The following is a 144,179-nucleotide window of genomic DNA, read 5'->3' on the forward strand; positions in this document are numbered from 1 at the left end:
AACGAGTTGAATAATAGGCCGGCAGTAATAGCCAAAAACTGAAAAAGTTGAAGGCGGAAGGCAAGGTCAAACACACAGGAAACATCACAGTGGAAAACTCTCAAACAAACTGACAAGACGAACTGGACCAGAAGAGATTAAAGCTTTATCCAAACTGAATATTTTTCAAAGTGAACTTTTTCCACTGCATCTGGACCTCTCATCCACCTGTAAATGATGCGTTCCACAGTGCAGATTTTCAAAAAGTCTTGTTTCTGTTTAACAATGTGTAAATGTAAATTGGGCGTTAGGAGACAGTGACATCAGAGCTTACTTCGGGTATGGCCACTGTTCCTGTCTAAGCTTGCGGTGACAACAACATTTGAAATGAAACTGCAAACATCTGTTTGATTCCAAATTAGATAAATAATAACAAAAGCAGGTTAATGATGCAAAACTGCAGGAGCTTAAAGGACAACTGAAAATAATGAGTTTAATTTGAAGTGGGCCAGAAGAAACAGATGGGACCAATGGTTGGAGATTACAGCTGCTCAGGGTAAGACCTGTATGTCAATCTGTTTGTGTGATTTTCCATCCATATCATGGGTCATATTAACTGCTCCTGGAGTAGCAGTCTACAACTCGCAGTATAATCTCACCCTAAAATGACTTGTTTCTGGGTTTACATGGGGAGTTTTAGTTCTCAATGAGAAAATAAAAAGTCTGAGAAGCGTATCTGACCTGACAAGAATGTTTGGCGTCCTACACTATTGGCAGCTTTGATCTAAAAAATAATTCTATCTTTAACTCACAAAAACTCGCACTGGTGAAACAGAACATGTTGCAGAGGTGGAGGAGTTGACTGCTCTCGCTTCGCTCGCATTCACTGCTACTACTGTAAAACTGTGTAAATCCACCGGCTCTAAAACTCCCCTCAACTTACCTTTGCCCTCTCAGCAAAGTTTACCGAGTGTAACCTGATCGAAAACACCTCAGTCGGTCGTTTGTGGACGGCTTACTGCTCCTCAACTTGGCTTTACAGAGCCTTAAAACACAGCACCTGCGTTTCAGCTCACCGACTACAAATCATGTACATTTTCAAGTCATTGTAAAAAATACCGTTTTTTGTTATCTTAGTGTTTTTCCTTCAAATTAAAAAAACAGTTTTGCCTTGCTGTAGTGCTGTAAGCAGCTGCTCTTTGAAAACTCACGGTTGATCTGCTCAAGGACACTGACGAACTGACACCTGAAGAATCGAACACAAAGGACAAACTACAAGACGTTCTGCGGTACTGTACTCTGCCAGGTTCTCTGATTCCCGTGTGTCCTTGAATGCACCAACAATGACAGCGTGTTTACAGCACATATCAGGACCCTTAAACACCTGTTGCATTCTTCAGCACCTCAGCGAAAAAGTATGGCTCTGACCATAGAAAGAGGACACAGTGCGTCTGGTTAATATGTGGAGGAGACATGATGGAATGCTATGATTAAAAAGGTTTGACAGAATGTTATTAAAAACAAACTGCCCTGACACAATCAAAGTGGCTGGAGAATGAAGGTTATGACAAGGCTGCTGGTGCGATTCCCCGGTCTGGCTGGGAAGATCTGAGCAGAGAAACTAAATTGTGACATCTAAAATTTTTCAGTTTCAATTCCCTGGACAGAGGGGGACAAAATTGGTTGGTTGCCGGACATAATGAGTAATACTACCCCCCCCTGTCAGAGTGACCTTGTGCAAGGCGCTGAACCACCCACCTGTTCTGAAGGAACTGTTTAGTGGATACGACGGAGATTGCACCAAGCACTTCCCAAGGGGCAGTGTAATAATGAATAAAGGTTAAAAAGGAAAATGATTTGTGTTCCAAAGGCCACAAAGTGCCACAGATGCAAACATTACAATAACAGTGCATCCTCCCTATTTCATTTACACCATCACTCAACATATACCTCACCAAATTGTTTTCTCATATATTTTACTTGAATGTCATTTTGTTAAACCAATTTATCAGACGCATAATTCAGGATCTATCTGAATAACAAAGGGACGCTATCCTTTAAACTACTTTATGATTCAATTACCGCAGCAAAAAGTTATGGTTTCCTTCGGTGATATCAGTGAAGGTCACATTTAGACAAAATAAAAAGTCTGGAAATACACAAGAGTGTTTCCAGGTTTAGGGACTAAAATAACCTGATAATAGCCTTTGTTTGTTTGCTTTTGATGGAGTGCTACTTAAAACAGATGGAAGAATGAAGATGGAGGAAATCAGACCTCTGCGCGCACACACACACACACACACACACACACACACACACACACACACACACACACACACACACAGCCTTCTCTACTTATCCCCCTCCCTGCCTCTTCTAATTTCCATTGCTAAAACGTATGTGATTTCTTTGAGTGCTATGGTGCTTGTCCATGATTGGGCACATGCCTGCAACTGCTGCTGCAGCCACTTCATGATTTAATCAGAATGAGACACACTCTTGGGCTGTACTTTAACAATCCAAGCACATAGTCTGAAGCGTATGTTGCAAGTACAACTGGGGCGTTTCCAAATCCACTTCTGCTAGTCTAACAGCCGGGAAAATAAAGGTGGCTGGGCCCGGGTGGGTGGTTCTTAAGAGTCATTCTTAATAAATCATGTGTGCATTTTGAGCACAATAAACACCAACAATAAGAGCGCCATCAACCATCAACCATCCCCTTTACAAGCCAAATGCATTTGCACATTGGAGGATTGCTCTTCTAATTGCGGATTTGCCGGGTGGTAAACTCTTCTCTCCAGAGGAAACATTTCTGCTCATGCTCATCCTCAATGCAAAAGCGACAAGCAGACAATGTGTAAGCAGCCGAGTGTACATGCGTTGTGCTCTTGCCTATCTAGGTCGGGAAATAATAGTGCACCACTGACTCCTGACCAGGTTTTAATTTGTCAAAAGTAATTGTTAATTGCTTTCTGCCGCCTCAAGACAAAGTGCTTGACCACAACACCAGCAAATTAAAACTGCGCCAAACTGAAACTAGAAACGACACTTGCATTGCGATTTATACCTTTTTATTCCAAATGTTAAATAGGGCAATTTAACTTCGTGAACACTGATATAGTTTTTTTCTAATCTAGCAATCCACTCAAAGCACTCTACACTGCAAGTATTCACCCATTCACAGACACATCTCATACAGCAGTTCCATATGTTGCATCATACATCCCTTTCAGAGGTTCAGTGTCTTGCCCAAGGACACATGGACATACAGACTGGAGGAGCCTTCAAACCAGCAAGTTTCTGGTTAGAGGAACGACCTCTTACCTCCTGAGCCACAGCCCCCTCCCCATCTTCGTGTGATCCTCTCCTGCTGCTCTCCTTCCTGCGCCTGTCTCCTTGACTCTTTCCTCTCCTCTCTCCCTCCCTCTACTATTTCTTCCTCCTGCTGCCCCTTCCCAAAATTCCATCTGTGTGCTTTTACGACCGAGGCTGCTTGCAGAACAATTCTCAGTGGCCTCCTGTAAATAATGCAAGTCACTCACGTATGCATCAATGTACACAGGCGCACACACACACCCTTTATGCAAGGGCACCGTGCAAGCAGACACACTAATACGCACACATTCTTGCACACTGCTCTAACCCTCGAGGGAATCACACAGATGTCTGGGCACCTGGTGAGCCATTCTAAATGCTGCCAGTTGTCATGCCCCAGATCTAATTTACAGCCCAGGTAAGCAGTTTCAATCTCACTTTGTTGGTGAAACTGACATCAATCTCGGGTTAATTGCTTGTTCTTTCCTCAAGAGTCCGGCATCATATTTAGAGGCTGTCTGTGTTCTGGGCTCCAACACAACAGCGTGAGCCCCAATAACTTGGCTTACGATGATAACACTCAGAAAACAAAACTACCTGTATGTTTTTTTCTGTGATCTTTTTTGGATTAAAGAGATCACTCTTTTCTCTTCGCTTAGGTTCAGACAATTTGGCGTGACTGACGCAGTTGTGCAGGTTAACGGAAAATGGGGGAAAAAATGTAATCTCTTAAATCTGCATAGATATAATACTGATATCAGATATTAATCCATTAATGACTTGTATACTGGGACCGGTTGTTACAATAGGGCCATTCTATGGGGCAGGTGTATTCAATCCAACTGTATATTAATCTATGCTTACGTGTAGTTGCACATTCTACGTCATGCACCAGCTTTGCAGCGGCAAAATAACATGAAGGGAGCTAAATACAAATGTGTTTGAAATTGTTTTCTGCTTGCAACACCATCTGATCCGTACTCAATATCGCCATATAAGTCGGATCGCTTCATCCCTATTTGATAAGAGTGAAAGATGTTTCCTAGCTACCTTGACTGTAACCTCTGTATTCGATAGATATGTTGCTTGCTATTGGTTAGTTAGGACAGGAGATCTCAGTTTGTAAAAATATATACCTGCATCTATTTTTTTATTTCGAGATCTTTACCAGTATGTTGGTCAGCTTTTAATGCACGAAGCCTTTCTACTTTATGGCGAGAGCATTTCAGCGATACATAACTGGACACATCTCAAGTACAGAGCACAAGAGATTAGACCCAAAAAAGTGTCTTTAATTTGATTCAATCTGCCGTGACTTCACCAGTTTAAACCGTGCTCATGTGGACAGCCGTGCAGTTTGTTAAGTAGGCCATATGCATCACATGTTCTTCTATGGCGCAAGTATCTGAATTTTAAATGTGGCATTGTGATTGATGAGCGGTATTCATGAATGCAAGGCTTCCCTCTTAAATTACCATATAATTGCCATGAATATATGCAGATTGATCTTGCCGAGAATCGCGGATCTAACGTCTTCCAAGGAAACATTAATACTAAATGTCATCAAATGGTGCTTTCAAGCTCATTTTCTATGCACAATTCGCGCTCAAGATTGTCAGCTATTAAAGGAAAGTTGGTACCTTTTGGCCCGGGGGGACGCAGAGATAGCGGTAACCGGGAAAAGATGGCAGTGATAATGAGGCTGTCCTGGCCTCCACATGAAATTGGGATAATTTCTTTGACAGGTTAATGCTTTTCTTACGCAGTCGTCTGTAGAACGTAACCAGCGTCCACTCACGGGTCACATTCATTAAGGGTTGGAGGGAAACCACGAGATTGAATTACTTTATCTGAAAGTGAATTTGGGTAATTTTAAGCTGCATTTTTAAGTATAAATATTAGGACAAAAAATCGTATTAGAGCAGCTCCAGTAAAAGCAACAGGAGAAAAGTGTATATCGTAGTTCACCAAAAAAATATAGAAAAAAACACATCAAAAACCAGTGTTGAGTACTGCATTTAAAGTTGGAGATGTGGTAGTAATACCATAATGATAATACAGTGGCAACAATACTACAACATGAACAAGCTAATTCATTTTCTACTTTCAAAAGGAAAGACAACTACCCCCCTACTACCATGCAGGTGTTAACAGGAACAGGAAGTGCATATATCGTACAAAAATTCTTCAGTTCTCTACCGAACCTAAGACGTGAAACCAAAACTACCCAGATCAAATGGAGACAAAAACAAAGACATGAACCTTTGTTTGGACAGTTTTGTGGTTGATTTGAACTCCGAATGGTGTCTCTTATATTTTGGTTTAATAAGGCAGGTGGAGCGATGTCATTTGAAGTTCGGTGACACCAAACAACAGTATTGAGTCCCTTTTAAAGTGCAGTTTTTGATCTCATTTCAATTTCAATCAACTGCAGGAAATAATCTCACAGCCCAGTGGGTGAAAAGGCTCTCAAAGTCAGTCACAGTGAAATGATGCTGACATTCAGCCTTTCTGTTTGGAAAAAAAAGCTCTGACTGGTTCAGCATGCTGGGCTGTGGTGACAAGTTTGGAATCAATCTCTTGCTGGTGTTGAAAATTGCTCATTGAGAGAGACAAAAAAATGCATGTAGAAAGACAAAATGAAATTGACTCATAGCGGCCATCCTTCTTTGATTTCAGCCAACATTAGATGAGAATAAATTTGCCAAAGTACCTTCACTTCTTAAATATCACACTGCGGAAATATGACTTGAAATATAACGTTAAACCCTGTACCCTGTCTCCGCATAATGACTTCCTTCAAAGAGTAATTACAATAAAAGTCTTTCAAATGTCAGACTGGCGACACTCTAGAAACCAAAACTGCAGAAAGTGAGGCTGGGAAGACGATAAGTGCATAAGCAACTTTAAAAGTAATGTTTCTAATATAAAAGGGAGTCATTTCAATTGATGAAAAAAACAATGTGATCAGAAAAAGCAGGACAATGATAATGACATAGTTAAAGATGTGGTTTTAAAAACGTGTGAAACGCACACATCCACACACACACCTGAAGCACACAAAAGAAAGGCTTAGAGCATCAAAGCCAAGTCCCAGTGTTTTCATCATGAGGGGAGCCAGCTACTGTTCAATAACTATCCACCACTATCCTTTGTTCACTGAAAGCACGGAGTTGAGATAGGGAAGGAACTGGGAGGAATAATAAAGACAACAGTAGCCTTCCAAGAAGATCCATCTCAACAAGTCATTTTGATGTAATGCCGAGAGAGAGCCGAGTGGGTAAGAGCCCTCCAATGGAAAAAAAGATCCCTGCTGACCTGAGGTTTAATCCTCACACAGCTTTGTTTTGCTACTCTCCCATTGTCTGAATAAATAACACACAACAAACAGAAAAACACAAACACACACAAAAAAAAATATCAGGAAATTCAAGTGAAACTGTGTAGTTCAAGTTGTGAAAAATGCATTGGAAGCATTTTGAAGAAAACAAAAAATAAATATTGAAATCATTAAATTGTTTTCTGAAAAAGCGTGTGTTTGCCTAAATCATTGTTCGCCTAAAGTATGACGAAAAGCAATCACCATTACAAAGGAGGCAACTCCTTAATGGATGGTAGTTTGTTCCAAGCTATTAGTTATGTTCTTTTAACGATAAGTTTTGATTGAGTTCAATTGTAAAACATATTTATGCAATTCAAACTATGATCTTTACATAATGTGTAGTTAAAGTGTGGGTGAAGGCATTTGCCACTGCTGTCTGGGAATAGCTAAATTGCACTCTTTGACTGAATGAGTGTGTGCAGTAGATGCATTAACTACCAAAATAAAATCTGTGATTACAATTTTAAACCACAGTGCTTCAGTTAAATGCTTTAATTAAATCAAACCCTTTTTTGTTTTTCCAGCAATAATGATTCAAGGCACAGTATTTATGTTCTATAATCATCACCTTATAGTTGTTTGTACCTCAACATTGCTAGTCATAATTAGATCTAATAGATCTTGTTTATAGACTGCTTTATGTCATACAAAGAAATATAATATAGTAATATATGTATAATTTTGAGTTACAAATATAAATAAAAATTGATGGCTGACTTAACAATAGGAAAATGGCTCCTGCTATACAACACAGACAGGTTAATACATTTTGACTTAGTTGAAAAGTTCAGCAGGATCGATAAAAATCAAATAACAAATTCAGTACTGCCTTGTATTTACCTCAAACTGTAAATACAGAGTCACACAATCTGAAAACTGCCATTGATCAAGAGGGGGGATGTCAAACTGTAGCTGCATCTCCTCCACAGAGCATAAGCTGCCACACTCACAGACATGCACACACACACACACACACACACACACACACACACACACACACACACACACACACACACACACACACACACACACACACACACACACACACACACACACACACACACACACACACACACACACACCCACACACGCAAAGAAAAAAGACTCTCCAGAAAAACACTTTCCAAATATTGTCCCAGTACTCTATCAACTTGCCAGCGGGTGTGTCATGATGAACAGTGTTTGCCTAGTTGTAGGCCATCATCAGCTACCTGGGGAAGAGTTCAGAGGCTGCGTCCTGGTGTTCCACCTGCTCCTTGGGAAGGAACCTCCTCAGGCAGAAACCACCACCGCCTCCTCTTCCACCCAAGCAGAAATCTATTCATCAGCCGCAGTAATGAGCTCGTGGCACTGCCTTGCCTACTGGACCATTGCACACACAGATGTGGGTAGGTATGCATATACACCACGGCACAGGACACATCGGAATCCAAAGTTAGGCTGCATTCAGGTCATGTCCATTCCTTTCCTACACAACTAGAGAAAGTAGAAATTCAAGGTTCCTGGCTATGAACCATCAGCTATAGCATTTTTGCAGTCAGCAGCAGCAGCACTGATTGCCATGTTTCCTTGTTTTTCGATGTTTCCTGGCAAGGGGAAACTTAATACGAGCTTTCTGAGTTCTGGATAGGATATGTTGGGCTATAAATAAAGAATATTTTTTCAAACAAATGTGATGTATATTTTAATTTAAAATATAGTCTGACTTGCAACTTTCAATGTTGCCAGTGTTTGATCAGGCTGCTCTATCTAGTAAAAAGGCATTAACATGACAAAAAAACACACAACCATCTACTTAGTAAAAGGAAAAATATCCTACACAGCAAAGAAGCTCCAACAGTCCCTTTTCTTTACCTTATATATACAGCTTTACTAACCTTACGTTTTAATGCCAGGCTCTGTTTTTCATCTTGTTTTATCTTGTTATATCCTTTTAGTATCCTCTGATGCTCATATACATTTATTCTGCATTATGATTCGGGGTCTTAAGTGATATGTATTTCCTTGTGTACTGCTTTTTGTGGTTGTTGTTGTTGTACAATGTACTGTTCTGCAGCTGCTGTAGCACTTTGGCCCAAGACAAAATTGATTTGAACCTCTGATGTGCATATACATTATCAGAAGCATTAGCAATGGGAAAAACGTTCAGCTGCACTCTCTCAGTTTTACGTAATGCTGAGCGTCGCCGTTGCTGGTCGAAATAACAAATGTGCGGCTAGCTTGTTGTATTTGCTCAAACCGACTACACTGATGACAGGAATGTATTGAACTTGTCTGTGGAGAGTTTGTATTCTTTCTGCACAACATCAACATCAGCACCTGTCAAAGAGAGTTTGTGTGAGAAGAACCGACACTGTTTCTGCAGCTCCAACAAATCCAACATGGCAAAGCATCTCAGTGTTTGAGGTCTTATCACTGTCGTGGAGAGCCTTCTCCAAACTGAGCATCGTATTTAATGACAATCGTCTGCACTGGATGTGGGACAACAGAATGAAAAAAAGCAGATCAAAGGCATTCAAACAGATGGATAAATAAGGAATCAACAGATGGTTTGATTTATAGAAAGAAAGACGGAAATGATATGGACCCTCAGCGAAAAAAAAAAGACTTAAATCCTGAAAACAAAGAAGGATGCTGCCTCAGGAAAAAGCCCGGAAGATAAAAATCACCCAGGGACGGCACATTATTCAGTCTGGTCATTGGTTTTCAAAGAATGTCCCTTCATGCTGCGAGAGCTGAGGTCACCATCCTCACATTGGTGTCTTGTGTCAAGCTGGGCTCCACATGTGGTCCCAGGGCTTTTGAGGAGTAGGTCACATCCCACTCTGCAATGGGACTCCTCAATCCCCTTCCCCGGTAAGGACAGATACAGTAGCCCAGCATGGATGGTGATGGTGAGAGGTTATTTTCTGTGTGGAGCAGTAACTGGGCCTCTGGGGCCCTAACATTTTCCGAGAGAAAGGATTTTCAACAGTATTGGATTTTTAAATGTTGGGGGATTTTCTTTTTTTTTACTTTCTGTGAGCTAGATGCAGTTTTGAAAGAGTTTCCCTGGTGTCAGTGCTATAAAAACTATAAGATTACAAAGAGTGGAAGTGGTAAGCAAAAATGTTTTTTTTTTCTATATTTGGTGCTCGTGGAAACCCCCCACGGGGGCCTCGTACAACAGGCCACACAGAGGCTGAATTACAGATAATCCCCATATCTCAGGACTCCTGCAGAGATAATACAGAGATGAACAAGATTACACTGACGCTACATATGAAAATGTCGTGGCCTAATTTGAGAGCACAAAAGGGAAAACTAAGCACCGCAAAGTGCACAGAAGTCAAGTTAATTCGATCAATTCTTGATTAATCTTACAGCCACCAGCGTCTTTTTTTCTTTTCTATCTTTTTGAATCTCCGAATGCCTCTGGAAGGTCCTTACATTGCAAAGCTTAAATGCAATCTATTTGATCTACACTGGAGGAACAGGGTTGGACTTCTCTGGCATGTCTTAAATGGTCTGCACACTTAGTCCTTTCCTCTTTTTGCTTCTTTTCCTTCTAGCTTCCTCTTGTGGCCTTGATCATTTAAATGCATTTTTTTCTTACAATCATTTGCCATTTCAGAGGGGAAATTAACATTCCTTACATAATGACAAGCTTGTCCTTTTGCAGTAATTGAAGCTTTGTGAGGACGTCCCCATGGATGTAACAGCATTTACAAATGTAAAAATGTATGTACATTTATATAGCCTACACACACACACCAGAAAGATAGCTGCACTCATAACCAGTGTTTTGTTAGTTAGAATAAAGCCACGTAACCAAACGTAGATTTGCAACAAACTGACCTCTAAACATGAATCCCTTAAAAGTTCCTTCTGTTTAATAAAAAAAGTAATTGCAGTTGTACAGTTAAGTGACTTCAATCCGGACGATCAAGTACAGGACACACAATCAAGCCTATGTTTTCACACTATTCCGTTAATCTACATGATGTAACATGCTATGAAATACAGTAGCACTAGGGGCAGCAGAGATACTGTATCTAAAGAAAATGAGCCACCACGTCTTTTCTTCTAAAATACCCAGAGTCATCTGTAGCAGCAGTGTTGTGTGAAATTTATTACCAGATTGGAAAATAATCACACAGTGTCATCACATGGTGGAGTGATTTAAAAAATGCAAGGGTGTTGTTTTGTCATGAGCATCTGTTCCCATGGCAACAGACCCACAGTTCTAAAAGCATTGTTTGCAGTGTGATATCTTGAAAGCAGATTTTTCCATTTTATCATTACCCTTAAACTCTGTGTCTCCATAAAACGCTGATTCTACATAAATATTACGGCAATAAAGTACTTTCTGTCATGATTTACAAGATGCATTATTTTGAATCAAGTAGCTGGTATGTGTTTTTGTTTTCAGTAAACACTTTATACATCCTCTGCCTACTTAACTCAGCCTCGGCCACAGTGGTGACAGTGCTAGGCAAAGTCGCTCAGGTGTCCTTCAGCCGAACCACTTACTGGTGGATCTCTGGGGTCTCCAAACATTGGGAAAGGCCCAAAAGCAAACGAGCTTTGGCTCTTACCCTGTTCCAGAGAGTGAAGGAAGCTCTTTTTTGCTGGTTATATATCCACAATGTTATTACTTTGATCAATCCATAGAGCTCATTACAAAGGGTGATGGAAGAAACATAGGTCTGCCAGTAATTAACCAGGCTTTCATTTGCAGCTTCTACTTAAATACAATGGTCTGGTATAAAAACCTGCTTCACTGCAGACGATGCACGTCAACAAGACCCAGACAAAACCTTCACTGATTCCTTTTTTCTATCAGAATACCAAGTATAGACAAAAAACAAAAAAACAAAAAAGAATGAAAGCAACATAATCAAAGCTTTTCAAAAAGCAGCCAGGGCCCTTTATTTATAATTATTTGAGGCAGGCTTGAATTAGACATATAGGCCTTGATGTCTTATATATTTATTGAGCATAATTAATTCATGTATTTTAATAAGCAGCCTTGTTTTCATCCATCACAAATGCACTCACCTAACTCATCAAGATGACTCAGTGGCACTCCCCAAAGAGGGTAAATTAGGAAATAAGGTGCCACTAAAGTATTAATCAAGACTTCATCTCCACATTAATATCCACTTTTATTCTATGAGCAGAGAGCTCTGGATGGGCCAGCCAGCAGATTTATGGTTCACACCAGCAGGGAAGCAGCACTGTGGCCAGGCTTCTCCAGAAGGGGGTCCAACGGCAGTCAAAGACAGGGCTTTAAGATGCTCTTGGCTCAGTTGATCAAAGGCCCGGAGTTAAAAGGCCCCCTGCAGGGGTCGTGATGGGTTAGGAGATGGAATTTTTGGGGCGGTTTCAAGGTCTTAATAAGGAAAGAATCATGATGTTCTAAAACTGCTATGAAGGCAGAGATTTTGTCTCTATAAGAAGCTTTTTGAACATTTTTCCTGGTGAAATTTCAGTTTCAGTTCAGATCATCCTCAAGTATTCTCTGAAGCTGTGAGTGTATATTGAACTCATCAAAATGTATCACAAAATGTTCAACAAACTGTAAATGCCATGAATGATAATCTGGTCAAATACAAATATCATTTATATATTTTATTAAAGTGGCTGGCAGATAGCCGCTCTACTCTAAATGGAGTGCTGCTGCGATTGTCGTCCTTCCCCCAAGGATCTCAACAGGAGATCTGTTGAATATCGTCAGGGTCACCTCCTCAACTAAGGCCCTTCATCGCTAAACTATGTCCAATCAATTCAATTTGCCGTAGTTGGACCCGAATAAGGCCGAAGTCGCATCTCAATAACAGACACAAAGTTAACAGGACTGAAAACTGTTGTGAATATGAGGATTCAATATTTCAATTTTAATCAATTTGTCAAAATATATATATTTTGAACCTTGTCTTTACTGGTGTGAACCAAAATGGCAATTTAATCATAAAATTAAATCTGCACAAGAAAGCGTAGTGGTAGTAATCCAGGAACAGTTGTTACCACTGGTCCACCGTGTCCTCCTGCAGTGTATCATATTTTTTAGTTAGTGATATAAATCCTGGAGAGCACTTCGCTTTAACTCTATTGGCTGTTTAACTTTAAAAAGTCTGCCCGCAGGCTGTCAGGCAGAGCCACACTTCCCACACACATAAATCTGACAAATGTCACGAGGAGTTTATAACAACCTTGTTGCCATGTGGCTAGGCTTACCAGGAGATTTGTATATCTGGGTTTTATTTCCGTTAGAGATTTCAGCCAGAGAAGGGTTATTCAAAGGTTGTTTCTGTATTTTATCTCCTTCCAGAGTAATTGGTTTAGAAAATTAGTTTGTCCACATCCCAGGTTTAATTGGAATTAAACACAAATATATGGAATGGTGCACCGCTTTCGCTGTTAGATTAACTGGGTCTATAAATGTCTGCCGGGGTAATCGCATTAGAAGAATGTGTGTGTTTGTGCAAGTGTGTGCAAGCATTTATCTGTAGATGTGTGTGCAGGTCTGCCTCTGCTGGCTGCGCGTGCACATCAGTTTGTGTTAACCTGTTCCGCACAAGGTCAGCACTAACATGTAATTAGCTGTAGGAAAGAGGAAATCATCACCTAATTTTTCCTGCTACCTGCTAATGTCCAGTCATGTCTATCACGTGTGCTCTCTCCGGAGAGCCATAAAATGCGGTATATTACCCGCTAATGTGACGTGAATTGCTCATTTAAGCCCGAGCCACAGACCAGTGAATAAAAGCATAAAGCGTCGTCGCTTGGAGAGCACGTGAGACATTAATCATACCAAAAGTGCACATTTCTTTCTGACGCCTCTACTTTCTTGTAAATCTCTAATTAACATGGTTGATCCTTGTGTGTTGCTAAATTAAATCAGAAGATCTAAGGGATGATTCACAGCATGTTATTAATAATGGGCTTCAATTAATTGAGTGCTCTTGAAGCATCACTCCTGCCTCAGTGGCGAGCACCTGTTTGAGTAATTAAGCATCATACGCCGTAATAAGCACAGCTACCAACTGCATCCAGGATAAGGAGTAATGCTGTGTGCAGGTCACGGGGGATTACAATGTCAAAAAAGGAAAAAAAAATCATGGTAAGAAAAAGCAGCAGCAACACAGAGCAAAATACACAATGCACCTTTAATCTAAATGGTAGGAGTGTAAAGACAACATTTTCATGTATTATTAACATTCAGAGATACAGATAAATTAACACACAACCACCGAACAGATTTAAATTATATGAGCAAACTGTGCTGGGGTAAGTGACCCAGCCCTCTCTTGTTGTCTAGCTACATCGTCCAAACCTTAGACTGTGTATACAGATAAACGACATGTCTCCACTTGCTCCCACTTTTTAGGAATGAAGCCAAAATATCCCAAATACGAACGCTGCCCTCTTGTCCGCACAGTAGCGATCGCACGTTGGAGCTGCGCCATCAAAGTCACAGTGAGACACACACTTAAAGTCTGTCACAGCTGTCAATCATGAGGCTCCACCCTGTTTTTATAGCACCAAATAACTAAAATCAAAACTTTCAAGATAATTGAGCACTTGAACAAACATCTGTGTGATAAGAATTACCTAAACTGACAGAAACCATCTTTGACAATGTGAATTTTTACATTTTAGTTTGGCCTATGTCCCATACATTATCATGGAGGTTGATGACCACACTGCAGCCAGCCACCAGGAGGCGAATGGGATTCTTTGCAGGTGAAAAGTGAAGAGAAAACCAAGGACAACGGAAAATGAAATTGTCATAATTTAACGAGGTACAGATGCCGCCGGAGTAAAGTCACCAACAGGCACAATCTACTTAAGGAGAACAAAGCGAACGTTAGCAGCTACCATTATAGCAAACTGGCCCTTACTCTTGGTCAAAGGCAATTACCGAAGCCATTAGCTGCTAGACTCAGAAGGATGATATTGACCTAGAAACAAGGGTGAACGAAACCCTCTCCACAACCAAGAAGTCTCCTTGACGACTGCCGAAGACGATACCCCGTACTTTTCCCAAGTGCTGGTGTAGGCAGCTGCAACAATCTTCTAAAATGCACAATAATTACACAGAAACACATGAAAACAGTTGTGAACTGCAGCATATTTTAGTTTTACAAATATATCGGTATTGTCTAGTTTCCACACAGGTCAGCAGCAAATGCTTCTTATCCCGGAGGTAAAAAGAAAAGTTCTCTAATGTCTTTGAGTTCTTCAAGGGGGCAGGCTCACATGCATATTCACATTCAGAATAATAACATAATACTTGAGTGAAAGACATATTGGAGGTTAATGTGGATACTCGGTTCTCTGCGGCTGTGAACCAACTGGGGAAGCGGCGCAGTGGCCTGAATCATCGATGTAAAGCTCAGGAGACCGAACGTGTCTCTTTGTGTTAGACAGATTATTCCGGGCGTGCTGGATGACGGACTGCGATGTAACAGGGGGACAGCCATGTTAAGCGGGGTTGGAACACCGGGGGGGGGGCGGGGGGGAGGGAACGCTTGATGCACCTACTGACTACAGAGAGCTCGCCTTCAGGGTGTCAGGAGGACAAGAAAAGGGAAAGGTGAGGGAAGGAGAAGAATAAAGTCAGGACAGAGGAGGAAAAGGGAGGAGAAAAGCACGGCAGGAGGGAAAGTTAAGAGCTTGAAATACACGATACAGAGGTAGAGACCTACAGGAGAGAGTGGCTGCAGAAGACGAGAGCGGAAATCAAATGAAGAGAGATTTCCTGAGGCAGATTTAGGTTTTAGTAATACCAACTTTTCTTGGGGGCAGAGTTTCTCTGGAGGCAGAAACAATCTCAATTGGTGTAGCCGTGAATTCAGTTATTCTGAATAAGTAATGCTATATTGAAGCCTGATTAAAAAGGCACAGAAGTAAGACTCGGAATAAAGTTCTCACCACTTGACAAGAGTTTCCACTTATCCATTCAAGTTGGATTGTTAGCTAATTTGTGATCCAAGACCAGTGAGGTTCCCTGCTGTCCAATAAAACAAAGAGCACGTAGAGAAGGTGGACAGAGACCGGCAGCCTGGGAAGAGAGGAGAGAAGAAGAGAACACGGACGAGCGGGATGGGGCCTCGGGGATGGAGAGTGAAGTGGATGAGTGAATAACTAGTGAGGACAGGAGGAGGAGGAGGAGGGGGTGGGGGGTGGAGGATAAAGGAGAGGAGCACAGGGGGAAAGGAAGAGGGCTCGCAGCTAGGTTGAGGATCTGGGGACGCACGAGTGAAGCGACTGGGAGAGACATGGGTGTAGCTGCAGGGATGGTTGCTTCATTGCTCCGTTTGCACTAGAAAAGAAGGCAATGATGGAAGTCACTCGGTGAGCTCTGGGGCCTTGACTCCTGCATGTGTGTGTGTGGAGAGCTAAGTTCTAGCAAGGTTTTGCGTGTGTGTGTGTGTCAGGGAGGAGTGTACTTGCCCTGTCATTGAAGCTCCCAGGCCAACCACTAGTGCAGCGTTCCATGGAAAATGACCCTGCAGGAAAGAGCTGCGTTTTTTCTCCTCCAATGTGTATATGTGCTGTTTGCAATTGTGTTTTGCATCTTTTTTTTCTAAGAGTGCTCTTCAGAAGCAATTACTGCAGCTGCAGTATGCAGTGTTTGTTTATTATGAAAGTGACCTGCCACTCAGGATTTCAATTATCACCCTCTCTGCCTGCGATCCCGCGCTGACACACGGAGCACAAGAGAGAGACGGAGAGAAGAATAACATCATGTGTCGCGCACTGATAAGGAGGCAGACACCGGGCCACAATGGATAGGACTACATCTAACCAAATAACAGGATCAATAAAACATCTGAAGTGTTCCCGTAGAGTTCGGTTCACTTGAGTTCAGATTTCTTTTTTCTTTTTTTCCCCACAAGTGTTGCTGTTATCATCTGCCGGGGGAAATGCCACCATTGTCTGAGGTAACAATGAGCAACGGGGAGGAAACAAAAGAGCCAGAGGAAAAGAGCTTTGGTAGAAAGTATGAGACAGTTATGTCAAATATCGCTCAATAATGTAGATATGCTGCGTGGTTTTCTAAATCACCTTTAAGAGTGAACTAAAATGTCTGTGTCTTAAAGATGATAATGATATATAGAGTGAGAGTTGAAGTTTCGTATTTTTAAATCTTTTATTATTTATTTGCTCTTTTATTATTTATTTGCTCAGTTAAGCCATATACGATTAAAATAACAGAAAGCAGATAAAAACAAATCATATAAACGTAAAATAGTGATCATAATCACACTTTGAGTACAAGATGCACATATGAAGATACAGAATTAAACATTAAAAGCGATTCTGAAAAGATTGGTTTTAGAGAAGTTGAAAAAAACAAGAAATTTAGAGCAATACAAATTCACTTGTTATTCACTTGCAGAAAAAAAACGACCATACTGAAATATGTTAATTTTAAACATCATCACTCTGTTTTTCTATGTTGTCATTCCATAGTTGATTACTAATTCCGTCTGGTCCGTACACAGAGCACACTATAGTGCAAATCTGCCTATAGTGGAGGGAGAGACCCCCTTCCTCGCTCTCGCTGAGGGTTTTCACAGTTTTTTAACCCTTAATTTAATATTTTTCATGTATATCAAAGATTGAAGGGTAAACGGTCTCATATGTTGCTAATACAAGTGTTGCATTATTCATCTTTCTTTACAAGTTCCCTCGCTATGACCCACTTGGTGCAAATGTTCCTCAGCTATATGCCCAATTACAAATTTGTATAAGCACCAAATATATATATATGGCCTCTGTGGAATCTAAATTATAGAGGTCTGTCAGAGCAATAGAGAACTTGCAGTACATGCAGTACCATTTTAAGGCTTTTCCTGAGTAGAAGAGGTTTCCTTGACATGGTTGGTGAACATTACAAGCATCCCTCATTAAAGCTGGGGATTACAACTGGCTGCAATCCTTTACTACAAGTAGGCCGCATTTTCAAGAAATGGTAATGACGCCAATTAGCCGTTTAGCTATTAATTACACTCAGATGCTCTCACACACTCGCATGCAGAAAAGTATGTGGGGGCCCGCATTAACTGAGAGTGTGTTGCAAACAAATTGCTTCGCAGTGAGTTGTGTGAAACAGCAGAAGACGTTCAGCGATTAAAGAGGCATTTGTCACAGTAAGGTCACAGGTTTGACCACTTGAGCAGACAAATGTTGTTTAAATCGGTCTTTAGGAAGTCGCATTGCCTCCAGGGTGCTGCCCAGACAAAATGTTTAAGATGTAGAGAATGAATGTAGCTGAGTGGGCAGCGAAAGGACAGAAGCAAACAAATTGCAGCATTCATATTATGAGTAATAAGCAGCCCTCTCCTTCCACCCCAGTTGTAAGTAATTCACTTGAAGTGCGGTGACTAATTCTTATGAAATAGTATCCATCACTGTACGGATCTCACATTGCCCCGCAGTGTGTGTAATGCAACTGTTCTGCATGATAATGAGCGAGGCCTGGGATCACACACTGCAAAGTCAATATCCAATGTTGACAAACTTAATAACATCAAGAAGTTTGACTGTATGTGGGGAGTTTTTGAGGGGCGACTGTGGCTGAGGGGGTAGAGAGGTCGTCCTCCGACCAGACGGTTAGCGGTTTGATCCCAGTCGTCCCCAATCCGCATGTCTTTGACTTCAATTTTATTTTTTATTAAGTGGACTGTTCCCTGCAAATACCTTAGGTTTGAAGTATGCCAACTGTGCTATTAATAGATAGCTGCTTTGACTATGTGTTTAAAATGCTTCAGCCGCTTGTAAAAATCTGACGCTGTGACACCTTCCTTTCACTCAAATGTGAGAATATTTTAAAACCCTTTTCAAAACATGTGGAGGATGTTAAAAATTAAAAAATTGTTATGAGCTAAGATAAACTGCAGGATTTAATTAAAAAGAAGGTATGTTTCCCTCAGTGGAGGCAAAAAAACAAAAAACTGTTTTCTAGAGAAAGAATGAAAAACTTCTAAACCAACAAAAAGTTCAAACATCCTATACTCTCAGAAGAGCTTCATGATAAAATACTTAATGATGTTATTGATTGATGCCAATCTCTGTAGTTGTTATGAACTGCTGGATGTTGCCAGGAAACAACTGCGTTTTCCATAGCAGCAATATGCAAAATATGAAGCATCAGTGATATACTGTAACAGTGTAAGACAATAAAAACTCAGCCCACAGGCACAAACACTCAATCTAATTAAAGAGTAAATTGTAAATAAATTAAAGTAGAAGAATTGGCAGCATCATTGTGAACGGTGCCAGCAGGCACATGGAGCAGAACTGGGACAGCAACCAGATGGAGCCTAACCTCCAGAGAAAGCTGCGGGTCCCTGCTAGCTGCAGTGACACCTGTAACATGGGCGCTAAAACAAAAAGGTCAGCAGCATCCATCCATAGTTCTCCCGTTCTCTGAGGAAATCGTGTGGGATGAGCTTGAAAACAATAACACGGGCGGATGACTTCCCTGAGGCGGTTGTTGGGGTCGTTACTCCCTCTGGGGCTTTGAACTGGAGCACTCTCCATAGTCAGCGACTTATGGTAGAATGGTGGCTTGATGATGCAAATAGGCCCTGTGGTACCGGGATGCTGCCGTTGCTAATATTGTTCGCCAAGGGCACCGTGTCACTCAGACTGTTCAGACTGTAGAGACATGGGGAGATAATACTTAGAGACATTTCTTATGAAATATATCTAAAGCTCGCAGTATGGAAACAGGTTGAACCAGCTACATCCAAACAAAAATGATATATGATTTATGAATATATCATACATTTCCAAATTGACTTAAAATGTTACTTGGGGGCACTTTTATAAAAAAAATGTTGAGTAGACAATGAAGGTTCTTTAATACCCACATGTGTGAACCTAGACTTCAAGTCTTAAAAGCTCATCGGTTAAGGTCAAAAGGTCATGTGAGTCATTCGGTTCATCTTTCAATCACCTGTCATACATTGAGCTGCACTAGTTGTGTCAACGTGGGACGGCTCTTTGCCCTCTGGTTAACCCGTAGAGCTGGTAGAGTGGAAACGTATAACATGACAGCTCACGTTAAACAGGACAGCGGCACCGTTCAGCTATCGACTCCCGACAAGATCAGGGGGAGAGAGAAGAGAGAGCCGTGAAGAAATGACTGAGTTAAACGAGGTAGAAAAACATTTAGACAAATTTGTCTCAAAATGATTGAGTAACTGTGTGATAACCTACACCCAGGCACGAAGGAATAAAAGAAAATGACTCACACAGTGCATTCAAAGTGTTGACAGATTTTCTGTTATTACAATCCAAATCAGCCAATGATTGCTAAAAGCATGAGCAGCTTCAAGGGCTGGCTGGAAGTCTTATCTCTGGTATAGTTGTGATTATGAAATTGAAGTCCTGATTATACGGCACTCAAAGTATTATTCTAATTTTTGGACTCTCTCTTTGCTAAGAGTGGCTCTGAAAAAACACTTTCAGAAGCCTTTCCGACAAACCTCCAAAATTATAATTTTGTGTGATATTCTTTGGGTCATTGTTTAAATAAACGGTCTTATTCAATTTTCCAATGGTTGAAGGAAAGGTACTTTGATGTAAGACTCTGTGCTGAACATCAAGCTTTTATTTCTGCCTCAGTAACTGGAATACATTAAGTACTAGACCAGTCTGTGTTAGATTATATCAGTGTTTGAGTAAGCAGAATTTGTCCGTGATCAAGGGTTACTGTACAATGTTGGATCTGAACATGATTTGACATAACTGCATTGTACCATATATATATATATATATATATATATATATATATTTAAACTATTAAGTGCCTTCTTAAGGTAACCCTACTTTACCGATGTCACGATTTAAGTGGGTGGAAGAATACATTTTTTATATACGAGATAGAGGAATGCACAGCATACAAAGCAACATATTGAAAATACAAATTTAACTATTGTGGAAATGAAAAGCGAACACAGTCTTGTGTATGTATTAGACTCAAAGACTGTGTGTGTGTGTGTGTGTGTGTGTGTGTGTGTGTGTGTGTGTGTGTGTGTGTGTGTGGAGGTATTTGTGTTTTTCAGGAACATATAGTATGTATGATTTGTTCCTACCCAGGGTCACTTTACCTTGAGGGGATGCTTGTATTTAATTTGTTTTATTTTTTTTCCCAGGCTCATACTCTACTTAAGCTCTGAACCAATTTAACACATAGTAGAGAACGTGGAGAGAAGCTTGACAGAGTCCCTCAAATCCCCCGTCTGCACCGTATTGGGGGCATAGTGAGAGAAATGAGATGAGAAATATAGAGGAGAGAGAAGTGGTCGAAGAGAGGAGTGACAATGGGTTGCAGGGGAAAGAAACAGAGACGGAAAGAGAGAGAGAGAGAGAGAGAGAGAGAGAGAGAGAGAGAGAGAGAGTTTTTGTATTGTATAAAAGGTAAAGTATACCACTAGGTATGATTCCCCTTATGGAAATTAAATCCATTACCTGATTGTTGTCAAAAATGCTAATGCACTAACAGAAGTTAACAGTCTCACTTGCTTGTAATTGAATCCCAGCTTTGAGTGAAGTTTTCAAAGTTGTGTCCAGAAGCACCATTGGCAGCCATTTGTAATCCCCCTTTTATGCAGCCATTAAACTGATGAGCAAATTGTGAAATGAAGGGGATAGGCCAAATTAAATCATTTGTCACATACTAATTTCTCAGTGTTTCCGAGGCATTTGCCAACAGCTTTTAAAAAAAAGCCGTGTCATGAACAGTGATGACAGCAGACCGCACAGATGAACCGCTCCCGAAATGATGCAGTGCCACCTGTTAATTCCAAAAGAGATAAGAAGGAATGCTGAACACATGTCAACATTAGGGATCTGTTATTGAGCTCAACAACAATGAAACAGAAAGAGAAAATGCAGGAATTGAATTCTAAATGGAACCGTAATTTCAATTTATTCGTCCATATCTCACATTTCAATTATCAATAAAGCGCCAGTCCGTAGAAAACGGGAGTCAAAAGCTGAAGCCGTGCAGCCGATCCAAGAGGCCCATTGTGGTGCCACGGAGTGCGGCTCACGGCTGAAAAGGCAAAGTGATAGGCAATGCCAGTGTTGTGACAAGCATGTCAAAATCTCTTAGGCATGAATAAACATTCTCTTTCAGAAGAGATTATTTTGTTTTGTCATGACAGAAGTGGTGCGTGTTCATTCCTCTGTGTGTGTGTGTGTGTGTGTGTGTGTGTGTGTGTGTGTGTGTGTGTGTGTGTGAGCGTACATCCGTGTGTTTAACTTGCTGTGCTTGTATGTGTGCAGAGACCAGGAAAAAGGATGAGTAGGCAGTCTATGTTTGTGCGGCGAAGAATTAAAGAACACAAAAAAGCAGAGTGTGCAATAAGAGAAGAGAGGAAAGTGACTGGGATATAAATGTGGATCAGGACAAGACAATCTAAAAGCCTCTGCAATTTCATAAAACATTGAATTTGAAATGTCTTTGAAAGGTGCTAATGCAAAAAAAAGAAGTCATAATAACACCTTCAATACTGAGAAAAGAAGCACATAAAAAAGACCAACCAGCTGTAATCATCTGTAATTTGTTCCTTAATTCAAAAGATGACGAGGAATGAAATTAAGATTTGATTCTGTTTTCTTTCATCCGCTGTAATTTGGGTTTAATTCTTATCCTTAATGGTGCGATACCCCATCCGCCAAACATCAGCCAAACATCAGCCAAACATCAGCCAAACATCCCTAAAAGATAAAATAATAATGCTTTGGATTTTCATGTTCTTTGTGCAGATATTTAAATGTCATATTTAATACAAGAAAATAACAGAAAACAATTATGCATTTGTCTGTGTTCATCATCCAACAAAGCATTAATGAAGGTCGAACTGCTGACATAACGAAAACAGCTGATCATTTTCTGCAATTTAACGTTGTTAACTGTTCTTCTTACCAGAAAGTAATCGTAATATTTTAAAATGATGATATTGTGTTAATCCTACACATATGATGATATATATGTAAATCAATCCAGTGCCTCTTAAAGACGTTTCTGGTTCACACACAAACACAATAGGTATTTTTATTCGTTAAAATAATTATTTATATGTGCTGACAGAAGAACTCTCTGTTTGTTTGTTTTTCTACAGATGTTGTGATAATATTGTGACTCGTTTTGGCCGCAGTAATCTGATACCGCGACGCCCCTAAGGAGATCCTAGGCTACGAGCTGGTGTAAATAGGCGAACTCGCTGTCTCTCACCAAGGTCTGACTAAAGTCGATGGTGCTGAATGTACCGCAGAAGCCACAGGATATAGTCAGCTATAGATTCTCAATGACAGCCAGCTGTCAGCGTGGTGTCAGGCCCTTTGAAGCTGCACTACTACACAAATCTTATTACCTTTGGGGCTCGGATACAGAAGTTTGCCCAGATTTGACATCTTGCTGCCATTTACTGCTGCCAACAAGAGAAGCGGCTTTACTAATTTATTTTCACCAACTGATGTTGGGGAAAGATTCCTCTGCAGCACTATGGCGTGATAAGCACACCACATGAAACAGGAAGCCTTTTCTTTGTGTGTGTGGGGTTTATTAAAAAGTAAAGAACTGAGGAATGAATAATTTCCAAAGTTGTATTACTGAAGTTATATGTTGCTTAAATTATTCCGGGAAAAAGAAAAACTTTTCTCAAACAAAAACCAAAGAATTAACATAAACCATCAATTGCTAGTCTATCTTACTAATGGTGGGACAGGATTCAGAAAATATGTCCACGCTTCAATGTGCTTGAATACCACACCGGGTGTAGCCGTATCCATGGCGTATCGGAAAGCACCGTACGTTTTGGTGCAGTATCCTTGACTATGTCCCACTACCACAGCCGCAGCGGACATCGGTGACCAAAGAGAGCGTTTGGTTTTCATATAAGGGAGAGTGATGTTTACGAGGCGGGGGACCAGAGCAGGACCAGGGGACATCTCTATCTGGGACAGGGCATCCATTTCACATGGCAAATACTTCCACCATAATGAATCTGTGGGGAGGAAATCAGCTTAATGAGGTAAGACCCACGTGACCGCTGAGGAGAGAAAATGAGGAGGAAAAAAAACACACACACACAAAAGAAGGATGGGGACGGGTGGACTGCTCGTTAATAAGCCCACTGTAACAAATAAAGGGCTGTCAGGGGAGGCCTGCAGGGCGCTAGGTGTGTGTGTTTATGTGTGTGTGTGTGTGGAGACGTGTCACACCTGGTAACCCGAGCCGGCATTAGTCCTTATTAACCTACCAGAGAGTTGGACAGCAACTTCTGGTTTCAACGGTGCGACCTGGACAACTTTTAAATGAAGCTATGTTGGTTATTTTGTTTTAAGGCAAATCCCATTCTTTACGGCATTATTTTTTTTGTGTCATCTGGATGGAACTGGTTTTGTTCTCACACGTGACACGGATTCAGGCAGGAAATTAGCCTGAACAATGACATGGAGGAGAGGGAATGTAACACAGGACAGTTTAACTCCCAATAACTCTTCCATGGACATTCTTATTTGGGTGTGCAAAGACTGAGACTAACCCAGAAACCACATTTTGAAAATAATCCCGCAAAATGGTTCCCGCTACAAGCTCAGACGCCACTAACCTATTTTAAAACCTATAATCATTGTCGAACATTTCAGAGCATGAAAGCTGCAAAAGAACAGTCAAGTGCTTATGCACACGCGCCATGTGGTAAAAGATCATGACGCTAGAAGGTGAGAACAGCTGCTGTTGCAACTTACATCTGCAAAAGACACGGAGCACATTAGATCATCTAGAAAAGCTTTAAGAAATAAATAATATGTCTTAAGACTTCGGTCGTACTGTACAGCCCTGAAAACTGTTGAGTTCATTTGTAAGCATTTATAAAACATGTGTGATATAAAGCTGAATGGTGTTGTTTAGTAAAGTGCAGCTAAATGAATCAGGGTTGTTTTCAACTAATTGAGTCCACTAAACACTTTAATCACAAACACACAACAAATATGGTTATTTTACATTAAAAAAAGGTAATGAATGGTGAACAAGCAGAACACTGGGGAGTTGAGCTTCCCGTAAATATCTGTTTTTAAGTATGTAAAAGGTAAATAAAATATATAAATCGACTGGATTTTTGTAAAATGTACCAGAATCAAGAAACAATACTGGTACAATTTTCATAAAAGTGTTGGATGGATTGTGTGAATACCACCAGACGCCACCTCTTCATTTCCCATATGATACAAATACTGGAATCCCAACCGACTGTAAACACTCAATACTGCAAGCAGACAAAAAGCTGCAGGGCTGAATATCACACCACAGTTGATCTTCCTTATGAGAGCCACGTGTTTGCATGACCAAGTTAAAAGGCCTCAGTGACAGAAGGGGGCAGCGGGTTAGCAAGCAAAAAGATGGACGGCAGAGGCAGAGCGCTATCATGGGCCGAGAGAGAGAGAGAGAGAGAGAGAGAGAGACACAAGCGAGGTAGCTTCAAGGACTAATGCAATAACCACGACTGCCCTCGATTCAAATTCTCCAAAGGAGCCGTGAAGATAAAGATTAATCGTGATGGTTGAGGCAGCTCGAGAAGTCAGACACTTGACAAACTTGGAAAGTTGATGGATGGGTTTAAGGGAGCGATGGGGGGAGGCAAATGGAAACGGAATTCACCGAGATCATGGTTCCTGGCATATTCGTGGTAATTTGGCTCATCGGCAATTTGTCGGCTGTTTAAGTCTGAGGTAATTAACATCAATAATACACGCAAAACATATTTTGGCTCAACTTGTCACAATTAAGGAAGATCCCCCCCATTATTATAAGGCAAAAAGGTTGGGGATAAAGGGCCTAATAGATGGATGACCAGATGGACACACGGGTGGATCGGCGCCCTGTTCCAAATTAAAGCACAGCTCAGTGGAGAGAATCACTTCTGCTTTCTCTCTGACGAATGGCAACACATCAAGTGTCAGATCCGGGAGTAAACAGGAGTAACATCCAAGTTTCACCAGTCCCTCATCCCTAACGAAGTGGTCATCGCGGAAGGGGATGTATTAAATAACCCCCCTGCTGAGAAGCCTTACATGACCCGGTGGAAGCAGATGTCTCTTTGAACTGCCCTAGCTGGGAGTGTCTCGCTCATCAGGAAGATGAAAGTGATCAATCAATTGCGTTAGTTCTTGTTCAAATGGTTTTTAAAAAAGAAGAGATCAAAATCAAAGCCAGGGTCAGAAGTGGTGCGACTCGCAGCCCAGTGCTCAGCATAGAGAGTGGGATGTTAATTTCACAAATTAGCTTGAGTGATTGGTTTTGGACTTTCACACTACGTTCACACTGCAAGCCTTGGCGCTTAATTCTGATTATTTTCTAGATTTTTATAAAGTAGCTGTTCACATAACTTTTAAAAATGTGGCCTGGATCAGACTCCAATGTGAACGGGTCACGGCCCCTGATGTGACCCGCATGCGCAGGAGAACAACAAGACGTCACGCTCAGCACCGCTGTGTGTTTCTGATCTGTATCTGATTTAGAAGCACATGTGAAAGTGGCCCCAATCTGATTTAAAAACATCAGTTTCCATGTGATTTGTTCTGTTCACATTGTCAATAAACAATCAGATCTGGGTCACATAGGGGGGAAACCATCTGATTGGGGCCACTTGAGCCCGCTACTCAACTTCTCAGAGAAAACAAACATATACATTTACCATCAACTCAAATGAAATGAAAATGTGGACGTCCTCATTGACAATGTCATTATTTACTCGTGAATGTGGCATTTAGCACGTTTCTTACGGTTATTTGTAAGACACATGGATTACAGTTCCAGCTAAACAGACTGTGTTTAAAATACAAAGACACCATTGACAAGGCAGGACAAAAAACAGGCCCATCCAGAGCTTTACAGTCATCCTCTTTGGCTGAAAAGACCGTAGCTGCTTTGCATAAAAGAGAGTCGTCAGTGCCGCTTGTCACAAACCACAAAGCCCCTGACAACCATTTTAGACTCCACCAGTGCTATCAGGTCAGAGGCAGGCTACAGCCTCCTTCCAAGAAGGATATATGAGCTCACACAGATAAGTGGTAGATTCCTTTACCTCTGTGGATTGAACAATTAAACCGCCTCCCTTGCCCCCCCCCCCACTGCCTGAGGAATAAAATGAAGTACAAATTTAATTAGAATCATAAAACCAAATAAAAAGTTTTTTTTTTCTTCTTTGCAGCTCATACAAAACAACTGATGTGTGTGTGCGTGTGTGTGTACACAAACAGAGTCACACATGAGCTTTACAGAACTATGCATAATGTATGAGAAAGATTGCCGGCCTTTGTCATACACACAAAATGCTCAACTACATAGCTACTGCATGAATCTTTATGAAAAAAAAAATACACATTTCTGCTTGTATGAGCAAACACTATGGTTAAGACAGATGACGGCAAAGTGAGTGGTGCACTTGTCCAATCAGGCACATGGAGATATATTGTGCCGTTTATCTGAAAGTCTACTTATCTCCAGGAAACGATTTGCAAATTGTGGTGTAAATAACCAAGATTGAAGAATTTGAGGGAAGTGTGACAGAAATGCTATTTTACAGCCTTGGGGAAGCAGCGTAAAAAGAAAAGTCGCCTCTTAGCTTTAAAGAAATTCAGTCAGATGTCCGGAGTGACCCACTAGTGGAACAGGGATAGAGATAGTTGTAAATGTGACTCAAAGCTGTAAGAATAAACAGAACCTTAAATCAGCTCTGTAAGTGGGAGCGGGTGATCGGAGGTCAGCACAAACAAGAAGTGGTTCCCTTTTCCTTTTGGCACGGTGGAGAGTTTTGAACCGGCTGTGCACAGTGAATCACAATAATCCAGATATGATGAGACGAAATGCCTGCATAAGCACTTACCAAATTTGACACTGTGACTTTAGCCAGAGCCCTGAGCTGAGGGAAATTGGCTTTCACAGCCCAGCATTTAGGTTTATCAAATTTTGAAAGCAAAATTACCAAAATAAAAATAAGAAATAAGGAAAAAAAAGTTTTGGGCCGTGTGGCTTAATGCACAGCTTCAGGGACCTGAGGGATCTACTTTCGTCTGCGAGAGTCAGGGTCTCAGACTGAGTTTAAGAACTTTTTCCAATCAAACATTTAATCTCGAGGCTCCCAAAAACATATAATCAAAAACAAGAAATAAATAAATTAGATGTGTTCGAATGGAGGGAGAAAATGTAGTTCTATCAACTCTTTATTCAATTTGTTTCAAAGTGAAACACAACACTGCGAGGGAACAACAATATAAAGCTCCCCTAGCTTGTCTATACAATATTGTTGTGTGTATCTGATGTGGCAGATGGATTTTCTAGTATTTTAGTACTTTAGAGTTATGTGATGATAATAGATGTGGATATTGGAAGACCTGCTAAATACTGACACTAAACTCCATTAATAAGAAAACAAGGTGGCTTACTCTGCAGGGGCCCGTGCAAAGGGCAGAATACACAGGCCGACGGAGATTGTTCAACGTCGTACTTTGCATTCTATTGGTTGCAGAACTTGGTCAGCTCATGAAAATAGAAACGCAAGAAAATAAATCTGAGAGCACACACTTCCTAAGTGCACAGAGGCAACCCAAACACGAGGAGAGGGACTCAAACTGCAGCACAGAACATTCGTGCAGCAACATTATATCTGAGCGGAGCAGGGAAATTTGCACCTGAGCAGGAACAATTTTAAGAGAGGAGGCTGTATGTGAAGTAAAGATATGAATGTTCTACAAAATGAAGTACACCACTGTTGCATAAATATAGGGGGAGGACAATTAGGTGCTTTTCTTTCTATTTTAACATCCACACCCTCAGGGAGAATAAACAACATTTAATACAAGTCTGACCTGGAAAACAAAATTTAAAGAGACGGAGATGCCAGCAGAAGGTACAGTCTACGTATAACATTAAAAATAATGAGTGTGTGCCTGTGTGTAACTGTGTATGTGTGTGTGTGTGCCTGCTCTAGTTCCCTTTAAATCGAAGTCGTGATGAAGCGACTGAGCTGTTTGTTGGATAGTAACTGTGACTGTTCATGCTGAGAGCGCACTTTCGCTAATGAGTGATAGCCATGGAGTGAGCTGTCTAATGATTTACCATAAGAGAACTGGTGATCCACAGTAACCCAGTGGTGATTTGTGAGAGCCAGGATATTGATGTAGTAGAGGCAGCACAGGGGGAGAAGTGTTTTGGGGTCAGACTGTGTATGTGCACATAATGCGTTTACAAGTTTACTATTAATATGGTAAAAATGCTTAAGGCACAGATGTTCAAACACTGGATGGAATTATCAGCACGGCGAGCCTGCAGGTGACACGCGCAGAACAAATGCCAGCGTCAGTGCTTAGCGTTGTTGTTTCCCAGAAAAAGGCCTTGACCCAGAGCCACAGCCTGCGGAGCCCCACTACAAAACCGTTCCATTCTCTCATCTCACCTGAATATGCGGCTGACAGAAACAGCATGATTTCCACCATGATTGATGTGTGGGACTCGAGCCTGACAGGTGGCAGCGTGTTACAAAACAATTCGCTTTGTCTGTACAACTCCATTATTGTTTAAACGTCTCGACATCAAGCTGCAGTCGAAGCCCCGCTGCAGCCTTGGAATAGCTCAAAACTCTGCCCCGCAGGTATCGCACAATCGTCTGAGGGCAATTTCCTCTCATAACAGTGTTAACCTGCACCATTCTCAGGGACGCGGGCGAGATATCAGAGGCATGCAGCCGCTGTGCAGCAGCACTCTGTTCCTGTCGTGGCATAGCAACAGCAACAGTGTTTTAGAAACTTAATGATGTTTACTTACTCCAGGGCTTTCTCCTTATATCTAACTCAGTAATTCATAGGGGTATAACAATTCTTAACATCCACGGTTTATTTAAGACTTTGATTCATACCTTGTTTTGTTTTTGTGTGTTTGTGTTTGTGTTTTTGTACCAACCACAGACTGTATATATTAAGATAGATGACGAGTCTCCACTTCCTCCCACTATCCAGATGTGAAGCCAATCTGTGCCAGATTCTGTGCAGTAGTAATCGGGGGACGGAGAATACATGATACATGCACTTGACCTATCGCGAGCCAATCATGACGTTTCACCCCAATTTAGCATCAAAAAACGTGTTAAAACCAAACCAAATTAAAATGATTGAAATTTTATTTTAATAACAAAAGTTATTTGACGTGTACTTTGACTTTTTTATTTGGTCAATGTCCCATCCGCGAACATGGAGAAAGATGGGATTCATGCCAGCCACCAGGTGACCATCAACACACTTTGGCTTCACTTCTGGCGAGCTGTCATGGCGTCCATTTTTACACAGTCAATGGTTTCAACATAGCTGACTTGAATCTGTTATCTCAATGAATTACTATCAATCTTCAATCTAAGATATGATGGTTCAATCAATTGTGTCAATTGATACATATGTGTCTGTGTAATATCTACAAAATAAACATTTTGGTTAACTTTAAATAGAATAATAATTTCTTCATTTACATGTGTTAAAGTGTAAACTCGGCAATGGGGCATGAATTTAGTAAAGTAATGAGAAATAAACAGGCTGGGGTTGAGGTACAGACTTTCAGAATTATTACAACCCTTAATAATTCTGTATTAATGGAGTAATGTGATTTTTCAGGTTAGTATCAAATAAATATGCCTGTCAGAGTATTCATATAATAAATAGTATTATTTGCAACTGCTAAGATTGAAGTTGATGTCATACACCATTAAAGGCACAATGTATACGGTACAACTACAGTGAACCAACAAACGTCAGCAGGTAAATTTTGCCTCTTTACTAGGTCAACTTCAGCAAGAACATTTGCAAGCCAAAAAAGTAAAAAGATGATTTTCCCTGAAGTACAACCAACACGCAAAGCTTTCAAAAAGTTTGAGTCATACCACAGCAGCAAAACTCACCAAACACCTGGTGCAATACCAAGAATATACCCACTTCTTCTGTGTAAGTTATCAGCCTCAACTACAATAAAGTATCTGAATAAATCTGACTTTTAAAATTGCCACTGTTGATTTGAAATAACTTGTTGAACTGCATACAGTCAGTGTGTAGCAGCCCTGTGCAGTGCATCAGTGTAGTGGTAAAGAAGTTGTACCTTTGAAGAAGCAGTCCTTGCTGTGCACCACATAGATGCGTCTCCTCTCTAGGCAGGCGGTGCGGTAAACCTCGCAGTGGTTCTCGAAGAACCTGCCGTCGGAGCCACACACCGGCACAAAGGAGGGTCGGCATTTCTCCTGGCAAACGCACTCGGCGCGGCCGGTCTCCGCCATCAGCACGCACTGTCGCCCTCGTCCACAGTAGGTCCTCTGACAGGGGTCCTCGTTTGGGTCGGACAGGGCTGGAATACCAAGAGAAGAGGGTCTATTTAAGAAAGGAGCTTTATCAAATAGGCCAAATTCATACAAGCTAATGATTAAAATTCACTCTTATAAGAGAGAGACGGAAACATCCCTTTTCTTTCAGAATTTTCACATCTCTTTATGACTCTGAAACCACAGTATTACATCTGTGCTGTTTCTTATCCACCAGATTCACCCTATCTGGAAATGTAGAAACTGCATCTTGCACGGTGTAGTCAGTGGCAAGAAATGAAAAACAGAAACAGAGAGGAAGGACAATATCAAAACTGACAACAGAATACCAATGAGTCTCCTGAACAGCAACCAGTGGTCCCACATACCACCTTTATTAAAATGTGTCATGGCAGTGAACTATTCCAACTTTCAAAGGGAAATGTCTCAACCCTGTACACAGAGCTCGGCATGTAGAAACAAATATGATGAAACAAATGTGCGACTATTTGTCACTGACAGTTGCTCAGTGCAACTTAGGTTTGTTTGGTGTCCAGTGTTCGACATCAGCCTCAAATGAAACACGTTGTTGGGTTTCAATTCCAGATTCAAGCATCTCAACCGAAACGAATGCTGCATTACATATGAGCAAAATAAAACAAAAGGAAACATATTAATTAAAACAAAGTAACAAGATGAATTATACACTACCAACCAGAAATAGAAAATGTGCAAACTTGAGCCAACACCTCCAGACTCGATCACAGTTATAAGAAGGTGCTAACAAGGAAAATCATTTTTTTTATACAATCTCTACAAATCAAAAAGCCAGGTGTGCTTATTAACACTTCTCAGCGCTCGCTCACACGTGTGTGTGTGTGTGTGTGTGTGTGTGTGTGTGTGTGTGTGTTTGTGTGTGTGCACATCTGTACACAAACACTCAAGAACATGCATATGCATACCTGAGTGTGTCTGTGCACTCAAAACACAAGCAGAACTCACATCCTCTGCCTCACCTACCTTAGCCCCCCCCCAGCACAGACACACACACACACACATGTTTGTACAGCTATCTTAGTGAGGACACTCATTGGCATAATGCATTCCCTAGCCCCCCAACCTAACCCTTACCATCCAAACTAAATGCCTAACCCTAACCCTAAACCTAATATAAAACTGATTCTAACCCTAAAACCTTCTTAACCCCAAAACAGTCCATTAAAGGTGGGTCACAAAGTGAGGACCGGCCAAAAGGTCCTCACTTTCCCAAGATGTCCTCACTCCGTAGGTTGTAGACTCAAACTTGTCCTCACAAAGACAGCTGTACAAGAGCACACACAGACACACAGACACACAGACACACACAGACACACACACACACCACTCACCATCTTCATAAAACATTCCAGGCCTACACACACACATACAAATGCATGCACAAACGCACACTGCTCACGCCAGCATCTCTAACATCACCACTCATTGCCCAGGACACATCACTTCTTCCCCGTGATTTAATCTATTTGCACTTAAAGCAAGTCAAAAATCTGCTGATCCAGCCAGACGCATCACCTTGGATTGATCTTTTCTGACGCTGTGATCTCGACCGGGACCCTCCTCTGTTGTTATGATCTGAGAGCTGGATTTATGGGCCCCGTGTGCTGCGGGGTTATTACAGTGGAAAAGCAAGTGCTTAAAAATGTACAAACAGGGCATTTGGTGCCTCTTAAAGCCATCTGGAAAATGTCAGCGGTAATAAATTTGGCAAAGATTACTGAGGAACCACGATCACGTAAAAGCACCATTGATATTAACAAACATGAACAACTCCTACGTGGACCCACTCCAGTTCAGAGTGTTTTGTTCATGTTTTGTGTAAGAATAAATTAAGTAATAAGAAGATAAATTTAAAAAATCTAAAGTATACGTAACGTTAATGATTTAATAAGGATACATTTTTTCTTCCTCTAGCTGTAGCAGGACTAGTCTATTTCATTTCCGTAACCCCGGAATTCCCTCACAGATAATACACATATCAAAAACTAAAAACATAGACTTTTGGTTGTAAAAGCAGAACTTCGCCCCCATCTGACCCATTTGAGTTTTAGCACAGCTTCTCCTTTTAGAAATTCAAGCATTCTCTCTCTCTCTCTCTCTCTCTCTCTCTCTCTCTCTCTCTCTCTCTCTCTCTTCTCTCTCTCTCTCTCACCCCGAAAGGACTTAGTGGTCATTGTGTTGCTGCTGTTTTGAGGTTGAGATGCTGAGAAGAGGTCGGCTCTATTATCCCTCTGTGGAATAAGACTAAACACCACACTGGCTCAACTTAAAAGAGCCCCCAAGGCTTTTACAGTCAAACTGCTGAACACAGAAATTGAATTTGCCTGGAGAATAGCCATATCTAAAACACTGAGGATATTCAATAACGAGGTAATGTGCTGTTGTGGGAGAACAAAAGTCCCTTGATTATGTTAAAGTAACTCCAAGGCTGATGCATAGACACAAGCAAAGTCACACACTCACACTTCACAACAAGCGTATATCAATACACCAGCACCCTCCCACTCACATAGAGGCGTCTGTGTTGATGTAAACATACACACATGGCTAAAACCCAACATCTGTGTATGCAAACACATGCATATCGTCAAATAACACACGCAAATAGTTGGTAAATATATTGTTTACTCAACTAGAATGTCCCTACTTAATTCCCCTTCTATTAATCAAGCTGCACGGACTTTACACACTGATAAATATCACCAAATTAAAATGTCCAGATCAATAGATTGTGAAAATGTTGAAAAACAATCTATCACAATGTTGAATAAGGTGAACATAAAGATTTAAGGGGTTCTTTCCTGACCCATCCTGCATCCTTTCACAATCAAAACTAGCAACCAACGGACAGGGTGAAAACATAACCTCCTCGGTGGACATAGCTAGCATGAGGATTACATTATGACATTTTCATAAATCAACAAATTCAAATCAAGTTGAAGTCACTTATCAAGCAAAAAATACCAAATCAATCAGTTTAAAATATTTTTTTTTATAATTTTTGTTATTATTAACGATGTATTATATACAATCTGACAGGCTTACATTTTTAAACTGGGTGGTGGCGTATAAGACACACTCAATTCCTTTTTATCCAGTTCACTAATTGTTGTGCGTCTCTCGGCGAAGCATCTGTGGGAAATGCAAAATAGCGCGCCTCCCTTGCGACCTTGCAGTTCATGTCAAGGTCGGGGACGATTACAAGATCGTTTGTATTCTCCAAGCGAGAGAGATTAAACGCTTAGCTACAAACATCCTGCGGCGGTTATCCACTGGTGGCCGACTTCCTTCTTCTTCCTCCTCGTGCGCTCCCTCTCATTTCACCGCATCGGCCCCCTTTGCCCTCTCCCCGGTTTTGGTCAGAGAAAAGAGTGCATGCACGGCAGCCACTGAAACCACAGAGACAACCGCGGACACAACAGTGGCATCTACAATACGCAAGCTGTCTGACATTAAACTAAGCACTTGCACTAGTGTTCATCCTTTGTCTCTCGCTCTCTTGGACCACGTTGGCTGCAGTTGTGGCTTGCTTAAGAGGCTGCAAGTGTCATTTGATAATCCTCGCGGTCTAAGCTGCCGACACAGTGCTTATAAATGGCTCTTATAAGTTCAGGCGCTCTGAGGTGCCGAGACAATGCCAGGCTGACCATCTGGTGTCAAGCCTCGCATCCTGAAACTATGGTTCTTTTTTTATTTTTCTATTCATTTTTCTGTGCATGTGTATATTCCCTCCGTCTATTGTCTCCTTGTCAATACCAGTCGGCTGCTGAGCTCCGCTGGGCTTCAGGGAAATTGAAACCAGGCATTGTCCGCCATAATCAGAGAATTATTTTCGGACGTGTTTAGCGACACCCTGCCGATAATTGTCGGATTTGTGCAAAAAGTGTTGAAAAGACAATTTTCCCTCGTCCTTCTGACATTTCTTGTCAGAAGGACAAGGGGCTTTCATTTCCTATCACGCAAGCCTAAGTGGATGAGGGCATAACTGGAGGCACAGAGCACCGACTGACTGTCTGCCTTTTCATTTGTCGGGAGAAGCCACAATCTCGTCGGCCTTAACCAGCGCTCGATCATTGAGATGAAGCCATTGGTAATTTGAATCCAGAGCGAGGCATTCGATCTGTTTGCGAGCAATCACATGTGCATTGTGCGGCACACTCGCATGAAGAACACGGCTGACACACACAGACAAACACACACACACACACAGGCAGGCAGTAAGAGATTCAGAATATGTAACTTCATACTGGAAGCAAAGTACTTACGCGCAAACCCGCACTCTATTAAGCAGCAAAAATAGGGCTCAATATGTTTATACCTGAGGCAAGACTCTCGAGCTCTTTAAAGCCCTTAAACATTTAAAGGCAATCACAACAGACTTTATTTATTTTGCGCGTAATCCAGCGCTACAGAGGGAGCGTTAGTTGTCTCCGACACGTTCTCCTCACAGAGGGACAATGCTGAGCTTCTTACTAATTAGACTGGAAGAACATTTGCCCTGCCGATGTGGGACTCGCCGCCGCCTGCAGCACGACCAGCTCCTAAACCTCTCTGATCCGTGGAAACACAAAGCTGCGGCCACAAATCCTTCAGGATATCAGTATGTGACATTTACAGAAAAGAGAGAGTGAACTTTTTTCTTTTCTTTTTGCCAGCAGAGAGATACTGTCACATGTGGTCCAGCCCCACAAATGTTGTTTTTCTTTTTCATTCAACTTGTGTAGGTAGAGCTGTGTGGCTCGGCTATGCCTCTGTAATGTGCATTTGTGTTTATGCAAGGTCGTTTTGCAGCCCGAGAAACGCTGCGTCACATCTGCTGATGCTACAGATCATTCTATTTGCTCTGAAGCAGATGTAGATAATTAAATTCCAAGACGTGCCGTCAAACACCGTCTACCTTCGCGCCGCACAGCCGGGCAAAGTGCTTCTGACACGCACGCTGAGCTGGAATATCAATGGACAACAGCAACCCCTCGGTGCTAGGTAAGATATGCTGTGGCGTAAATACAGATAAGACGGCGCCGCATTGTACCAGAGGGGATGTTACGGGTTCGGGGCAAACAGAGGGAGAAATCTGGAATACAAATAACATTTTTTTATTAAATGGATATTTGAGGAATCTTCTTTTTTTTGGGTTGCCCTCTCAGAACAAACTCCTTTAAAATGTTCTCCCATGACTGTTTCCAGAGAATCCCTCAAATTAAATCGGTGGTGTTTGATAGAAGAAATTTGAAAGTTATATTCGCATAAAATCTGACCTCTACATTCTTTGGTGTGAAATGACATCTATGTGAATATGATCTGAAAGATGACATCATGAATGACTTGTGATGCATGAAGTGAAGACACTAATTTTGAATGAGAGAGTGAATAGAAAGATGAGTGGAGTTAGAGTTTTTTACTGAAGTGGTTAAAGGCTTTCAACACTACATACTGTATTATTTCATGTTAATACTAACTGACCTAGAGTGGGCCTGAGTTTGTCGGATCAATCGTGTACAAACAGGTGGTTGAATTGGGTTTGCTTGGAATTCGTGCTGAAACTATACAGCCATGAGGATCACAAGGCAAAAGCAAGCGAAGAAGACCCCTGGTCCAACTTCCATGTTTGAAGGTGACGTGGATAACAACTAAGCGACTGAAAGACCAAAAACCAAACAAGCCAGTGCGACAGTTAACATGACATCGAAACCTCCTCTCTCCCCGGAGACAGAGACAACTCCAGGGACACTTCTCCACGAAGTAACTTGAGAAGATAATTTAATTAAATATTAACTTACTACCGAAGCCATTTTTCTCCATTAAGAGCTGCAAAGTACCTATTACCTCCGTGACCTCTTTCTTAATGACTTGAAGAATGGTAGAACTTGATATCTGAATAGAAAGAGAATTCTGCTCACAAACATTATCTGTGGGCTCAAGTCTCACAGACACACACGCACACATACGGTCAAATAGAGGAGTATTATCATTACTGGATTTTGGGCAGTTTTCCTAACAAAGGAATTAAAGCAATGCCTATTTTAATACAATTCTTGCATTAACTAGTACCAGAACACAATCAAATCCTTCTTTTATAAACAATTTTTTCACACAGTTAAGAACGAATACATGTAACAAGCACGTTAAACTAAACCTAGACAATTTTAGCTCTTTGAAACACCACAATCTTTCACTGAATCTTAAGAAACATGCGCGATAGTAAGACTACAGCTGATAAAGGTGTTTGTCGAGTCATTCTTTAACAAGAGCCGACTCTGTTTTCCTCCTGACTTGATGTTTCTGTTACTCTACCCCTCCCCTTCAGAGACTGTGGCCGTCTGCAGACATGAACTGCGCAGTTTGCGTTTCTCACGTGCACAACACAGCGAGACGTTCACTGCACTGACGTGTTCACGACAGCAACAAATCTCCCACATTACTCAGACTGAGGAGATGTGGCGATCACATGATTTTCTTTATAACACACAGACACGGCCGTCGAATCTCTTATCGCTTTAAACTCTTGAGATCTTCGTCCTTGTCTTGTCTGTGTCACCACTTTTTCACCAGGAGATATTTGTTTTTGTATTAGTTTTTGAATTTTTGCATCGTTTGCGTGTTAGAAGCGTCATAAAGGACCGAAGAACTTGGCTTTGAGAGCGTGAACCTGGGGGCAAGACAACCATGCTCTTTATCAGACTTCTGTTCAGTCTCTGGGTCGTAGCCGCACATCAGCATCTAATTGACAGTGATGATCCCTGACGTGTTTGACACAGAGTTTGATGGATGCCCTCTGGTCAAGTTTGAGGTCACTGGTGAAGGCACACACTCTTAAAAAGCATAGTTCACCCGAAAAATGAAAATGATCTTCTCACCACTACGCCGTTGGAGGGGTCGGTGAAAGTTTTTAAGTCCACAAAACAACTTTGGAGTTTCAGGGGTAAACAGTGTTGCAGAAAAATCCTCCTTTAAGATATCAGAGGACATTTAGGCTAAAAACACGGTGTGAATGATGCTGGTTCGAGTCTAATCTGAGTGCCGGGGCTTAGGGACACTTGGATGACACCACAGGAGCAGTATGGAGGCATTTTATTTGTATTTTTCTGTTGTTTTGTACGTTTGAAGAATCAGTCACCAGTTACTTCAATTGTATCGGATTTGACTGCAACGTTGTTTACCCCTGACTCACCCACCCCTCTATCGGCATAGAGGTGAGTAGATTTAGGGAATTTAAATTTTGTCGTTGAACTGTCCCTTTAAGCTTTCATAAGAACGTGTGTAACAGGTTCCAGTGTTAATGTAATGCAGAATGCTGACTCAGGAGAGTTACTGCTTCCACTTGCTGCGTGTGTATCACCATGCTGCACTCCGTTCATGTGCAACAGGAGCAGTCCCTGAACTTTTTGATTGCGCCTTGAGGAGGATGGTCAGCAGAAAAAACAGCACAAAAATGATACAAGGAGCGGGAAGGGGAAAAACAAAGAATGGGAATTAAATTAAAAGGGCAAAAGAAAATCCAAATGCAAGCTGGAGATGAACAAAAGCGGTAAACTGAGGAATTAAGATCAGTGAGCTGGTAATTAGTGAACATCACGATGTGAGGCAGTAATTGTGAGGAGAGGAAAGGTTGGCTCAGCCTCCACGGAACAGGGGTATTTGGTCTGTGCCTCAGACAAAATGTCACTGGGCTCATCTGGCTGCTCCGGCTGAAAGGCCTGTATCGATCTTCTGATCCCTGCGTATCTGCAGCCGCTCTGCCGTGAGGTTCCCTCCTCTTGAGGGAATGACCCGAGAGAACTGGGGCTGCTGCTGCTACATGGGGCTCATACATGATCCACTACGTTGGGGATTTCTTTGGAGGTTTAAGGGTATTTTTTCTTCGTGATTGGGGAGACACTAGGTCACCGAGCATTGCACAGCCATGATTTAAAGTGTTCGTACAGTATATTGCTCACTGAATCCTGATTGTGAGTGTGTATTGTGTGGTTGTATACAATTCTATTTTGTGACCCTCTACGGCTTCTTGCTCTAACTTAAAGGGATAGTTCACCCAAAAATAAAAAATTGAGGATTGGGTGAAGTGTTTGAGTCGACAAAATACTTTTTGGAGTATCAGGGGTAAACAGTGTTGCAGCCAAATCAAATACAATTGAAGTAAATTGGGACCGATTCTTCAAACATAAAAAAAAAGACCAGAAATAACACATAAAATGCTTCCATACTGCTCCTGTGGTGTCGTCCAAGTGTCTGTAACCCCCGGCATTCAATTTCAACTGGAAACGGCCTCATTTACACCGTGTTTTTAGCCCAAATCTCCTCTGATATCCTCAGATATCCAGCGTTCACACATGGATCACCCCTCCGTCTGCATAGTGATGAGTAGATAATGAGTGCATTTTCATTTTTGGGTGAACTATGCCTTTAACTTCTCTTATAAAACTCGCTCCCACTGAATCCTCTCTCGACACGCAAGGCTGTTTTCTTTAGTCACTTATTTCAATTGACATTTGGCAACAATTGTGAAGTAGCAGATGAGCGGTTGCCATGTCTCCTGCTGATACCACTGAGTCATTTTCAGGGTCGCAGTGGGAGGTGGAACTAACTGGGTCGAGTCAGTGTTGGAAAAAAAAGAGGTTTTAAATGGTGTTAACTTAAAAAGTAGCAAGCTGATTATCCATCACATTCACGACGTGTAAGAATGGAAGAAAACACTGAATTTAGAGGTTGGGGGATGACGTAAAATGTTTTCTCAAGGCAACCCTGAGTGCCCACAGGGTGTGAAGGTAAGAGCAGAGGGATAAAAGGTGAAGTGAAATAGAATTCACACTCGTCTGCTGTCAGTCACATGGCCACACTGGTTACGGTATGACAAGCATCTGCGTCTCACTCTGCGGGCCACCCTCTCCAGGGGACTAGAAATGATTTGGGAGGATGGCAGCGCTCCCTCTTGTGAAATATCGAATAATGATGATGCCGCCTCTGGGCTCTCCCCAATAATTAAGTATGGAAAACAATGCTGGGAAATGGGAGCAAATAATCGCTGACATTTTAGCAGACTGGTTTTAGCTCAAATCCGGGCGGCTTGCACGTTGGGTAAAGGAGCATTCTGATCCCGATATTGGAAGCCACAAGATTTCAACGATATGTTATTACTGCAACTGCATCTTTAAAAATGAGGAACACAATTTTGCAAGAACCTATTTAACAATAATTATTTCTTCTTGTTGATAAATTCAAACCCTTTTCACCTCCACCGAGGACGTTATATTTCCCCCCCTGTCCCGTTGTTTGTTGGTTGGTTTGCATGTTTGTTTTTTTAAGCAAGATTACGCAAAAAACTACAGGACAAATTACTGCGAAACTTGGTGAAAGGACACAACTCAATAAACGTTGAGACATTTTCTCCACTTTCTTTATCATTGCAGGATATGGTGTTTTTTCACATCACTGATTTCAAATGAATGAATTAATGGATCTCGATGACAAAAAAAAAATCTTGCATATTTAGGGGACTGATTTCTGTCAGTGTGCTTAATTTTGGTTTGGCTTGACTGAATTTAAAGGGATAGTTCATCCAAAAATTCCCTCATTATCTACTCACCCCTATGCCGATGGGGGGGTGGGTGAAGTGTTTGAGTCCACAACACAGAGTCTCAGAGGTCAACTTTGTAAATCATTGGTGAGTCCTTCTTCAGAAGTAATAAACAGAATAAACAGAAAAACCTTAACATGCCTCCATACTGCTCCTGTGGTGTCATCCAAGTGTCCAGAAGCCTAAAAGTCCGTGGGGTGCATTCAGGGACCGTCAGAAATGCTAACGTTCGCAAGCTTACCCACTTCCGGTGGACTTTTAGGCTTAAAACGCAGTGTAAATGACCTTGTTTCGAGTGGAATATGAATGTCTGGGGGCTTGTCTGATGAGACCCCAGAGCAGAGTGGAGGCATGTTATGGTTTTTCTGTTGTTTTATTACGTCTGAAGATAGGCCACTAATATCTTCAATTGTATTGGATTTGGCTGCTACACCGTTTGCCCCTGAAACTCCAAAAGTGTTTTGTGGACTCAAACACGCCAATTGGAAATTTTATGCAAATGCAAGCGGCCCACTCTGACTCCCCAGGGATTGTAGTTGTACGGCACGCTTTGTCGTTTCTTTCTTCATTTTGTGTAGGTGTGTATACAAGTGTTTGCATGTCCACCGGCCCACATAGCTGCCTGCAAGCGACCTCTGACACTCAGAATAGCTGTTTCACATCGTCTGTTATATTATTTACTGCAATTCTACCGCTGCTGCAGCCACAGCTCCGGCTCCAGCAGCATGGGGATCGAGCATCAGTCCTCTTCAGCTGCCACACTCATATGTTCACACTGATGCCAGCACAGCCGAGGATGAAAGAAGCTCTAAAATGTATTTTTCTGCAGTGGGTTTGAGCGACCATGTGAGTGCGGGGAATATAATCTATGCTAAGAAAAAAATCCCTTCACGTCCCAGCAGCCTGTCGTGTACAAAGGGAAAGTGTTTGAAAGGAAGAAGCGTCCCTCCTGTTTCCTACACGCCATGTATTTGGAGACATAATATCTCATTCTTCAAGGCTTAAATAAAATTTTCATTTCTGTCGGGAAACATGCATGTATCTGCGAAATGTGCCGCGTGCTCCTGCGTGTGTAACAATGTTTCCGTAGCTGCAGAATCTTCCCCCGATGTGCACCCACTCCACTCGCTCCCTGTTTAATATCAACAACATCTTAATCCCTTCGATCCATCTTCAGCCTCATCTTGCTCTCACCTCGCGTTGTTTATCTCTCTATTTATACATCTCTCTACAGTATAGGCTGTATTTCTGCTGACACCTCCCCTGCACCTCCCTCTCAGCGGGGCTCTGGGTGAACAGAGACCAGCCCGGTGGCCTCCCTCCCACAGCCAGGATGACTAATAGGCCCCGCAGGGCGAGAGGCCACAGAGGTGAAGCGCAAAGGTGGGAGAGAGGCTCAAGAGGCTATGTCGTCTCTTATGACTTGCTCTGCAGGGAAGGCTTCTGCTGCTTAATGCTGCGTTCACACAGCGATAGTGTTCTGAATTGAATGCTTTGTGTCCATTTAGAGGAAAGGCATTACTGGACACAACGGGATTCTTATCAAAGAGCAATGATTTGGAAGATTAGAAAATTATTCTTTACACTCTTTATACTATGCATAGTTCCATGTACGGTATAGTTGTACTGATTGAGTTTATGTTTGGGCTCAAATTTGTGGCCAATAAGATTTAGCTTGTTCAATTATGTTTTCAAATTATTGACAAGTTTGTAGAATTGTATTTGTGAAGAACAAAATGACAGTGACTAAACAAAAACAATTAGGTCGGTTGTGACGTTACAATGTTGGTTCCCATCTTTCTGTGATTTTTGTTGAGATACATCATACGCTGTATAACATGTTGCAGATGGGAATCTGTATTACAGCCTTGGATCTCAGGCTGTAATACTAATACATATATATCAATATTTTAGTATTTCATGTTACTTATTATTACTTACAGATGCTTATTTTTGACTCTTGCTGCTGTAATGTTACAAATGTCCCCAATGTGGGACTAATAAAGGATTAACTTATCTTAAAATAGATAATAAATACAAAATAAAAAAAATTTAAACACAATGCTGATACCGGATAATTTTGCAAACCTCTGTGTCACTTTAATATTTAGGATTGTCAAAATGTTTAATTTAAAATCCAATTTTTCTACACATTTCTACAATATCTGCACATAAAGCACCAGTAGGACTTTAGGGTTATGTAGCTGCTCCTAGTTCAGAGTAGCAATAGGTCACTATTGTTAATGTTTCCTTTCACTTGCTGGTTGAACACAGCCGCTGAAGCAGGACACATTTCACGCTCAACCACGTTGACCTCCATGCTCTTCAAGAAGAAAGCCAAGGGCAGCTTGGAGGATTATTGTGCCACGACTCACCTGATGCACTTTGAGTACTACACGTGTGTGTACAGAAATAGACATGGTGTAGTAGTGATAAAATTGCTGTATTGGCTAAACAGGGCAGTGGTGTATCCTGACAGCATTCGGCTCAATATATAAGACTTCCTGCTTGGCCTTGATAGTTGGTAATGGACATTGTGCATATATATGTTCCAATACCAGGAACACAATGTTCGCCATAACATCAGCCCTCCCTGTTTTCATTCCAGGTGCACGGGAGAGTGATGCGTGCATGTGCCGGGTCTCCACTCTCTGGCCAATCACAATCAACCCTCGCCGACCCAGCGCTGATTTTTTCAAAGGGTTCTGTGATAGGGGGGGGGGGGACAGTAAATGCCACATCTACAAGATGAAGAAGATAAACAAACTGAGACTGAAAAAAATATATAATGTTCAAGTCCACCATTTGCATATGATTAGTATTATCAAGGGGACTTCTGTCCTGGCAGACAGGGAAGATTTGCACAAGATAAAAAATCCATGATGATCTGTGCTATTACAAATCACTCTGCATCCCCCAGGTAATATTAGTGCTGTGCAAATGGAGCTTTTCACGTCTCCTCATCTGCAGCTTTGCAGTTAAATAGACTGTTGAAGAGTGGTGGATATATATGCACCAAGCATTACTGTGCGTAAAATGGGTGCAGATATAGATGCAGTACATCCCCTAATGATTTTCCCGATGCACCTGTGCATGCATAAATATACAATGAATATATTTCCGACCACCACTGGAAAATCTTTACTTGTATTTGTTTGTGGATATATTTATTTATTTTTCTGCAAATACACTCACAGTGCAAGGAAACAGACACAGTGTTTTTTGTCATTAAGGGCTTGAGATACTGTTATAGAGTGCAATACAGCAAGAAAGTAATATAGTGAGGGGAATTTCTATTTACAGCAACACCGTCATCAACGTATGGATGTGGCTGCAGGGCTTACGCTTGAGAACCTTGTCTGGACACTAAATAGAGGTGATAAAATAGAGCAACCACAGGGAGCGTGCGGCTGAGAAACCTGGCTGCTGCTGCTCATACACAATTACTGAGGGAGCGTTATTCTGATGGTAATGGTATTGGACCGTACACAGTACCTGACAGTATATCAACAAGTGGGACTTGGTCGCTGGTTCACAATTACCGTGTCAGGGTATTGTTACAAATATATTTACAGAGTGGTGACACAGAACGTTCGGTCGCCTGCGGCTTTGGCCTCTAAAGAATTCTTGAGCCGAAAACTGCTTGTGTAGCCTCCTGTAAATCAGCGGCATTGTTGTTTTACTTGCAATTTTCTGATCACGTCTCGCTGAAACACAGGTACTGCAAACAATGTTGCGCTGGCAGTAAGATGCACAGTATAACTTTAATATGTATGAGCAGATTTTTGCTGAAGCTGTTCACATTGTCTACTTGTTGTTTATATTAAATATCGCAGAAAATCCAATAACATGAACAATGAGTCCGACCTAATACGACAAAGAAAGTTACTCAGAGCAATTCAATTAAGCGGAGATGAACAAAGGTGGGTGTGTTGCCAAGTGATGTCAAACGATAACAATGACTGTTTTGGGGGAAATAATGAGAGTAATTTCCCTCCATGGCCTTCAAAGTTAATTCATTTAGTCGGGTTATGACAGACCCTGTAGCAGGGGTTTCCTCCGAAAAAAATAAGAAGCAGTGAGATGTGCTTTTGTGGTCCTAATGACATTGGAGATCCGGCACACACCGTGTCCACTGAAAAGAATACAAGAGAGATAGAGGGACAGATGGAGAGATACCGACGAAGAAAGACGATAAGGACACAACCATAGATCGAGCAGGAGAGAGGATTCCTCTTGGGTATGAAAGCCTTTCAGGAAGTTGTGTGTCTTCATCTTTAAAGTGAATCATACATTATCTAGTGCCCATTAATGCAATTTATGTTTGTTATTTTCACGCTCAATAACACTGCAGATCATGTGTTCTCATGTGTTTTCTTCACAGCATTTATAATTGGATAATTGTTAATAATTAGATCAAGGTCCCCGTGTTATTTAATCTTTTGCATGGTGTGCAGTAATCTGATGACCGCCACACTTGGGTTTGTGATTTAACCCGGCACTTAATCTTATTCATGAAATCAGACACAAACAGCTTGTAGTAGGATTCAATACACCTACTTGTTCAAGGTCTGAGCTCCACTGAGCATATTTTCTACTAATAGAAATAACTATTGACAAATCACAACTTAAAACACATCTGTTTAGATCAGTCTACCATTCATGAGATCTTATGCACGCAAGGTAAATGCTCAGAATGGTTTGATGCGGGTAGATCTTACGGTGAACCTTATTTTAATACTAGTCAATGTGACACAGTTCTGCAAGCACCTATATCTTTGTTTTCATTGAACACATTATGTTCATTGGCCAAGTATCAGTGCACCATCACTGCTATAAGAGAATTTCCATACGATTCTTTCCAAGTGTATAGTCATGTTTGTGTCCAGCAGTAGCTCCGGCAGACGCAGATAAAGACAATGGGGAGGCAGACAGGTAAGGACAGAGCCATAACCAGAACAGCTTTGAATTAGAGCTACTGAATTATACATTAACACTTTTTTTCCCTCTTGTACAACTGACAGGTCTAATGTTTAAATGATGATTTGCCTCAAGGAACCCAAAAGGCATCATGGAGAAAACTAATCTCATATATGTTATTTTTTTCTCCCTTTTAGACTTAATCATCAGCAGGAAGAAAACTAAATAAATAATAAGCCATGAAGAAGTCAGGCATGTACACATGAAGACATTTGAGCAGAAACACAACAGACCTGACCACAAGAAAAAAAAATATAAAAAAAATAACAGAAGCTAATGAATAAATAAAACAGAACAACTGCCATCGAAAATAGCTCTGACCGAGCTGTGCCCAGAGAGAGACGTTCGGTGACTGATCTCATCAGCGCGGCTGTCGGGTCGGCTCGGTGGTCAGGAGAGCCGCTGTGGTGTTGACAGCTGGCTGTCATTACTCCAGGAGTGAGGGGAGACAGCGGGACAGGAGGAAGACAGGGACAGTAAATAAAGGAAGGGAGCAGGGGGGGGGGTGGCAGGAGAGGAATGAGAGGAGGGGTCTCAGGAAGAAGAAAAATAAAATAAAGGACATAGAGACAGGACTAATGCGACCTCTTGACCTTGATGGATTTGGGCCCCGTGGCCTAATTCAATGATATTTCTCTCTAAATCAAAAGAATGAGCAATGTGCCTCGTGTATTACTGTCCCTAATTTATTACTTTGTTCCACTGAGTTCACTCGGGATCAGTAATGAATACATTTTGAATTTTTCAGGTGCAGATGAGGACGATTTTTTACATTTTCTGGTATTTTATTATACGCACCTTCTCTATTTTCTCACAGCTACACTGGACTGAAAAAAAGATGTCTCTTTTCATGTTCGGTGTTTTGATGTAGGGATCCAACGAAAAAGCAGAATGAAGAGATTTTCTGTCAATATAGTGTATTGTGGGCGGCACGGTGGGGCAGTGGTTAGCCTCACAGCAAGGTGTATTACTGGGTACTTTCTGGGTGATGTTTGCATGTTCTCCCAGTGTCTGTGTGGGTTTTTCTCAAGGTACTCCGGCTCCCCCCCACAGTCCAAAGACATGAAGTGTGGTGTTAGGTTGACTAGAGATACCCAATTGACATTTTAGATTTATAACAGTAAATCCTCACAGTTTTGCTTAAAGTTTTTTCACACAAACCCATTTGATAAATATTTTGTATGACCCTTTGAATAAGTTGTCATATTTTTGGGCCTACCATGTACAGGTTTATACTGTTTTAATCAGTACTCCTGGTTTTAGTCCAGTGACTTAACTCCAAAGTGTAATATTACTGCATTCCCAAATAAAGAGATGGACTGACTAACCTAATGAATAAATATACTGAAATATATTTTCTGAGGGACGATGAGGAGATCAAAGAGGCAACAGAGAGCGGGGATGTGAGAGGAAGGACACAGTCGAGAGGTGGAAAAAGGTGGATGAGAATTAGAGGCGGCGAGAAGAGGGTGACAGAAAAGAAGCGGGAGGGTGTGAGAGAAGGGAGGAACAGAGGGGAGGATTGGAGGGCAAAGAGAGAGAAAGGGTTGGAGAGAGAAAGCGCGACGGGGTGGGGGCGGGTGACTGGAGGGCAGCTGGTGGAATGAATGGACGCCAAGCATCTGAGGGACCACTACTGAGCGGTCAGTGCGTGTGTATGTGTGTATGTATGTGTGTGTGCGTGTGTGTCTGTGTGAGTGTGAGGCATAACGTGTTGAGAGAAAAAAGATGAGTGATTGGGGAACGAGTGTTTGAGAGCGAGAGAGTGAAAAAAAGGGAAATATGAAAAGGGAGAGAGGTGAACAGAGACAGAGAGCGAGGTGGATCCGGCCCAATGTGCTGAGGATTAGGGATTTAGGGCTTGTTGGAACAGACAGTGTGTTTACAGGAGTCCAGCAATACGCCTCTTGCCTCGAGATGTGGGTATTCTATGAATCTAAGTAGGATTTAGATTTAGCAGTTCAATTTGAAGGCTGGAATACGGCTGACACACCGAGGGCGTTGTTTGTTGCTGACTTAAAACGGCACACAGGAGTGCGACTGAGCTCAAACGGGCGGCAGCATCAAATGAAGACGATAAAACGGATAGTTCTGGTCCCTGATTATGATTGGCTGGGCAGCGTTTAGAGCCATTGTTATAGAAGTCTACAAACACACACCTGTGAATCCATTACATCAACAACGTGATTATATGATCGTGCTGGCATGTGACAACAGGTTTTGGGATGGTGAGGATAATATTTGCATATGGTAGAGACCCACGCAGTGCCCGTTCTAGGCCTGCCTGTTTGCTATGTGTGTTTGGCCTGTGGTGATGCTGCTTGCAGATTTTTTTTCTGAAACTGCAAAAGTGACCCGGAGTAATTGAGCCTCGGAAAGTAAAGAGCGATTCAGTCCACAGGACCCTGAAGCTGCACCCCCGCTGCTGCACATGGAGCCTGTTTAATCAAAGTTCACTGAAGCTTGACTCAGTAGGCAGAACCCTGAACCCGTTGAATGCTACCCTCACGTTGGGCGGCTGTGGCTGAGGGGTAGAGTGTTTGTCCTCCAACCGGTCGGTGGTTCGATCCCAGTCTTCACCATCTGCATTCCTTGGGCAAGACACTAAACCCCGAATGGCGCCTCATAGAAAAAAGTGCTGCCCATAGATGCACTGTATGAATGGTGTAAAACTGTACTGTGAAGTTTGGGTGGTCATCAGGACTAGAAAAGCTCTATAAATACAGACCATTCACGTTGAGTAGTCCTAGCCACGGCTGCTACAGAGCGGTGGACGGCTGTTTTTTTCAAATTGTATTAATGTTGAACATATTCAACACTTCCTAGGGCCCTTACACATGCCACACAACACACATGCCAAGTGTGAAGCCGTTGAGATGAGCGCTTCTCAACTATGTGCGTCCCACACGGACAGACAGAAAGATTAACATTACAGGTTATTTGTTATCGGCATACTGGGGAGCCACCACTATGGATTAAAGTTGCCATGCTGCAACGAGTCAATCGACACCAACCACTTCTTGCAAAGCACCGCTATGAAAAAACTCTGACACTGGCCTAGAGGCAAAGACCAATAATGTCAATAATGGGGCATAAATGTGAATCGTCCCCCTGCAGCCTCCCTGGCAGCAAAACTACAACCAAAGAAGCCGATGGAGCAATAACCTTCATCCCTTTCAGAAAGGCACAATTAGCGGCAGTATCCAGGGAAACGTTAATTTCCAGCGCACTCTCCACTGGCTCTGTGGTTTATTTGGCAACCACTTCACCAGTAAACTTCTTGGCGGAACAATTTATTATTTGTTTATCGATAAATCATTGCATTAGTTTGCTGCTGTGTGTTTATTTTATGAAGCCAGGTGAATGTTGCAACCATATCGTAAAAGCACTAATCCATGTGAGGCCATGATTTAAGTGATTTTAGAACCGCTAAAGGGAGATGTCGGACACAGCACTCCTGGGGAAAATGGCTTTAATACAATAGTTGTTTTTGAGATTGTTTTCATGTTTGCTGTACAGACATTTATGCATCTATCCAAACGAAGAAAAAAACAATGACACACTTTGGCTTTAGCTCGTTCTTTGTTGTTTTTTTGGGGGAAATCAAAATGTGGATGAAACTGGTTTCTTTTTAAAACCTGGTGCTCGTGTGGCGAGTTCACAGAACGGCCAAGATGGGAACACTCAGCTTCAATCAGATCAAAATCCATAATAGATGGACATGTAAATATCTTATGAAGGGGAGCCATGGAGAAAATGACTCTGGACCACACACAGACACACAAACACACACAGGAACAGATGCGTGCACACACAAAGACCAGAAATCCCTCACGGCCATGCAGGGAAAAAGTGTAATAGAGTGTATGTATCTAATATTCATGCTCTATCTTAATGGACATTCTGTGTGAATGCGTCCTTGTTTTTGCTGTCGTCTGCGTGTGCGCTCGACAAAAACCCATCGCTGCCCATAAAAGACCCGAGTTTGTTTTCCAAAAAACACATCAATATCAAATGTTGCATGTGTTTCATTTTACCGGTTCTGATATTAAAAAGTAAATATTGTTGGAAATACAACAACTCGGCAAAGTGAGTAACACTTGGTCAAATACTAAAGGGATGTAAGTCCACACAAAGGATCTGTCTGCATCCCTGAGACATGTTCTTGCATTTTGGAGGTAACATCAGCCTACCAGTAATTTGTTTTTCTTAGTAGCACACATATTCAAAGCTTACAAGTCAGAAAAGAAGACAGGGATTTCTATAATAGAGCAGATATACTTGTATTGATGTTAGAAAAACATCCTGCATCTACTTTGTAAACTGTTTAATATCTTCCTGAAATATGTTCGAGTTTTGACTAAGCTGTGATATAATGTGTTCAAACTGTTTTCATGAGGTGAAGATGTGGAAGGAATTCGGCTTTTGCCATTAAAGTTGGTGAAATTAGAATTTCAGTTTCGGCTCCAGTTTTTTTAGCGTTGGCAAATGATATGTAGCACAACTTTTTGTAGACACAAGCAAAAGGAGATAAGAGTTTAGATAGGAATCCACATTAAAACAACATCAGTGGCACATAATTTAAAAAAGTCTGTTTCACTAATCTGATGACTGACGATGAGGATAAAGGATGGTTAAAGATGTTTTACCTCATCTTGCCAGGCGGGGAATGAATTAGGCCAGAGGGAGGAATTTATTACAGAGTGGTCATTGTTCTGAGGAAGATTGAAGAGTTCTGACGGACACATCTAAACTGCCCCTGTTTATACTGGCTCATTAATCCAGTCACAATGTCCCTGTGCTTGATATTCAAGTTGTAAATGAGGCCGACTCTTTCATAATAAAATAATAGGAGCATATGCAATAGGAGCATATGCAATAGGAGCATACATTAAGTGGCTTTATGTTGAACTGAAGACTAGGAGGCATCTTAAAGATATTTTTGATTTGGTGATTGATTTACAAATGAATGTTTTCTTTATACTATATTTCCTCTCTTTCCTTCTCTTTCCCTTTGCCCTGCTTGTATTTCCTGTCTTTTCAATAATGTTTGTTGTTGCGTATTTTTTAAAATACGCAAATGGCTTTTAATAAAAAAGCCAATTAAAATGACAACCATGCATGCAGAATTTAAATTAAAATGAAACATGTGCACTCTCACACACACACACACACACACACACACACACACACACACACACACACACACACACAGTGCACTTTTTCACAAGCCCATTACTTTGCGACGTGGAAGTTCAGCTGCCGTTGAGAGCCGTCTGGGTGGTGATGATATTATGAGTGCAGATGCAGCGCTAAGACGTGCAACGCACCACAGGGGAGCACTAAAAGCAAACCCTGACCCTGTTGATTATTAATAATTCAGCAGAAATCAGGGTGAGAATAAGTGCAGTGTGGAGCGACATATCATTTATACACATTGCAGAAGACGACAATCTCCGCCATCATAAAGTTTGCATAAGGCCCAAGCCTCCCCGTTAGCTGTCCACAAGGCTGCATTGTGGAGGGAGAATGGGGGGTGGAGAAAGTGGCGGTGAGTCATAAACCATTCTCCGTCTGCACTGAGGCCCACCTGGCATGGAGAAAATGGAGCTGGACACCAACATAGTGGCCTTCTGAACCGCTGGGAACACAGGCGGCCATGTCAGTATGGAGCCAGACTTTATAGATTCAGAAAGAGATGAATGGTGTTGGGACAATATGAGTCTGAAAGTGATGGAGATGCAATAAAGGGAAAGAAAGTGACAAAGGGTGTAATAGAAACAACACATAGAATGAGTTGATTCTGAATTATCCTGTAGATCTTCAAATTCCACTCAGTTTTTTTATCTCTTTATGGACGAGACTTCCCGCCAAGTACGAGACTTCCCGCCAAGTATGATTGTAGAGAAATAGGTTTTCTGAAGATTACTCTTCTTCATGATCAAATGACACATTTCTACACCTCTGCTCTACTATGATATTTCAGTTCACTCCATCGCAAGCGGCAACAAACGAATCATTCCCACTCAAGCTGGGATTTTTGACGAAGTGGGGATTTTTCATGATTATTTGTATAATATGTAGTTAAGCTTTTTTATACTATGAGTCAAACATAATTGTAATACAATTGTTTCTGTTGTTACATCAGTATTTATGTGTGGTTAAAAGTCATTTGTGCAAACTCTCGACTAACTAGTGGAGATGAAGGATCTGAGCAGTTTGGAGAAAAGGTTATTACGGCTCAGACGGAGCTTTTATCGTTAAGAGAGCAGACGCTGCTGCGTGAAGTCTCATGCTGCTTCTCTTTAAAAAATACAGCCATTATCATGTTGTCAGGTTCCTTTCATCAGTGGCTTTATTATCCATGTTCTCTAAATTAATTTGCAGTTTGGACGTGAGTGAAACAGACCAGATTTAGCTCTTTCTGCAGGAGCTGCTGAAGAAGTGACTGAATAAGTCAGCGAACATTTTCAATAACCATAACAGCACAAATAATTGACATGAACATGTCTAATTTATTTAAGCACCACTTCCACTGCAGTGCCAGGAGGAGTCGGTTGCTCTGATATTGTGTGAAACACGAGCATGAAACAAGTTTGCCCATGATTTGAGATAATTTTGTTAAAAATACAGTTTGTTAAGATTTTAGGTTAAAATTGACACTCTCATCACAATCAGTATCAAATAGGATTCACCATGTAGCTGCAGTGCACCTTTGAGTTTTTGGACAATGGTTACAGAGCATACGCCAAAGTGTATGCTTTGAATGTCGGGACTTCCGAACCCTTGGATGACACCACAGGAGCAGTATGGAGGCATGTTATGTATTTTTGTCTGTTGTTTTATTACGTCTGAATAAGTGGTTCGCCAGTTACTTCAATTATATTGGGTTTGGCTGCAAGGCTGTTTACCCCTGGGACTCCTGAAGTGTTTTGTGGACTTCACACTCCACCGACCCCTCCATCGGCATAGGGGGGAGTAGATTTGAGTGATTGGATATCGGTGAACTATCCCTTTAAGCATCCGAGCAGACAATAAACCGGTGATAAAATATGTTTTTGCTCCACATCATAGCAAAACAAGACAAGACTTGATGTGCGTTTCGATGGCTGTGCTGTCATGAAAATCTTGTCACCTGTTTTTTTTCAGCGGTGTAACATGAAAGCATTTTGTTCCTAACAAGACAAACTACATTACATAAAAAAATTTAAAAAATAAATGCTGAATTTAATGAGGAAGTTTAAATCAAACCGGATTTCAGTTCACCTCCGCAGCGATTTGCATTAAACAGGTGACTGAGATTAGCATTTTTATGGAGTTCCCATGGCCTTCTTTTGCCCTTAACTCTCTTTGAACAGGCTCGGCAGGAGATAGGGATGTTAATTATGGACCACAAAAAACACAATGGGAATGATCTCAATGGCTTTATTGTGTTATCCCAGATAGCTTTTAATTGAATTATGGACATCATGGTGGAAACCAGACTGGAGGAGAATGCTGAACACCGTGTCCCCTTTTCCTTTTTTTTCTTTTAATCCAATCAATTAGACTAACAAAGTTTACTTTCTATTGAAAACAATGGAACCAAAATCGGATTATATGTGCAATACAAAACTGTTTGTGTGGCAAGATCGGTACAATGAGGTCACTATTCAAGGTCATGGGTGTTTCTCAGCAGCATAAATGATGGAGGAATAATAGAAAATGTTTTTAAATAGTTTTGAAAGTAAACAGTTTTAAATAATGCAGCTTTTAAAGCATAAAATAGGTCGTGCTTACATGTCTGTGCACAAAGTGAACAGAGAGAAAGATGATGAACTGACCCACACTCTCGCTATAAGAGAGAAACACTATAACCGCTTGTACTCAGTGATACTTAAACACATTTTGCTGAAGAAATTGTTCTTATAACTTATGTTTATGTGCATCGTGCTACATCAGAGCTGGCAAAGTTCCAAAACTGAAAGCAGTGAGTGGATCCGCTTCTATGTTTCAATTTCGTTCCATACTTTCATTAAATATTCCTTATCATTTTGACAGGCCACTGTTTTTACCATCAGTTTGGGGGGGGGGGGGTCCAGTGTCCTCAAAGCAAATCTGGTATAACAGCGCTAATGAATTGGAGAGCCAAATTAAATAAGCAATTAAATGTTCACGCCCGCTGTCAGATAATGGTTATTTATGTTCTCCTGCAAATCAAATATGATTAAAAAAAAGGGAAGAAAAGAAAGGAAATTATTTTCAGTTACTGTACAGAGTGGATGCACCGTCTCTAGAGTATCCAGGGCCCGGGAAACATGCACCCACACACCAGTGAACATGTATGGAGTGTATGCATAAATATTTAGATATAACAAAAACAATGGCACATATTAAGACTACAAAACACATCCAAAAACAACAATACACACACACCCACACGTAGATGCACTCATAAATATATCGAAAATAGAGAAATACACATGAAGATTTTCATTTCTGGTTCCCTGGCAGAGAGTAGGGGCTCTCAGAGGAGAGCAGTGGGAGGAAGAAGAGGACTACAGGAGTAAACAACACAATCATATGACACTTTTAATAACGTCCCTTTTCTCTCCCCCCCCACCCCCCTCCTCCTCAGAGTCTGCAACCTCCTCATTCTAAATTCACATGTCCCTTTGCCCGTTGTGTTTTGTTCATCTGTTCCTCTCCAACAGTCACTGCAAGATTTCTCCATTCCCTTTCCCGTCCGTCTCTGTTTTAATTTGCCTTACAGAAACACACCATCGCTGTCAAAAGAATGAAAGTAGGGTATGTTGGAGTACTGCCATGGGTGCATAGAGACGTTAATTGTTTTTCTCTCTGCTCGTCGTCAGTTGACAACAGGAGCAGCATGAGAGGGAAGATCGCTCACGGAGGTGAGGAATGAGTCAGTGTTTAAAATTGCCACGATGTTCAATTGGAATCAGGGGGTATGAAACTTAGCTGCTATTTGATATTGACAGTTTCATTTACTGTACACGGCAGTGCAGCCCATTTGAACAGAATCTGGAACTGCAAGAATAAAATAACAAATATCTGCAGAGCTGTCTTCACGTCTACGTCGTTTATTAGACTCTACACTCTGTGACCTTTTCTCATGTCACTGCATAATAACAATATGAACTAAAAATGGACTAAAGGAGATGCTACGCCCGCGCTGCATGCATTCTAAAGTTATCAACATGTGCTACATAGTTCAAATGTTACGGATCAAAAGGTTTAAGTTTGAACAGAGCCAAAGAAATCTTTATGAAATGACATTAATGTGAAAAACAAAAGAGGGATGCAGGGCAGCAACATTTGACTCTGAAATTAGATTGAAGACTAGATGAAGATAATACATTGACCTGTGGGCATGTGGAGCAATACTGTAACTGAATAAAAGACTATTTCAACTCTATATTCATGTATATATTTCCCATGCACTAGCAAAACGTTAAAATGTATCCAATGCTGTGAACTGAGGAAACCTGTTGATGGATTTGTGGGGGGAAAATAATGCAGACCCTGATTTACTCTAACCAAATTTAATCAAAATTAAATAAGAAATGTACAGTGAACACTATAACAGATATATTATATAATAAAGATATATAATAATAATAATAATAAGTCGAGGTAACCAAGGTTTCCACCAGTAGACTAGTCCTGCTGAAACACACCAAAGGTTTAAAGTTTGCATTGACTTATCAGCCTCATTATTCCTTGTTAACCTCCCGTACCACATCAGATCATGAGTTCAATCCTCTTTTAGAAGCTCTCTCCTGATAGCCGAGGAGAATGTCGATTTATAAATGCACATATTCATCCATTGGTGGCCATTCTTCCAATATCTTGTTTCAGCATCACAATATTAGCTTCTTAACAATATACAGCACAAGCGTAGAAGACAGTTTTATACCTGCAGGCACAAACTGCATGAAACAACCGACAGGTCAAGTACGGAGGAGTAATTATATTGGTAATGTTTTTTTTGTACAATGTGATAATATTTCTTAAAAGTCAGAGTTAAAACAAATTTTGTTCTATTTACCAGCTCCTGCCTTTTGTACCAAAACCTTTTGACACCTCTCTCTGCTTAACAAGGGATTTTCATGAGCAAAATTCTCAAATTTACTTTGCAAATCATTCTCCTTGAGCTGCTCACTGTGCACAGATACAATCAAAAGGAGTGTGGGACACTTTGCTCTGTGTAGTGCATCCTATGACAGAGCTTCATCGATACTGAGATTGATATTTCAAGGATTATCCAGAAAGGAGGAAAGACTCAACTGCTCAAAGACACGTTGACAGACCTGAAGGCTGTTGACGGACACATGGGGGATTAACATTAACAGACTGGTTTGCCTTTTATTTTTCCACCCCGACCAATGAGTAGGAGGTGATGTGTTGGATCCACTGACGTCCCTCCCAGATGACCAAGACATTGGTATCAATGTGAGTGTGTTTATGGCACGAGAATGTAATTCTTAAGTCTATTTACAGAGCTATGGATGATTGGTTGTGGGAACAGTCATCAGTGATAACACCTGAAACCAGGCAAATAGTCTTTCCACCCACTGAACCCTTGTTAAGCTTTTTAAAATGTGTGCCAGGATATTCTATCTCTCAAATTCAACAGCATAAGGAGTATAAGAGATGTCCCGTTGAAGATTTTCGACCTTCAGTGATAAATCTATGTATTATAGGTTCATTCAGTCTGTGGCATGAAGGAATATTAACTATTGAAGAGGTTTTTCAGACAGCAAACGTGTTATGAAAATGATGATAAATATGAAACATCTATATCAATACCAATCAATGAAAACGTGGAAAACTACTCTATCTCACAATGTTAAAGAATGTGAAAATAACTCCTGGATCAGCCCCCTGATCTGAATCCTTATCGAAATATAATGGGTTCTTCCCTTACCGATACCATGTCCTTACACCAAGTTTGGTAGCAATGGCTCTAGTGTTTTTTTGTGAAATCCTGCTCACTCACAAACGTAATTTAAAACATGATCTCCTTGGCAGAGGTAAATATCGGAAATGTCAAACGCTGTCTTTAATATGTACGGTCATCCTTTTTTAAATCTAACAAGTACGCCTACACATGGTCTCACCTCGAAATATGGTGACTAGCTGGCTGTGTTAGTCGAAGACGGCACAAACCTTGATTCCTCCCACAGATATATTGAAGCATTCATCAAAACCAAATGTAAGCACAGCCTCTTCTGAAAAACCTGCACAATTTAGAATTCAGGGATAAGGTGATGTTCTTATTCAGAGTGACGTACACTCTGGTGAGTGGGCGTTCATTGTCTCGCTGAAGGACACGAGGCTATGGCTGCTTTTTGGCTAAAGTGGAGACAAAAACTGTGAGCGGTTATGGGACAATCTCTGTGCCAGGCCACCACATTAATCAAAGGCGCACACAAGGGGGAGGACAGACGTATCTGAGCCGCCGCCGACACACAGGCAATCTGAATGATCAATGTGAGCGGTACACTTTGCAACAGTTCACATATTCACACACCCACAAACAAATCTACAGTAGATCCCTTCAAACTCTGTATGAGTCGACTCTACAAAGCTGCCACCATATGAACTGTAGTGTACGTACATGATTTGCATTTGCAATCATAAAGTCATAAACACTATACGCTCATCATGCCCAGTTACAATGTTCCTCTCTATTCTACATTATATAAAAGACCCCCACGCATTCATATGAGTACACAACATTTCATCAACTAATTGCATGAAGGAGCCCACACATGAATCGTTCTACGTGGCTTTAAATTAACCTGCAGAGTCATGTGCAGGAACATATTATTGGAATGTTAAATTACACACACACACACACACTGCGTTCATAACGGCTTTCTCTACAAGAGTATTTATATTTTTATTTGTTTTTTTTCTTCTTTCCTGGCTGACTTGTATTTCGTGATACAATGGCCCACACATCTGTGGAGAATAATTAAGTGACTCCCAGCACTTTTGCTCCTCATAATGGCTAATCTAAAGATCATTAGTAACAGTATACGCTTGACTTGTGTTATTTATTATGCTGTTCTGTTTCCTATTAAAAACTCTGGCTGGATCGTGATGGATGCCGAGGGGCCTCCATGCATGCACGTGTCCACCCGGGCTCGCTGGTAGCAGACAGCCAGTGTGATATCCGCCATTCAAGGATCTCATTGGCGGATGAAATTGCTTTCATGTTGTGGTTAGCCATCATCATTGGTACATTATGAAACTTCAAGGTTGAGTTTCACCCATGGGAAGAACAAAAAAAGAACTTCTTCCCACAGTGGGAACATATATATCAATGCAGGTAGAAAATGTGCTGCATTTCCGTTGCTACATTTAATGAGATATATGAATCCTGTGCCATGTCTGTTTTCTCTCAGCTTCATCACTGGACTTTTAAGCAAGTTTGGTATTAAATCATTCAACTGCCAATAAACACTTAGTATAGCTGCTGGGAATGCAGTGGCAACCAAGTACAACAACTGAGTTTATTCCTCAAACCCAATTAACTTTTTTTAGCTTGAAATCCAAAATCGTACCATAGTTGCTGCAGTTTTAGTTCTTTGTGTTTTAGGAACAGACAAATGTGAGCAAAAAAGGTACCATTGGGTATCGGTACCAGAACCAGTACCAAACTGGTTTAAATGTGAATTGTATCCGACCCTACTGAAAGATCTAGTACATATTTAAAGAAAACAACTTTAGTTTACAGGAGTCTGCATTTTCATAATACATCTGCACTGTGGGGCGACTTGCAAAAAGCTTTCAGGCCAAGGCTGAGACTTTTCTCCCAACAAATACATTCTCCTTTTTGACAAATACAAATTTGAACCTCTTCAGTCCATGAAAGCTGTAATATGTTCTGCTCTAAACATCTGGTGTATAATAGATATCACAGGCAAACATCTCTAATAAAGAGGTTATCAATCATTTGTTCGGGAATAAACAGGTGTACCGGTCGGATACCATTGATGGCCATCGACGCCGAGCAAACGCATCAATGCCATCTTCAAAAACATAAGCTCAACAGGAAATTGAAGTAAAAAAAAAGCCATCACATTATCAGCTTGCTGGGATGTTGTTTGGTGATGGAATTTCAAGAGATCGTTTGACAAATGACTTGACTGCGAAAAAATAAGAAAGCACATATTCATCACCACCACAATTCCCATGCAGAGCAGGGGGACAGCAAGAGAGAGAGAGAGAGAGACAATAACAGCAGCCATTCTCAAAAACTATGAATGGCCAACCGATCAAATAACACTGACATTTCAGGCTGATGCTCTCTCCCTGATCCATAGAGCCACCTACTGTATGAAAGCCAATGGAGATGGATGGGTCTGTCTTGTCCCTGAACAGTATAGGACGCAGTCAACCAGACAACTAGTCATAAAAGCCAATGTTATCACCCTACAGACTCTCCCCTGGGTGGAGCTTCCCAGTGCTGTCTTGTCTTCCACATCCGAGAAAAAATAGATCTGCTTTTCATATACCCTAAAAAAAACACCACTCTCTCCAGCAGCTTTGTCCTAACGTCATGGGTGGATTTTCTAAATTCTTGCCACTTTCAAAATCCAATAAGAATGGTTTCCCCTTGTTAAACCATAAGAGAGAGAGAGAGAGAGAGAGAGAGAGAGAGAGAGAGAGAGAGAGAGAGAGAGAGAGAGAGAGAGAGAGAGAGAGAGTCTCCACTGTTTGCCATACAGTAGGTTTTTGGTATAATTGGTACTTGTCATGGGAAACATTTAAATGTGAAGCCAGACTATTGAGAAGGGAATTACATACATAGCCGTGTTCCTTCCTGAGAGCCATTAAAAACAACAGCTCAATGTTCTGTTTTTTTCTTTGTAGCTGGAGGCCAGTAAACACAAATGTCTGTCTTTGGGATGTTCATAATTAACCATTATTAATTAATGTCAACAGCTAAGCAACAACACGATTATTTTACCGTTATATTCTTTCAGTTTAACAGTTGTATGTCTGCATTCCTGAGACATGGGCACCAACCGAGCTGGTTAACCGACGGGCACAGCTCAACAAGCTGTCCGCCATACTGAGGAGTGAGGAAGGCCTGGCCTCTTTATAACGGTTGGTTATTTTGTTTGATTTAATCTAGTGTGGCCTTCATTACTATCCCAAACTTTCTCTTTTTCCTTTTCTTTTTACCCAACTACTTATGTGAGAACTATTGTATTTTAGCACACGATATCTGGAGTGCAGTGGGCCATGTCAAATATCTGATTTGTACACAGTGTTTTACTTTTCAACACAAGGTATCATATCATCTCTTGCTCTGCTTCACCTGGATGACAGACAGAAAACAAAGCGCGTGCAGCTGCAAAAGTGTGTGGACAATTTTGGTGCAGAATGCAAGATATATCCTCCACGACTTAATCCGAATACAGATGAAACCACTGTCGATGCTGGAGAGGATCTGTGTTGCCCATAAATTGTCATAATACACTCAGTGTGATTAGCTTTTCAGAGGGATATGTGATTTCCATCCCTTTGGGAAGGTTACAGTCACATATGTTACCGGGGGGATAAAAGAACCGAGGGCAACGAGGAGCAGTCAGCCCGAGGCACTTAAACTCAAATGTGTTGCTCAAGGACACCTTTATGGATGAAGAGAAACTTTGGCTTTTGAATAGTCTTTTTTAACATCCTGCCTTTTATCTCACACAACAAAAAGTTATGGATCGATATAAGAGTTATAAAACACATTGAAGCACAGGATCAAGTGTAACATATTCTCTCAGAGTTTTAATTGCTGACATCGAGCAGAATACACATTATTGATGTTTATGTTTGGTATATTTATGAAAAGAGAGGTGATGTGTCTTATCTGCCTTGAAGAACAGTGGATATAATAGATTGAACCTTGAATTTATTGGTGAATTTACTTTCAACATTAAAGCTAGAGACAGTGGCTATGAGCTACCCTGCCTGCTACAACAAGGAAAAATAATCTTTGATAATAGGACTGAAATGACTTTTAGCAAGTAAGACATTTAAATAAATCAGTATTATTCTTTAGAGCAGTGTTACAATTGAGAATGAAGGGTATTCTTATAATGGCTCATACTGGTAAAAAAGCATATCTTCCTAAATACCAGCACTATTGTTATTGACAAGGACAGAAATGTACACATAACTAGGGTTGACTATTGTTTGGAGCAATTTTGAAAAGTGCATAATTCCCATACTGGTTTCATATTAGGCTTTCAGACGTGCTGAAAAATCTCACATACTGTTCAGGATTTTAAATAGCATGTTGTCAAGGAATTTGGATGCAGCCAATGGCTACAGGTTGAGTTGTGCTAGTGATATACTCAGCTAATGTTAACCATGAGTCTTTTTTTGACTTCAGCTTCTGGGTCCGTTTCGCCATCCACTGATCTGTAGTGCAGACTCATGTCCGTCTTGCTCTCTCTTTCTCTCTATTCTATATTACACACAGGCATGGGTACAAGTTAGTACCTGCTTTATTTGGCCATATTCGGAGTGTAGAGAAACTTGTTTTGCACCCATCCTACAGCTGGTTAACATGTTGGTTTCTTTCCCTGCTTGCATCAATTTCTTTTTTGGGGGATCTGAATGAAAGTTTTGATTCCAAATCCAAACAGTAGACAGCTAATGAGAGAGGGAGAGAGAGAGAGAGAGAGAGAGAGAGAGAGAGAGAGAGAGAATGCTGCAAGCCATAAACAGCTGTTTCTACGTGCTCCCCCCGTGAGAGACGAGCACTTGGGAGAAGATCGCCCAACACTTGTGCACGGCAACATTTTATTTATCTCTTTCACCAAACATTTGAAGTTCATCCTTAATCCAATGAGCCATTGGATTAATGTCCTATTTAAAGCATTGCCTGCATAATTGGGGCTGAATGTAAACAGTATGACACATTGACGCATTCCATGCAAAACAGCAGATTCACGTAATTGACGTAATGGAGTACATCGCCACATTGTTCCAACCTTTAATCTACTGATTTAGCCAATTAACAGGCAGAGCACAGAAGTTGCTTTATCGCCTGTCTAGGCCCTACAGCTCTAACCCTCACGTTCTTAACTGATCATATAATAACAGCGAAGTTCCTTCTGCAATAGCAGGTATTTCCTTGGATAGTTTTGTGCCTTGGGCCCTATACAGTATGAAATATGAAAAAGCATCTAATCATTAGGTCTGTGGCAGCCCAGTCTAAATGAAAGCACGGGAAATGAATACCCTGTGCCGTGTTATTGAGCTTTGTAGTTTCTCCATTTGCACATGATATACTGCATTCCTCGACCAATCTTTTTCCCTATTTCTGCCATTCCATTCAAATACACACAAATAATATTCTAATATATCCCCTGTCATGCCGTGGTATTAAACCAACAGGTAATTGTTTTGTATCAGTAAGGCTCGGCATACTTACAGAAACCCCTTTCAAGAGTTCATTTCAAGTGTTTGTTCTAGCCAATCTTTCTCTTCTCATTCCCTGCCACGGTTAGTTGCACACCTGATAATGAAAGCCAGCAATAAGTAATGCTGTGTAAGCAGATAGGGAAGAGCTGGAAATACAAATATGATCAGCAGCGAAACTGATTATATGTGAGCAACGGGGCCAGTCTCAGGCACCAGTGAAGCCAAAGATTGCCAACATTATTAAGCAAAAGTATTGACAGAGACTGGAGACTGTTTTTTTTTTACAAACAAAAGTTGTGTTGGATGCAGGGAAGCGCAGTCTGTGTGCAGTGCCAAGAAAAATCAGGATTGAATGACGGCTAACAGCAAACGTATCTGATTTGTACAATGTCTCTCAGTAGTTATATGTCTTCATAAATATCTTTTAGTATGTTCAGGCAGGAAATAATATTTGGTGCAGCAACTTACGAGTATTTTCATTATCAATTTAGCTGTTGATTCTTTGTTTGATTCATTCCTGAGTCTATAAAATGTCATAAAAGCTTCCCACCTCAATGATGCTGTAAAACTTCCCTATGCCCTACCTCTGGCTTACTGCGATTCCTGTGATGTCCCGATAAATCTATGAGCTCCAGTTGATCCAAATAACACTGTGAGAGTACTGACAACAAAGTATTGTATTTGTGTTTTTTTTATTTCTAGTTATTCATCACACAATTTGGGGATTTAGTGTTAAATATCAAGCCTCAATCATGTCTCTGACATTTATGTTTTTTTCCCCCTAATATCAGAATCAGCCTCCAACAATTCAGATTCTGTTGGTCAGGCACTAGTTGCTTATTCCCCCTCTTCTCTTTCCCACATTTCTCTCCATGCAGCCCAACAGTCTGGTTCTCTCAGAGGTGTTTTTCTGTCAAAAGTGAGCTTTTCTTTACCACCGTCACCAAGAGCTTGGCCATTGTGGAGCTGTCGGATTTCTCTCTATAACATTGTAAGGTCTACATTTAACTCTGTAAAGTGCCTTCAGATAGTGTTTGCTGTGATTTAACACTATAGAAATAAAACTGAATTAAATTGAATTGACTCGGGTACTTCTCTTTGAAAATCCCTCATTTCCTTTGGCTTCTACAGTTGAATTCCGCTGCACTGAAACAAGTAAAACACTTGCGGCCGTTAGATGCCTCAGGGATTTGAGGTGATCAAAGGTGAAAGTGCAGCAGCACCACAGGAACCACAGTCATTATCACTATTAGACCCTCTGCCATCAGGGTTTGTCCATCGCCACAGCCGAGCCATCATCTTCAATCAAGTCTTGTGATTGCTGGTGATTAGAGGTGAAACCAGCCAATCACTTGCTTTTGGAAAATCAAGGTAGCCACAATGGCTCTTGCCTCCATTGATGTTAAAAATATCGGCTGTCATATAAGTGTACTCCTAACTCCTACAGAAGATGCCGTGGTGGCTGTCAAAACACGTTTCTTCTATTTTCTTCAGACACGATGTTTCACAGTTAAGGGATAGCAGCTGCCAGCCACATATTTGTCCTTCAAGACAGGATTGAGGAGAGGACTTTGTATTGTACAGGGACAGTGGTTGAGAGTGGGGAGGACAGTGATGACAAAATCAATTGGAGATTGTATGTTGTAAGAAAAGAGTTTTCCATGTATTTTTTGATTATAATGCAGGTCTAGCTAGGTGCTACACGAACGCTGTGCAAGTATCAAACTGCTTAATCCACAGACAAAGGCAAACAACCCATGTTCAGAAATTTAGTGTGGATACCTGAGCCCATCAGGATCTGTCGGGTTTGGACACAAATTTTGAAATGATAATCGGATTTGGGTCAAGTGGGCTATCTACTTGATTTGATTCCTGAATCGGAGAAAACATCAGGCTCAGGTTGTCCTCATTTAGTTTTTATCTCAAGCTTGGTTTGATTTGGACAGAAAGTTGCTCTCCAAACCGCAATCTATCTAGAAAGCTGTGTCTTAAAACAGGTCGTCCATACTCCTGTAATTATGTCTCAACTACACAGCCACCGGCCTCAGATTAGCCTCTGCATGTCCCTCTTGGACCCACCGTCCAACCATCTTTTTGTTGTTGTAACTTTATTATCACAACAGCAAGCATTAATGCCATTGCTGAGCTAGCAAGCTACAAGACAGAAAACCAATATAAACCAATATACAATTTATAATTAAAACGGCCTTCCCTGAGGATGGTAATATTACAGATCAGGGGCTTTTTTTTCTTAAAAACCAAAGCATCTTAGTCTGAATTGACAGACCATAGACATATGTTTTACCAAACTACAGTAGTAGGTTACAATCTGTCACCTGTTGTTGTGCCTGGTCACACAGAAAACTGTCGTGAACACCGTGCTCTTCATAAAACCCCACGGACTATATCAAGATGGATTTTGCTTAAAAACCACAATGACATGTTTTCATAGATATCAAAACCTTCCATTGAAACGCAGAGAAAGTAACGTATGGGACCTCTATTAAAACACAGCCCCAATCCCCTGATGTCTTTGAATGGTCCACTCTCTGGATACGCCCCTGCCTTGACATGCTGTGCATGCTCTTCTCAGCAGCCATCAAGGCTATAAATATCACTTATCAAACTAACTGACTGCTCTCCAGAGAGGGGGAGAGAGTGAGAGAGAGAGAGGGGAAAAAAGGGGACCAGTAATACTGGCGCAGGTATGATTGCTTGCCAAGACAAATGGCATCAATCAATTTCTGTTCAGCTCCATATTCATCGGGGATTGGACTCCAGCCATGCGTCCACAGGGTGAGAGAGGAGAAAGATGACGCTCTGCAAGTCTCCAACCGCCATCTTGGATTCTGTGACATAGGTTGTTTCCCACTGTTTCTACGAGTTGACTTTATTGTCACAATCAATTCTAGCCGACCAAAGTCAAATGGAAAGTTGTGTACACACTCATGAAGCTCTTATGGCTCTGAATAAATAAAATCCGTCAAAATCACTTGGACAGATGTGGAGATTTATAAACACTAGCAAGGTGTTGATATCACTGATGTTAAATTAACATTGATGATTGTGGTGTGCAGCAGACCCTTGCTGTGCTGATCAGTGGCAGTGCTGAGAGCCAGAGGCATGGTGTGCGTGCTCAGGCATATGTGGTTTACGTTATGTGTATGATTGAAGCCTTGCTCTTCAAAACATATGGAAGCAGCAGGAGTGCACTTGCACAGACATTCAGTGAGGGGTTATACATCTTTTTCTATGCAGCGTGGCACTCCATTAACTGTAGCTACAGAGCAGTGCTTGGTCTTCCAGCTCATCTCCCAGTGTGAACAAAGTCTGTCTGCACAGACACCTGCCCTGGACAACCCAGCATGGCACAGCATGGCACAGCATGGCAAAGCATGGTGCGGTAGGCACTGGCAGCGTTGGTGGACCCTAAAGGTAAGAATGCTTCTGCATCCAGAGATAGATCCAGCTATAAATATGACTTCTGCTTCTGAATCACAGGTGGTCATTTGTGTCTCACCCACGGCTCCCTCTCCCCCCCCTCTGTGGCTGTCCATCTCAATATTGTACCGCAAAAATATTCAAAACATGCTGTTCTCTCTTGATCTGCAGCTTCTCTGCACCACACGCTGATTATATATTCCTACATGTTAAGCCTAATCTCTGCTCATTAAAGCAGCTCTCCATGATGTAAATGCACCTGAAGCAAGTAACAAAGTAAAGAAGCAGGGAATATTTATGTTAGCATACGGCCCCGCTGTCATTTTCCACTTTGGGGCTTATGCTCTAGTGACCATTCCCATGACCCTCAAAGGAGAAGCATTAGAGATAATGAATGCATGGATAGATGGATGGATAGATGGATGGATGGATGCGTGGTTCACAGTGGACGTCATATGAATGCTATAACCAAGTATCATTGAAAGTCAGCAGTCAATGTGGATGGAGAGGCTCTGAGAGATACAGTCTCACACCCTGATTGCAAATGGAATTTCAGATTACACATAAAAACAGTTGAAATATTAACAACAGGTGATATATCTTAAGCACGGAAACATGTCATGTAAAATGTGTATATTAAACTGTCAAAACAATGATATGTTAATGAAACAAAATCATTTACATTTGAGCAATAAGCCTATGAGGTTATTTTCAGTGAATATACATTTTGAACAGTAAACCTAATTTGGAATCAATTTAATACAATAATTGTCTTATTAATATTTTACCAGGTAAGTGTTATTTGTTTTTTGAAAAATCTTTAAGGAAGTCCAGTCTGATAACATGAGAGTGCTTCAGAACGCTATGTAATGTGTGTGAATTAACGTCAAGGCGATCCTATACTATTCTTATTGCTCTGTTCAGTGTCTCAAACTTAGAAAATTACATTTACGCCAGTATCTCTTTCTATGAGCTTTATTGACTCTAAACTCTCCACAGAGGAAGTCTCGTGAAGCGGAGAGGAAAAATGAGACAGTCAGTACTTTGGAAGTACTGCGCCGAGATTCAGCTATAGACTGCAGTTACCTTGGGGCACTGCATGAGCCATACCTCATTCATTCTCTATGCCTGGAGGAGTCACTAGCAACTTCAGAGTGTCTTTAAGGCGTCTTTGGAGGTTAACCTCTGAGTTAGGGGAGAGTATGTTGTGGACCAAATCCAATAGAGATCAATAAAGCTTGGCTATAGAGCTGAAGCAAGCAGTGAGCTGCTCTCTGTTCTCAGCTTCGACCAGGATGCAGCAATCATCACACCCAGCCAAGGGGTTTCTTAAGTGCTAAGACTAATCATGGAGATAAATGTTTTATTAAAAAATGGCTTTCTGTCAGAACCTAGGTAGTTTTTTTCCCAACATAACATCATATTTTTGACAATATTGCGCTTCCGCCTTTGTGGAAACCATCTGGGAAAAGGCTTTTTTTCTATTAACATCATGCACAAAGCCAGGTCTTTATAGAGTTCAGTGCGGAAGAACTTTACAGGTCTGGCAGAGAGCCCCGACCTCAACCTCTGGGATGATTTGGATCACGGACTGTGAGCCAGGCCTTGTTGCCCAACATCAGTGCCCAGCCTCTCTAATGCTCTCGTTGCCGTGTCCAGGTTCCGAAATCATGTGGAAATCTTTCCCAGAAGAATAAAGGCTGTTTAAAGGCGCTTGTGAAATGTTCAATGAGATGTGTAATGCTCAGGTGTCCGCACACTTGTTAGCTACAATTTGAAGCACCTTAGGTAGTCAAGGAGCAAATATCTATTAAACTTTCTGATGTGCAGAGTTGAACAAAAGTGCACACGGAGCAGAAAACAGACATCAAAGTGCCTGAAAGAGGCAGGTATGTAGGATGGGTGAGAAAAATATCCTACGTTCAGTGCTCCTCTTTTATTGATCCCCAGGCAGAAATAAAAACCTTTTTTTTTTAAGTTTTCATTTTGCAAGCGGAGAGCAAGCAATTGTCTTTTTTCTTATTTGTCTTCAACCTTTTCTAACACCTGTATTTGAACATGAAACATGACGACATACATAGAAAAAGCTTGAAACAGCTCATTTCCTGAAATGTGGTTCATGCTTGAAAGGATTTAAATACATATTTAGCTTCGACGTCATGTAAAAGCAGTAATTCCGAATAAGAGTGTAAGATATTCCATCTGGATGTCAAATCTTAAAGATGATGTGTTTGAGGACACACCAAATAAAACAATATTTTACAAGGTGCTTCTGTATTTATACTCTATAGTAAAATAAAGAAGAGCCACAACAAAAGACAGCCAACATATTTTAGAGGGAATCTTCTCCATAGTAACGATCACGGGTTGCTGCTTGCATAGTAATTTGTATATCTATGAAAAACTGCTACTGGTCAAAAAGCCTTATGAATACTAAGCATGAAGTCAGCACAGATCTGAATGCATATATCCCATAATCCTTGATAAGAATGACTTTGCTATAATAAAACAAGGTTTCTCTTTTTTCTAAAACGCAAACAGTGGAAGATGACAATTTTTGTTCCGTAATCTTTGCCACGGCTTAGCGCATCACTATCTCCTTCCTCTCGGCAAATATTTTAAGTATTTATAACTTTATTGAAAGATTATGTGTAAGTCATGTGCAATCAATCGGCGAAATACGCAGCGAGGCACAAGTCCATAATTCTCTGTTACCCATCTTAATAACATTGAGATACGCTATTAATGATGCATGAATGGAATTACATTTCTCAGAGTATTTTGCCTAATATGCCAAATTAATGGGGAAGGAGAATGATGAAAACACAGCAGGCGTTGATTGGACACATCCACGAGCAGAGAGCTTTCTATTTCACAGAGACACAATGTTATTGCTTCAAGTTCAGGAAGGTGCAAATATATTACTTCAAATGCATTTTGGCTTTGATTTAATAGAGGTCAGAATTTAATGCGTCTCCCCAATTCCAGGAAAAAAACGGGGAATCATTAACTCGTTTAACCCTCTGTCACAGAGAGTGAGAGGAGAGCAGCCTGCAGGAACGACTGCTTCCTTTGAACTGGAGAGAGTTTATGAGTCTGTGACGACGGCGCGAGATTGTTATCGAATGTCAAAAACCTGCAGTTCACATGGCTGTTAACTTGTTGCTGGAGGGGGTCACTGGTACAATGGCTGTACAATACCCGGAAAAGTCAGCGCCGACGGAAGGTCGCGACATGTCAGTGAACACACCATCACTGCCAAAGTGTCCTTGAGCAAGATACTGAAGCTGAAACTCTGCTGATGAAAAGATCAACTAGTGGCTATTGTGACTGCTCCATGTTCAACACACAATTCCGATCCAGGATCTAAACTGGTGCATCCAGACTCAAACCAGCCTATGGTCTTATCTACTTACACTTAACATTGCCTAAAAGACACTGGTAGTTATGGAAGTTATTTTCTCGGCGTGATCAAAGTGGCCTGAAAGATTTGTAAAGTGTCGCACGGTCTTTTGCTAGCTTTCTTTTTGGCTTGTGCTCGATAACGGTGCTCCACTCTGCTAACATTTGTTTCTGGGTGATTTTGCATAATCCGGGCTACGCAATATAAACTAGAGGGATAAAAAGGCAGAATCTATATTTTATTATAGACACCCCACAAAATAGTCAATGCATTAATGGTCTTGGAAGCAAACTAACTACCCCATACAGCTACAGGCCTGCGAGGCTAGTAACTCAAAAAACCTATAAAACATTTCTAGCATTGTATCTACATCACCATCGCCAGTAATTTGATTCCAGAGATGCTCCTCCTCTAAGAAAAGTAGTAGCAGTCGTATTTTTCTACAAATACAGTAAGTAGGTGTAATTACCACTTAATGTGTGTAGGAGTTACAAAAAAGGATAGAGAAACCCAAAAAGAAAAAATATAGGAGGATATGAGAACAAAGATGGCAAGAATAGCAGACCAGCAAAGTGGAGACTGAAAGCTGAAGAAAACAAAACTACAGGTGGATTATCTGAAATTGCTGGTGTTCCTATGAAAGAATATGCTGTCATCAAAGCCATCTGAAAATAATGGTGAGCTGTGATTAAGATCAGGGCTCTGCAACACCTAGACTGAATAATGAAAGCCTCTTTATTATGGCCTCGTACAGCGACATGGGTTGTCCGACGTTGCGGCGAACTCTTAGTAGATGACTTTCATTTCTACAGCTGTTCATTATGCTATCCATTTAGAGCAGATGCAAATTAGATCGTCTGCTGGAACCAAAGTACTGCCTGTCCTCACATTACTGGGGGTAAAACACATGGATCGCACCAAGACCGAGGAAGAAAAGGAACAGTGCATTTCACTCGTGTGCATGATTTATTAATGTGCGTTTTGATTTAAATGTGGTAATAATCATTTTAAATGGTCCCCAGATGGATCTGGTTTTCCATGGTAATGAGTTAAAATTATAGACCTTATATAAAAATGGACAACATGACTGTTCCCTAAAGCCAACATGGGCCAAAATAAAAAGTCATGCTACACATCAAATAACTTGTTTTAAAAGATGGTTTCTGTCAATATAGGTGGTTCCTATCACACTGATGTATGTTCAAAGGTTTAAGTTAGTTTTAGTAATTTGGTGCATATGTCTCTTCTGATACTCGACCATTACTTAAAATAATCCATCAATTCATTGACCTTCCATTATGCTACAAAGTATTTATTCTAATCAATGCTGAAAATACCCTTATCTTTCTGATGTTCTCCATTACACGTGGCATCTATTGCAATTCTGTCCGTCCTGGGAGAGGAATCCCTCACATGTGGCTCTCTCTAAGGTTTCTACCTTCTTTTTACCCTGGTAAAAGTTGTTTTTTTTGTAGTTTTTCCTTACTCTTGTTGAGGGTTAAGGACAGAGGATGTCACACCTTGTTAAAGCCCTATGAGACAAATTGTGATTTGTGAATATGGGCTATACAAATAAAATTGTATTGATTGAGGCTATAAAAATGTCATGATTGAGGTTGGGTCCGGGTGTAGACCGGACCAGATGGGACCTCGATACCACGGCTCCATAGCACAATCGCTAGGGGCGCAGCCTCATTTCTGTATAGTGGGAGGAAGTGGAAACGTATTGTGCATCTTAAGTCTTTGGTCAAACATAAAACTGATTTGAAATCTGTCTATCAAGACTTGGCTTCTTGGCACAATAACTCTCAAAACTAAGAAAATTCCACTGTCCAGCTCTCGACTGTTCTGCCTCCAACAACATAACCTGCAATGACCCCGGGCTTGCAGGTGTAAGTTGAACATCAATTTATTTTTATTATTTTTATCCGAGAGACCAAAGCTGGTCGATTACTTTGATCCCTGCCCTTTTTCACTTATCTGACAAATTTGTTAAAACCGCCTCCCCCCTGAGAATGACAGCTGAATTATCACTTATCACACAGCGACAGCTCATTCTGACACACCAAATAACCGTGCTAGCCACAGCCGGCTCAATCTGATTTCACACTATACTTGCTGCTCCTGCTTAGTATGGCAAGTAGCAATTTCATTACAAATCTCTCTCTCTCTCTCTCTCTCTTTCCCTCTATTGCTTCTCACTGATGTCCTTAACCAACGACACCGTAACTCATCCAATGCCCTATTTCCGTGGGCCCGAGGTTTCGCCGCTGATGTGTTTAGGGTGAAGAGCCTCTCCTCCTGGGCCCAGGTGTCGCTCAGACACCTGGGAGTCTGCCCCACTATTATGCATGCGATTTGCACAAATTGCTCCATTTGTGTTTGAATATGAAATGCAATTCCTGAATATGACTGGAGAATGTATCTATCCTGTGAGAGAGAGCCGTTGGGATGTGAGGGATATTTTATTCTTCCGTGAGATTGCCTCTTCATATCCTCTTTGTGATATTTTGCGTGTTGCATTTCTTTTCAGTAACATAAGTTCATAAGACGAGCCTGGTTACTTAAAATATTATTTTTTTCTTAAATGTTCAGAGAGGCTTTTATTTAGTTTGCTTATATAAATATACATATCCACTACCTAGAATCTATTTCTATCAACTTTTATGCTCTAGTATAAATATTGGATGCTTCTTTTTCTTCTTAAAATCCGGCGACAAAAGCCAAACTGTTGCTAGGATACAGTCACAAAGACGGAAACACAGAGATTCCAAAAATCTGGAAGTGGATGATAAATTACTTAGGGCTGCCCCCTGAAAGTCGAAGAGTCCTCACTTGACCGAGGTTCTTCCAGTGCTCTTGGTGTGCAGCGTACTTCGGGGGACACTTCAGTCCCCAGAAGTAGCACGAGAGTTAACGTTCCGTGCACTTTCGTGTCGCCCTCCAGGGGAAAAACAATCATTCCCCTACCAGAGGTCGTCCTGTCCGCTCGGTGAAGACGTCTGCCACAGGTACAGGTAGCTGCAGACCTCAAGCCAGGCTGAGTCAGTCAGGGCACGAGCTAACATTATGTTCTGCCTTCTGTTTGGAAGTGGTGCAGCTTAATATGCTGTTCGTCTAGTTTGCATGCACTAGCTCGGAGGGCTGACTTGACTTTATTACTTGAATGTCGGTGCCACCACAAACGTCCCACAGAACTTGTTTCATCTTTTGAATGACTGCTGTGTAGTGTAAGCCCTGTCTTGTGAGCCCGGCTGAGAGTGCCAAATGCAATTTTGTACCAGTACATTGACAGTAAAACATTTGTACATTCATTTTTTATTTAAATGTTAGAACAGAGGTTAAGAGGAGAGAAGGAGGGCAGCACAGATATAAGATGGATGAAGGTGAAGAAGGAGCACAAACTGTAAATGTGTCTTCATATAAACATCATGAACATGTGTTGATTCAGTATTGATGGCCATTGAGTGTATGTTTCCAATGACAAGTTCCCTTGCTGATTAAATGGTATTTTAAATTCAGTATAAGTCTAAAGTCTTTAGTCTAAGCACAAGAAAATACTTCTGATGGCACGATGTAAAAATAATCACAGAATCTATGAGTAAACAATGTCACAGTGGGTTGAGGAGTGGGCTGAGTCCATGCAGGGTAATGTCCTCAGGCATGTGATGAATGTGGATGTTGTATTGCTTGAGTCGTTAAAGTTAAATTCCACTTCATTTTGACAAAGCCTTCATACATCCATATTTTCTTTTTCTATCAAAATATCTCCAAACTGCTCTAGTTGTACCAGATGTCATCTGTCCCACTTTCCACCCTATACATGGGGGTGGGGGCTTGATGACATCGTAGACACAGCAGTTAACCAGTTTAAATAGATTTGTTTTTTTTAAAGGGTCACCTGACCTAGTATATCTAGTGAAAGAAGCAATGTCAATGTATTAAATTGACTAATTCCATCCCTAATGTGGCCATAAACAAAGAGAAATACCCATAATCCAAATGATCACTTCTAGTGCAAATCAACCATACAAACCACACTGATAATCCAGTTACACTATCAGTGGTGATGCATTATAGAAAAAACACAGTCAGAAAGATGACAGTAAAGAATCGATAGGGTAGACGGAGAAAGATAAAGAAAAGGGGCAAAGGGAGAAAAAACTAAAACATCTCATGAATTCCATCCTGGACTTTGACATGCAACACTTTTCCTGACACAGCTGTGTGTTCGGAGCTCCCAATAACAAAGACCACACAGGACTCTTAATCAAATACCTCACATTTAAACCAAAGAACAGCTGGCTTGGTTTGGAAAGACACACAGTTAAAAGCTCCAGGCAATGATTGTCCTGGCAGCAGCGACACTCCAATACTATCATCAAATGTGAATAGTGTGTCCCCACAGATCCAACATAAATTTGCATAATTAAGATTTAATGCTCAGTAGGTCATAAAATGAACTGTATTCATTTTACTTCAAACTTAAAGTCTAAACAGTAGAGCTTTGCTAAGCCTGAGAATCTGAATTCAAACAATGAAATGTAATGAAAACCTAAGCCAGACCTTTCAGAAGAGTTTTAATTATAGTAAAAAAGAAACTAATAATATAAGGTGATTTAACTATCTTACATCATAATTAACCTAGTAATGCTGGCAATACACCGTACGTGACCTAAGACATTTGACCTGTCCTTCATCCGTCAGAACCCATCACCTTATTTCATGCATAATTCTTGTGACTGTTTTGTACAGCAGCACAAACCTGGGCTCTAAAAACTCAACCTCTTTTTTATTTGTCATAATTGGCTCTGCTGTATTGCTCCCTCCCTCGGTGGCTTTCCATTTAAATCTGTTGAATAATAAATTATTCAGGGGTTTAATAAAAGAAAGTGGCAAATATTTCCCAGAACAAGCCACCCACCTGCCTAGCCATGGGTGCCGTTCCCTGACTTATTTTTTTTTTTTTTAAATTTATTATTATATCCGCGATAGGATTGTCATTAATCTTCATACATTTTTAAAAAAGCCTTCAGGGATCATTAGACGTTTTTAAAAATAGATTCCTGTATACATGCTATGACAATGAAAAGACCATCCTGCAAGCCTATGAGGTTATTTCTGGAGACTGTGCTCTGTGGGGTATGGGCATACAGTAGTTTGTTGCGATCGCGCTGCTTTTATGTGCTCTCTCGCTGACAGAAAAGCAGCGGATGTGGACACAGAGCATCAAAGAAATCTCAAATTGCTTATTGAATTGTAAAAGAACATCCTCAAAGGCAGAATCCTGGCAGAGCCCGCTCACTCAGGCTGCCAAAGCCCAGACAATGATAATTGCTTGTCATATTTACGAAATGATGTAGGAAAATACAGATTCCACATATTTTATTATTTTTTTTGAAGCTTTATTTGATTCATTCCCACTCCTTCCTGGCAAGGTGCACTAGTGTGAACACTGACTCGATCCCTCACCGACTCGCTGCTTTTAATGTCGCCTCCTTTATTTCATCTCAGCCCCAGAGCTTCCCGCCCGACACCCCGAGCCTCTCAAATATACTTTTTGTCATTTAAAAGGTTTTTCTTTCAAACTGACAAATCATCCACTTCAAAAACAGTGATACCGCCGCTTATAAACTGCTGAAAAGGACAAAATGAGAAAACAACTCACTGATGGGACTTTAGCTTACAAAAGGGACCTAAAGGGCACAATGACGAATGAAGTCAAGGCAATTTTATTTATTCAGTGCCATACTATAGCAGAAGTTATCTAAGGCCACTTTTCATATAGACCACTTATAATGTTATTTACAGACCCCACGACAATTACCACCTGGAGTATAAGCACTTGGCGACAATGGCAAGAATAATAAGTCAATAAGTCATTCAAGGAATCTTCCATACTTTACATTTAACAAGCAGTTTCCTCTGCTGCACTTTGCTTTGTGCCTTGTTCTCACCCTCTCTCTGTACAGTGTGAGATAATAGTTTCCACTATGGGGTAATAACCTTGCACAGATACTGTTTCAAGGTAGTTCTCCGCGACACTCCATCCTTATCCCTTCACTGCAGGATTGAAAGATGGCTGCCCAACATACGTATAGTTTCAGATGAGTGTATAAAGATGGATGCTTCCTCCTACTATTCAAAAAAGAAGCCCAGATATCCAATCTTAGGCTGATGACGTCATATGAAGCCAGAGTCTGCAAGGTAGCGATTGGGAGCCGTGGTATTGAAGTCCCATCGATACACCCTCAGTCTCAGCTGTCAATCATGAAGTTTATAAAGCATCAAATAACTAATTTAACCAAACTTTGCTGGAAGATGAGAAAAACAAATATTTATTGAGAAAAGGTTTTCAATGTCTCTTTTTTGTATAATCCCACGTTGCTAACATGGAGTAGGTGGGTTTATGCAACCACCCACCAGGGGGCGATCAAGATGCTTTGGCTGGCATGTCGTCCATCCTTATACATAGTCTATGGTGTGAAGGCACTGTGCTACACTATTTCCTGTAAATATTAGCATATAAGCTGGACAGTAAGTATTTCTCTTTTGAGTTGCAGCCTCATTTTGGATAAATCCCTGACTGATGTTATCTGTTGGAGAAATACAATTTGTGCTGCATGTGTGCTATGAAGGCCTGACAGCACAGTGAGAGTAAGACTGCAGCATTTTCTAATATTAATAAACTGGAATTTAGTGGACATCAACATTCAGAAACCCTTTTTGAATCTGTAATAACTGCAACAAGCTGACTGTAAACAAGTTACTTAAGTGCATAATCAAAGTGAGTATTGAACAGTTTAGTAAGTGTTACCCATGAGCCGGGCATCAATCAATCTTTCATTTATTTATCGCCTGGTGGCAGTTGTCTCCTCAGCTGACCCGTTGGCAGTGAACTGCACAGTCCACTTCACGGTGGCCACTGTGACGTGCACTTCTCCCTGCAGCTGCCAAAGGACTAATTTATGTTTCTGGTTCATATGAGTAAAAAGCAACAAATAAGCAAATAGTTCAATGTTATTTATTCCACTGAGAGATTTATGGAAATCATTATGTATTAGTAAGAACCCCCGCTAAAAAGCCATTCACAAGTAAATAGCCTCTTTATCATTTTGTGCATATTGAGCACTTTCTGTGGAAGACTAATCCATCAGCAGGGGAACCTCTCTGTCTCCTATAACTGTGAGCTGCCTCTGATGCAAGTCTTTATGTCACCTTAAGAGGCTTTAATCAACCACGTGCAGGAGAGTCGCACAAATTTGACACAATGCTAATCACATCTGACCACGTTTGTCATTTTTTCCTTAAAATTGATAAACGTCTGAACCTCTCTGCAGCAGCAAAGGAATCCAATTACACGAGCAACATTTGACAAATCAGCAACATCTCTCACAAATAGTGACTGACTATCGGTGATAGAACAGTATATGTTTAAGAAGGACACTGATGACATCTGAGTTATAGGAAAGTATTTAAGGGTGAATGTGTTTACTCAGTCATGGAGATGTGACCTGACAGCAGCTTATTAATATTTCAACTTCCCTGGGGGTATGCAAATACACCTTGTCCTCTGCAAAGTGCTACCGAAGACCTTGCTGGTTGAGATCCAAATCACAATAACTTATCTTCAAACTCCAGCAGGGTGTGTGTGTATCTGTGTGTGTCTGTGTGCGCCCCAGTGTACTTGTATGTGTCTGTGTTGGTAAGTAAGGAGCAGGAGCAGAAATACGGAGCAACGGGGAAAGAAAGAGCTGAGCATGGAGGCATATAATCTGAATTCAAAAGCAATCATTTTTGTTCTCAGCTCATAAAGCCGTCTGCTGTTGATGGGTAAGGCGGTAAAATCAGGGGGATGAAGGTAAAGAATGGATCTGCAGGGTACGTGGTGGCGCTCGCACTCACACAGCAGCAGCTGGTATCATGCAGGAGCTGACCTCCAGTGAGTGATACGTAAAGAGTCAGGAGAATGACAGGTAATTACAGCAGTAAGATTACATAAAACGACTGGAATCACCAGCTTGCGGGACTGTGCCTCCCCTTACCAGTCAAGTTGCAGGAAATAAGTTCACAATCTTCCCTTCTGTTCCTGAGTTATGACTTCAAATAATGGCCAGAAAAGTGTTTCTGTAGAACATTGACGTCGCAGCAAAGTTGATCCTTGACCTTTTGCACATAGAATCGTCATGTCTTTATTTTATGACGGGGTCTGCTCGCTAGCGAAGAACTGCACGCCCCTCAAAGGAACCCACACAGCCACAGCTATGACGATGTCTGCCTTCCTGCGAGGATCGTAAAAACTTTATGGCTGTTTTGACAGCCCACAGAGACAGTGGGATTTCTTTGCCGAGGAAAAGAGGAAGAGAAGGACATATAAAGAGAGAGTGAGGCAAAGAGCACTGCACACAGTTTTACAAGGAAGAAAAGTTTGAGACCTTGCGACAAAAGTCTACGTATTAATGGGAAACACAGACTTTGGAGTAATCAGACGACAAATTATTTTAGATTTTAGACACGCATGCCATCTGTTGTTCTCAGTCAATAATTGATAGACAGAAAATTAATCAGTGGAACAAAACACAGAGGAAGATGTCACTTCAGGAGCTGTTCAAAACTTGAATTTATCAAGTTTGCTGACATTTAAGAAGGTAAAGGACAAATTAACATTAACATGAGGCAAAGACTGCAGCTGTGGGGAGCTGGCGTAGGGAGTAAAGGCAAATGCTAGGGACCCCAGGATAAGGATAAGGTTGGGATGAGCAATGAGAGAGAAGGTCAATCTGCCCAGAGTACCCTGAGAAAATCCACACAGACACAAGGAGAACATGAAAACCCCACACAGAAAGGCCCCAGCCAAACAGGGATTTGAACCAGGAACCTCATTGCTGTGGGGCGACAATGGTCACCTCTACATTCAAATCAATTTTACTATTGATTTTCAATGCAAATCAACGTAATCTTTGTTATTTGTCCCACAATGAGCAAATTCGGCACCTAATTGGGTTTGAAAGGCTGAGAATATATATGTGTTAGGATTGAAGAGGGTGAAAGTAAAAAGAAAGTTTGAATATTTGGTGAAAACAATAATGCAATAATAATTTGCCTCTCTATTTCACTAGATATAAAAAGAGTTAGGAGGCTCTCGTTCTCTAAATAAATGTCTACCTTTGTCTGCTGACTCTTAGTATGTCTTTCATCACCTAACCCTGGTCTGTTGGCTCTGTCACTTTAATTGCATTCCAGTGTGTGTGTGTGTGTGTGTGTGTGTGTCCAAGCAGGCCCACTGGTGCAGCTTGGCCTCGGCACACGAAAGTGTTCTTCCGAGTGCCACTGTCAGTCCCCTCAAGTCCCTGGAGAGAGTGTGTGCCCTCCTTAAGCCCTTCAGTGGTGTCTCCAGGCTTGCTCAACATGGAGCTTACACTGCCGCCACAATCCCCTTTTGTCTTTGACTTTCAGACTTTTTGGCAAAAAACAAGAAAAAAAAAGATCACACCATGAAACTTTGGCAGCATGTGAATGAGATCAGAGAGGAAATGAGGCAGGACGCCCGGCCTGATCAAATTTAGGCTCTTGACACTGTAAAAATTGGGAGATTTATGGTGCAAATCTCCACTTCGCCTGAAGATATTCTAATTTTGTAACTATGTCTATAACAGGTCTGATTTTAGCAAAGCCCGTTTCATTTTACTATTCTGATTAAGTCCTCAATGACTCGATGAACTTTTCGCTTGGTAAGCTTTACTGCTCTTCAGTTTAATGAAATCACATTTCACAGAGATGTACGATGTGACTGAGACAGTGACTTACAACTTCGCACCCTCTAATTATTCAGGATGTGTCTGGGAGAATAACACACACACACACAACAGCATCTTACATGTGAAAGATCAAGTTGTGATTAGAAATCTTCTTCGGGCTCATAAAGTGCGAATATGCAAGACAACATGCGTGTGAACAAAGCTTTTTTTAATTGAAGCACATGCAGAATCAATCTCAGGTAGACAAACGTGTGTAAATGAAGAGAATATAATATGTTACATCTCAGTATTGGCTTTTGTTTCTCACTCAATGATTGGAATATTTCTGTTTCAACCTTGAACACAGTAAGAGGTGATGGCATCGAACCTTCCCTGTGCATTATACAGTTTATTATATTATTTTATTATACAATTTTCTTTGCTTAGGTTATACTGATTTTAGAGATATGAAGCATTTGAAGCACTGGAGGACCATCGCAGAGCTCAAAGGTTTAATGCTTTTCACATCATTGAGGCTGATTGCGTTGTAGTTGAAATAATAAACTTGCTTTGCCAACAGAACAGCTTTTAATCTTTTGTTTTACGGTGACTGCTTGGCTGTGACACACGTGTTCCAACCACGATCCCATTTACATCGACGGCTGTTTAAGACATTAGCAGTTCCATTATATTAGTAACCAGCCTGTGCACTTTAATGCCTCTTCACCTGATTACTTACTTGAGAACACCAACTTCACACCAAAATCACGAGTTTGTCTCAACACATTTTCTACGCGTGCTTGGGATTTGGCAGGTAAATCTCTGCGACGAGCTGGGAGAACTTTAAGGATTAAGAAAAACAAACAAACAACTTCGAGCCTTTTTGGCACCTGGTGTCGCACATGGGATTTCTCCCTCTCCCCGCTTTAATCCTGTCTCCCACACCTGTACCATGTTCCGCTGAACCCTGTCACCCCCTCAAACTTGGGTTTCAAAATGCAGAGTGACTGTACAGGTGGCAGCAGTTTCTAGGCAGGAGGCTTCAAATCAATATCATGATTAGTTCAAACTTTTACTTCGATTGTGATTCATTAACGATTATTCAATGTGTAAAGTCAGCTAGCGCTGCAAAATGAATGTAGCGGAAACCCAGCAGGTCGTGAATGCACACATTGGGGAAAGTTTTAAACCGAATGAACCGACATGAGCAAAATTAAGACAGTTAGAGGTTGTAAATGTCAGTTTTGATACATTTTCAGCTAATTGCCCAGCCGTACTTGTCAGTGCACCAAAATTAAAGCTATATGATTGGTGATACTAGGCAAAAAAATACAGTTTTGTAAAGCCTACCCTGTATTTCAGTTTTCACTTCTTCATTTTGCTCTGTGTTTCTTCCGTATCACTTAAGCCATAAAATAGTCTTATGTTGTTTTCTATGGTGATGAAGCAGACAGGGCAATCAAGCAAAAGTCTAAATGAGAATAGCAAATACTAAATTCATTCTATTGATAAGCCAAAGCATGAGTTTCAAGCTGTAGTATTTCACTGCTGTCCCATCCCCCCCTCCCTCATCCCTGCCTCTAGAGGCTCTCTCCACTCTCGTCTCTCGTCTGCTTGTTCTCCTCCCAGCTTCCTCCCAAGTCATTTGCTGCTTATTAGAGAGTGTCTCTGTCAAGCTCGTCCCATCTAGTTCTCACCCAATTACAATCTAAATGAGCCACAGGACTGCTTAACTTGCTTTGCCTCTTCCCATTGTTTAATTTGTGATGGTAACAAACCCTGATTAGGCGCCTGCAAAGGTTCATAAATTAAGCACTCATGGCCAAATTAATCACCATTCCCTGGGAAGATAAATGGCCAATATTCAATTTTTCCATATAGATCCCACTGATAACAATGTTGCGCTGTAAAAAGAACACTCAGGGAAAATGGCTGCACACTTTCCTCAGTGTGACATTTGGACCAGGGATGGATTGTACATCACCAACCAGTGAAATGTCATTTACTGAGAATTCCTGTTGTGAGCCATAGTTTAAAACCTTCATATGCAATGTTTGCAGTATATAACTGAACTAGTAACATTTGTGTTTCAGAGGTAAAACTGGGCCAATTTGATTAATGTCATCTTCTCAATGTGAGGAGCGTAGATGGCACGATAATGGTTTTCCAAAGAGGGAGAGGATGAGTGAAAACGGGAGTAAAAATAACGTGAAGAAAGTGCACTGACATGAGGTAAAGCATAGGGACGTACTGCAGAGAGGGGAGAAGGTAAACTGAAAGTAGAGGCAGAATAAAGTCAGCCAATAACAGTGAAAACAGACAATCGTAAAGAGCTGCACTGATCCTCATCAAAAGGAAAAGTGGAGCAAATCTAGGAAGTGAAATGCAATTGCCTGATTTTGACAGTGGATCTAGTTTAGCATACAAACAGGCAGCAGATAATTAGTCTCAAGAGGGAAATCAGAACGCTAAGTGAGAAAAAGAGCTCACAATATTAAAAGCAGCTGTCCTCAAATGACAGGGCGGACGCATCACAGGCCTGTCGGCTAGAGGAAACGTTCACCCTTCCCACATTATCACTGCATCACTTTTATCTCTGGTATATATGTGGCTATATATATGTATTCATGGAACATCAATTACTGAAGCTTTTAAGAAGCTTACATCATCTTGTTGCTGTGAACTTTCTCAGTAGTGACTGTGGGTGCCATCTGTCATGTATTGTATATTTAAAAAAGTGTCAACATTTTGGGGATCAGCTTCACAAATTTGAAGTTATTCCAGACCTGGACTTTTAAAAAAAATTTGCCATTGTATTTTGTTAAGTTTGTTAAATGTTCTGGTGAAACTGTCCCAGTGTCAGTGCTGGTAACAATACGTGTAAAACAAAATAATCCCTGAGATAAAACCTTTCCTTGACTGAGAACACAATTGATCCATAATGAATATTATTTTGCTACTACTTCTTATTTTTACGGGCATGGGAATTTTGTAGTAATATAATAGCCTTTAAATACTGATTTGGATGTCGATTACCATGGCAACTTAATTTTCGGATATGTATGGCGGTGAAGTTGCTCAACAACACAGAATGTAGCTATACTTGCGCTCAGCACAAAAATACACAACGACAACTTGAATTTAAGGTATGCAAGCTGTGTGTGTGTGTGTGTGTTTGGTGTGTGTGTGTGTGTGTGTGTGTGTGTGTGTGTGTGTGTGTGTGTGTGTGTGTGTGTGTGTGTGTGTGTGTGTGTGAGCCTTGAGTTTTAATGGGCAGTAACAAATACATTGACCTTTGCTAGAAACTCCTTGCATGTCTTTTGTAATCTATAAATAAAGGTTAATTTGTATCCCCCGTGCTTTCTTATTTTACATGATATACAAAATATATATAGACTGAAGAATGAGGCTGCTGGTCTGGAGCAAGTGGAGGCATCTAATGTGAGTTATAGAAGTATTACAAAAAACTGTAATACTAGAGTATTAGTACTACTTCTACTACAGTATTTATTTCCCTTTTGTGTTAGCAATATTTAACTATTGAATTCCCCAGCGAGTTCCTAACTGATTTTCCAATTAAGTTTATTTCTGTGGTAAAGTGGATAGTGCCACTGATCCACCAAAGAGGTCAGAGGGAAATCTTCACTGATGAATCTTGGGCCAGCCTCCAAACTTAAAGTCACGGTATCACAGAAAACGCTGACAAGGCACAAGGAGATACAGGGACGTAAAGAGCAAATCACAGACAAACAAAAATAACTGTTTTCCTAACCATTGGGAGTTTAGCACTTACCTTTGCATCATTTTAGATTATTCACTGGACTTACATCCTTACATTTCAATAAACCTATAAAATTGTATTTTGCTCATCGTGTAGAATCTACCTTTCTGTTTGTTTTCACTAACCCCATCAATACCGATGTCCTTTTTTTTGTTCACGCACATATGTCAGCATCGACGTCTGTGAGAAGAGGCAGAGTACAAATAGAAAGGCCCATCACAGAAACACCTCACAGTGTGTTTCCAATCAGGATGATGTGTTACTGTAGCAGAACTGTAAGACGCAGGTGAGCAAAGCTAGAAAAGCAATTATCACTTAGGGAACTACATATGTAATAGTGTTAAAAATAAATCAACAAACAAACATCCCGACATAAAAAAAGAACAGGATGCGCTGCTGTGAATGTTGAATAATAAACATGAACAAAATAGATCCTCTGGGTCATGTTTAGGTGGGAAAGAGACACAGCCGCAGAGAAGCAGCGCTTTGCTCTGGAGATGACGACAACACACCATAAGAGGCCTAATGCTCGCAGAGGAAGCCACTTGTCAAATAGGAGGCAGTCAGCCCTGGAAATATTGCTGTTACAGTAACTTACACACATACGGCTCGGTCTCACTGTCATGCACCACATATCCAGCAAAACACACAAAACAGCAGGACAGTAAAAAAAAAAGCATAGAAGCTTAGTCCGTACACAACGAAAGTAAGAAATAAAGCAGAGACTTCATGAGCACTGCCAATATGCAGCTACGTGACAACACCTTCTACAGCAACTCAGCCATTTCAGACTGATAGAGAACAATTGGGTTAGGAGATGGAAAAGCAGCCAGGAGTGAACAAAAAACAAATGTGACAAAAACAAACATGGTTGGTAGCCAGGAAACAAAACTTGGAGAACGACTTCGCTGCAATAACACGTAGGTGCATGAAACAAGAGCTGAATCACTCTTTCTCACACCGAGATTAAAATGAATACAAATTCCGTTTCATCCTCACTTGCCCTGTGTATTTATATACTCCTGACACATGAATGAAAACAGAGCTCTGTGGCGGAGGAGCCAAACAATACGGTCTAAAATCAAAATCTGAGATGGATAAAACTAACCAAAGCATTCAAACAGTTTTTTTTAACTTAATACTTAATACTGGCTTACTCCTATAACTGATATAACTACTGCTGCCATTAAGCGAGTACCAGTATAAAAACTTCAGATTGATTCTGGTCATGGCAGTTGTCGCTAAAATGGCAGAGCAGATTAGCCATTAATGAGTTAGTGGTACAATACTCTACACCAACGGACAACACTTCTCCAATTCCTCAAACTGTCCAGAAATGAAGCAGACAACATATAAATGCTGTCATCTGTATATTCGGAGTCTGGACAGTTGCGATCGGACGAAAGGAGTCGACCTAGCAAGGTCCCATTGATACACGAGTTTGACCAATCATGAGTTAGTCTCTGTTGTTAATCATGACATTGACAACTTGACCTGGACACATATCAATATGTTAAAAACTAAAATGGCAGAAACCACATTTAATACAAAATGACTCGACATTTACTTTGACTCGGCACGGATGAGAGTTCGCGACGTATTCTGCAGTCAGCCACCAGGTGGCAGTAGAGACGCCATGGCTTCTCTTTTGGGCAGCTGTCATGTTGTTTATCTTTATGTACAGCACAGTCCGTGGTTTGTGCACAGATTAGCCACATCAATGAAACTTAACGGCTGCAGGAAATTCACAGTTTGAAAATGCCCATAACCCAACACACAATCACTGTAGCAACACACATAAAACACAAACAGCTATAGACTGGCAGCATTAAAATTCACTAGGCGGCATTGATTGGCACAGCCTATAGCTTGAGTAAAACACAAGGGGCTGCATGGGCCTGTGTGGGCAGCAGGACTGATGTGAATAGAAACATTTCTTTTAGACGTGCATGACACGGACAACTGAAGAATGCAGATGAGACGTTTTCTTTATAGAAACGCCATTAATCTGAGGGGTTCGCAGTCAAGAACACGCATGATCTTATTTATAAAGGCACGAGCTGTCTGAGCAATCATCGTAAAAAAACAGCCTACAAAGCTCAAGCCAAACAAACATCACTTCATTCTCTCTGAGGGCCCCTGTCATCAATCCTGACGAGGCACCCGTGTCATCATTTGTGACAGGGGACCGAACACGGTTGACAGCGGAATAATTATTCACAGGACAAATGTATTTTTCAACTTATAGACAGGTTGTCAGTTGGAATGAGTGATGTCAGGCGCTTCCACTTTTTGTCAGGTGAGTTAAGGGACGATTGCGGTGGAGCCTTCTTCTCGAGTTTCACAATATTTATGAGAAACCAAACAGAGAGGCGAAGGGCTTCCTGTTCCACAACTGACAGGGTTAGATCATCTGTTGGTGTCCACTGACAAATTGCAACGCTTTCAAAATCCAAAAAATCGCAAAATGTTTCAAAACACTTTGTCGCAGGACAGTGAAGCAATAAATGTGATTCAGGGAAGCAGCAGGATTTTCCAGCCTCTCACAGTAATATCATTATCAGAAGTCTCCCCCACAACAGGCTGCACGGTCAATTTGAGGGGACACATTTAGATTTGAATTACTTTCCGACAGCATTTTTCCCGGCGATAAGAAAGCCAAAGTGTATGGCACTGTAACAGCGGATGAAAAAAAAAAAAAATTGTCATGGAGCACAACATGGCATATTTTGAAAAATGTTGTTTGTTTGGAACTCAGTAAGTGTACTCACATTGATCGATGTTCCCGTCTGCTTTCCCCTTCTCCTGCAAACAGAAAGCACACACACAAAAGTGGTTATTACAGGCTCGGAGGAGTGGGACAAAAAAAAAAACCAACAACAACAGCCTTTTCTGCAGCTTTTCGCAGACCATTCGTTAGTGTGTCTTTTCCTCTTTTTCTGCGCTCCGAGAAAGACGACAGCGGCGGAAATCAAAGGTGAACAGATGGAAGGTGAATGGAAAGGGGAGACAGGGAGGGAGGGAGAGAGAATGAATGGTGGGTGACAGCAGAGACACAGGAAGACCTTTTTACAAAGGCGGATCCAACAGTCAATTCAATCACACAATGGGAAATACACTTGCCGAGAGGCTGCAAGACGGAGGTGACACCACATTGTACTGGAATGTATATCAGCATGTCAAACCATCGACACCACACGGATAAACTGCTCTCCAAATACTTGACTTTTTAACTAGTGTTTAGAAGATGAAATGGAAGGAGAACAGTCTCCAGCTGTGAGATACCTAAATATCTACATTAAAAAGAATTGGTCTGTATTGAGCGGTACAGCACAGGTGACGTCGAGCAACATTTTAAATATAAATGCCTGTGGATGTCAGAGGGGAAACCACATTCTGCCCCATTATATGAATGAATCACAAGAGATGGAGACCTTATGGCAAACAACAGGAGTGAAGACGTCAAAGTCCATGTGTAAAACGAACAGGTGAGAGGGATACAAACACAGCTACACATGAATTAATAATGAAGCGAATGGAAAGTTTTTGGTTTGTGAAAGAAGTGAAATTCACTGCAACTCGCTGGGCATAAAATTCTGTTTTGTTTTCACTGTTACTGTCAGTAGGGATTCAGCTGACCTGTGTATGTACAGTACAAACCATAGACTGAAGGCATGAAGACAAAGTGTCTTGATCGACACCTGGTGGCTGGCTGCTGTATAGGTCACAAACCCTGCATCCTCCATGTTAGTGGATGGGGCAGGGACCAAACTAAGAAGTCAAAATACACATCAAATAGGCATATCTTTTTCTCAAAGGTAATCCTTATCACACTGATGTTGGTTCAGCAAGTTTTGTTTTAGCTCATTAGTTAATTGATGCTATAAAAAGAGGCTGAAACGTCGTGATTGACAGCTGAGGCTGAGTCACGATTCTGTCAAACACGTGTATTGGCAGGACCTTGTTGCCGTGGCTGCATCCGTCAATCGCCCCTGAGTGGACTCTGGCTCCAAATACTCAAGATGGCAACATTCCTAGCTTCATTTCTGGGCAGTGAGAGGAAACGGAGACACGTCGTCCATCTTTATATACTTTTCTTCAATCCTGTGGAAGGATAGTGTTCATGCTTCCAGTTCGATTCCTGAGTCAAATCAATGCTACTGAATCTGTTCTGCTGGGATGAGGTGGCCCGACACCTTACTGACACACTCAACGTTAGCTTTTTTCCTGTCACCCATCTTTAAGTGTGTGCACAAGTTGTAGTACTTTCGGTGTGCATTGTGTGCTTGTCAGCAGCTGATCGCTTGCGCTTGTTACAGCACCAGGAATTTTGCGTGCACAGGCAAAAAAAACAAAGGATCGACACGCCGCTTAAAAATAGAACACAAGCGGGTCTTCCTACACAACACTTGAGCTTCACAAGAAACCAATATGTGGCGGGCAATTGAAGTGTTTTGACATTTTGCATTCTTGTCCCTCAGTGTCGATGTCACCAGTAATGAGGCTCGGTGATAAAACATGTGTGTCTGCGAGGCCCTCCCAGCTTCCCCAGGGGACCGAGAGCCTCGCGAGAAATGCAGCAGTTTTAGAGCCTCCTGTCATTGCCTCCTTCTCCTCTCCCTCTCTCTCTCTCTCTCTCTCTCTCTCTCTCTCTCTCTCTCTCTCTCTCTCTCTCTCTCTCTATCCCTCTCTCTTCCTGCCATCTGTCCATCTTAATTGCAGACGTGCTTCCTTATGATGGCAGGATAAAATTGAGTGTACTCATCAGCACCGCCTTCCATCATCTCGAGTGCTGCTGTTTGATCAATTGATTAGAGAACCAAACCAAGCATAGAGGTGAAAGAAAGGCTGTGTGTCTAAAAATACGGTCCTCTCTTCACCACGACTCTCTGGAGTGAGTTCCGTCACTTTGCCTTCATGCCGTACACTCGGCTTTTGTGGACAGTCGCGGTGATAAAATACCAGTGCGGAAATAATTGAAGGCAACTACAGAAGATAGATGCGAACAATCACACGCATGAGATTAGACGGCATTTTTATTCCTCTCCAGTGACGTCTGTCGCATCCAGTGGGTGGAGAAATGTAAATAACTACAGACAGAAATTAATTTGAGCAAATGGGGCAAACCCACTGGGTTTCAATTAGGGGCGGATCGGATGCTTTTCTCTTCCATTTTTCCCTCTTTGTGATAGAGGCTGATTAGATGGGTGTGTGTCTGCATACATCACTTGCCCAGCAGGCAGACATGGTGATTGGTAGGATGTGTTAAGTTTATGAGAACAGTGCTGAGAGATGTGCTCAGCGGAGGGGACAGGACATTCAGTTTGTTTTAACAAGACCCCGAGTCTGTTTTTCCTCAACTTTTTCTCGCTTACGGAACACCACATGTCTCAGGCATTGTTATTTTCAGGTCAGGTTAGGCTACTCAAACTTTCACCAACTGGGCTTTGACAAAACAATTTTGGCAACAATTGTGTCCAGGGGGTTGATTGAGATTTAACTACCTCAACTTGTGCAATCAATCCATATACAAGGGGAAAATATACCTGGTGTCTTTTCTACAGTTGGTGTATATATAACATGTGGGATACAATGCAAGAATACAAGTGTTAATACACTCATACCATGGCCACCTACCACAGGAGCAGGTTGTAGTAGGTTTAAGTGAAGGGTACCACACATCGGCTAGTCAAGTAGAAGTACTGTTGCTAGGGTTACGGTATACCTTAGATAAAGGTTTAACAATTCTCCAAATCCACAGTTTGGTCTAGACCTTGATTTTTGACCCTCAGCATTATTACTAACCCTCTTGAGCTAATAAAGCTAGGCGGACTTTATCATGGGCATGTTCTCTCGATCACGATCGGACGAAAACCATCACGAGACACACACAGTTGGAAATGTGAGGTAAATGTGTCATAGGTCTTGATTGTGAAATGGAAATTGAGTTTTTTTACATCAGTGAAATTATCTCGGAAACTAAACCGGTGGCAGAGTGTCATAGTAAAGCAGTTCCATCCTCCCAGTCTCAGTTTAAGAATCCTTACAGCCCTACTTGGCAGTGCTTGATAAGCCTAGGTTGTTGGTTGGTTCCACACACAAAAGAAGCACCTGTGATACTTTGAATCGATTTAAAATAAAACTCTGTTTAGAGATTCACCTATTTCATCGGGCTTTGTGGTAAAGTGTACAAACTCGATACGATTGTTACAGCCTCTCGAAAAAAACTAGTACAAACAAATCTGTGAGGTCTACATGCCTCCATCTAAACACTGATACGAAACAAGAATCTGACATCGCTGCAAACAGAGACTGATGTCTTTTACCAAGTCAGCGTCAATCTGCCTTTTTTCCTAACTCCCTTGTATGTGCTGCTTTGCAGGCACTTCATTCAAGGACCCGTATGTTTATGTGTATCCGCTATCTCTCTCTCTGGCTCTTGATTCAGTCAACAACAAATTACTCTGCGAGAATTAGCTGCCTCGATGCCAACTCCGTGTTGCGGCTTCTATTTGTTTGTTAAGCTGCAGTCTCAGTTACAGTCGGACACAAAGAGCATATCGATACTTCGACCTTTTGAAGATACTGTCTGATTAGGACAAAGAGGGAGGATCGGGGAAAGGAAGTTGGATCCATACGTGTCTGTGCTTTCACAACAGTTACTCCCTGATGTCTGTTGCTTAGAAAGACGGGGCTCTGTCTTATCCAACAGCAATTCATCAGTGTACCAACAAGCTACTTAATGAGATAAATGAAAAGGAGCCAAGAGAGAAAAAGGAAAAAAACTTTGGCAGTACTCTGCACAAGTGTTAATATCTTCACAGGCATAATTTTGATGACTCCGAAAATAGAACTAAAGCCTCGCAAATGCATTTCTCCCTGCATCATTACCTGGAGTTGTTTCATGTCCCACTGATACGCACTGGCTCAGTGTGTCCTCTAAACATTTTATTTATTCAAATTTGTTCCTGGCTTCTCGAGGCAAAGTCATAAACAACAGCTTCAATCAGTTCTTACATTTTTATACCCAACCTGATATAGTGCTGGTAAATTAATGTGCTAATAGGGGGGGGTGGAGACCAGGCAACCACAACACAATTTAGTTAAAAACCAACAGAATCCATTGATGGACATTTTTAATAGAGTAAATATAACTGTGGGTAAATTTAACTAGGCCTATATTGATTTAAGAGCAAGTCGTAAGAGTCTACTTGGAATATTACTAAACATCATGAATTTAGTTCTTTGGCAATCTCACAGTTCGACTCTTCTCTGTTCATAAATGAAAGCTGCCCTAACATTTGGTTTTGACATATCACCTCTATTTCACACTTCACTGTCGAGGCCCAATTTCACCCTTTTTTCCTCCTCAATTCACTTTCCTATTTAAATGTCTCTCATCTAACATATCTGTATGCAGTTTCATGCTTATGTCTTCTTTCTATTGTCATGTGTTTTTCCATTGAAATTCTGTTTGATTCACAACCTGGAAACAATTGTTTTTTATCAAATACAACTTGGAGTTTATAAAACTTGACGCCTAAAATATAATAACTCATTATACAGTGCATTTGAGCCAGCACAAGCATAACAGTGAGTTTTGCATCAACAACCTACTGTGTCCACCTTTACTACATTGTAACATTGTTGGCTCTTGTGGCCCAAGTGTACTCTACACAATACCACACCTAAATATAGTGTCTTGATTCCAGTGTCACATTACTGAAGCTTGACACCCAAACACAAAGTGTAATGTATTATTGCTTCATATTATGGTAACCACTGCATATGTTGTATCTGCCTGGAAAGTTCAGCTTTGAGGGCAAATTATCAACAGACGGCCTGAAAAGCAGTGAGCTGGGGACTGCAGTGTAATGAGAAGCAAAGCTTATTGGGCACAAGTCATATTCAAAATTTAAATGCAGTTGGGTGGCCCTGCTACTAAAGAAATAAAACTCGAGAGAAGAAGCTGCCATCGTGGTGAGAGAAAGAAAATGTTTTTTTCATTTTCATTGTTGCAGCAGGTTTTCCTGTTTAATTCAATTCACAACCCTCTTACTCCTAAACCTTTTATCCAATGAGCGCATTACCCTCTTCCTGTGTGGTTCCTGCAAAATCATTTTTTTCCTTTTTCAGAGAGGCCACTCCCCCAAAACCCAATCACACTAAACAGCATATGAAAACCCTGCACGCTCACCAGTGTTGACTGTCACTATACTGCAACACGTACCATCAGGACAAGAATCCAGGATCACCCTGTTTACACCGGCTCCATCTCTCAGTGAAATGTTAGTTAGGGCTGTGGTTATACACATAGGGGCGATCTAAACATTTCTCTCAGTTCCAACAATCCACCATTATTTGCTTGCCCTTTAACCATAATCGATTTATTGTGTAACTTGTGTTACTTTGCCTTGTGGAGTTTGTTTCCTGTCGATATTTTGTTCTGGCTGCACTGAGACAAACTCTATTTGTACCAAAGCTGTCACCAACCCTGTGTTGCTCTGTAGGTATCCAGGACGGCCCCCAGGAAGTCGACAAGCAGTCAAAAGGCTTTCATCTGGACTTTTTTTTTGTATTTTCTCTGTCTGTTCCAACCCCAACAGTTTACATGTTTTATATTGTTGGGGGGGGATTTCAGTCATAGAAAAAGAAAATTACATCTGGCACTTCTTATTCATTTCCAAAGGCTTTCAGGATGCCTGCTGCGCAATCATGTGAATTCAAGGATTTACATAATTCACCCCAGGGTCAACTTTAAATTCTGGCGTCAATTGACAGCTTTTTAAAGTTCTGATTCAGGTCCAGGGGGGATGCCTGGGAATTTGTTTTTTTGCATTAACTGATCTCCTGGGACAGAACCACAGCCAAATGCCAACTTGGCAAAGCCCAAAGAGAGTCAGACTCAGAACAGACCAGGGGGTGTACATGCTTCATTTAACAAAGAATTAGGACGACCGCAGGGCTGTGTGGTATGTGTGTGTCTGCGGGTATGACGATCTGTTGGAGCTTTATGTTTCTGTTATGCTGACAACATTTGTTAAAGGGCTCGTTCTCGCTGGCAAGGACCAGTTAGCTCTCAGGGCTCGTCTGTTTTCCCCTTTAACCAATGAATCTCTTGTGTGGCACCGTGATCAGTGCAACCAGGCATGAACATTTAGAAACTTTCCCACAATTGTGTTTCAGTCATTATCTCTAAACTGCTGTGAATGGATAAACAAACAAAAGATGCACACAAAGAAAATGAAACTTGCTTTTTGTTATTAGTTGTAACCATGAACAAAAGCACACCAAGACCAATTTGAACAAAGAGTTTGTTCATTCTTACACAGAACTTCAATTAAACTGGAAAATTGGGTCTGGAAATGTATTAATAAATTCATTAATGAATGAATACAGTTATATAGATAAAGCAAAGCTATTTTGTACTGTCATTGTTTAACAATGACAGTACAAAAAACACAATTTGGGGTGTACAAACACCGAGTGATGAAATGTAATGACCATGAGTCACTCTCCTCTTCAAATCTCACACTATTTGGGATGATAATATGAGCTCCCTTGAGTTCTTTTAAGAGTTATACTAAATACTTAGTAATTGTTTGTCTTTTTCCATTCATCACTTGTCAGTTTTAAACGGGCCCTTGTACCGTGCCTTCCCAGAACTGCTGCTCTGAACCATGCTTCAGAGACCAAGAGGCCTATTTAGCAATCTAGCCTGGCTCATAACAACAAGATGGTAATGTTGACAAACGCAACACAACGGCACACTCGAACGCCCTTTAAGAGCAGCGTGACTATATTAACACAACCCACAGGTACCTGCACAGTGACTCTCAAAGACAGAACGATGCTCATCTGGGCACAAATTGGGGAAATCGACCTGTTCTTTTAAGTACATGAAATCTATTGGCTCAGGTTTAAATAAGACTTTGTGTGTGCTTGGTTACTAATGTTGAACTTGACTTTTATCTTATTCTACACAGATGTTTTACTTTTACAATAAGGCCATGGTTATGTGGCCTTCTCCATTAGCTTACAAAGCCCACTCATAAAAACAAACAATAGAACACATGAATTGGTTAAAAATCCTCTTCAGTCTTTTTTTGTGTGTGTTTCATGCTAGAAATCACAATCACAGTTATCACACCTTCAAAACTAGTCAAACTCCAACTAGCTGTGTCCATCACCACCTGCTGTAACATGCCACCTACAATCTCTGTCACTTATTCTCCCAGTGGTGTCAGCTACAACCAAACTTTGTGTGAAAACTAAATTATGGAGCCACAATAAAAGGTCTAGACAGGGACTATTGATTTCACTGTACTAATTAGGGTTGGGTTGGACCATCCCATCATCCATCACCAATGGCAGACAGTCGTCACCGTGTCTTCGTAAGCAGAGAGAAAGCAAAAGTAGACAGAGTACACATTTCTGCATCGCGCTGCAAGGTATAGCTAAGCAATCCCCCGTGGCCCTATTCTCTCAACTCCCTCGTAGATAAAACCGAGGTCCTTCATCACACTGAACAGCCGAGCTCTGTCCGCACTGAAATCTGTTACAGCAGACGAAATATTAAATCTATGCTAATCATCGTGAGCTCAGCAGCTAGCGTGGAAAGGTTGTTTCAGAGTGGGTACAAATTGGTGAAGACCTCTAATTCAGTGCTGGTGTATGACTTTATGATGCATGTGGAGGCCCAACGCTGGGGAAAAGCTGCTGAGTGTATGTATTACAAACTGAGCTCAACAAAACTAAATATAGGTGGTTTACACCTGTAGCCGTTCATTGTATCTGTCCTATTCTATCGTTACGCAAAGTATTTCCTACAATAATAAATGAACATTTCAGTCCAATTGACCTCATCAGATATTAACTTCTCTCTGCTTTGACAGGAGAAACAGTGTGGCATTACTTCAGCTTCCAGTCATTGTTCAGTCTTATACTCAATAATAAACATAATTAAATTCCTGTGTTTATCAACAGTGTATATTTAGACTCTTTAGTTAAATCTTTACAATTATTTTGTGTGATTCTAGTTATGTGATCATGTTGCTCACATTTCACAAACGGAATTGACCAGCACACGTCAGCTGTTCTTATCATACCACCGTACTGTATGCATGCTTCTGATGATCGGACTTTAATTAATGACTTCTCTTCCACATGTAGCCAGATAGAAAACCTCAGGGTTAACTTAACCAGTTGATAAGTAGATTAATCATGCAGGTTATACTGGATGGTCAATGTTGGTTTCAATGGAGCCAACACCAGTAACTGGGAAAGTCAGGGGGATATTTTAGAAAGTGACTTGCTGATTTGCTGACATCCTCCCTGATAAACAAATTTATAACCTCATGTGGTCTCGGAATAATTAAAATTAGTTCCTGAATTGAAAATTGATGTGAACGCCATCTCAAGTCAGAACTCGTCTGCGAGTTGGCAAAGATGTTGGTGCAGGATTTGCTGACATCGACTCAATAAACACAATTTTAAACTCAGCTCTAAATAGATTTTACTCTTGGCTTTCAACCTAAATTTGTCATAAATCACTATATCTGTACTGACAAATAGGTGCTGTCAATTTCAGTTCAGCTGTTTATATTATGACCTGATTTGAAAAAAGAGTGATATGGGGGAAAAGGAAAATGTTTCTTCTGTGTACACCTCAAAGTGACATGATTTTCTTTAGAATGATCCCACGTGTGTGCATCAGTTCTTCATGGTATTCAAACTATAACCTCATCAAAATGGGCCTATCGATGGATTGAAATGCTGAGGCTGCCGGCTTCACTGCCACAGGAAACATCCAGATAAGACTTTGCTGTCCCATAGAACACAAACTACACAGAGTTTGCTTTCGCTCGCCGCATGTTTCTGTGTAACTCCGGGTTTGATTTATGTTTGATATGATCGATGTGTATTACCATAAATTGTTCACTTGCTTGATAGAGAGTGAAGGTGGTGGCCTCAGTGGGGAGCGGTGTGTATGTGAGAGAGAGAGAGAGAGAGAGAGAGAGAGAGAGAGAGAGAGAGAGAGAGAGAGAGAGAGAGAGAGAGAGAGAGAGAGAGAGAGAGAGAGAGAGGGAGGTTGTACAGTGTACATACCATGGAGTGTGGTCCCTGGGAGGAGGTGGAGAAGATACGTGACATGCTGGCTCTATCCACTGCGTCTCGTCTGCTGCCCTTGTGCCCTTCAGCAGGCCAGCACCCTGACGTTCCCAGCAGAGCGGCCACAGCTACCGCCCAGACCCCCAGGCTTCCCATGAGTGTCTACCTGAGTGGAAAAGGGAAAACACAACGCACACAAAGACTTTTAGACTCTTTCAGTGCAGTTTCCAGAAATAAAACACATCACACACACGTAGTCCTCTTAATATTAATTTGGGTTTAAAGGGAATGGGACAGTTTACTTTCTCTGTGCGTAAGTAGGACAGAGTATATGAGTTTTCCAAAATAAGGTAATAATATTACAAGAATAAAGTCATACTTTTAGGCTACGTGTCATTTTAGAGGAGAAATATAAGAGAATCAGCCTTTTAAATATAGGAATGTGGAGAATCTTGTTAGTTTAGAAATATAGGGTTCATGAATAAGAAATCTTTTGGCACATCAGCACCACATTATCATTAGTATCAGGACTTTGAAAAGATTATACCAGAAACAGAGTCTATTCCCACGAGAGAACCACACCAGAGTTTGAGCAAGTTGCCTAGTGGTGGTTATATTGATATTCAAAGGGGTTTTGTAGTTTGTCAAGAAACAATGAGAATGGTTATTAAAAAGTCTGGCGAGCCTCGGTTTTCATTGCTGCAATTTCCCCCCAAAAAATAGTTATTACTTTATTCTCATCATAATGTCTTTTTCAAATTTTTCTCTTTTTCTCAAATTACGTAGTTTCGTAATATAACAACATTATTTTCAAAATCTCTGAATTTAGTTTTTCTTCAATATGGCCCTAAAGTACCTGAGTTAATATGAAAAAATTATATTCTTTATTTCTTTTAATAGTATTAGATTAACCACAACAAATTTAACTGAAAATCTTTACACCTTGGCTGAGATCTGTCATAATCCTTATAGTAAGCAAATGTACTCTAACGTCTTAATTTACTCATCATTTGTTCAGCAGAATATGTAATTGCAACCATCACAGTCGTAATGTGCAGAATTTGTCACAAATAGATCTGACAGATAAATGAGACAGAGGAGAACAAATCCTACGAGATTAATGATACGACACGAAAAAATGTCTTTACCCGACAAAGGCAAATGTGTACAGACGAAAATACGATGCTTAAAACTCAATAACTATTAATAGCTTCTATTAAAGTCACAGTTTCATCCTTCAACGATTCCAGTGAGCTGTTTATAGATATCTATATTTCAAGAGACAAATACCTGGTTCGATGTTCATGCTTGCACATGCTCATGCACACTCACACAATGGAACAAATACTGTACACACTCCTCGTGCACACGCGCGCACGCACGCACATGTGCGCGGCGTAATTCAGCTACGTAAACATCAAAGCTCAGACTGATGGGGATAATTATCTGTATTACAAAGGACACGGAACATCTTTTGATGTCAACAAAGAGACAACCCCTCTGAAGTCGCAAATGGCGGAGTGTGGCCTGGGAGCTTAAAATATAAACTCAGAAGATCAATTTCACTTCAGCGACACACACACTCACACATATAGACACACACACACACAAACTCTTCAGGAAAAAGAAATAAACAATGCATCACAACTGCACTATTGTGTGCAAAGCGGGAAAGTGAAAAGCTGTCAGGATTCGGCTTTTTCTGCCTTTTCCCTCGTGTTCTCCTGCTGCTTCCCCTCCTCTTTTCTGAACTGCATGTCTGTCATACACTTGTGGGCGTGGCTGCTTCACAACACTGCACTGAAGTCCAGACATTTTCCTGAATTTCCCAGAAGGGGCTGTGTGTGAAAATGCAATTCTCCGAGTCGGTGGATCTGGACTTTTCCTGCCAGCCTCCTCGTAAAATGTCTGAGTGAGCCCCTGTGAGAATACGGCAGGAAAATGTCTGGATTTGTGAGCTTGTCACGATAGGGGCCGACACAGCTGTCGATGTGCTGTAAGGAAAAAAAACACGCAGCGGAATTTAAACATCATGTCCTCCCCTGTGTGTGTGTCTGACCCGGACAATCTCCTGCTGCGTTCCTCATAGCTGCAAGGCAATCTCCTGAAGACACTATTTCCCAGAAATTTTACAGAGTTCATGCCTGAGAACGGCTCATGTGTGTCTGTCTCGCTGCGGGCATTTCTTTTTCTAGCAATTTTACCTGCACACTTATCCATCATCATCCGCTCATCTGCTATAGTAAAAGAAAGGCGCAGATCTTAGCTCCAGTCGCTGTCAGATCGTTCTCACAAACGCTGTGGCCACACTTTGCTTTATTTGAAGTCGCTTGTTTGCTCGTCACGTGCTGCACCTGCCTCACACTTTGTCTGCGTGTGCATCAGATCAATCACACAGATGTTCTCTGTGAGCTGCCCATGTCCAAACCCGGCAATCTCTGTCTACCTCAGAATCTCAGACAACAACACAGCTCCTCTGTCTGTCTCCTCTGCTTCAACTAAATGGAAACGGACTTCAAACTCCCCCTTCATCTGAAACTGTTCCACAAGCATCAATTTTCTCAAAATCCTTTGGTAAATTATGTAAAATATATCAGACATTTAATAATGAAAACATAAATATGTGTTTTACTGGCTTTGGGGTGAATGAGCCTGACAACTACTCATTTCAATTGGAATAAAAACAGCCGATGAACAGGATAGTGTAATAAAAGGACGACCTTCTATTAAAATACAGTGCAAGAACAACAGAGTATTGAATGATCAGCACTCCGTGACGTAGCCACATTAAAACATGAACACCGTCAGGTTGTATTTACTGCAGGTCATTGTGTTGCGTTAAAACTTCACTGCACAGGTGTTGTTGTTACGTTGTGTCCGTCCCTCGTGTGTGAGTTTGACGTCCTCTAGAGGAACTTGGCATTTCGCGCTGACGAGAAATATTTATTGGACCCAGTCACAGCAGCGACTTCTCGTCAGGTCTCATCAGCTGATGGTGTTTACGGTCGCACTGTGTGACACGGCGGCTTGTCTTGCGCGTCATTGTACTTTCAGGTAATGTGTTTATTGTTTTTACAGTCTGTCTCGTACTTTATTATGTGACTTTATTGTGTGTTTTACTGCGGAACCAGTCTGAAAACAAATTTACCGTAGGGGCCTGTAAAATTACAAATTGACACAAGGGCACAAGAAAGACGCGATGCTTCTCAAACAGTGCAGGTGTTAAAATGTCTGCAGCGGGTTCTTCAACACAATATTTAATATTTAAATGGTGATGATTCACCTTATGCTCTAATCTATGCTGCCGGATATTTTGTTTTTGACACTTTTAACAGTTTTTAAAAAATATTATATTCCTACAAAGCACCAGTAGTATTTAGATCCCTGGAAAGTAGCAATGCCACAATGTAAAAGTACTTAAAGCATTTGCAGTATCACCAAAGTCAATAAATATTACAATATGTTATGCAAAGGTGCCTTAATTGATTTAATTAATCTATTTTGGACACTTGAGGGCAGTGGAACAAGCTGCAAACACAACCCTGACGTCTTGAACATGTCAGCTAACAGTTGCCTCGTTGTTTACACATGCAGGACACGACGCGTTTCTGCCCTGATTCGTACACCCTCCGCTTATCTCCGAGTTTGTCCTCCATCAGTTCCCCCGGCTCCTCTACGATCACCGGGTCAATGCAGCCCTTTGTGTGTCCTCCAGGTTGGTGCCGAGCAGGTAGCGTACAGGAAGTTTGGTGGAACTTTTTTCACTGCGGCTGCCTGCTGCGTCTGGAAATGAGCTCGTGAGAGTGTGCTACACTAAATGCTCCGGAGCACCCGAGAGAAGTGCAGAGTCAGGGGATCGTTCTTCGGGGGGGGTTCACCGCCATGTCACGTAGACATCGATCTATTGTGTTTGTGAAAATACTGATTTCAAGTGAAAGAACCCAGTGAAGGAAAGACAAGTAAAATGTGCCTCTACCATCCCTCTCATAGTATTGTACTTAACTACATTGGCTGTATAACTGCACCATATGTTGCTTGCTCGCTGTACTGTGTATTCTGTGTGTATGTTGTGGATGTGAGTCTCTGAGCTGCATCTCACTGTCAGTTTCAACAAACGGAGCTGGATAAAATGTCAGACTGTGTCATGGCGTTGAAAGATCAGTAAATCAGGATCCTAAGTGGTCAGGGAGATTATTTATATCCCATTTACACTTGGTATTAAACACTGGCTGATAAGATCATAAGGTTTAGTGCTGTCGGAGTGAACCAGTCAGAAAGATGCTCGCTCTGATGTGAGAGGATTTAATGTTTACAGATCATAAACATTTTCTAAAGGGCTGGAGATCACAAAAGCATATATCAGGCAAAATATAGCCAATACAAACAAATGGAATGGTGTCATGGGTTGTCATTATTTAAGGTGTATTGATTGATTCACGATGTCAATTACACAAGAAAACATTCCACCTTAACAGCTGGACCTCCATGCACCAAAAGGAAGAACATTATTTCTTCCTAACAGTAACTAGTAAATACGGAAACTCAACAAAACATCTATTCATTATTCACTCCCGTTTCTTTACTTGACTGTTTCAAACCAGCGAGGGAGCAGCAGCTATTAGCAGCAAACACTCTTCAGCAGCTCTCCAAAGTTCTCAACTATCAAAGTTCTTCAAGACAAAAACAAACAAACTCGGTGACACAGCTTCATGGACGCAACTGTCGTCATCTATTCTTCTTCTTATTCCTCTATATTTTGTTCGTTGCATTTAGTTTTTCTTCTCAGACGACGGCAAACGAGAGGAGGTTGTTTTTCGCGAGCCAGACAAAGCAATCAGGTTTTAATCAGATCTCTAAGTGGACACTGGAGAAACAGGTGTATATTTAATCAGGTTAAAATCACATCTAGATGCATTATGGATACAAAGTGTGTGACTTGAGCCGTACAGTCCGTTCTGTTTGTAAATAATGCTCATCATGCTCATTATGGGATTTTAAATGTAGTAAGCAGAGGTGTTAAAAAGAGGTAGAAGAGTAAAAAAATATAATATTTGCAAAAACATGCAATTTCCCCCATTGTGGGACTAATAAAGGACCTCTTATCTTATCCTTAAGTAGCATGAACATGAAATACGTGTCTAAGGATGTTTACCTACGTACTCAAGTCAGAACGTAGGTAAACATCCTTAGACACGTCCCACCACTGCACATGCAGTCAACCTCATGCAAACGTCCCGTCAGTGTAAACATCACTCGACAAGGAATCACCGACATCATTCAGCTATAGCTGGCCTGCGGCTAATGGGCCCTCGTAGATGAAAGCTCACCCTTGTGAAATTAAACACCAAATGAGATCTGCCACTCACTGTCTTAATGTGCTGCCTGGCCCTCTGGCATTGGCCCACACACACTCACACACACACACACACACAGCCACACATATATAAGAGTCTCACACAAACATAGCACAAGCGGTGCGGAATGAATGGTCCCTTTTGAAATCCCACAGCAGGGAGAAAGTCTAAGAGGAAGCCATTATTTGACCAGAATATTAAATCGCTTAAAGAGACATACTCTTTAAAACCAGTGCAGCCTCAGGCAGCTTTCCTCAGATCACACTTGTTCAGCAAGGGACTTCCATTATATACAGACTAAATGTGCTGGAAGGTGAATGCCATCCACTCACACCGCGCTACCGTCTCTCCCTTTCTCCCCTTTTCATGTTTCTCTCTGCACAACCACCAATTTTCTGGCCACAACAGTATTGTTAGGTGCTTAAAGCGTCGTGCAGAGCTGCCTGCAGACGGCCCGTCTCCCCCTTTTCAGCCACTTACTTTCTCCTAGGAAATTTCACACTCATTTTCTTTCCAGAAGTTTTGGAGAAATTGGTTCGAGGGCTTTTTAAATTAGGAAGTGAACCAGCAGCTTATTAGCTGAACCCCAAGCTTGTAATAATAGATTTAAAGAGAAAGGTGAAAAATTAAAAAAGAGGAGAGTAAGAGACCGGAGGGAACTGACTCTTCATCTCATATATCATGGCAGTGCACTCTTGCACAAACCAAGGACTGTGGATTTTATCCTGTCTCACACAGGGACAATGCAACAGGGTAGGCAGTGCAGGCTATTCCAGAGGCCCCCGAGCTGAGAGTGGGACCCCCACAAAAGAAATGGGTGATTACGTTTGTCCACGGCAACGACAATTTTATGAGAACCTCCAAAAATTCTATGATCGGCTGTGTACAGGAGACACCACAGACCATGCTTTCTGCTAAAATGTCATAATTTAAAAGGTTTGGTTGAAGATAAGAATGTCTAAATATGTTTGTGTGTGTGTGTGTGTGTGTGTGTGTCGTTTCCTACCTGGGCCCCTCAGGTCCCTTGAAACGCTCCACTCTCACAGATCGCTTCAGTCAGTATGAATATAAACGACAGCATCTACTTATTACTGTCTTAATATTCTAATGTGCATGTGACAACTATATATTAAGATATACCTGAAGAAACATGAACCATCTTCTTCACACTGTTACAACCACACGACTGAACTCAATTCACAACATCAACATCACAAACATCCAGTGGTGGTTATTTGTGATGCCGGCAGCCGGGGAACTAAATCTGTCTTTCTACTGCGGCTATAACGCTGAAGGAAATCGTCAGCCTCTAATGTGCAGCGCTCAAGTACAGTAAAGAGCCATCTGCTAGCCATCACATTTTAAAATAAGGTGTTTGGAGGAAGGCCTCTGAGACTCATCAGCTTCAGTCAACCATGAGCTGCTATTTTCTACATCTACCTTTGAGGTTAAAACATTAATTATCACCTCATCGCTTGATTCTGAGCTACAAAAAAAACCCTGAATTAAATGCATGAATGAACACATAGAAAACTTTGTGCCAACATTCTTTCAAAAATATTTAATCCCTGACATACTCACGATCCCCCCGGACCACTTTACACTGCCTACACCCGTCAACGTTCTTTCCTCACTGTGCAAAATTTGCTTTTAACAAGTTTGAGTGATTATTTCTATAAATTTGAGTATCAGCACAACATTTGTTGAATCTGTGCTCCTTTCAACTAAATATTAAAACACACACGCAAAACAGACACCAAGAGACCAATTTGAACTGAATTAGATCCAATTATGATCTTCAGCCAGAGGGAATTAGTCCCACTTTTGTGTACAAAATGGAAATTGCATGATTGTGTGATTATTTCTGAGTCCTTCTAAACAGTCAGCACAAAACATTTTTCTTTCCCAGTGTGAGAAACGACAAAAACATCTGGCACTGCTCAGAGGAGCACTCACAAACTGTCAGGCTGCGGCTAATGGTGATATGTGTCGGCAATATCATGTATGGATCCTAGAGAGCATAATGTTCCGCGGCGCTGATGCAGACGAATGTTTCCTGTTTGTTTTGTGGTTTCTGCTGTGTTTACACTCTGTATAGGCACGTTAAGAGCAGCTGCAATACAAACAACGGGAGTCAAATTCCTTATGTGTCAATACACAACTGATGAATAAAGCAAAAACACCCTCTGAGTATATGCAGTTTCAGTTTAGACTGTTTATACTAAGATATATTTCAAGTGTTTGCCCATAACAACATGAAACCTTAGGACCATCACAGGATGCAATAACCGTCACAAAGTCAAAGTGAGGAAGTTGTAGAGAACAAGAGCAGTCGTTTTAATATTGGTTACAAATACAATGTTTGAACCCATCGATGGGAAGATAAGTACAAAGTTTCAAAATAAAACCATGGCGTCAGTGAGGACAGTGAAATCACAACACTGAACTCAATCCATTCGTCATCTACACCGCTTGTCCTTTAAAAATAAGGGGGTAGCTGGGGTATTGTGTTTTTAAGTTTTGAGAGCAGGACTTTATTTCATGTTCAGATTTTGTAATGCTTTCACTCAAAACCCAGTGCTTGTGCTCAAATAGCCCCTGTGTGCTAAGTTTTGCTCTGCTGGTGCTTATACTGTCCGCTTGCGCTCAAATATTTTGTTAATTGGACAGATTTCCTCACTCCAGCTTCAGCTCTTCTCCTCCCGCTGCTTCTGTGCACACATAAAACATCTGCTCTCGGTTGTCTCCTCTGCTTTTGGATCTTTCTTTCTGCACTTGGATTTATGAGTCGGTCAAAATCCCCAACCAATAGAATGCCAGGTGTAGTGTTGACAAATGAAACTGTCCCGTCCCCGCTGTGGGTGCCTTAGCTTTACTTCTTCGAGTGTCCTGCACGGGTGGGTACTTTAACAGGGTTCAGGCACTGGCACCCTCCACGGCTTTATTATTATTAATATTATCGGCGTCCTGTAGGAAGTAAAGCTAATGCGGTTGCAGGGTTTTGAATGAAAATCTAAAGTGAAGTCCTGCTGTCAAACCCTCAGAAAAACTGTGCCGTTGAATAAAGATAGAAAGACAAACCCCCACAGGATTCAATCCCGAGAGATAGCGTTCACCATGGACAAGTCGCCATACAGAGTTAAACCCTGATTCATGCTCATATTCATACCCACTGTCCTTTTAGAGTTTTCAACCAGTCTGCATGTACTGTATTTGGCCTGTGGGAGGAAACCCGACAGAGCCAACCACTGCCCCACCGTGCCGCCCTGAACTGACACGACCCGGCCAGAGATGTGGCTGAATTAGCCTGACTAAGAGGACATGTTTGTGAAGGGACCCAGAATACAGGCGAGTGTGAAACAGCCATGTAAATGAAGGCTGCTTGTAGCCCCACAGCCTCCCTCTGCCTCCCTGTACTGGCGGCGAGGGGAAGGCCTCTAGCTGAGCTCTGAGACAAATCCAAGTGATCTGTCTGAGCTCTCCTTCCTGCTCTCTGTCCCAGCCCTGCGCCCCAGGTAGGTTCGCTGTCACAGTTCAAAATGACACGTTCGGTTCCGGGACGACAACGGGGCCGCACCCAGCTCGCCTCCTTCCCGCAATGTGCTGAGAATTTAAAAAAGATTACAAAGGAGGGCGGAAAAAAACGCGGAACACCACATGCTGAAGCTCTAAGGATTGTAGTTCAACGCCCATGAAGCATTGCATTGAGTTGATTTTACTACAATGCTACATACATATTTCTGTTTGCATATTTACATCTATAAAATAACTCAATTAACAGTAAAGAGCATTTTGTTGCTTGAGTTAAGCTGCTATTCTTTAAAAGTAGAAGGTAAAAAAAAAAAATCAGCTGTCAAACATTTTATGAAAGTAAGTCACTTTTTTTTCCCCAAATGGTTCCTGCTCCATTTCGGGAACAAACCTCTCTACATGTTGTTGCTGTGAGTGCTGCCGGTTACTGATGCTCCCTCTTCAGTAAAACCTCTGTCATCACGCTGCCTGCACTGGCCTATCTGGCTGCACTCAGCTTTCAAACAGCCCCTTCACGCAGACACACGTCTACGGAGTATGAAACGGAGCCACCGAGGGGATCGCCTTTGCCCAAAATGTTTTCACGACGCTTGGATGTGGCAGCGACTCGCTCGACTATGTGTCACTCTTATTACCGTGTGGTTGGGGAAGATACCGAGGACTCGCAGGGGTGTCAGTCTGTCTGTCAACTCGGCATCAGGATCACACGTCCTAACCCTAGTTATCTCCCAGACACTCCAGGTGAAGAGGAGATGCATCCTCTCAGGGTTTTTATTTTTTTATTTTTTACACTGTTTATTTATTTATTTTTATGACAAGAAATGTGATAAATCTCAGGATGCTCTGGAGTGGTGTTTCCCAAAGGGGATTAATACGGCACAGTAGTGTAGAAAGATAAGGTTATGAGCTGTCAGTGGAGTGTAAAGGGCTCATGCTCCCATAGAACGTTGACATGGGGATGACGGTGCATCTGATAAAAGCTGACACAGATCGATCGTTGTTAAAATGTTACTCCGATCGACAAATGAAGAAAAGATCGAAGCAATGATCATCTATCCGTCTGTCGGTGCATGACATGCAAATTGCGGAAACTAATTGTAAAGTGGTTTAATTGTATTTTTACTTTTGTGTTATTTAGCTGCACCGATACAGCAAAGGTTAACAGTGTGTATGTGGAGTGCACATCTAACGAAGCGATCATCTTATCAGCTTCACGCTTTGCATGTATATTCTAACAGGTCCATAAAAGTGCAGTTAGAAACTAGGTGCAATCATTTTGATAATCTGATCATTTTTGTTTCACCATATCGGACTGAGACAGACATTCAAGGGTGCCACAGGTTCTGGTTTCTGTCATGACCCATTAACATTCATAGAATCACTTCCTCTGAAGCAATTTGCCCAAAAAGTTAAACACAGTTGTTTTGTTGCTGCAAAACTATATATGGAACTTTTATTTTGAAAGGTTGTGATCTTGAGTCTGATGATTGTGTCGATTGCTTCACAGACCTCTGAAATAATAGACGTGTAATGGATGAATGGATCAGTTAAGTCAATTATTGAAACGTCCCGAGACACGTGAACTATAATAAAAAAAATCCTGTTTCAATTTATGTTAAACACTGACGATAAAATCTCCATTGCAGATAAAGCAGGTAGGATAAAGTTTTCTAACTTTACTCTGCACCAGACTTTTTATAACAACGTCCAGCACACAAACAATAAAAACAGTGACAGTATATTGTAGGGGTGCTAGAGGAGGGCTCGCTAATGACAAGGAAGAATTCTCAAGTAGCTCTGGAGCACTAACACAGGTCAAGAGAACAGATCGTTCCAAACAGGCAAGTTTATAACGGGCGTTGCACTAGTAGTAGGAATACGAATGGGAATAGAGAGCAGATATATCAGCCTTTATCTGTGTGCTGAGGTTGAACTCATTTCAGCAATCCTCCTCTCCACTTCCTGATAGTGGCTCTGTCACAGATCCACATTTATGACCTCTGTCACGTGACATGTGTCATAAATATATTCTACTCAGCCAACTCACGCAGACATAATCATTATGTAAATGTAGAAAATGTCCGACATTCATTTTCGGTGTCTGCGCTGTGACCTCATCCTGCTCCCGAGGAGAGCGTAGACTGAGCGGCGGGTGGATGCCCCGGTGGAGCTGAGGCTTTTGGCATTCTGCGGCGGAGGCACAGATTTCAGGTGAGTGGTGTCAGCAGACATGTATAGTAAATAAACGAGCAGAGGCAGTGGCAGTTTAAGTACACCGCAATGATTAAAAGGGAGCGTTGGAAATGTGTTGAAGTGAGCGATGAGTGCATCAGGTAAGTGCAGCAGCCGGCTCGGGGTTGAGCTGTCTGATGGAGCTTGTGCGATTTTCATCACATTTTCATTTTCTTAAATATATTCTCAGTTGTTTCCTAAAACAGCTGGAAACTGAAGTTTTTTTCCTCAAACATTACTCACACAGGAGTAAACAGAGCATTTGTTTAGGGCTTTTTGCAGCCACTGACTTAGTGCACTGTTATTCCAGCAGCAAGGTGGTGCATGAGGGACTGACTACAAATAAAGTACAATGTGTGTTCATGGTAATGCAGGAATGTGTCGCCCTGTGTGGGGGTGTGGCTCAGTGATGTGTTTTTAATAGAATTTGGACGACAATGGAGATCTATGGCACAGACAGTGGATCCACAGACAGTATTGGAAAGTTATGGTGATCTGTTTTTGTGTTGGTCTTCATTAGATTTGTCAGAGAGACACTAAATGTTGCCGAAGTTTTCCTTTCAGGCTGCTCATATTTCTAAATGAATGGACACCAGCAACTTCCTTCAATGAGACCAACGAGTGTAAGTATATTTAATCTGTGGGAACACTGGTATATCCCTTTAACGTATACAAATGTGCAATAGCCTCCAAGAGCATAAGTCTGCTCGATGGGAAATTGGCTGTAAATGGGGGGGAAGAAATCACACAAATTGAGAGAAGGGTAAAAGTGGAGCAATTTGTCTGAGAAAGAAAAGACACAATGAAGCTCAGGCATAAGCCAGAGAGCCACACAAAAGCGAGGAAATAACAAACAGCGGACAAAACAATGTGAGAAAAACAATGAGGAGCCCATTAGAGCAATTACAACATGTGACAAAAAACATATGGCAGCGGTGATAGAGAAGTTAATACATTCATTTTTTGCAGAGGAACAGCTGCACACGTGCCTTTTCAGATTGTGCTGAAATTCAGCCTGCAGAGAGAGCGAAAGAATGAGTCGGCCGCCCACGAAACGGCGCAGGGACCTCGGAAAGAAAACAATCCAGGTTGTTGGGCTTTGGACGACCACGTATCCCTTATCAGCTCGGCTTCTTGTGCGTTACCTCAGGATTAATTATTGGCCGACACTCACTCTTTGCCACTTTCCGTCCGTATGAAGAGGCAGAGCTTCAGGCTGTTAGGTATAATAAGACCCCATTTCAAGACGAGAGAGAGAAAACAGAGGAACAGGAAGCTTCTTCTTCTCAATTCCCTGTTTACCTTTCTAACTCAACAGTCACTTTTTGACATTTTTGCGTGACCGGATCTGCAGCTCCTTGGTGTTAAAACCCACATCCTGCAAGTCATGTGTGGCTGAAAGACACGCTCACGCTGGCAATGACTTCCTGAACTCCCCTGCAGCCTGTACGATGTGCGATGCAAATAAAAAAGATAAAGATATCAAGAGGAACTGCGGTGCTATGACAGGCTGATCTGCCTGGTTAACAGGACTGCAGCTGCTAATTATAGAGCATCGGCAAAATGATAGCAAACTACATGAAAGAGGTCTGGGTTGGTAGTAAAGAGAAAGACATCTTGTAAAATATAAATAGCTTTCCAGAGGCACTTTGTGGAGAAACAAAATATAGGTTTGTATGTATCATCATCACTGAACTACTAGAACCAGTAAAAAAATGGATGGTTGTTGTCCGAGGCCTAACAAATGGCTTAATAAGCCACAAATCAACGCATGTAAAGTGGAAGAAGATCCAACTTTCATATTCAATCTAATTCTCCTAAAAAATACATTTCTATACAACAGCAACAGCAAACACCTTTAGCACAAAACAAACACTGGATCATGTTTTCTATTAACATAAAGAGGATATGTTGTCAATTCACATATTTGGGAAGTTGCAAATACTTTAATACTGAACTTATCAGTTAAATGTTCAAAGACAATGTTTTTATTTTAGCCAAAATATCCAGTCTTGTAGTACAACTTCCTCTTGCAATATTAATTATGTGTGTGTGTGTGTGTGTGTGTGTGAGTTGTGTAACTGTAAGTGTGCATAATCAGATTTGTAAATGTGCAAAATAAAAATAAAAAAGAGATTTGTGAATGGGTACAGGAATCTGTAAATGTGTATTCAAAAAGTGTTTATTCGCATTTTCAAACCTGCAAATGTGAAATATGTGTCAGATTGTATGTAGATGTATTGAGATTTGTACATGTGTTAAACATGCAAATCTGTGAATATGTACACAAAATGCACATTTGCAGATCTTAGCACATTAGCACGGATTATTTTACACATTTATAGATGTGATGATGCACACATGGATCGAGATACAGTTACACAACTATCCACTCACACAAATAACATTTAGCCCCATAGACTGGAGGATTATTAAACCTTTTTGTGGTTGTTAAGGAACTCACAGCACTTGGTCAAGCTGAGGGTAAAGGTCTCAGCCAAAGCTCTCGTGTTGCCACAGAAACACTGGATGTAATCCTCGATCTCTGGTGTCTCAGACTTATTTTGTTTACCTAAACCACTTTGTACTTCCATTAATAAACGTTCAGCTTCATTTGTTCTACATTAACATTGCCTCTGAACATGATTGCGGTCATGCGATTACATTCCGCATCTGTTGTTACAGTGTAGTTGAACAGAAACATAATTTACAGGAGACGGGGTTGCTAATGTAACATTGTGAAATATCAGTGTACTTCAGCGAATTATTGTCGAATCCCTTGTTTCCTTTATCGATGTTGCCCTGAACGCTCACTGATTTCAAGGAAACAAATGATCTCTACGGATCCCAAGTTGATGCATTTCCCTCGTAAGCACTTCGGCAGTTAGTTATTAAGTTATTAATGTTCACGGGGGGGAATGTTTTGTGGGCTTGTTTAGCTTTGTTGACACGCCGTCACACTAAGCCCTGGTGATTGCCTTGTTTTTTTTTTTTACTACTGCAGCTCCATCAAAGCTTCAACCTCACATTGATTCAGAACTGGGATTTACCAGCAGAGGAGTTTGCAAGAGGTAAAAACCTCCAAGTGGAGCTTTTAAACCCTGCTTGAAATGTTTAACCTTTCACCGCCGGTTAGCATTTCTGAAGTCTGCTATTGCTAAGTATCTTCATATATCCGCTGCTCTCCTTTTCGCATCAGCAACAATCTATTTTCATTACAAAGGAAGCTGATCGTTAATGACTGGCACTTAACCTTTCTCCACTTGAACCGACTGTTTTCAAGGAACAGGAGGAATTAGACAAAGTGTTTGCCTACTACAATGGGAGAGGCAACATTTCGAGACCCTTTGCAAACGCAAGATAACAACAGCAAAACGATTATTTCAATCGGGCCCAGTGAGGAGTGACTGCATAAAAGCGACGTGCAGACTGGTGGCGAAATTTCACTGCAGAAAAACAGATATGCCAGGCAACCTTTCCATAACCCCTCTGCGCATTTCTCCCTCTCTGCTGACTCTTTCGTCAGTTTCCCGCGTTCAGGCAAAGGAGGCGGCGAGCACTATTTGCTCAGAGCCGCGGCAGCCGGAGCTCCGAGCTCAGCTGCCGCGTTCATATGAGATGCAGCGGGAAAGGTCATTTCTAGAAGTTCAACATTAGTGATCGGAATTCCAAGTGAACCGCGCTGCCCTGTATTTTTCGCGGCCCCGCGCTCTACAGGGAGTACAGGGGACCTATCGGGTGAGCCGACAGACACAGTGAGGCGACTGTGGAATGAAAGCAGCGCAGGATCTGAGGGAGCAAGTTTCTAATAGTCCTCTGTTTCTGCTTCGGTCCCATTAAGTGCTTCCCGTTGTCATCGGGGTTAGGTTTCTCAGTGTGTGTGTGTGTGTGTATGTGTGTGTGTGTGTGTAAGTGCCCCCCGCTAAACCCATGAGGAAGAGTTTCATCAGATCAATTTAAAACTAATCTTGTCAGCCCCATCAGAAGTGTGAGTGCGTGAGTGTATAGCGAAACAAGGAGCCGGCCCGTACGAGTGTGACTCACCATCTGTAGTGCAGGTTTGCCTATGTTTGGAGTACGGCTCATTATAATTCTTTGGAAAATGTGCAAAGCCGAACAAATCAAAGTCACCAGGCGTTAAAAAAAGAAGAAGAAGGGGAAGCAAGTGGGTTTGGTTTACCCAAGGGGATAGCTTTGTTGTGTGGAAATAAATCCTGCTCCTGATTAGACAAGCTCTGCATGGGGGCCCGGCGACGAGATGCCAAGCAATTAAACTGGTGACGAGAGGGACATTATAACTGATATGACAAATTTCATTTATTCTAATTCAATGTAACATGGAGTTGTCATCCCGGGCTCTAACATATGTGGGCGCTTTTGTGTGCCAGCGTTGAATATATAAAAAAAGGACATTGTCACGTCTACGCCAAGAAAAGAAAAGAACCATTATTCTACATATAATGCTCGAGGGTTTGCATCTGTTCAAAGCTGAAACTCTGAAATAAAATGGTAAATGGATTTATGTAGCACTTTCTACAACCACTCACTCTGCACATCACATTCATGCAACACTTCTAAAGTCCTTCTCTCACTCGCACACTGAGAGCACAGCCATCAGGGGCAATCAGGGTCATGCCCAAGGACACTTTGACATGCCGACTGGAGTTGACGGGGATTGAACAACCGGCTTTCCGATTAGTGGATGAGCCGCTCTACCCCCTCAACCACAGCTGTCCCGAACATCTATCGCAGTAATACTAATTGATGTGCTTTGGGGAATTTTTACAAAAAACTTGCTCGATCATTTATGAATTTAAGATTTTCAGGACAAAGCACTTTTGGGTTTAACTTCTGTTCCATGTGTGCAAAATGAAATAAAATTTGCTTGACAGAATCCTTCTCTGTCCTGCAGCCTACTTTCTCTCCAACAGATGTGAATCAACATACATTAACCCACACGTCTGCGGAACTATTGCAAAGTTAAAGGTAAGGTTGTTAATCCTGCAAAAGCTATAGCAAGAGCAGGCTACGTTTTGAAAATATGCAACCGATACGTCTCACCTCCTCCTCCCATCAGCCCTCTCAGCAAAGCTACACCCATAAAACAGCCAAACACACGCTGTCTGAAAACTGCCGCAAGACTAGCGACTCGTTTGCTAAGTTCTGGCTCTCGTCTCTGCTTCAGCGATGTACGCCTCTTTGACTGAAGACTCCGGTCATGTGCAGTGAGAGTACTGGGCACAGCAGGCAGGCAGGTTGGTCAGTGACAGACATGATGCCAGTGAAACAGGCACCGTCTTTTGTATCTATTGATGATCAGGATGTGAAGAGGATTTCAACAAATAAGATGAAACGTGTCTCAGAAACACCTTTGACGTACAATTCTTTACGGCATGAACCAACTTCAGAGTCTTCCTCTTTATTTGGACCAATACTTCAATATCATGGTAGTAAAAAAACAGCAGCATGCAGGATATTGCTGATTGCTACATTTACAGTGTGTGTGCTACTTGCTCTGGTTTTGTATTGAAGAAGCACAGAAGTAAGTGGTGAATGTTTTCATGCATCTATCTGCCACACTCAGGATTCGCTCTTTTCCAGTATTTAGGAACGTGAGCAGCAGCAGCAGCAGAGAAGTCAAGTGGGTAGAGAGCGAGTGCATCCCCCCCCGCCCCCTCCTGCCTCAGCGAGCGTTCACTGAGCCGAAAAAGTCCCGGAGCAAGACACTGAACTGCGACCCGCTGTCCTGTCACTGAGACTGACCTCTGGTCCTCGAAGAGACAACATCTACATGGATCGATAAAGCATCAAATTCATTAAATTATCAAAAGTGATTTGAAATCAAAGTTTGGGGCAGAACAATTGTGTAATGTACAGACACACACACACTGTTCAATCTGCAAACTGCGTCTGTGCTGATTAAACAGCAACACGACAAGCGACAAAGACTGCTGGCATCTCACAATCCAATTATCCATTGAGAACTTAACAACCACAACACAACAGCAGTATTGACACTGTTCAACAGCTTATCAGAGATAGAACTGGCTGGTGCTTTATATATAGTGGGCCAGCGTCACTCAAAAAGTCAATTACATGCTTATGTTGACGTTGTTAAATCCATTCCGGAGACGTTGTTAAATAGACTGACTGAGAATATCCCATTGTGTGGGACTGGAAGTGGAGGGATGCAATAACTCGTCCTCAGCCTGGTTACACAGCAGAAGATTAGACCCTTAGAGCCATACGTGACTTCTTTTTTTTCGCTTCACCCAACCACCATACATGACACTCTGCACACATACATTCACACACACACTGGCTTCTGCAGGGTTTAATTGCTTAGCAGGAGGAGGACACCCCAGAGGGCCAATTCAACTCTCATGACTCAAATGTTACAGTGGAGAGTGTGTATATATTAGATATGTATATATGTGTGTGTGTGTGTGCTCGAATGCACCAATGTGGCTATATGCCAGTGTGTCTTCAGTAACAACCTGTGTGAGTCATCCCACTATTAGACCGTCTCTGAAGCACAACAACCAGCCATAATCTGCTGGACACCGCGCTGTAATGGCTCTCCGTGAGACAGCTAATAAGTTACGCGCCAGATTGCAAAGTGCAATAAGCCCGACTGAGTCACTATTCTGGGCTACATCATTACTTCTCAACCCGCTGACTGTGACCCTGGGGCTGGCTGGAAAGCTGCTCTGAAGGGTGGAGGACATGACGTTGCCCCCTCTCTCTGAAGAAAAGGCAGGACTTTCTCTGTGATTTCTTAGCCACCATTTCTATTATTAATATGATTGATTGATTGGCTTTTTTAATTAATGTGTCACATGTGCTTATACAAGACGCCATTATTTAGGAAAAATCAACAGTAGCAGTATCATTAAAAATAGTATTCAAATAAACCATCCTGACTTTCTTTTTCCAAGATTTAGAAACAAAGATAGCCAACTTATAAGCATTAAAATAAAAACCACTGCATTTGCATCATCAGTGCCCCGGAACAGTTCTGGCTTTTGAGCATATATTTCACGTAATATAAAGAATCTTTACTTATCATAATAATGGCCATAAAGAAATGTGATTCATTCTCCACATCTCTTAAATCACTGAACCTATTGCGCAGGGAAATGATTTTAAATCAAGTATTAATATTTTACTATTGAAATAATATAAGGTCTCATTTTTTTTCTCAACCATATTTAAATTGCAGTCAAGTGCTATAAACTTAGTGGTTATTAGAAAAAAGGTTTCACTCCTGTTCTCTCACCTTTACAGTCAGTTTAACGGAGTCAGGTTGGACAAACACAATGAAGCCAACTGTTGAATCCAAGGTCAATGAATCCATGAGCATACATTTAAACATTTTCAACCAGAAATCGTGTATGTTGCACCTGCCTGTGTATTTGTATGTGTTACAATGCAAAGAATGACAGTTTTGGGCAGTTGCTGGGACATTTTTTATATATTGCTCAATTAGAAGCTGTGAATAGCTAATATACTTTCACTGACATTGTTGGGTAGTCTGTAAATGAACAGCACACTAAAAAGTCAACCAAATATATTATTTAAACTCTTATCTGTGAGTGATCTGACCACATACTGAAACCCATGTTGGTTTCTATCACAAATGTTTCGGTACTACAGTTTGAGACATGTGGTAAACCGTGCGTGGCATGAGGTGCTGATTCTGTCTTTATGCAACACAGGTACAATAGAGTATAGTGAAATAATGATATCATCTGTGCAAGATAATAAAAAGTGTGTTGCCAGACAAACACAGCAACATTTTTGTGACACTCACTTTAAATAAATTAACAAACTGTGGCTGTTAAAACGATCTGAATAATTTCTCTGTCACTATAAATTACAAGTTCAGACCAGAGGTCCCAGTGCAAACAGGTCCAATTGCCATTAATATTCCCAGTCAGGAGGGAAGGGGAGATATTGATCCAGGTCGCTGCGTGTGTGCCATGTTGTATGTACGTATGTGTTGGATTAAACGCGCCTGAGTGTAGAGCTGCTGCGTGAGATTTACAACCAGTTTTTTTTTTTTTAACGGATAGCACAGTGATGAATGGCCACGAGTCCGCAGCTGGATGTTGGCTCCACATCTGGCTCCAGGTCAGAACAGGAAACCCACCAACAAGCAACCAAAACGGAGGCTGCGTGGGGCGCGAGGGAGGCTGGAGCGCTTTCAGCACCGCGGAGAGCTCCGGCGCCTCATTTCCCACTCCGCTGGCCGCCACGCGGGCTCCGCCGCCGCCGCCGCGCCACGCAGCTCTCCGGGCGACGCTGAGAGGATGTTCCCCACGAGAGAGAGAGAGAGAGAGTAAGCTGAGGAGGCTCATTTAACACAATCAGAGAGGAAAATCTCATCTTGTTTAGAGGCACCCCCCCCCTCTCTCTCTCTCCCTCCTCTCCTCTCCTCTCTTATCTTTCTCTTATTCTGGAGAGTTGCATTATGAGGGAGATGAAGTCTTCCCCTCGCCAAAGACATTGGGATCGGGAAGGACCAGGAGGAGAACAGGTGAAAGTGGCAGGGGTGGGGGGGATGTGCCAGGCAGCCCAGCGAGGGAAGGATGTGCGTGTCTGACTGTGTTATCGTTTCAGTCCCTCTGCTGCCTGAGCAAACCTGGCGCATCCGGGCAGAGGAGTGAGTCCTCCTGGAGCCATTTATCAAACACCGTACACCCTGTTGTCTTCGAGCAGGGCAGATAGAGCCCCTGCGCGGTTATATGAGGTTATACCGAACCTGGCATCTGGTCCTATTGAATGATTAATCACAGCCCCGTGTTGCGCCAGACAATAGACGCGGCAGTGTAGTTAAACACTGTCACAGATTGTCACTGACATCGCCCTGCGTGCGCTGCGAGGCTGCACCTCACGCATCTACTGTATCATCCACTGAGGCATCTCCGTCTCTCTTATTGATGCATCCCTGCCCTGCTACACTCACAAACTAATTCAAAATGAAAGCACGCCGCTGCACAGTTCCCGTGCACTCGCACTCCTCATGCACGCAAAGCAGCTCCATGCACCCAACACCACCAAACTTACAAAAATAAACCCAAGGAAAAGACGCCTTTACGCAGCGCTGGAGCCCTTATTGCGCATAAGTAAATACAGCTTGCACCTTACCTGTGTTATTCTGAGGCAGAAGGACAGAGAGGAAAAAAAAGGGGGAATTCGTGCAGAAATGCCAGAGATGTCCTCGCAGCGACGCGTCCAAACTGCGCTCCTTTAGTTCCACTGCTCTGGTGCGGCTCGGCGGGATTATCTTAGAAAAAAGGGTTCAGGTTGATCACGGGCTGGTTGGATCAGGAGCGAGCAGCTGCAGTTAGTAGTAGCGACTGGTATGTGGCGCGTCCCAACTCTCAGCAGCGGCTTGCCATCCTCCGGCTGGTTCCTCTCTCCGCGCTGCGCTCCTGCTCTGCCCTATTTCAACTCCCCTCACTCCGCTCCCCTCCTGACGTCAGCCGCTGCACGCCGAATGCGGTGAGGCTGCATCTGCAGATTCATCGCACTGGAAAGCGACACCTGTGTGTGTGTGTGTGTGTGTGTGTGTGTGTGTGTGTGTGTGTGTGTGTGTGTGTGTGTGTGTGTGTGTGTGTGTGTGTGTGTGTGTGTGTGTGTAGTGGCATGTGTGCGTGCAACACTGGCAGGAAAAAACAATATCCTGACATTGGAGGAATCTAAGAATTCTTAAGATTTGTAGTTTGCAGATGTTTTACTTCTTTCCTTTCTTAATCCATGGGTTCGTGATATATTTCAGTTTTAGATTAGTCTGATATGGATTATTTAGCCCAATATCATTAGGTTGTAATTTAATTTCTTTATTTAATCAGGCAGTCTCATCAGGATTTTCAATATCATTTTCAGGAGAGACACGAGAGAAAGGTGACATTCAGATTCAGCGAATAAACACAACGCAACAAAGAGTTACTAAATAAAAGCAACACAACAAGGACTTGATTAAAACAAAAACGTGAATTATGAAAAACATCACATAACAAATATTTTAAATCACTGTGGGGGGGGGGGTGCAAGGGGCAGAATGCAGCTCATTCACCTGAACCCAGATGGGCTATGAGTGGATATCTAATGCGAGGTAATTGCACAAAGTTGTGACAGTTGTGGGTTTGGGGATTGCATGGCCCTACCCACTCTCCCACTCGCACCAATGGCATCCTAAATTCACAAAGCATATATCACTTTGAGAAGATATGCATTATTTTGACATGCTAGATGGACAGGCAGCGTCTTACTGCAAAGTATGCGTTGTAACATCACATGAATTCATCTGCTAAACTTTTAAACTATCTCATAAGCATGCAAAACCTTCAAAATCACATTAAATCCAATATTTCAAAAACAAAATCAAATTTAACACATTAAAAAACAGCATCTAATGAATACGTTTTAAGACCAAGGGCCCTAATGGCTCGAGGGCATGAGCCCACTTTGCCTTTGCTCCGTCATTGCTGACAATACCTGTATAAAAAGGGATAAAATACATTATCAGCCTACAGTTTAAATGCAAATCAGTTCCTAACAACAATTAAATCAAGTGCAGCGACTAAGGTTCGCCATTCGATACAGACACTTGTATAAAATCCAGAATTTTCTATAAAACACTTACTTGCCACTAAAAATAAAGATATTCACTATTATTAGTCTGCCGATTAACATTTACAAATTACACTGTGTTGTGTGAGAGAAGTGATAAAAGGGATGTGGCTGCTCGCCGCAGTCATCCAGCGAGAACGCCAAACAGTCAAATGTTGTTAAAAGTATCACATGCATATTTTATTGTGTTTTCCATGGTTTGTTTTCCACTCAGACCCTGCAGGAGCTGCGTCATGCCACCACTGTGGGTTGTATCCCAAACACAACGTCACCGGCACACACATGCACAGGACAGGTAGTAACATCAGAAACACAGACGAGCAAGTGTACATAAATAATATCTGGTTACATTGAGTTGTTATTCAAGTGTTAAACACACGCATGACGTTCCACTTTACAGAACAAATTTATTGTAGCTACAGTGAATCATTTGGGAATTATAGAGTCTTTAATTCCTGACACTTATCCAGAAATGTGCATCAAACATACTGTCTTCTCTCTCTCTCTCTCTCTCTCTCTCTCTCTCTCTCTCTCTCTCTCTCTCTCTCTCTCTCTCTCTCTCTTTCTCTTTCTCCTCCTTGTCCCTTTGGATTAAACTGGGACGTGCTTTAACTGCGCGTGGCACAATTAGGCCTACACACTGTAGCCTATATCGAATAGACACGTGAATGTTGGAGTCCCCATGAAAATTGCATGTGGCACTGAAACATTTATGCTCAATGTAACATTTATCAAGAGGTTGAAAAAAAAAAAAGACGACTGGAAAAAAGAAAATAAGAAGCAAAGACAAAGAAGCGAACAGGGTGGGGGGAAGAAAGGGGAATGAAAAATAAGTAAAGAAGGGAACTTTAATCATGGTCTTGCAATATGTGGAGGGAAGGAAGGAAAGAAAGAAAGAAAGAAAGAAAGAAAGAAAGAAAGAAAGAAAGTAGAAGTCATGCCCATATTGCCCCAACATGAGCCAATTCAAACAAATAATCTGGTTACAGGCAAACATCAACGTGTCTTTATCTTTTCATTGGCAACTGAAAGAATGATAGTTGTTTTTTCTGTTGTATTGTACAAAGTTCTTCAGGGCTTTCTTCTTAATTGGCACACTGCAAAGATTGGGGGTAGAGAAAAGAAGTCAATTGAAATGGCCGTTGGGGGGGAACCAAGAAGAAGAGGTGAGATCTGTTTAAAGTGAGCTGCAGACATATAAACCTGACCTTTAAGTATGTAAACTGCAAAACATTAAAACATGAAAAATATATTTTAGGCTGAATAACGTCACCTCTCAATAGAAATATCATGAAATACTCTTTAACCACCTTCAACAATTATAAAAGACAACACTTTCTGCTAGATATGTGTTCAGTTATTGGCTGCTCGAGTGTCACTTGTTATGCCGCGGCTGCTCCAATGCATTGGGTTGTTGGGTAATCTGTAGTATTTGAACTTACAGCGTTCAGTGATCTGACCAATGCATATTCAAAACCATGTTACACTTGGTTTCTGTGGGGTTGCATGAGGGTTTCGGCTCTACAGATGTTCCCACACATAGGCAGGCACGCACATGCACACACACACAAAGACATATGGTCACATGTCCTGATGCATTGTGCATACGGTGCTGGTTCTTTCTTTGCACAGCACAAGTGCAGAAGTGAAATAATGATTTTATCTATGCAAGATGCAAGAAGTGTGTGACAAACCGAGCACAACATCTAGTTTTTTGCAAAAATAAAACGCCAGATCTGAATATCTCAGCATATTCTGATGATGTTTTTCATCTTATAAAAATTCTAATCTTCCGATACCAACCTTCAAAACTTGGCGAGCCTATCCAGCAAAAAAATACTGCAATTTGTGACTTTGGAATGAGAACACCTATTGCTGTACTCGTACCCTGAGATTAACCATGATGAGGTAAAGCCGTTTCTTTATTAAATCAAAGTTAAATCACGATCATAATTGTGGTGAAAACACCGTCTAAATGTGTTTCCACCCTGAAATCTGCTATGTTCAAGAACACACTTTATTTTTTACAATAAAGCACAACTCATATTTATACTCCTATTTAACACTCATACACAGTATTTTTTTAAAAAGGATTGAGGCCCAAAATGTGTCACTGACCCGCTTTTTATTAGGTAGTAAAATGCACAACAATGCCATGATATGTGGATTTGTTTTCCTAATTAAAAATAGAAGAAGAGCTCTCTTACTTTTCCACAAGGGCAACTTCAGAGCACGCACATAGACACACGGAAGGGTGCGAACAAACACACATCTCTGAGCCCGTCTCTGGGCCATTGCGGTGGAAATGTTCAGATCCATATTATTGACGAATGCATATCAGATCTATTCATAAAACCAACAGCTCTCTGGGCAATGCAGAGAGACGATCTCAGACTACTGTAGGCGTTCCCTGAGTGGCAAATCAATCACACCTAAATGGTGCAAATATGAATCGACCCCCAAGGGGCTCGTGTGGACGTCAGCCCGTGTGTTGCATCACAACAGGAACACCGTGTGCAATTTACCCACAGCCACGTCCAGGGCCGGTCAAAGTGAGTTTCAGCACGCGGGGATTGAGCATCTACAGCAGTCATCATTATCTCCGCCATCATTTGCTCAGGAGTGTTGGTTCTGGAATCATACATCAGAACCGGCAGATCTTCTCCTCTCAACCTTAAAGGCACTCAGGCATGTGTCAGCACTAAAAGGCCTCTCTCACCTAGCTGCTCCCTCAGAGACGGAAACACCAGGCGACAGAACCATAACTCTTCTTTATGTCCGTTCCCACCAGGTCGTCACTGCAAGTATTGATGTGCTTCACACACACACACACACACGCACACACACACACACACACACACACGCGAGTCTACATCACTTACAGTAGAAGACATCAAGACTCTCATTCTACACCACTTTCTGAGCATTTAAAAATGAATAGAACAAATTGTGTGAATACGACTTCACACACACATTCCTATTAACAAACAAGAATGTCAACGTTGATTATTCAGCAAAACCCCACAATTACCGTCAATGATAATTTAATGACTTTATAATTCCTTGCTTTTGGCAATATGCTCAAGGCAACCGCAGTGTAGTTAAGGTAAGGGAATAATCCAATTCATATGATTAAGGTTTGAGAGGTGGTAGTCAACTGAAACATTTAGTTCAGGTTAGTGAAAGATTATTGTTATGGTTATTAAAAAGATGTTTAATTTGTAATAGGATGTTAACTGTGGTTTCCTACATGAAAGCCTGATGTTGCTGCAGAGTCATTCTGAACCCCAATCCATCCACCTTGTTACATTAGGACTTATTATTACACTTTAAGAAATCTCTGTTTGACCAGAGACCTTTGTTTCATATCTTTGTTTCATATCATTCCCCATCTCTCTCGCTCCTAATTTTCTCTATCTATTATAGCAGCATTAAACATAAAAGCCAGGTGTTTCTGGCAAATATGTAAGTTATTTATTAAAGGAGGAAAAGTACATAATAACAAGACGGTGACTAAACTCAAAGGGGAACAGAACGAGTGGGCGCTGTTCAAAGACACGAATACAGCCAAACGACTGACTCTTGAAAAACAGAGTTGCAATTATTTTACTAGAAACAGGAACAGTTACTTCATCCAGTCGGCTACTCACTTGAACGGAGCTGTCACAGAAGCGTGTACAGTATAGAGAGAGAGACAGAGAGAGCGATAGAATGGAAAAGAGAGAGAGAGAGAGAGAGAGAGAGAGAGAGAGAGAGACGGTCTGCTCACACAAACACAACAACATCTCTTTGTCGCCTCCAGTCCTGACGCATCATGTGGACAAACCAGGGCTTTTTAATTTGATATGCAGCCTATTGCTCCCTCACACACACACACACGCACAACCATACAGTACATGCACACACACACAGGGAAATGCATGCATGCACCCATATAGCTAGAAACACACTCAGATAAATGCACAGAGCAACATTTGTCACCCTCGGTCCCATGGCGGTCTGCAACCCCCCCTCCTCCCCACAAACACCTTGTATAATGGTCCATGTTTCCTCCTCCTGCCCGGCTCCGATTTGATGGCGGCGCGGCCCGCCAGGTTCCCCAGATGACCATTGAGATAGAGCTAACAGATGAAAGCAGCAGTAAGACGCTGGCGGTAATGGTGCTACAGCTCCAGCTTACAGCCCATATTTCTCCCTGATGGCTCCGCCGCCCTGACTCCCTCTGACACCTGCAGGAGCGAGCTGCTCCGAGGAGTTGTTAGTATGAGAGAGGCAGGGACACATACATAGGGAACGGGAGCATGTATGAAACACGCGTGTATAGTTACAACACAGGGGCCTATTTACTCATAAAAGGCCTTTATCGATTGGACTCATTTCCATGTCTCTATCCTTAAGGTTTACTTTATTCCATGTACAACACTTGTTAGGGGAAGCAAGACAAGCTGTTAAAGCTAAAAATAGAACCTATTAGATGATACAGAACATATTTCTGTCCCATAAAGTGTGTGATGCTGCCAGTTTGCATTTATTTTGAAATTTACTGCCCACTTGTGGCATCAGTAGGCATCTCTGGAAACTAGCTTGACCACCAGCCACTGTTACTCATTGCTTTTATTTATGGAGTAAGTGTGTCCAGTTGACAAATGGAGAGCAGCAGTTTGGGACTTTTGCACATCCAGGATTAAACCTGGAAGCTCTGGCAGGTGACCGTCTATATCTACAGACACGTGCATCTGTCAAGCTGCCCTTGACTCAGCTTCCACCTTTCTGAGATGCATCCCTGACATTGGACAAGGGGCAGGGTACAACCTGGACAGGTCACAGTCCATCACAGTCTGACATACAGACACAAACAACCTGCTTACATTCAAACCTACAGGCGATTTAGTACCGAAAGAAAACTCACACAGACAGGTGGAGAACATGCAAACTCAAAACAGAAGGTACCCGGCAGGCTGTCAGGTTTGAACTCACAACCTCCAGGCTAAGAGGCGACGGTGCTGAGAGATGACATTGCTAACCACCCCCCTTCCTCTTCTAAGATCTAAGATATGATATTTGCAGTATGCATGTGTGACGGGGAGTCAGTTTGTACATATATATGTGTAAATGTACCTCGATACAACACATTTAAAACACCATTAATTTGCACTGTTTATGTGAGGGGGTGAGGTCCATGTTTCAGAAGTGTGAGTGAGGTCAGGAACATCTGGGATACAGTCCACCTCTGCTTTCACCAGTCAGCTGACACTGTTTTGACATCACGTCCAGTTCCACACGTTATCCTGTTTGGGCTTTTTGATGTGCACAGCCCCCATTAACCTAGAAAGGCTGCTAATCCTCATTTGCAATCTTCCCTCTTTTTCTCGTTTTTATTCTCTGTGTTAATCCAGCAAATACAAATCGCCCCCAGCAGTTGTCAAAGCCATGTCATTTTTTGTTAAAGTGGGGTTTGTTTACAGTGGAAGATTTACTTTTCAGTATTAAAAGCAATCCAGTGGATTTAGCTAATTTTCACGTGCTGTCCATTAACCCATCCCTGTCTCACCTAATAGTTCATGTCTGTCCCTCAACTGCATACCACTCACACATGTGCAGCCCTTAAAAGATACTTGGTATAGATAATGGGTGGGTGGATGGATGGATGTATATAAAGTGGGGTCCAATAATTTAAATTCCATTGAATAAACTTCGTTTTGGGTTCTTATTTATCATGAAACATAAAACTTACATTTATTTCAACCTTCTCTCCATGAACACTTGTAATTCTCACTATGCTGTTATGAATAATTAAATATATAAAATTCTCCCAGACTAATTAAAAGTCCTTTGCTTGTTCGCTCTCTTTTCATTTAATGAAAAATATTTTGGAGAGCCTAGGTTAGTGAATTACAGAAACAGAATTTAATTTGTTATTGGGAGATCCAAAGACGTCACTGCAAAAAAAAGTCACAGCCCAACACTGAGTAATGAAATGAATTTCCCCCCTGAAACGTATTTACAAAAAAAAATAAAATAAAGAAGCAACACAGTCCTCAAGGGCGGCTGCCATAACAGGGTCACGATTAAGATTATGAGTCCCGGTGGTGTGTGAGTGGGTTCCCCTCATTTAGCAGTGTAATGCCCTCAGAGGCACGATCTGTCTGACAGGATTTGGCACATTAAACAAAGTTAGATGTTAATCCCAGACACTGAGGGCACAGCATTGCAGAGGATGAACACACAAATATAAAGACATATTCCGGGCAGAGGTGGATGGTGAGGAGGCCCGAGGGAAACCGATGTGCGGTGCCAGTGTGGGTGTGTGGACGAATGTAGGTGGATCCTTTATAAAAGCCTTTCTAGCTATGTACATGTGCACTGGTGATATTATGTGCTGTGTCTTAAGAACTCTGGATAATGTCATGACTCATCTTCAGGCTCCCAGTTGCCTTCTGTGGACCAACCATCACAATCGTCACGATTCCTCGCAGCCATGTTTCCTGTTACTCTCCATCCGCCCACCAGGTATCCCTCAGACTTTCCTCCCAGTCACCTGACGGACAGACTCACCTGCTCACCTCTCTCTTATTTCCAGTCTCCTTCCCTGCCCACTTATACACCTGTCCCTCACTTCCCTGGTGTCGCCTGCTGACGTCTCACAGGAACGAGGGGTCACCTGTTGTCTGCTTGTCCATCTGCCTGTTTGTAAGACTGGTGCTGTCATTTTAATCCATTTAAATTCCGTCACTGCACCCGTCTACCCGTGTGTCTGTCTTCACAAACACACCTCATATGCTCCGGACCAGGTTATGTTTGAGATAAGACTCGACGACAGGGGTCAGGGGAGAGTGGACGGACTGGAACTGACAGAAAAGCTATGGCGACTCAGATAATCACTCACTCGCAACTGTGGCGAGCAGATAAACATCTTTAGCTGCTTTCAGACGTTCACTGAGTGAAGTAGTGTAGTGCAGGGTACTTTTCAATCAGCATAGCATGCACCCACTTCCGAATCGCCTCTTGTGCGGATCATTCATTTGTGTCCTGCAAGCCAATTGTTTCCTAAGACAGCGGAAACCTTGTCCGCCTAACTCTGCCTCTGATTGGCTAGTTAGGAATATCAGAGTAAGCCAATCAGAGGCCAAGTAGGGCGGGTCATATCTGTGTTTGTCTTCCCTTCACCTGACCTCCAGATTAACCAAACTCATTAAAAACACAACTAAATTCGGCCTCTGAGGAAATACTACAAAAACTAAAATTTCCAAAATGAGCTCTTGTTAATGGCAGAACCTTGTAAATTATGATAATAACATGCAGTGAAGTCATTTACATAGTAATATTTGTAAATTTGCAAACTGTAATATTTATGCAGTATTATTTCCAAACTGCCCCATGACAAATAATGTTAATTTTATAATGTTGGCACACTCTGGCCGACACTGGTGAAAATCAACTGATCCGCAAAAAAAAAAGAGACTACTGGCCCATAGACGGAATGCATCATCATGTAGTTGCATCAACCTGAAGTCTTTGGGCCAGTATTCATGCAAATCTGAAATTTTTAGACAATTTCTCCATTTCTGGGTGAACAAAATATGCATGAGTAGTCTTACATGTCTTACATGTCACTGTTTATAAGAGTGTACCCACTTCTCCAAGCAGCACTACACCACTGACTGCAAATGTCCAAGTTCGTTGCTTGGTGAGTGTATGTTACTTTAGTGAATCCAGTCTTTTAAAGCTTTTTAAATATGTTTCAGTACACTGATTCAAATGTGAGATTCATCTAAGTTTCCTCTTTCCATTTAGAGAGAGCATTTAGCATTCTTCCATATTGTCAGAGCATTTTGAGGTTAAATAACTGCAATTTAAACTCATAACTTCAGAAGCTTTTTGCTCTTTACAGCAGCAGATGAAACGCCGACGCTCCCCGGTGGCCTCGCAGTCTGTCAGTTGGTGGCTTCTCTGGGTTTGTGTCAGATCAAGATCAGTCGTAATGAGCTCTGACCAGAACAGACAGCACAAAGCCGACTGCTTCAAAGAAACGAAAAAGCTCACAATGCCGTTTTTTTCCGTGTAACCAACTGTGAGCTGTGATCTCTTAATTATCGCACTTATCAAATCTGCTCCGTTCATAATCACATGTTAGGGAGGAGAGAAGCCATGGGAGGGCATTTAAGCCTTGAGAGAACAAATTTGATTTTACAGAGGGTTGTGCCTTTCAAAACAAAGGAGTCAGCGGGGAAAATAAACTAATGATAAACACTGAAAAAGTTATTTAGAGTAAATGAATAATCTCTGCCATGGGCTAAAACAAACAGAACAAAGAGCTGACAGTACAACAGGGATTAGAATTAAAGACCAACAGTCGACGGGGCCCAGTGGGCTCATGATGAATCAAAGGTTCAGACGGATAACAGGCTCACGCAAAGCAAATCAATAAAAAACTAAAAGCAATTCTCAAACCGACAAGCAGGATATCAGTTTTTTTTTACATATTTTAAAGGAGTTCTGCTGCCCCAAGGGAGCGTGTTTCAATGATACCAAAAATATTTAATAGTGATAACATACCTCCACAACTGTCAGAGAGCGGGGGTCAGCTCAGAGCCAGCACGCGGCTGCCAGCATCAGGCCGAGAGCCATGTTCTCCAGCTGCAGAGGCACAGGCTGCAACATTGGCAGCAGCGCTTTTAGGAACTGGAAAGAACCCACGATAGAAAACTTTAACTCTCCCCTTTTAAAGGCTATAAATAAAGTCTGAAGTGCCGTGACTTCTGCAGGAGCAGATTGCACCAACAACTGGGTTTTAATGCACTATAACTTCTGACTCGTCAAAGTAAAATACAAGTCATTTTTTGAGACGTCGTTAAATATGATCTTTAATGAATTAAACATTAGGAAAACTCTGCGAGACAAAATCGTTGACTAATGCCAAGTTTAGATAACTTGATTTTCAAAGTCGTCTGCTCTCGATGCAGTTCACACTAGATGACTCGGTGTTGATCATGAGTCTTAGTGGTTGTGAGTTCATGCTACATAACTGACTGGTGAGAGACGACCCCGACTGGTATGTCTGGTCTCCAAAATATGTTTGATCACAAACACACACACGAGTAGAGACACAGTGAGTTCGGCTGATTCTGACCTGAGAATGATGCCTGAAGCTGGAGGAGGTGAAACAATTCGCTGGATTTCACATCACAGTCGTATTAAAATAGCAAAACATGGTATATCTCAACTTTTCGATTAAGAATGCAATGAAAATAACTTCATTTTTAATAATTATACCTACATTTTTTGACTTTTACTCAAATTTAACCGACTGCTGAATTAATCTCTTTACTTTGCATTAAAACAATGTGCACACTACACGTATCTCCATCACCTTCACCCCTCGCTCTGATTGGCTGTAGTGATCTTCTAGATATTAAGCCTGCTAGAATCTAGTCCTCTAGAATCAGCCATGTGTCAGTGAACCTTTTGAATAGCAGCTTTTAAGAGTTCACACGATTCTTTGCCTCCGATCTTGGCCTCAGCCACTTTCAAAACTCGACTGAAAAATCGAGCGACAAAATCATGAACCAACCCATTACTGCTGACATTTGCATCATTGAGGTTTCACCCCATCACATATATTTTAAATAGACACTGTAGCTGATACAGGGGATTTGAGCAAATGGTACTTTTAGAGAAGATATTTCCTTCAACAGTCTTGTGATATTTAAGGACAATCTATGAAACAAAGATGTGTTGGTGTTAGGAGCAGTGTGATTTCTGTGTAATGTGTGAACAATAGTGGCCGTTATTTCAGACAAATAAGATTCTCCACATTTTACTAACATTAGCATTTTTTACTCATGTAGTAAACCACGATCTTCCTGTTTGTTATTATCGCTCTGATTTGCACATCAAACTACAAATTAAGACGAGTATAAAAGAGAAGCGGATGTTTTGTTCTTTCACTCCTACACTCATGAGACTTCCAGGTTTTTTAACATTCTCTCCATGATCCATTGGGAGAATGCAGCTATTCTGATGTTTTATTCCTGCTTTGTAGCAGACATGCAAATAAATAAAAAAACATTTGAATTGCAATCATATAATAACATCCCCGTTTTTTTTTTCCCCCCTCTCAGATTGCGGAGAGAACGAAACAATTTAACGGAGAGGAGCAAGAGATCAGGAGCGGCGGCAGCGAGGGATTATAAATGACTGTTGGCCCTGCCACAGCCCGGAGACCGATCAATACTGTAGATGTGAATCTTGGTCATTATGGCTGACCGAGAGCCAGCTTGGCACAGAGGGATCGGTCCCTGCAATGATCCTCATTAGTTGCTGTCACTCCCTCGGTGTAATTAATATGCTAAAATGAAAAGCAACTGTTCCGCTTTGACTTGTCATTTCAATATCACTTGCGGGATCCTCTCAAAATGGGGCCAAATTACTTTCGATTTTCTCCATCGCGGAAGCCACACTCGGCCTGACCACCTCTGTTTGTCCTGCGTCAGCGGGGTGTTTACTTTGCATGCTCTCTGAGATATAAATTTTAGAATCTCTGTGGAGGGACTCTGGTTTTTAGGAGGGGAAACAGGAGTTCAACCGTGTAAAGTGGCCACAATAACAGACCCATAAAAACAGCGTGATGTCATTCGCTTTGCAGTGCTCAGACGGTCTTGTCTGCTTTTTAAAAACACGATGGCACCAGCTGACAGGTTTGGAATAAGAGAAGGTGACTGTGAGGGTGGGTGTGGCGGCGTCCAGCTGCAGGACAGAGGTGTGGAAGTGGTTGAGGAGAGCGGCACTAAAAAGCCCCTTTTTCCACAGGTTGAAAAACCCACCAACATGTGGCGTTTGTCTTCAATTCCCGGGAAAAATTACTCTGCAGCAGACAAAGGTTTTAATCTGCTGCGATAGGCAGTGATGGAAACGTGAGGACAGACAGACGGGAGAAAAAGTGCCTCAGTTTTTGGAGCATTTGGGATGTGGAACATGACGCACGAGAGGCAAAAAACTCCTGAACCTGTGTACACCTGTTTATTTATGGTATAAGAGTTAAGAGTGAATAGATTAGCAAAGCTGTCAACAGTTACCTAAACACTCCCTGTCTTAAATACAGTAACATGCTGGACCTGATGCTGGACCTGGGAAAAGTTCCCACTGATGCCAATGCACACGCCACAGGACAAATAATGTTAATGTATATATCTATTTGAAACCTAAATTTGAGTTACGTAGTGAAGTAACTCAATAAGAAACAAGTTTGTGAGCTAAACAGCGAATTGCTCAAATCAAGTCTCTTTCTTTTCCTGAGGTTCAGGGAACGGAACTTCAGATAAAATGTAGGTCACAGTCAACAAGTGTGTTTTCATGATGACCTTGCAGGCTGAAGCCTCCTTCTTCACAGAGGACGCTTCGACATGTCACAGTAGGAACAAATCTGCAGTGTCCTAACTGTCTTTAGCTGCTACAGATCCAGGGTCCTGATACCATGTAGTCTCACTGTCACACTGACATGGCTCACTCAAACACTTGAATACAACACAGCCATTATAAATGTTATCAGTGGCTTGTTCCACTGTGTCAAGTCAAAATGTCTCCGGTGCTAAAAGTCCTGTATAAACCTCTGGAAGCTGTTGACTATCATTTCCCTCCTCAGTCACTCTTACATGGACAAAGTGATGAAGAGGAGGGGCATGTTTTTATCCAAGATGTTGAAGATGATCCTGTTGTTGTGGTAAAGTGACAAATACACGCTACAGATATGTTGTTCACACCAAGTGGGACGCTAATTTTCATGTTGACCATGGGATCATTTGTGTTTATTTACTTTACGTGAGCACCACCAGTAAACACAACCTCCTGTACTCAAGTAACAACAACTGCTGCGTTGTACCTTTAGTGGAAATGCCAAAGAAGCCACCGCCATCATGTGTGGGTCCATAGGAACATGCAGAGGCGCACACAGCTCGAGGAATTCCACCGTCTTCTCCAGGAGCCGAGTCTGGATGACTGTGGTTTCCAGTGCTGCCCGAGACTGACCAGTGGCCGGTTTGAGGATTACGACTTGAGTATTTGTCTTTGTTTAAAATGTCTCGGTTGCCTTTTACTGCTGTAAAGTTAGGGTTGTATATTATAATGTCAATATTATTTAATATTATGTTACAGGGAGAACAGTAACACTGTGTTCTTACTACACTGATGCCTTTTTGTTTCTTAGACTGTGTTTACTTGATGCTGCATATGTCAGTACACTATCCACTAAACAAACATGAACAGCATTAACACTTCTTAGAAGCCAGATTTATTCTACATCACCATGTCTCAAATATCATTGATGAAATTGCATGATGCAAATTTGAGACGCCAGCATGAAAACATCTTGTACTGATTTGTGATGTATGTGATGTCTTTTTTCATCCATTATTATATTCTGAATAATGAACAAACGTGTTGTGTATTTGTGCCGTTTGTGATTAGGTAAAGGAAGGAGCATAAAAACAACTCATCTTGAATATCACCCTAACAAGACGTGTGCTTTTATCGGGAATAGTTTGTGCCGGTAAACAAGTCCGATGTCACCGTCTCTGTCAGCGTCTGAGATTTCCGGCTGCACCGCGTCGTCGGCTCTCTGTCGCTATTTCGGGAACAAAGCGGGCCTCCATGAAAGAAGTGGAAGACTGAGTGACATAGAAAGAGAAAGCGAGAGAGACAGAGAAAGCACGTGCATACGTATATCACACCTTTGTGTCCCCGCTGGCACATGTGCCTGTATGTTTCCTGTTTTTCCTCGTCTTGGTTTTTTTGAAACACGGCGTGAGTCACAACTTTCCTTGCGTACGTCCCCTCTCATCTACGGTTCTTGCTGCGTGCCACGATACATATTCAGTAACCTTTAAAGAAAAAGGCCTCAGATTGTTTATGGTGGTAATTTGACTCTGAGGTCTGATAAGCATTGATCTCGGAATTCATTTTATGTGCAAAATGAAAGCGTCTTTCTAATGCATTGATGAGAAGTTGAAAGAAGAAGTGGCCTTCCTGTTAACTTTAATCTAGCCTCACACATCCATCAGCAGTGGGCATCTTGTCAAAAGTGTCCTTGAGCTTCAGAGCCGCTTCTACCTAAATGTAAAACACAAAAAAAGACGAATTTCCTGAAATATAAAAAGAATCAAACCACATACCTTTAAAAAATCCAATTCATATTCACCTCAGTCGAAAAAAATCCTTCTTTAATCGCTTCTCCCTCCACTTCATTTACCGTCTATCCCTCCCTCCGTTAATGAAGCTCATTTAACAGGTTAATTTAATAAAGGATCAGCACTTTCTCTCACATGGAATTTGTCAGTGTGTTAAACAAGAGGAGAAGGTGAGCAGACAGTGTTTTATCCACCGTGCTGTAAAATGAGGGATTTCATCCAATACCAGTGATTGGTCATCCTCCTCCGCAAATGACCCTTCCTCCCTCCATTCTTCTTCTGTGGCTGCGGCACACTGAACGGACAATGACACCTTCCTCTCACACACACACACACAGACACACACACACTTCTATAAAATATTCTCTTCTAATACAAACGTAATAAACCATGTTGACATTGTTGTTGTGACTGTTTTTGTTATAGTTTAGTTTCCCTCTTGTTTTGTGCTGTGTCATATGTGTCATATCATGTTGGTCAGCTAAACTGCATTACAGTGTTATTAATATTTATTTGTATAAAGCATATACATATGTTTGTATAACTTATGCTGTTAAACATCAGGGCTGCTATTATTTCAATAGTTTTGACATGAGGTATATATATTATATATATATATGTGTGTGTGTGTATGTGTTTAATACATATTTTAACCCTTTGTGGATGAACACGTTGATATAAAATCTAGTCAACAGGACTTTTACTATTAGCATGGACATCATGTGACTGAAATCACATGACTTCATGGGGGTGATGTCACAGAAAGTCAACCTCTTCCCTTTCAAGACTGGTGTATGTTTTAGAGGAAATTGATAAGAGCTGAAAATAGTAAAGCGTTAAATATATGCAACCACGCATGTCTGCACACAGGCCTTCCCACACCCTCCCACATATATATACACACACAAAGTGCTGTTGTCCCTCCAAGCAGCAAAACACTGCAGCGTGTTCACGGACAGAGACGGATGAGAAGCCATGGCGCTGTCTCCTTCCATCATTGAGTGTGTACAATCCAGTCAAGTGGGTGGGTTTAGCAGGGTTGTGGGGCTGCAGCTTTATAACACACACACACACACACACACACACACACACACACACACAGTAACAGCAGCTCCAGCATTTCAGCTAAACGTCTGGTGCCACCGATACGTACACACTCGTCACAAGCTGTTTGTGAGACACCAAGTGCCACCGACAGAGTCCAAATGTGGGATCTTTATGTGATCATCAATTAGAGTAACCATAATGATACATTTTTCAGAATTAAGATGAAGCACCATTTAGGCCATTACAGGATATACTAAATAATATACATGATCGCACTAAATAATGAATGAATTGTGGTGCCCCCCCCCCCTTCCCATCTAGAGTTGGTTTGTGAATGCCTGGAGATACGACTGTAACACTGCCACAATAGTTTTGGAACGAATGGTTCGGAAAAAGGTAAAAAGAGTCTGAGGCAGAAAAGAGACCAAAGGAGGAACTGCAGGATGACGGCCGTGCATCGCTGGGATTGAAAATGTTATGATGCACTGCTTGAATGTGGAGCCTGTGGATGAGGGAAGCATCTTGAGCCAGTGAGAAATCTTACAAGGTTCGACTTTCTGGCACTATTTAAACTGTGATGGCCACAAGGTCAACTGGACAGAAACCCACTGGTCACCGATGGTCTGCTGCATCTATGGGCTAGAAAAACTGCATCCTGTAGCCAAGTAGTAAGCATAAATGTACTGGTACTGTGCTAGCTCCTTGTTATTAGCAGTTTATCAGTTGTAGAATTGCATTACTGCAAAAGCTTCTGTTCTACTAGAGCTTCTACTCTGTGCACATAGCTGAAACATTAAAGGACATAAGGACTCTTACTGTTTTCACTTGGTTTCAGTTTATCAGCCCTGATCAACCATCAGTTCAAGTAGGTTCTATGGTGTAATGTATGTGCTCTTATATAAATCTGGTTTTCCTCTTCTTTTTGTATCGCTGATAATGAAAACAAATGTCTAAAAGTTTAACAAATATTATATCTCCAAATGTTTGTGTGTGGTGGATGGGGGGGCACAAAGTAATGCCGCTCAGGGCACTAAAATGTTCAGCAGTGGCCCTGCCCACTTCTCTCCTGTGTCTGGGAGGCTAAGAGGAGCAGAGGCCCACAGAGGTGATCCGGTTCTTTTGATCTAACACAGGTTATTTGGGCTAAACTGGACAAAGGCCGTGTGAGGTGGTTGTTCCACCACCTGTCCTGCCCTCACCTCAGTGCTGTTGTCTCATAGCTTTTTACCACACGTCTGTGCACCGTGTCATATGAAAGGCACAGGCCTGAGAGCGTGACAAAATGGAGGAGCTAAAGGAAGAAAATGGTCTTTTGTAACAAGGAGTGAAATCCTAGCACATTTTGTGAGGCAGTGATAAAAGTTCTGTGTGTTTTATTACTCTCACATTGTCCTTAAGGCGACAGAGAAGGAAAATGTCAGTGGACATTTGTTCCAAAAAATGATGTGCACATTAAATCATGTTCCCAATGAAGTAAGTCAAATTATGTAGAAAATTAAACACAACCTGAATTCAACATTTCCCTAACAAATCTCTATAATAAGAAATAATTAAATGACTGAACCTCTTATTTTAATTAAGACTCACACAAACCATACATATCGTTTATATCTGCAAAACGACTGTCAGCCACAGTTACTGCATAAGGAAAATTCTTTGGTCATCACTAAAAATTTATTTTATCTGAACCTCCAACATTCTTTGATAGTAAAAACTTTTCTTTTGAGCTACATTCATCCATTTATGTGGCCACTTGGTATCTTAGAACCTCCAAAACAACACGGACATAATATCACCTCACAGAGCTTTTATGGTTCATGATCCAACAGATGAACATTAGCTTGTACCACTAACTGGGGCTCATTTACAGTATTTTGTATGTTTATTAACAAGCACTGTGTCCCTATCAAATAAATAAACAAATAAACAACTGACTATTTACTTACAATAGCAACAGACACAGGGCAACTTTGTCACTCATTTGTAGTCAGTGTTTCTGTCCAACTAAGAAATGTAGCCCCAGTGTTCACTCTCCTTTTAGCTTTGTTTTGGTCTCCACCAACTCCTGTGAAAAGTATCTGACTCCTCAGCTCTTAGATGTTCCACTTTTTCCCAAAGCTGGTTTGGTCGGTCTCTTTTTTTTTGTAGCCGGGAGATAAGTTGATTCATCAGAAACTTTTACCTAAAAAAGTGTTGAGACTGGATTTTAGATGAGACATAAAACTAAAATAAGTAGCAGCAAGAAGCTAGAAAGCTCAGTTGAGTGATAATTCTCTGTGGGTTTGTCACCTCTCCAACTTTCACACCACACAGTCGATTGCTTTTTGGTAAACGACCAAATCAAACCAACCTAACTAAAAGTCCCGTCACTGGCTTTTCCTGTGGTGCACCAGTGTTTGGTTGGAATTTGCTCAACTGTCACGGAGGAGGATTTTTTGACATGAAAGCTCAGAGGCTGTTATGATTTGACCCTTGAAGACCTTGTGAGCTTCCTGTGAAAAACTATTGAACTTGAGTTTGACTTTTTTTGGTGAAACAATCATTTCCACCCTCAAAACTGAACTGCATGATATTTTTTCCCCCAATAAAGACACTCAGGAAATATTATTTTGCTTTAAGCCACTAATGCTGAACAGCTACTTTGAGTTTGGGAACATTTTAAGAAACTTCAGATTGAGTCCAGAATGCATGGTGGTCATCCTGAAAACAAACCTGCTCAGATGCTCACATGGAGATACAAGGTTTTCCCTGGAGAGCAGAGAACGTATGTAATTGTTTTGTTGAGAAAAAAAAAAAAAACACTCACACTTGCCAATCTCTCTTTAAGAGAGTCATGAATCATGATTGCTTTATACAAAATTATATGACAGCAATCAAAGTCACTTTGCTGATGGATAACCTGAGTGAGGAAACTCTCATCTTCAGAAGGCAATAACATTAAAACTAAAGTCGTTAAGTTGTGATAAATGACAAGACGGCGAAGCGCTCAGGAAGGCGTTCACGTGCCAGCTCCCCTGCCTCTCACACTGACTGATCCCCCCCCCCCTGCCACTCGAGGGGTTTATTCGCAGAGTAAAAGCAGCCAGCTGGTTGATTCGGCTCTAAACCCGTGTCAGCTGCAGTCGACATAAATCTGCGGCCACTCTTCGAGGTAATAGGAACCAGAGAAGAGTCCAACAGGTGAAACATCACAGATGAGGGACTGATCCACGGGGAGTTGCTTTTCAGCCCGGCGGTAAACATTGACTCATAGAATATGAGAGGAGAGGAGATAACAACACCAACATTCATGTCCTCGGGTTGAGAGACAGTACTGATGGGTGAAGGTGGAAGAAAATGTGAGAGGGGAAGCGGAGGTTAAAAAAGGTGAGAAAATGAGGCTGGCAATGCAAAATAAAAATGTGTTGGAGCCATTTTTCATGAAAATGACTAAATAAAGGAAGTTGTTAAACTGGCATTAAAATAAGTCAGTTTAGCTATTTTTATTTCCGTATCAATGATTTCCAAGCAGATTTGTGGATGTTTATTTATGATAGACTTTAAATCCTTGATAAGTGTAAAGGTCATTGAATTAAAACAATATATGTGCATCATGTCAGTTCAGACCTGACCGAGTCATTACTCGAACACAGAGTTTGGCACAAATTGCTGCAATCGGACTCTAAGAGATTCAAACTCTGTTACTGCCGTAATTACCTCAATGTCTGTGTGTCGCAGTCGAGAGTGCACCTCCAACTGCTGACCAAAGTGGATCCAATCAATGGGCCCAACTACAATAACTAACTTCCTGCTGTTCTCCACTTTCTCATCTATCTTTGTATCTTTGCCTCGTGTCTCTCGCTCCACTTTAACTCACCCACAACCTCATACTCTGAAAATGTGTAGCCTAACTGACAAACACTGTACTTAATACTGTAGTGTGCACTTCAAATATTCAAATATTAGATTATATAAAATATCTGATTTGCTTCCCTTTTAAATGCACCAATAATCATGACTCCTAAATAAAGTTAAATATAAGTAAATAGGATTAGGTTAATGTCATGTACAAGTTTTTTTTAACTGTTTATTTGTATCCCCCTATGTTGTTGTTGTTTACTCTTCTGTTTCTGCCACTGTAATTCAAACTAGATCTATTTGTAAATGAGGATCAACCCTCAATTATTTCTTAGGTCAAAATAAAGGTGGTCAAATATATTGTACTCTTAAAATAAACCTAAAAAACATATATAACGTCACAGTAATTAGATACAAATAGTATAGTTCCCCTTTCTTTACTTTTAGGAAAAACAAAAAATCTTCACACGTCTGATTTGTTGTTTTCTGATACCTACAGATTTTACGTAGAAGGAAAAAACAGAGCGAGGTGGAAACAGAGATAAAACAAATGACATTACAGAGGAAGTTTTGAAGTATTGCTGTCGCGACAATGAAGATAAAGAAAAAAAACAGAGGATCTATATATCTTGTCTGCTGCATGTGATCCAATAAAAAGAAACGGGGAGATAATGTAAAGAAGACAGAAATGAATTCTTCATGACAGGTTCAATGAAAGCATGACACCGCTCACGTTGAAATGTTCCTCTGTTGTTCGCAACCTGATTTTTGTTCGCAACCTGATTTCTCATTTCCCATCGTCCGCCATGCACATTACGTCCTCATAATATTTACATCCTTTACGATTGACAGTAAACGCCTTGTCTCGCCTGTTCCCCATCTGCCGGCGCCCTGACAATCCAAGCTGCCTGTTTGATGCGTGACAAACTTGCAACATCCACTAAGGAAAACTCCACGTTTACATCGCTGCCATATGTTGATTGGACACACGCTGCATTTACTCTTTGTTGTTAAATTGGCCCACTTACAACCTCCAGACATGGTTCAGATGATTTCATCTTGACTGTGTCCTCGGAGCATCGACGCTTTGATTTCATGCATTTTTTTTTTTCACTCTGCGATTACAATCCATCGTCTAATCAGATGCAAATTACAATGTAAAGTGTGACACCCTTCTTGGCCAGGTGTGATTAGAGGTGTCAGCTCTGTGGATTGGCCCCGTGGTTGGCAAGGGACAAACAGAGATACAGGATTAGTTATGAAGGACGCACAAGGCCATGTAGCAATATTTACTTTTCTGGGCTGTAACCGTTTATTCAACGCTGCTAAAATCAATTCGGCGTATTTACAAACCATCTCTAACATAAACCTCTGTGGCAGGTTCCCTTGGGGGGGACATAGGAATATTTCAAATGGAGGAGAAGAAAAGTTGAATCAAAATAATTTATGTATATACGATAATAATATCACAGATTTAATTCCAGCCGTAGATAAAGAGTCTCTCCATCTATTATCTAAACCGCTTATCATTCTGAGGGTCATGACGAGGGCTGGAGCAAATCCCAGCTGACATTGGCCAAGATACAGAGTAAACGTGTGGTGACAAACAACTCTTCACACCAACCGTCAATTATAGCGTCTCCAATCAAAGCAACACGAAAGCTGCGTGTCTTTGGACTGAGGAAGGAAGCTGGAGAAATCCCACTGACACGAGGGGCGACGCCACATTAGCCAGGATTCAAACCAAGAACGTTCTTAGAGTGAACCCTGTGCCGGCCCCAATCAAGGTTCAAACAAAATGATTTCAAAAGTCAACGACATGACAAGTAGTTTCAGTTTTGCAACCTTGTTCAAACTTTAAACTGATGAGGACCATACCTAAGGTCATTGGGTCACCACAGTTATTATGAAATGTTGTTTGGGGACAATAAATGTCTTCACAGCAATATATCTGATAATATTTCAGTCTGGACGGATGTGGCTGATCGACCAGCGGACCAATGCAGGACATCTCCAGAGTCACTTCTCTTTGCATGGCTAAGACATTTAATTGGTTGACAGGGAATGCAAGAACATTGAGGGAATTTTGTTTCTCCTTCAGTAGAAGAGAATGTTAAAAAAAAGTTCCAGGAACAGAACATGACATTTTCTACAGTGGAGCTTTTTGAAAGTGGGAGGCGCGTCTCCCCAGGGGGGCTGCAAACAGTTTCAGAGGAGTCTCAGTGAATGGAAGTGGGAAAAAAAACCATTTCATTAGTTATTACATTGGTTATCAAAAGGAGATCACATAGAGAAACCTACATGTGTTTGATCTGATGAAAGACACAGTAGTTTGAGGCAATTTTAACATTTGCATCCGCACTTTTACAGAGTCAGAAACCCGAGAAAGCAATTTTGGGGTATTTGGTGAAGTCTGAAGTTATGTCAAAAGGCAATATTAGGATATCTTTGCTCAATTTATGAATACTTGTGGGATTAAATATCATAATCATCACAAAGACCCAGAAATAGAGCAAAAATGAGGAAGCAAGCTGAGGTGAGAAGAGAAGAGGTTTCCAGAGCTTTGTCTGAGGGGGGGGGCGTAAACATTCATACAAAATGAAAACAAACAGATAAACTACACAAACCCATTGTTTGGTTTGCTCCTGGCCTGAGAAGGTGTTTTATTACAGCATATAGAAGAACATTAATCAGTTTTCAGAAAAAGCTTTAGCCCACAGTGTGTGACTCCACAGTACATGAGGAATAATTGCTGCTGTTAGGCCACAAACTTGTCAGGTGAATGTGGATGAAAAATAACGTTCTCTTATTGATCAATTGAAGGGAGGCAGTGAGATTAATGAGGGATTGAGGCAAGTAAAACACATATTGTGAAAAAAAATAAATTCCGAGTATTCTGTAGAAAAAAAGCAAAACAACAACCCATGTGAGCTGAGTTCAGATAAAAAAGTAATTGACACAGAAAGTAATGTAACAAACATTGCGATGAGTGATTTTCCAACCTCGGAAACATAATTGCACAGATGACTTCCTTCGCCCACAAAATGATGGAATTACGGCCACCGCTTGGCTCGGAAATCACCCGGCTCCCTGGCTCTCTGTGCAGCGGCGTTATTTCTGATGCTGGAAACTGTTTGCGGGAATCACTGTAGCATGGGATGACCTTGGGATGGGAGGCATCGCATCATTTCCTCTGCACCAATGAAATGGGATGGTGCCCACCTAGGCTCAGCTGGTGTCCTTAAGCACTCCCTCCTCGACCAGGAGAAACTCCCCCGACCACTGGATATAAAGTGACCTTACAGCCTGTTTGGCAGCACAATATCATCGGGGTCCAACAAAACAATCAGTGAGTTCTTTCAGGCCTCGGCTGCCAACGGAAAAACACGCTCACCAAAATATTTATGGAATGATACTGAGAGCCCTTCCCACAAGGATATAAGGGTCAAGCCGATGTGACCTCTGTTAGCGCCATGACGCAGATCCAAATGGAACCACAGAAATGAAAGACAGAAATAAAAATTCGGTATATGAGCAGTTGCCGTTGGTGCAAGGACACTGGATCAGAGAAAGGTAACAGACACCATCAGCATTCCTCTGAGCACCGGAGAGCATCTCTGCACAGAGCCAGTAACAATTTACCTGAGACACCTGAGCCCAATGTGATGACTGAATGAAGACCATGATGAGATGTGGCTCAAAGGATCAAAAGCTATTACGTTGATATTTGACCTTGGATTATTTTGTTACCTATGTGTTTCTCAAAAAGGTCAAAAAGGATCGTCTATGCTTACGTAACCGATGTGAATACGTGTGTCAAACGACTAATTCCCTTGATATAACTGTTTCTAGTTCCTTCTGATTATTTTAGCTGAAGGCTGCAAGCATTTCCCACCACTTCCCCTCTGTAATTACCTGCAGAGGCCTTGGTGTTTCCTTTGTTTTCACTGTCAGCCAGATTTCCATCAACAGATTGATAAACACCGACTTTCAGACAATGTGAAGTTTGCTAATTCCAAAAAGGTGTGAAGACGGGTGATAATTAGATATCACCAGTAGCATATTAGGGCTGTCACCTTTTATTCACGTGTAAAACATTCATTTGAAGATTGGGGGGAAAGTACATAGTAAAACTATAATGACCTGTTTGCCTATAAAATATACAGTCTAGAGGGGCATCGCACTATGTCAAGTAGTTTGCTTCGTGATCCAGCAGAGGGCGCTCACTAGGAGCTTGACCTATTGACCTATCGGTAAAGTAAGCCAGGAATCTTACATTGTTTTGCGACAAAAATGGAGGACGCATGCAAGCAAAGTCGTCAAAGGCAGAAGCTGTGAGTGGAAGCACTGTGAGTTCTACACCATAGAGCCAAAGTAACCAAGGTGTGAGGCTGTTTGTCGAATTGGTACCATGCAACTGTCTCTTCACTGACCCTAACCCAAACCCTACTCTTCAAATCTGCAGCCTAGCCTGTTGAACAGCCGAGGAGGCATCCCAGACGAGCGGAGCAACGTTGTGGAGAATGTGTTTGTATGTCAAATCTGCTCAAAGTAATATAGTCCTATGAAAAAGAGAGAAAACAATGTGTAAATGTACTTATAAACTGGATTTGCACAAATATTTGGATTCACCTTCACAACCGGCCTACAGGGTGGTCATGCACTATATGCACACATGGGTTGGAGGAGCTACACACCTTGCAGCTACTTTCCAGTGTGCATTTGCAGAAGGAGAGAGTCTGCGTAATGTAGTGCGAGGCAGATTGATAGTTACGGTCTCCAAGGCAGCACAGAGTGGGCTTGAATCCTTTTACACTGTTAATTTTATGAGCACGCTTCCATCAATTACAGTCCCAGGGCTGAGATAAGATTAAACAACTCATGGAGTCACTTTCTAATGCAGAACTCTGAACAAAGCAGCTACACTTGTAGCTCCCCGCGAAACGGATCGATATGTGAATCAGATGAAGAATCACTTTATTCACAGAGTGCAGCGGGGCGAGATGTATTTGTCTTCGTAACATCAGCAGAGGAACGCTCTGACAACTTGTAAGATAAATACAAACGGACCAACCAGGTATTAGGGGCACATGCTTATATTGAGTTTAAAGGTGCAATACATAATTTATTATGCCACTGATTATGCAAAGCTCTAAGTTTTTCCACATGCATTCAAGTGGTGTGTTAACATGTATTGTGACGGCAGCGGTAGAGAAAGGTTGAATAGTAAACTGAGTCTAAAGAGCGACAGGACGTATGGAAAGTGAGTCGACTCAGACTCGAACAGACGTCGAGAGTCGGACTCTTCCCTGCAGCGAGCTTTCCTATTAGTCCAGTTTGGTCTCAGGGCCACTTAGCTCTAATTACTGCACCCTAATGGCAGGGCCAATCACCAGCAGGTTAATTGTTTGATCTCTGCCATATGTACAGCCTGCCGTCATGTTAATCTACCTCCTCCACACATACATGAGCCCACCACGCAACGTCCCACACGGCCCAGTCGCCTCAGTCCGAGGAGCTGTCTGTGTTGGCACAGAGCAGGGAAGTGGGTCAAGGTGAGTCTCGGATGTCAAAGTTATCCAAAGTATTGACCAGAAAATTAAAGAAATTAAAAAGATTATCTTTGCACTGAATGAAGGGCACCTTTTGAAGTCTCTTTTCACATGCGGGAAGTTGAGTGGGAAATTGTGGCCGGTCTATCGATGTGTGGGTGTAAAATGTGTAAACCTCTTTATACTTGTATTCATGGTATAAATATATGAGCTGGTAAGCTGAACCAATTGAGTGCACAGGCTTGTAGTTTTAAGTTTCTGATGACTGAATGATCAGGAAATTTTAAGTTTAAGTATATTAGCCCAATTTATTGACTTATGAAAAATAAGAAAAATACTTAAAAAAAGCAATGAAACTTACTGTAATAATAAACACATTGAGCTTGAGCAACATGTTGGCCCATAGTTTCTTTCTTAAATCTGCATTAACTGATTTAATTGTAACTTTCAGGCTGTTCTAAAAACACAAAGAATGAACAAATCACCCACTGGAGTCGAGTGACGGTGAAGAGTCAAAGTCCACATTAGGAGAAGGTTGGGGTGGATGGATGACATGACAAAACACAGGTCGTTAAAGGTCAATGTTTATTTTATCCATCACTGTCTCACAACTTTAACTGTGTGTATTATTGTAACCATGACGATAAAGGTCAAGAAATACTTCTTTTACAGTTTTTCTCGATTGCTTAAGCACGATTTTCAAAACAGGGCCCGGTGTTTCAAAACACTACACACAATTAGCACAACCACACACCCAATTAGCAAAACACCTCAGATCCTTTGCAAAATGAAACACTCTTGTAAAAACTATACACTAATTTATCAAAACCATATTTTGTTACCATATGAAACACACACGTTTCATATGACTTAATTCTGTTTGAACCAGTTACACACTGCTGTTGCTAACCTAAAACACTTTTAGCAATTCTACTTCTCAGTGATTAGAGTACTGTAAGTGAAGTACACAGAGAAAGTGCAAATATACAATAAATTCACCAAACACTACACAAGACCAATGCTGCAGACTGATGAAATTATAATTTATTTCTCTCCATATTCCCAAATCAGTCAAAATGTCAACATGGAGAATCACAACAAAACATGTCCCAGTTTTCATGCTACTACACTAGTGTGCATAACACTGTAAGCTCAGCAAATATCAGACAAACAGAAAATTCTGTTTGCAGTACAGGTTACAATGACAGATTTCACTCTATATCTGCTAAGATTTGGCTGAACTCTTAGTCCAGACTCCCTCAGCGTCAATCCGTGGTTCACGACATGGTCAACTAGTGTTGCGTGAATTTCATTTGATAAATTTGGTCCTCTTCTTCTTTGAGCATGTTCTCCTCCTGCTTCAGGTCTTCCTCTTCCTCTTCCTCTTCCTCTTCCTCTTCCTCTTCCTCTACCTCCACCTCGGCCTCTGGCACCTCCTCCGCCTCTTCCTCTTCCTCCTTCTCCTCCTCTGTGGATTCCCCCTCTCACCCTCACTCTTCTTCTTCTTCTGACTCCTTCCATTTTGGTTGAAGACAGGTGAACTCACCTGCTGCATTTGTATAGTGCTTAAACCTGATTGGTGTGTCTACAATTTAGCAATCATGTGTTTGCGCACACTGATGGCTGTGTTGAACCAATTGGCTCATAGGGGGGGTCATTTGACAGTCAGTGCTTTGGAATTGCAAGGAAGTGACATCTTGATATACGTCTGTGTCTAATGTATACAAGTGTGTTTAGTGTTTTGCAAATACTGTGTGTATTGTTTTGCAAAAAGTGTGAAGCGGACATTGTGCTTATAGTGGTGCAGATCTGGGCCGTTGTTTTGCTCCTTGAGTGTAAGGTTTTGATAATTGTGTAATACTTTTGATTTTAGTGTTTATGCAATCGAAAAAAACTGTAATCCAATCAACTAACCCAGGAGATTCAGTGCCCACACCAAACTGTGCCTCCGCCACCAGAGCATTTATAAAGCATTACCATGACAATGTGTGTGACACCTGGCAAAGATAGGTCCGATGTTCATTCTCCGTTTTCTCTCTCCGTTTAAATTTCCATTGACCCCCGGGGGAAATATCTGTCTGTTTAGCAGCTAAATGCTTCACTATGTGCAGCAGATAATTGCTAAGTTTGTCTGAGTACTTTTTGGCACAGGGCAGGTAGCGTCCAGTTGGTTGATCTCAGCGTTTACATTCAGAGAGCAGCCTGCTGCATTTTCACAACAATGGCGAGAGCATCAGAACTGAAACAGGACAGAAGGGCTGCTCCGGAAAGACTTTAAAACTCTTTGCAGCAATGAGAGAAGCCGCAGAGTCGGCTGATGATTCTCTGTGGATTTGTCACTGTGAGTAAAACCTTTCATATAAGCAGCTTTAAATAATTCATTTTAAACTCGCCACTCCCTCTCCAGAGACACGTCACAGGTTTGAGGGCATAAAGTCTGAATTCATTTTGTACTGTTTTTTAAAAAGGTGAGAGATGACAGTGATCTCAAATTCGAGAAAACACAACCTTTTTACTGCCTTGCAAACCTTTTAATTCTCTCAGTCTCCTCTGTGTTGAGGCTAAAACGTAGCTTCAAACCAAAACACATAATTACGGTGGCCCTGAAGGGAAAAAGACAATGGCAGATAAGAAAACAACAACAAAGCACAACATCAAGGGTACCTAATGCTCATCGCTCATCAACGCACCGGCCAACTTTTCTTGTTGTTGTGTTTTCATGTTTGTCGATGTGTTTTCCTGCTGCTGTGTTTCGGCTTTGTGATTTGCACTTCAGGGCCACCGTATGTTCAAGATCGTGATTTTCCCCCTGATGTCTCTGTTTTACAGAGAAATTATGTTGATTGATTTATTTATTCACAGAAACAGCTGAGCACGAGTTAATCTACCAACTAAGCACGCCCCTCTGCAATGTCCTGATTCCTCCCTCATGTTAAAACTGTGAAAATGTATGCCGGGGTTTTGTTGTCTTCCAAGCAAAGAAAAAGCAAAGACACTGTATCCTTGTCTCCCAAGATTGTGTCTTTTATTTTTTATTTTTTGAAAGGGTCATTCATATCATTTGAAAAATAGATCACACACCCCCACACACATATAGCCCACACACAGTACGTACCCCAAATAGCCTCGCCTTGATGGAAAACAGCACATCCGGGGGGAAAGGACAGATATTACACGGATCATTAGCCGCAAATATAAAAGGGAGCATCACAGCAGCCTAATGACGCTTTGATAAGCTCTGTTCTGGAAGTAAACATAATCTGTTGACTTTCAATTCTTTTGTCACAGCACCGATGATAGTTGAGGCAGAATGAAGCATTCTGCTGTAAATGGGCTGCTGTCATGTGGAGCCGGGCAATGTGGGACCCTCTCGAAGAAAATAGGAGCCGGTGTGTGAGTTCAACATGTAAATACTGTTGTTTTTTTTCATGTAACATTTTCCAGATGACAAACTCACCCAAGTGTCTGCAGCTCCTTCTCGTCTGGCTCGACATAAATGCCTGCTGTCTTAGCCTTTCCATTACCGCTGTTCCGCCGAGTCGCTGTGACTCATAATGCCGTCTGACAGGACCAGCAGTACTTAGCAGTCACAATTTACAGACACCTTTCAGAGATGGCATCAGAAATTCCCCTCTTCCTACGAGGTAAAACACAACAGAAGGGCCCACTGAGTCTCCAAATTCAAAGGCAAGGCTTCCAACATGCGGTCATCAGCAGATGCGTTGGTATATGAAAGAAAAACACCAACCAACAATGGATTTTAAAGTTGTTTATGGGCAAATATTACTTTATATCTATGAATTTGACCAAACACTTTAGGTTTAAAATGCAATACAATAAAGTATCTGTTATCACACATTATCATGGCCAATCCCACTGATTTTATGGCATAATAGCCAAGTGGAGAGTGGAGTAGACCCCAATCAGACAGAGCAACCTGCATAAGAGTTTCACCGTGCTATTGTTTTTGTAGAGGTCTACTCCTCAAAAAATAAGCAGGTCTGTGTTTTTTTTTTCTGTTGCCAGGCAACTACTGAATTACCTGTCCTTAGCCTAACTGTGATTTTGTTTTGAGGGGTAAATATCCCCCGGGGAGAACCACCAGCTGGTCTAGGAGCGACCTGAATGCTACCAGTTAAATATGAGTATAGATTAGATTAATGAAAGTAAAGGCTCTCAACCTTTCAACTCATCCGATTGGACAAAGGGATAAAAAACGTAAATGTCACTGGGTTTTTTTTGCTCCAAGTTGAATTTTAT

The 144,179-nt window shown here is 41.5% G+C and overlaps 1 protein-coding gene across 1 annotated transcript; it reads right to left on the reverse strand.

Moving 5' to 3' along the window:
• Window positions 1-30,798: 30,798 nt before the first annotated feature.
• On the reverse strand, window positions 30,799-115,151 carry LOC124854890 (follistatin-related protein 4-like). The gene is made up of 4 exons (XM_047343580.1): window positions 114,815-115,151; window positions 94,545-94,713; window positions 85,208-85,241; window positions 30,799-31,067 (listed from the first exon to the last, which is right to left on the reverse strand). Exons 2-4 carry the CDS (start codon window positions 94,701-94,703, stop codon window positions 30,799-30,801), a joined length of 462 nt encoding a protein of 153 aa, XP_047199536.1. The 5' UTR covers window positions 94,704-94,713; window positions 114,815-115,151.
• Window positions 115,152-144,179: the final 29,028 nt, after the last annotated feature.

Source organism: Hippoglossus stenolepis, chromosome 15 (genome assembly GCF_022539355.2).
Source record: "Hippoglossus stenolepis isolate QCI-W04-F060 chromosome 15, HSTE1.2, whole genome shotgun sequence".
Taxonomy (NCBI): domain Eukaryota; kingdom Metazoa; phylum Chordata; class Actinopteri; order Pleuronectiformes; family Pleuronectidae; genus Hippoglossus; species Hippoglossus stenolepis.

Excerpts from the sequence above, each read along its gene's own strand:
- LOC124854890 (XM_047343580.1), bottom strand. The coding sequence starts at position 94,703 with ATGGGAAGCCTGGGGGTCTGGGCGGTAGCTGTGGCCGCTCTGCTGGGA. Across the intron at positions 85,242-94,544 it reads CCCAGGGACCACACTCCATG|GAGAAGGGGAAAGCAGACGG; the intron begins GTATGTACACTG and ends TTCTGTTTGCAG. Across the intron at positions 31,068-85,207 it reads AGACGGGAACATCGATCAAT|CCCTGTCCGACCCAAACGAG; the intron begins GTGAGTACACTT and ends TTGGTATTCCAG.